This window comes from Agelaius phoeniceus, chromosome 6 (genome assembly GCF_051311805.1).
Source record: "Agelaius phoeniceus isolate bAgePho1 chromosome 6, bAgePho1.hap1, whole genome shotgun sequence".
NCBI lineage: Eukaryota > Metazoa > Chordata > Aves > Passeriformes > Icteridae > Agelaius > Agelaius phoeniceus.
The window spans coordinates 60,525,082-60,668,470 of record NC_135270.1 but is presented as its reverse complement, the minus strand read 5'-3'; the positions used below and the strand labels follow the sequence as shown (position 1 = coordinate 60,668,470).

General features: G+C 44.9%; 1 protein-coding gene across 2 annotated transcripts; it reads left to right on the top strand.

The window, feature by feature from the left end:
- The first annotated feature begins 47,295 nt into the window (after positions 1 to 47,295).
- On the top strand, positions 47,296 to 119,797 carry PELI2 (pellino E3 ubiquitin protein ligase family member 2). 2 transcript variants are annotated; one of them, XM_054634605.2, is made up of 7 exons: positions 47,296 to 47,552; positions 72,498 to 72,630; positions 87,695 to 87,787; positions 103,484 to 103,585; positions 108,462 to 108,659; positions 108,952 to 109,140; positions 113,783 to 119,797. In XM_054634605.2, exons 1-7 carry the CDS (start codon positions 47,476 to 47,478, stop codon positions 114,359 to 114,361), a joined length of 1,371 nt encoding a protein of 456 aa, XP_054490580.1. In that variant the 5' UTR covers positions 47,296 to 47,475; the 3' UTR covers positions 114,362 to 119,797. The 2 variants fall into 2 exon arrangements, with proteins under 2 accessions (XP_054490580.1, XP_054490581.1); XM_054634606.2 differs by lacking the exon at positions 87,695 to 87,787 and having other exon boundaries at positions 47,336 to 47,552.
- Positions 119,798 to 143,389: the final 23,592 nt, after the last annotated feature.

Genomic DNA, 143,389 nt, shown 5'->3' with positions numbered 1-143,389 from the left:
TTCCCTTGCTTTCCCTCTGATCTCATATTTCTAAATTCCTTGACAATTTGCACCCGTAGCTTTCCAGCTGAGATCCAGGCCATGGCCAGGATGCCCTGAGCACTGCCTGGACACTCCACCTCATTTCTGCCCTGCCCTGTCACTGCTGACCCCAAACTGGGACCAGTTTGGCACATCTGATTCGCCAGTTCTTTGGTGCCTGCTGCAACACCCATGGATTGGTCCCAGCCCTGCAGGGCCATTCCCCAGGTAGAGCACTCCAGGGATATTTGGGAGCCATTCCCTGTTCCTTGAGGTTCTTGCAGAGCCTTTCAATGTGATGTCAGAGGTTAATTGTGTTTAGGTATTTGGTGCTTGGCAACATTTAGGAAGGACAGAGAAAACATAAGGGACCGGCGTATGTTCCCAAATGCTCCATAATGATGTGAGCTGAGGAAGATTTCCATAGGAGCTGGAGCATATGGCAAGCTTTAGCACTGCAATCATCTGCCAGGACATGTGCTGTCACCTAATTACACACCCACATTTGTCTCCTCTGCTTTACGTTTTGCCTGATTCCCTGCAGAGGCATCAGCCATGGGATTTTCAGGCAGAGCACTGGGGCTGCTCCATCAGAGCAGTGGCACATCCCAGGCAAGGACAGCAGTGTCCCTGTGGGCATCTCCTGGGCTCTGTCTCCTCTGAGAGCTGGCTGAGGAGCTAATGCACCTCTTAGCTCCCATGTGGCTAAAATCCAGCTGGACAGACTCCTGTGGAGATCAAATGCAGGGGATGAGAGCAATGAGAGCAAAGATGTCCGTTTAACACATCAGCAGGTCCAAGGTGACACTCTGTTCCACATCATTCCTACATGCTCGTCCAACTTGTTCTTAAAGATTTCCAGTGACGTGGACTCCTGTGCTTCCCCAGCTAATCTATACCCCTGCTTAATTAACCTTGTAATCACAAAGATTTCCTTAAGCCTCCCTCCAATGTGCTGCACTTTAATTCACCCCTGCTTGTCCTGCCTCTGCAGAACTGTCTCTGAAGGACCTCTGAGGACTGGTGGAAGCCCTTCCCTCTGTCTTTTTTTCCCCATTTCCTTCAGACTTCAGGTTTTCCTGACCTCTGATCACCTTTGTCTCTCCCCTGCAGGCTCTGATCAGTTTGTTTTGCACCCTTCTGTCCTGGAATTTAGAATACACACTCAGATGTTTGTACTCTGTTCCCATCTCTCGGAGCTGGGGCAGTTCTCCTCTGTTCATGGGGCACTTTTTTCTTTATCTCTCCCCCAGCCAATCCTCCCTCCAGGAGATCTCTGCTGTCCATGGCCACTGAGTGTCCCTGCAGGGCTGATCCAATCCCATCATCCCATGGGGAGATGCTGCATTGCCCAGGGGAGGAGCCAAGCATTCCTACCTGGATCCAATCTGAGCTTTGGGACAGCCCAGCAGCCTTTGCCCAGTGCATTGCCAGAGGAGCAGCTTCTGCTGCCCTGCATGGCCAGAGGGAGCCCAGGCCCATCTGCAGCAGCCCTGGAGCTGCAGAGGAAAACTCCCCCCTTGTGCAGGATCCCTGCTCCAGCAGAGCCACAGCTGGCACTGCAGGAGGGCTGAGCCCCCATGGGATGGGGCTGTGCCACCCCCTGACACACAGGGGACAGGGCATGCTCTGACTCTGCCAGTGCTGTTTTGGATCACTGCATGATTTATTTTATTTTTATTTTCTTCCCTAATAAAGAACTGTTATTCCTGCTCCCATATCTTTGCCTGAGTGCCCCTTAATTTCAAAATTATAACAATTCAGAGGGAGGGGGTTTACATTTTACATTTTCCATCTCAGGGGAGGCTCTTGCCTTCCTTAGCAGACACCTGGCTTTTCAAACCAAGACACCTTCTCCTGTGGTTGCTTTCCAGCAATAAGCCTTGCCAAAGGAAGACCTCGTGTACCTTAAACCCAACAATTGTCTCAACTCAGCTCTTTTTTTAATGACTTTTTCAAGAAATAAAATATCATTGGCTCTCATGGCCCTATCACAGCAGTAAAGAGGGGGATGGACACTGTGATGGAGGAGATGAGGATCTGCCCATCATGGTGGGATTTCACAGAACCCAGAATGGAATCCCAGAGTGGTTTGGGTTGGAAGGAACCTTAATGCCCATCCAGTCCAACCCCCTGCCATGGGCAGGGACACTTTCCACTATCCCAGATTGCTCCAAGCCTTGTCCAACCTGGCCTGGAACACTTCCAGGGATGGGGCAGCCACAGCTTCTCCATGCCAGGGCCTCTCCACCCTCACAGGGAAAAATTTCTTCCCATTATCCACCCAACCCCGCCCTCTTTCTTCATTTCTGACTGTCTCCAACCACAGCCTTCTAGTATGAAAAACAGCATTTCCAAAGTGGGGGAAAAAAAATAAAATCTCTAATGATCCAAATGTTTTGCACTTGGAGTTTGATTTCAATGATATTTTCAGGGCAGCTTTGTTTTTAGTGTGTCTCGTTTGGAAAGGACGAGAACATTCTGTGCTGATGAAATTGTTCAGCTTAATTGCATGCTAAAAGCATGTTGATGTTTATGTTGTGTGAGTATTAATTTTAATCTCCAATATTAATCAGCAGCAATGTAAACAATGCATCAAGTCTTATCTTTGCCAGGTTGTATTTGTATATAATTTAATATTTACAACAGGTGTTCAATATTTTATATTATGTGATAATGTTTCTCTGTTATTGCTCATCAGGGACATGAAAAGAAATGAAGGCTCTAAATGGCAGCCAGGGAGTTTGGATTAAACATCTGGAGCATTTTTTTTCTTAGGGGAAGGGCAGTGAAGCACTTGGGCAGACTTTTGGGGGTGGGGAGAACTTGGTGTGACCTCAGTTGTCACGCCAGTTGGCTGCCCCCATCTGACCATCACCCCAACACCCTTTTAGCCCAATTTTCCCAGTGGGGAAGGGAAACTAGAACTGTCAGCTTGTGGAGTGGATTTATCATAAAACAGCTCTGAAAACTCATAGATTTGACTGTCCTGATGGAGCTATTTCCTTATTTTGCAGCAAACAAAGGAGAGTAAAGTCAAGATCTGGACTGGCCAAATTGTGCTTTGATTGGGACATTGGGGTCCTTGAAGTAGCTTATAAATGAATTGCTCAGAAAATCATGGTCCACTTTCTCCTGCTGCCAGAGTCAGATAAAATTTAGCCATCACTCCTTGTCAGGACTGAAGATCACAAATCCAAATTGCCTCCAGATCAAGGCTGAAAAAATCTGCATAAGAAATTATTTTTTACCTGTAAAACTGGTATTTATCCCTCAGGTCTGCTCTGTGCCTGGAACACCCAGCACAGGCACAGCGTGGGAGCCATGGCCATTTTCACCCCAAATTTGTAAGGCAGAAAGAGCTGCTGTGATCCAAAATACAAAATAATCTGTCTCTAGTAGATTTACTGGAGATTCTACTCTTCAAGACATGGCTCTTGATTCCCAGTACTAGGAAAGAGCAATCCACATTATTTTCTTCCAAAATTATTTTGGGATTTCATGGAAAGACTTATGTAAGAGCTAAACAGCATTTTTATTTTTCATGCATGAACCACTTTGACATTTTTTGACTTTTAAACTAGAAAAATTTCTTTTAAAAAAATATTATTATTTTCCAGGAAACCATTTGGTTAAATTATACTTTAATAGTGTTTCAACAGACTCTAGTACAGGAAATAAAGTAGTCACAAGTTATGCACCTAAGCACTGATTTGCATTATATTTCCCCACTAAAAAAAAATTATATATTTGTTGTTGCTATGAAACCAGAAGTTTTGCTTAGATCAGATAATTTTGTTCTCATGTCATGGATAGAGGGGCTGAATGAACAATGTACTGCTAATGGTGTTCATGTTAAATCTCCTTAAAGGAACCTTTCACCTCCCACACCTCCCAAACAAATAAAGTCTTTAAAAAATGGTTTTGGGCAAGTTCAGTGCTCCTGAAAGTTCCTCCTGGGAGAGGCAGTGAGAGGAGTGCTGGGGCTGTGTGTTGGTGTGGAAATCTGAGTTTTGCAGTGATTTATGTCTGGGTTAAGTTGAGGTGTGGTTTTTGCTGATGCATCAGTTCCCTCCTTCAATAGAAGGGGTCCCTTGAGAATCCTCCTGCTCCTGTTGGGAGCCCAGAGTAGCACCAGGATGTTGATGGTGAAATAATGGTAATGAGAATATAATTTTTGATTAAACAGCTTTTTCCAATTGCCTTTTGGAAGAAAACTGTCGTTAGAAAAGATTCACTTGATTCCTGGAGTTGGGTCTTTAAGGGAAAAAAACAAAAGGTGAAATTCTGGGATAAAACTTCATTTGGGTGATGATGTGCCAGGCCTTGGGCAAGGCAAGGAGGTTCTCTGCTTCTTTTGGCTGCTTGTGCGTATGTACAATGTGCAAGTATCTATATAATTTATACATCAATATCTATATCTAAAAAAAAAAAAAGATTTATGCATGCTATATGTGTAAATATATACGAATAGTGTATGGCTTAAATTTTAACAAAAATTCTTGAATGTATGTGTATGCATATATATATATATATATATATATATATATATATATATAAAATTTTAACAAAAATTCTTGAATATATGTGTGCATATATATATATGTGTGCCCGTGTCTATATATATATAATAGCACATAAACCCATATATATTTATATATACATATAATAGCATACATATTTATATATACATAGAACACATACACAGAAACATATATAGATTCAAATATATATATATTATAAATATTATATATATATATGTGTATATATATATATGTATATATATATATGTATGTATGTATGTATGTATATATAGTTCTGAAAAAGGCATCAAAACCAGAAACTTTCTCTTGCCCCTGCCCCTATTTTATTCCTAATTGTGGATGATGGATTGCATTTATATGGCTCTCCCTAATCTCTTTTCTTAAATACAAATATATCTCTGTAAGAATTCCTTGGGAAGAGCTGTGGGCAGAAAGCTAATTCAGCCTCCGTGCTGATTCATATTCCGTGCTTGCCTCAGACATAACAGTGCTGGGCTTGTGGAAGTTGGTGCTTGCAGAAAACCCCCACCTGTTGGAGGGAGCAGCTCTGGGGTGTCTCATTCCTCCCCCATTATCAGCCCTGGGTGGCTGCAAGAATAGAGCCAGTGTAACAGCCTGGGGATGGGAAACGAGGCACAGCAGCCAAAATGGGAATCAAAGTCTCTTTTTAGCTGCTGAACAGAAGATAGGAGTTAAAATATGCAAGTCCATGACGGAGCAGGGAAAATGTGTGCTTTGTTAAAATTAACTGGTGAGGGCTGCTCCCCATCCTTCCTCCTCAGCCACTGTGGGAACACCATGGCTCTTCTCCAAACAGGGGCTCAGTTTTGGGTTTGCCTCGTGCCAGCTTCCACCCTTGGGTAGGAGGCACTGGAGGTGCTGTGAGCTGCAAAAATCTAAAAATTTCCTCAAATATCCATCCTGAATGTACACATTTATATGTGCGTGCATGCACATATATAAATATACACACACACATGTAAAAATAAATGTATGTATATACATATTTTCAAGTCCTCAGCTGCTCTGTTTGCAACATAAACTTCCAGTCTAACTAAAAAAAACCACAAAAAAATTAGAGGAGGAAATCAACAGTTGGAGTTGCTTGGAGGGAAGTGATGCTGCCTGGAAAATCAGTTTGTTTTTAGGGCTGCCTTTGCTGGTGTATAAGTCATGTCAGGAGTTACCTCCAGCACCTGTGGCAAATTCTCTCTTGGCTCAGACTGAATTTGCAGGGAGCCAGAGGGAACAGCCCTGAATTTTAACCTGGTTCCTACCCCTGCTGCATTAAAGAGGAGAATTGTTAACTACAACTGAGCTCATTAAAAGGGGGATGAAAGGAGAGGGCAGCTCGGAGGGAGGGGAATTAACTCAGAAGGGAACAAGGGGTAGGGATGGAAAATCCAACATGTGGGACTCCAGGAGCTGACTGGGAGGGCACATTCACAGGGGGAGCCCTTAAAATTATTGGGAAAATGCTTTTTCTACTCTGGCTGCAGGATTTTCCATAGTGGAGGGATACCTGAGAGTAACTCGGGATGAGCTTCATGCCACAAAGCCACAAATCCAGATAGGTTTCTTTGAGGGTCCTCAGAAACTCTGGCATTAAGTTTCCAGCAGTTTTACTGGTTAAACTGGTGGTCTTGTACAGATGCAGAGCAGACAGCTAAGGATGGGCTGTTCCCTTTCCCTTTTGCATCCTTAAAGAAAACCCCCTGAAGAAAGTGTAAGAAATGTCCTCAGCTTTTGGGGCAGGAAAGGAGCAAGATCCTCATCCCTCACTGTGGAACCAGTGCTAATTCCTGGCTGCTTTGGATGGGAGCAGGAAAGGGATTAGGGGATGCATGAAGTGTGATTTTGTGATCAAAGTGAACTTTTGGGGTTTTTGCACTGGGCTGTGACACTCAGGGTGGCTGTTTGTACCTCCACTAGGTTAAATCAGCATTGTTATCCCTCTAGGAATAAGTAGATATTACCACATTGCCTCTAAAAAAAAGCAATGCTGCATCCATTGGGCAGTATATTAATTGACACCATTTAATTACAGCCTGATTTATCTCTGAACAAAATAAATTTAAAATTTCCAATGTATTATTCCATTCAATTACTGCAAATCTCTGTCCATTTGCAGCCACAGGGCTGGCAAAGCTGGGCACACACACCAGCAAACACTCAGCTTTGCCCTCATTCCTGGGGAATCAGCTCCAAACTTGGCTCCAGCAGCCTGATTTCTGCCTCTGGTGGCTTTTCCAAGCTTTAGTGGAGGTGGGATGTTTTCCAGGCATTCCCAGAGCCAGGGAGGTCAGGGCTGGAACCAAATGAAGCTGATACAGAGTTTGGGAAGGGGCTGAAACACCTTTATGGGATGTGGGATGATGTCCCAGCCTTACTGAGGTCAGAGAGGGGTTGGTGACCATGGCCCTGGGGCTGGGGTTTCTCCTGGAGCCTGGGGTGAGGTCTCCAAGATAAACCTGGAGTGAAGCCGAGCTGAAACCCAACAATGCCCATCCTTTTAGTCCTGCCAGCAGAGTTGCATCACCTAATCCCAGACCCAGAAGGTACCAAAATTTACTAAAATTTAGATGGCTAAATTTTATCAGACTCTGGCAGCAGGAGAAATTGGACCATGATTTTTCTGAGCAGGTCATTTATAAGGTATTTCAAGGACCCCAAAATCCCAATCAAAGCAGAACCTGAGGTACCTGTAAGGGTACCTTACAGACCCTCTTGTTCCTGCCATGGACAAGGACACCTTCCACAAGCCCAGGTGGATCCAAGCCCCATCCAACGTAGCTTTGTCCCAGAAGCCTACATTTCACAAAATTCCTTGTGTTTTCAGCCACAGAAGCTCAACAAATGAAATAATCACGGGCAGATTTGCCAATCTGCCATAAATTTGTGCAGAAAGAGCTTTCTAGCCAAGGACAGACAATTTGCTGTTCATGCTGCTAACCAGTCATAGGAAACGTGCCTGTTTGACAAGTCTGTGATTAGGGGACCACCAAAATAGGTCCCCAATTTAAAATAAATTGGGGATCCATTTAAAATTCATTTAAAATAAATGAAATAATAAATTCATTTAAAATAAATGAATAAATATTCATTTAAAATAAATGCAATAATAAATAAATTTAAATAAATTGAAAAACAAAATAAATGAATAAAGACATTAATAAATGAAAAAATGAATAAATAAATAAGAATATTTCATATAATTATAATTATATAAAATATATTTTATATACTTATATATAATATATATTCTATATTATATATAGTAATATATTTAAATTATATTAGATCTATATATTCTATATTAGATATAGTAATATATTTAAATGATATTATATCTATACTATAATAAATAATATTTATAAATAGATAAATAAATAATCAAACAAATAAATAAATGGATGAGATAAATGCACTTCTGGCCATGTGCTCTAAAAGCCCATCCCATTCCAGCCCCCTGCCATGGCAGGGACACCTTCCACTATCCCAGGCTGCTCCAAGCCCCATCCAGCCTGGCCTGGAACACTTCCAGGGATGGGGCAGCCACAGCTTCTCAGGTTTGTGGCACATCCTAGGCTGCCCACTGAAAGACTTTTAAATACATATGATGGTTATTAAACACATAATCACAGTATTGCAAAGTGCAGCAGGAGAGGGAGGTTTTATTTTATTATTGTAATTATTTTCCGTTCTATTGGCATTTTCTGAGCAGCCTGAAATTGGGCAGGAAGCTCAGGGGAATCTGGGAAACGACATGGGCAAAATTCCTGCTGCTTTTGCCCTTAGCTACAAATCTCTCTGTGTTAAACATGTTTTCTTTAAACACAGATTCCCTCACTGCTTCATCCTGGGGCTATGAAATACTCAGGCATTGTGAAGAGAAGGAAGACAAGCCCTTTTCCAGGGACTCTCCAGCTCTGTGGCAGTGCCAGCTCTGGCTGTAGAGTGTGGATTGGAGCAGTGATTTCAGCTTTACTAAACACGTTTTCCTTAAATATATGTTTAAGGTTAGGCATTTACTAACCTGGGACCTAAAAGTTAATTTTGTCCCAACCCCTTTTCATGATCAAGGACACTTCCCACTATCCCAGGCTGCTCCAAGCCCTGTCCAGCCTGGCCTTGGACACTTCCAGGGATCCAGGGGCAGCCCCAGCTCCTCTGGGCACCCTGTGCCAGGGCCTCACCACCCTCACAGCCAAGAATTCCTTCCCAATCTTTAATATCTTTGAATTGCTCACTAAATGGGCTTCCTTGCAAAGAAAAATGACTTTTCATTCCAGGTTAAGTAACACTGTTCCTTTTTTTCTCCAGCCCTGCAGTTTCTTTTTCATTATGTCTGGGAGAAGGGAACACAAATAGAGACACAGGAGAAACCTGACAGAATTCAGCCTAATAGGGAATATGGGACAGCATTTTTGCTTTTAGATCTGTACTGAGCCTCTCATCTTTATTAGAGGAGTTGACATCTGAGCTTATTTCTCTGTGTGATAAATCCACTGTAGTAAAAGGCTGTTTCCAGATGGCAATAGCTGGCACATAGGAGTAAGATATAAGCAGAACATCAGATACACAGATATAAGCAAAAACATCAGATACTCCCAACCAAAACTGTTGGCTGGTCAGAAATTCTTCAGTTTTAATGGTGTGCGAAACGCCACGTGAAACACATTCCCTCAATAAAAATCGTGGGGGATGTTATTTTCAAATGAGCTCTTTAATTAAGAATTTTTTTCTTCAGCCTCAAAGTTTTCCCTCGGTCCTGGATCAGCAGAAAAAAGCCAACACGGCTGATCTTATCAAACTGGCACGGGAGGATTGGAAAGCTGGGGGTGGGTGGTGACAGGGATAATTTAGGTTGTAAAGTGCTAATGACCTCCTGGGACCATCAGAGCGTTTGTTTGGGCTCCTTTGGCCACAAATGCCTTTGCCATGAAGGCACAGAGCTGCTTTCAGGCCGGGGAAAGGCAGGCTGGATGCAGAGGCTGTGCCTCTGGAGGAGGTCTGGTGGCAGCCATGGACAGGGAGCCTTCACAGCTGGAACAAGTTTTTCAAAGCAAGTTAAATCTCCTGCTCTTCATTCCTGTATCACCCACAGCTCGTTTGTTCCACGCTGGGATGGTGTCCCTCACTCTCCCAGCCTGGATGGGAGGTGGGCAGGTTTGGGAATTTGAGCTGTGTCCTCCCCTTCTTCCCTCTTGCCAGGATTTTCTCCTGCTTCTGGCTGCAAGTCTAATAAAACAAAACCCCTGTGCATTATGCAAAGCCTTTAATTTAAAATGCTATCCATAAATCTGGTCAGTTTTATTTTACCACGGATGGGGTTTTAGCTACATTTGCTGGTTTGCCTTTTTTTTTTTTTTTCCCCTAGGATTTCTGCTCTGAATCCTTTTAGAGCTGTGGTTGGGGTTTGCTCTAGGGAATGTCTGCCCTCACCCTCCAGCCTTCAAACTCCTTCCCTGTGTAAACTCTTGCACGCAGCCACAGAAATAATGTGTTATATATTATGTGCTATATATTTTGTGCTATATATTGGCTTTGTGCTATATATTTTGTGCTATATATTGGGTTTGTGCTCTATATTGGTTTTGTGCTCTATTTTGCCTCTGTATTATGTATGCCCTGTCTGCTGTACATGGCCTGTGTGCTGTGTAGCCATATATTAACATCCCAAATTCATTTGCATTCCATAATTGTTATAGAGACTCCTACAACGCTTTGGGTTGGAAGGGAATTTAAAAGCCCATCTCTTTCCAACACCCTTGCCATGGGCAGGGACACTTCCCACCAGACCAGGCTGCTCCAAAACTCATCCCAGCTGGCTTGAACACTCCCAGGGATGACGATTTTTGCTCAGAACCCCCAGGTTTGGTTTATTTTACAGAGGCAGCCCCCAGGCCTGTCCTCAGGCACGCCCCAGCCTCCCGCCTGCCGCAGGCCGAGCGGTTTTTCCGAGGAAAACTCTCCAAAATCAGCTCTGGCTCCTGCTCAGAGAGCATTAGTGTGTGGATTACATGTAATGCAACCCATTATGCAAGGCAGCCGGGATGGCAGCCGGGATTACAGCCCAAAAACCCCATGGAAATGCGGGTTTAGCAGCCCTGGGTGAGCGCTGGGCCCAGAGCACAGAGAGGAGGGAGCTGAGCCTCCAGCATTCCCTCCCTGGGGATACCCCTCACTGCATTTCATGGAATCACAGAATATCCTGAGCTGGAAGGGACCCACAAGGATCAGGGTGCAACTCCTGGCCCTGCACAGACACCCCAAAAATCCCACACATTCATTTCTGAGCGCGTTTTCTCAGCTCTGGCAGCTGTGACCGTTCCCTGGTGTGAAAAATGCGTATTTTATGATTGGCTTTTCACAAATATTAAAATGAATATTATATGTGTTGTGTTAGAAAGTGATGCTGTATTAATTCTCTTAAGTAGTGTGTTAAATATAGTTTTAGGTTATAACAAAATGTTAAAATAGAAACTATGCTATGTAGGATACTTTATTTTCTCAAGAAAGGACTTGCAGCGAGATAGCAGCCACAGGACACCTGAATCTTTCAGAGAAAGAGAATTTATTGCTCCATTATCAAGAGAAACAAACTTCTTCCCGCCTCACTGGGGAAGGATAATGCTGTCAGGATTATGAGAAAGAAGTTGATACTGACCAGACAGAATCCTGTGTTTGAATAGAATTTATGCATCATGGATGAGGTGTATGAATATGCAACAGGCTGTTGTTTTTAAGGGTTAATCCTCTGTTAACGTGGGTCGTTTTTCAGGTTTATGCTGCCCAGAAAAGATACTCGGACTGTCCATAACTCTTTGTTTCTATTGTCTCATATTGTCCTAAACCAAATTGTCCAAATTATTATCACTCTAATTATATTGCTATTTTTATAACCATTTTATTACTATTAAACTTTTAAAATTTTAAAAACAAGTGATTGGCGTTTTCCACACTGAGGAGCCTTTTCAGAGCCCCACCACCCTCTGGATGAAGAATATTTTCCCAACATCCAACCTAAACCTCCCCTGACTCAGCTCCAGTGAAGAGTTGGTGCTGCCCCTCTATAGGAATGTGCCCCTTGTTGAGGGAGTAACAAAACTATCCTTTGTCCTCTTAATAAAGAAATAAACCCAGAAGTTTCTCTCCTCAATGAGGTGAAAAGACCTCATAGGACCTGGGGGACTTCACCTCAAACTTAAGGATAGCTAATTGGACAGAAGCCAAAAAGTCCCACCTCAGCAATTTACTAGAAAAAGAAGAGAACAAAAAATCCTAATCGCTTTTGTGAGGTGTTTTACCAGGGGCAAGAGGACTTCTTGCACCTGGCTCGGTTTTTCTCTGTAAAGAGTTTGGTTATTTTGCCTTTTAGTAAAACCTTTTTGTTTCCAACACTACCACAGAAGCCATCCTGCTGATTTTATGCCCTCTGAGGTAGCTGAGCTATCTTGGGTGTGAAATAGATCTCCAAAAGCTGATGAGACCTGGCTCGAGGAGATCCATATTGCACCCCTCTGCTTCCCCTTGTGAGGATTTTGGAGGCTGCAATGAAGTCTCCCCTCAGTTGGTGTTTCAGCTCCTGGTGCACATCCCAGCAGGACTGATGGGGGATACATCCCTGCCACGGGGTGCAAAGTCCTTTTACAGCATCCTCAGCTCCTTGGATCCTCTCTCTGCTCAGTCCAGAATGACACAGCTGGGACAAGGTCTGCTGTAAGGTTATGATGTTTGTGGGACTTTTTTTTCTCCTTTTTTCTCCCTCCAGTCCAAATCCACTAACTATTTTTATCCCTCAGCTATCATAGCTTTGTCCTTTGCCTTTTTGGAGTATCATGCTAATTGGGTTGGAACAGAGGCTTTCATTACCAAAAGCAATAGCTCCCAAACAGAGTGGCACCAATTATTTTCCAACCAACTGCAGGATTATTTAATCCAAGGCTGGATTTTGAAGCCAGTGGCATAGAGGGATGGGGATGTCCCACTGTCCTGGCTGTGCATTCACAAAGATGGTGATAATTATCTGAGAGAGGGACATAGGCAGGGCATTGAATGCTTTTCAGGGAGGATTTTGGGGGTTGAGGAAATGTCAGAGTTGATGAAAAGTGACTTGCTGCAGAATCCAGCCAGTGTCAGGGTTTCCTGAGGCTGAGGTATGACCTGTTCAAACCTGTGTGAGTCTGTCGTGGAAAATGACAGAACCTGGAACTGCAGTGGTTATAGGTAATGGAAAAGCTGGTGAGGATATTAATATCCCTTCTTTCATAGAATCATAGAACCATGGAATGGCGAAGGAAGAACTTAAAGCTCATCCAGTTTCACCCCCTGCCATGGCAGGGACACCTTCCACTATTCCAGGCTGCTCCAAGCCCTGTCCAGCCTGGCCTGGGACACTTCCAGGGATGCAGGGGCAGCCACAGCTGCTCTGGGCACCCTGTGCCAGGGCCTCAAGCCTCTCACAATCAGTAATTCCTTCCCAATCTCCCACCCATCCCTGCCCTCTGGCAGTGGGAGCCATTCCCTGGCTCCTGTCCCTCCATCCCTTGTCCCCAGTCCCTCTCCAGCTCTCCTGGAGCCCCTTCAGGCCCTGCCAGGGGCTCTGAGCTCTCCCTGGAGCCTCCTCCTCTCCAGGTGAGCACCCCCAGCTCTCCCAGCCTGGCTCCAGCCTCTGGAGCTTTTCCATGGCCTCCTCTGGACTCACTCCAGCACATCCACGTCCCTCTTGTATTTGAGGCCATGGAATTAAGTGTAAGGTTAAGCTTAATTACATCTCTCTATTAGATATGAGGATGAAACCTCTCAGGAGGGCTGGAGCACCTGAGGGTTGCTGCTTTCCAGCCCCAGAGCAATGGGGATTTTTCCCAGCCTGCCCAGCCAGCCCAGCAGCACTCGGCCCCTCTGTGTCCCCTCCCAAACTGGGATCACTGGGTGCAAATGGTAAAGTCACTAATGCATAGAGGACAACCAAAATGTCCTACAGAGGAAGGATTTGGTTGGCCAGCACCTCTCCAGGTGGGCACAGAGGAATGGAAGCTGTGGAGCAGAGGCTGTAAAATCTCCTTGATCCAGGGGAAACGCTGCTCTGAGCTGCTTTAGGGCATTAGGAGAGTGCAGAGCTGGGCTGTGGAGTAGGCACAGAGCCCCCTGGGCTGCCTGCAGAGCCAGCCCTTGGCTAATCCCTGACCCCGTGCAGCTCCTGGGGGAATCCAGGGGGCGAGCACAGATGCTCTGCTCTGCAGGAACACCTGGCAGGTCGGGTCTGTCACCTCTGGAGAGCTGCTCCTGGAGGTGGGGGAGAGGGAAAGCAGCGAGGACTCATGTGTGATTAATGAAATCAGGGTGCACACATCCACAGGGATCAGATCAGCCCTGGTGGGGATGCTCAGCACCACCAGGCAGGATTAATCCCCTGTCTGTCTCCTCCAGCACCTTGCACTGATACTGGCCACAGCCAGATGCTTCTGGGGAAGGTGTAAGAAGTCTGGGAGCAGGCAGACACCCCCTACACCCAGTGTTTTCCCTCCTCTGCCCTATTTCTCTGCCATGCCAAGGGGACTGTGATGGGTGCTGTGCTCTGGGCTGCAGGGTGAGCTCTCTGTGCTGGAGGCTTTCAATATTTCGTTTTGGTTCTGAGTTGCAGCCACCAGAAGATGCTGCACTTGGGGCTGCTGGCTGAGGCTGCAACGTGCCCCATGACACTGGGGACATGGTGGGGACATGGTGGGGACATGGTGGGGACAGTGGGCTCTGAGCCCTTGGCTGTGCTGCTCCCTCCTGGGGACACCACACTGGCCCAACCTCTTGTCCAGGAGCATGGATATAAACTTACAAGCCCAGCCAGCTCAAGGAGGGGATCAAGGCAGGGAATAGAATAGAAACACTTTTCTGCATTTCTTTGGTATTTGAAATTCTCTCTGGCAGCTCACACTTGGCAGGTTAAATCCCTTTCCCTCTTTCCCTTGGCACTAAGCCCACTGGAGGCCGAGCTGCAGCCCCAGCTCTGTCCCCAGCCATGGTCTCAGAGGACATGGACATGGATTTTTCCGAGTCCTTCCCTCCAGCAAAGGCAAACGATGGGTGAAGCTCAGGCTGGGGACAGGCACGGGCTCTGCACTGTGTGCTCCTGCCTCCAGGGATAACCTGAACACCTTCCCAGCCCCAGGGCAGGATTGAGGCTCCATCTGCCCCTGCTCCCACCTCATTGCCCTCCTTGGCTCCTGGCCCCTGCCACTCTCTGCAGGGCAAAGGGCTGCTGCCCATCACACTGCTGCTGCTGCTGCTGCTGCTGCTCTGGAGCCTCCTTGGCTGCAGCTTTGCTGTAGAAATGCTGGATTTTTTTTTTCCCCTAGAAAAAAAGATTCATATTTTCTTAGATCTGCAAGGCTAATTGAGCAGAGGAATTGATTACCATGGCCATGAGAAATGTCTTATCTCTTTAAGTCTATAAAGGACTCACGCTGATGTAGTTATGAAATACCTGTGAAGTCCCTGAGGTGTGTTCTGCCAGAGACCAGAGCTGCTGCTGGGGTCCCTTCCCTGAGAAACACAAAACCCAGGGAGCTCTGCCCACTGCCTGCTGCCTCTGCAGCAGGGAGCTGTGATTTCTGTCTCAAGTGGCTCCATGTTGCTCCAATCAGCTGGACTTGTCCTTGTCCATAGTGGTGGAGAACACAGGGGCAGCTTTGAAATTGCTGGGACGATGCTGGTGTGTCTCAGCTCAGCAGAGCTGGTTATCCTTGCTTCACCTCCACCCCTTGGCCTGAAAATGTGGGATTTGCCAATCCTAAACATGCTGGAAGCACTGAGATACTGAGACAGTGATTCACAGAATCCCAGAATGGGTTGGGGTGGAAGGGATCTCTTAAAGCCCATCCAGTCCCACCCCTGCCATGACAGGGACACCTTCCACCATCCCAGGCTGCTCCAAGCCCTGTCCAACCTGGCCTTGGACACTGCCAGGGATCCAGGGACAGCCACAGCTGCTCTGGGCACCCTGTGCCAGTGCCTGCCCACCCTCAGAATGAAGATTTTTTCCCTGATATCCCACTTGGACCTGCCCTCCTTGAGCTCAAAGCCACTCCCCATCATCCTGTCCCTCCATCCCTTGTCCCCAGTCCCTCTCCAGCTCTCTTGGAGCCCTTTTAGGCCCTGGAAGGGGCTCTGAAGCCACTCTGGAACCTTCTCCAGGCTGAACAGCCCCAGCTCTCCCAGCCCTGTGATCACCCTCATGGGCTCCTCGTGGTTTCTGAGCTCCAGCAGGAAATTCAGTGAGAGGCACCGTGCCCTGGTGTATTCAGGCAGCTCTGATGTTTTAACTCTGCCTTCTGCTTGGAAACTCAGCATCCCTTTCTGACACACACACCTGTGCAGAGCCACGTGGAGAATTACAGGCACCAAGTATTACAAAGCCAGACTTTGGGATATTCTGTGTGTTCAGGATGAATCCTGGGCCATTAGAAATAGCTCCTAGTTCCTCTCCTTTTTTTTTTTCTTTTTTTTTTTTTTTTTTTTTTTTCCCACCAGGATAATATCAGCAACCTCAGTGGATGCTTTCTATTTAGTTTGTTTTGTTTTGTTTTGGTTTGGGGTTTTTTTTGTTTGTTTGGTTTTTTGGTTTTTTTTTGTTTGTTTGTTTTTTTGGTTTTTTTTTTTTGTTTTTTTTGGGGTTTTTTTTGTTTTTTTTTGTTTGTTTGTTTTTTGGGTTTTTTTGTTTGTTTGTTTGGTTTTTTGGGGTTTTTTTTGTTTTTTTTTTTTGTTTGGTTGGTTGTTTTTGGGGGGTTTTTTGTTGTTGTTTTTTTTTGTGTATTCTTTGTGGTAAGAACCACGTGGTGAGCACTCTGTGTGCTCCAAACATGATAATGCAGAGATACAGCAGACCCCCTGCTTGGCTGGAGATTGCTGGATAATATATGGCATTCTGGTGAGATAATAACCCCAAATGGAGTGAGGTTTTCTCCCTGCAGCATTTACATCAAATACTCAGGGTAGCCTTTTGTGGACAGAGGAGTCAGAGGTGGTATCATCTGACTGGAGAACAGAAAAGACTTGAAAGAGGGGGATAAAAAGAGCTAGTCATTGAGATGATTTCATTTTCTTGAGCTTGCAAGGCCTGGGAGGCCGTGGGATGAAAGGGGATGGAGGGAATAATTGGAGTTATGAAGTGTGGGCAGCGAGCTTGCTGCTGGGGAAGTTAATGAGCTCTATGGAAATTAAATCCCCAGCACGAGGACTCACTATGAGGATGCTCCCCCTTGGTGGTTTTTTTTTCCCCTGCTGGCTGCCAGCAGGTGCTAGAAAATGGGATTTTGCCATAGATGATGCCAGCAGCCAACCTGCTGTCACCAGATTTCCTTCTTGGAAAGGGAGCAGAGTTTCTAGGCAAGGCAGATGCAGAGTCTGGAGCCTGCCTGCCTTCCCTAAAGCACTGCCCTGTGCTGGCAGGAGGGTGCAGAGTCTGAGGGTCAGTGCTGCTGTTGAAGCCTGGCTGTGAAAGCAAGGGGGTGGGTGAGGGCTGCTGTAAAACAGGGCAAATGCCATATTGCAGAGGGTGAGCTCCAGAATCTGGGAGGTGAAGCAGATTTTCTGCTAAACTGAGGGCTGGTGAGTGGAAATTAAAAGGAGAACAAAGACCTTGGTGCATTCCCTATGTGCCATTGATGTGCATTGATGCTGCTGGGGAAAAAGGAAATAAAGCAAAATAAAGATGAGGAAATATTTAAGGACTCTGCTAAATGCTGGGGAAGCCTCTTTGGGAATGTGCCACAGAGTTCTGGTGGTTACCCCCAAAAAGGGTGGGTTGAAATCACAACAGGTGCAGCACAGGGGCGTTGGGAAGGGCAGGGGAAAAGGGCCTATTTTAGGCAAGGAGCTGAAAAATATCCTCTGTGTTTGTCCAAAGATGCTGGGAGAGGACACCATGGCTGTCTATAAATACAGAGGGAATGTAAACACCAGGGAGGGAAGCAAACTGATTTAACTGGAAGGGCTGTGTCAGCAGAAAACCAGGCAGGGATAAATCTGAGAGGGGATCAGCACATGGGATCCTGGGGTGGCTGGGGCTGATAGGATTGCTGAGGGGGAAAGACCTCAAAACCAATTTTGAGGCAGAGCTTGTTAAACTGGTGAGAGATCTGACAGGGCTGTTCTCTGCTGGCAGCAGAGTGGGGGCTGAGCTGGGAAATCCCTTTGGGGGTGAATTACTGTGAGCTCCCTGACTTGCATCCACAGCATCCCAGTGAGCCCATGGTAATAGGAGTAGGGACTATTCATAGCACTACAGGGTTCTTTAGTTGTATTTTCCATGCCTTTCCCATGCTATTTGCAAGGAAAAAAACCACCCCAGGAATATCTGAAATCAATACAGGAATATCTGAAAATGCCTTGCAGCCCCAGGCTGGATGGATGTCAGGATTAGCACAGGGGCTTCCAGCAAGGTCCCTGCTGTTGGTGCAAAGGAGCTTGTGAGGGTCCTGTGCTGATGAGCAGAGGATGCTGGTGCTGGGGGATGCTCAGCCCTGCCTGAGACAAGGATGTGTGGGCACAAACCCACTCTGAGCTGCTGCATCTTGCTCCTCTCATGGGAACCACAATATTGCATTAGCACCTTATGGCGGCAGACCAGAAGTGGGCAAAAATTTACTTTTTTCTCAGTTAATCTAAACATTTCCTGCAACCTGAGAGCCTCCAGACAGATGGATCATAAAGCTCTTGGTGCTTTTTGGGCTAGGCCCTCACAGGGAGGTTTGTGGGCTGCCAGCCACGCTTGAGATTTTGGAAAGGGTGGTGTGAGGGAGGTGGGAGAGGCTCCCCTGGGGCAGGAGGGTGTTTGTTCTGCAGCAGCAACAGACCCAGGAATGATTTCCCTATTTTTTTGCCCTAGGCATTTCAGTTTTGTTAATCAGAGGAACTGTTAATTCGTTGGGCTGGAATTAACCTCGTGAGGAGGGTGTTTGGATAAAGCCTTTGGGAGGCTGTGCTGTTTGGGCACAAAAGGGGTTTGCTGAGGCTTATGTGGGGTCACAGTGGCCTAATTAGGATTTAGGGGAAATGGTGCTTTTTTTGTAAATGGGTTTTTAGGTAAAGGAAGGAGGTGGCTGGGATGTGTTGTTAGATGTGGAGTGTAGCATTAAATGAGCATGTAAATGAGATGACTCTCATTAGAAAAGGGCAAGTTTGATGAACAGCTCCTGAGAGCTTTCCCTGGAATGATGCCTTTGACTTCTGCCTCCTGCCTTATTATGGCAGGACAAGGAGGCTGGGAGGGTAGGAGGGATAATGAACTGCTGGGAACACTGGGAGAGCACAGCTTTGATGCTGGTAATAAGGAGCAGTCATTTCACCTCTGAGCCCAGCACTGGCAAATCTGAGCCCCATCCCAAAATTAATCTGCTCGGTAACGTGGCAAAAGCACCATCAGGCCCAGGGGGCTGAGGTTTGGCTGAAAGCTATGGCCAGTGTTGGTTTTTGGTAGGGCCCTGCTGGGGCTGGCATGGGCTGGTGAGTCCCTTCCCAGTGTGCTTATGCTCAAGCCCAGGGCTGCATGGAAAGTTCTTCCCAGCATCTCCCAAAATTCCCCCCAGGAGCATCTCAGCACCCAGGCCTGCCCCAAGCCATGGATGGGGGAGAGCAAGGCCTGAGTTACCTCCTGCACTTGGGATGAAGCAGTGCTGGTTTTTCCCTGCCTTAAATAATCTTGACTATTAAGCCTCAAGCCCTGGACCTTCTCAGCCTGGCAAGAGCACTTCAAGATGATTCCCCTTGAGCTCTCTCCTTGTGTGTGCTGGCTGTGTGCTCCAGCCCAGCTGAATGCAAAGGCTCCAGGGATGAAAGCAAAATCCCATTTGTCTTTCCTGACTGCAAGCAGTTGGAGGATCAGAGCTCTCCATTCCATTTAGAAGCAGGCCGGGGCAATTTTTGGGTGCAGGGGATGTATTTTGCTGAATAAGGTGGTTTTTTTGTTACCTCTCCTTCAGCTGAAGATGAGAATCTTGCTTCTCATCAGCTGCCTTTCTGAAATTGGTGATCACCTCCTTTGGTTTATTGGAAATAAACAATATTAATTATTAATTAATTAAATATATAAGCAAAAGGCTGACAGACATGGGGAGGGCCTCAGGGATTATTGGAGTGGAGCTGTCCTTATGGAATCTCTGCTGCATCCCCCAAGTGAGGCTGAAAAGGATTTTCTGAGCTCCTCAGCACTCCTGGAGGAGGTTTTAAGCTCTGAGACACATGTCCAGTCAGGTATCCCCAGGTGATGTAGATGTTCATGGTTCTCCTGGATAACTTTCCTTTGAGACAAGGAGATTGATGCCCCAAACATCTGTGAGACCATCAGATTGCAAAGCATTTCCCTTCTGGGCCTGTATTTTTCTGGGTTAGAATGAAAGCTGTCTCATTCTCCCTCCAGGCTGCTTTTCCTCATCCCTCCTGCATCTTTACCCTCTAACTGAGGGTTTGTCAGGGCCAGGATTAACCCCACAGTCAGTGCAGATTTAGGCAATGAGGTCCTGGTGTTGCTTACACCCCTCAGCAGGAACTGACATTCCCTAGTGCTGGAAACTACAGGAACCAACCCTCAAATTGCAGCAGCTCCCACGCTGCTCCCCTGACTCCAACTGCAGCCATTGGCAGCCCTGTAATTGTCACTGTAATTGCAGGGGACTTGGAAACCCTGAGCCCTGCCAGAAACATAAGTTAATCTTTCCTGAGCTGCTGCTTTTGAGGGCTGAGCGTGGGGATTTGCTCTTCTCTGGTGGTGCCAGGGGATCAGTCCTGATCCCAGGGAGGGTCTGGGTGCTGCTGCTCCCTCCCAGGGCATGACAAGGAGCCCAGGTAAGCTCGTTACAGGGGCTTATTCAGCAGATGGATGAGCTGTTGCCAGGTAGATCTCATTGCTCATTAATATGCCATTGGCCTCATTTGTGTGCCCTGCTCACCCCTGGCTGTGTCCTTGTGTGGTGCAGGGATTGTGTTTCCAGCCCAGCCTGTCCCTGGCACCCTGTGCCCATTGTTCCTCACCTTCCCAGATGGCAATAGCTGGTGAGGGACCTGGATGTGGCCATACCCAATCCTGGGGCTTGAAAAATGTCCCCACTGTGGCACTGGGTCACAGTCCCAAGGCTATAGAGGAATGATGCCCCATCCCTGGATGAGGGATGGAGTGACAGGATGGTGGAGAGTGGCTTTAAGCTCAAGGAGGGCAGGTCTAGGTGGGATATTAGGGAAAACTTCCTCCCTGTGAGGGTGGGGAGGCCCTGGCACAGGATGGTGCCCACAGGAGCTGTGGCTGCCCCTGGATTGTCCAAGACCAGGCTGGAGAGGGCTTGGAGCAGCCTGGGATAGTAGAAAGTGTCCCTGCCATGGCAGGGGGTTGGAATGAGATGGGATTTAAGGTCCCTTCCAACCCAAACCATTCTATGAACCCATGATTGACTGCAAGAGATGCCAAAGGCTTCTGTATCTCCTCCAGCTGTGTCCCCCAGCGTTACAGAACCCCCTGGGGAGGGTGTTTGTGAGCGTGTTGACATGGGGACAGGTGGGTGACACAAAACACCTCGGCCTGCAGCACAGCAGGGAGCAATTTGGGGCTGCTGCATTCACCTGTAGCATCTATCAAAACTCCCCCAAAAAACCAAAGCCTGGCAAAATCCCTCCTCCTGTGCCATTCTTTCTTAAATGTTTGCCATCAGTACGTTTGGTTCTGCATTTTCCCTGCTACTGAAGTGAGAGATTTCATAATGATTCACACTGTGTTCTGCTGAGCAGCTTCAAGCAGCAACTGGGGAGTCTGTTAAACATGCATCCAGCCCAGAATATTTTGTACACTATCTAAATGCAGAGCTGTAATTAAAAGACATGCTTGAAATAAATGACAGAGAGCTTGGGGTTTGTGGGTTTTTTTTCCTTCCTTTTTTTTTTCCCTTCCCCAAGGGAGATAGGAAGGCGGGTGGAAGTTGCACTGAAGTACCAAAAGGCACAACAAGCACAATTGAACAAATAATATCCAACAACACAGGTCGACAGAATTGCTTTCAAATGCTGCATGTTCAGTTATCACCCAGGGAACTTTCTGTCTGATTAAAAATAATTATTGCTGGCATTAAATCTGTTCAGAATTACTCAGCGCAATTCGTCTCCTGCCGCACGCCGCTACCATATGCCTGGTCTGTTGAGTGAAAAATGTCTCTTTTATTCAGAGAAATAATGCTTTGTAAATATTTAGAGATGAATGTTCTGGATCAGTGAGCGGCTATTTTTTTTCCTGATGACAAATATGTGCAAATGAGCTTGTTTCTGGCGGCAGCTCCATTGGAGGCAGGCGCTGGATGGGGCCACATTAATCCCTCAGTGAACTGCAGGGGATGTGCCAGGATGATTTACCATGGGGACAGCAGAAGGGTCACAGAGTTATGGAAGAGTTTGGGTTAAAGGCCATCTCCTTCCAAAATTACTGCAATCAGCAGAGACACCTTCCCCTGTCCCAGGCTGCTCCAAGCCCTGTCCAGCCTGGCCTGGGACACTGCCAGGGATCCAGGGGCAGCCACAGCTGCTCTGGGCACCCTGTGCCAGGGCCTGCCCACCATCACAGCCAGCAATTCCTTCCCAATCTCCCATCCATCCCTGCCCTCTGGCACTGGGAGCCATTCCCTGGCTCCTGTCCCTCCATCCCTTGTCCCCAGTCCCTCTGAGCCCCCAGTCCCTCCCTTCAGGCTCTGCCAGGGGCTCTGAGCTCTCCCTGGAGCCTTCTCCCCTCCAGGTGAGCACTCCCAGCTCTCCCAGCCTGGCTCCAGAGCAGAGGGGCTCCAGCCCTTGGAGCAGCTGCATGGCCTCCTCTGGACTGGCTCTAGCAGGTCCATGTCCTTCTGCTGGATTCAGCACTGCAGGTGGGGTCTCATGAGAATGAAACAGAGGGGAAGGATCCCCTCCCTCACCTGCTGCCTGAGCTGCTTTGGATGCAGCCCAGGATATGTTTTGCTTTCTGGGCTGCCAGTGCACATTGCCAGGTGATGTCCAGCCTTTCATCCACCAGCACCCCAAATCTTTCTTGGCATAGCTGCTTTCAAGCCCTTCAACCTCCAGCTTGTAACACCAAAGGCTGTTCCAATCCCTGTGCAGAACCTTGTGCTTGGTCACTTCTGCTGCTGAGCAAGTGGGGAGAAAACTTTAAAAGGTTTTGAAATCTATTTAGATACCTGCAATGCCTTCCAGCCAACCATAGTTGCAGGTACCTGGATGTTGGGCAAATGCCTTGGATTTCCCTCATTCCTGCTGCTGAAGTCCCAGGAGGATCCATGGGACATGGGCAAAGCTACAAGAGCTGGATCCCACACTGTGTCTGGATCTGACCCTGCTCCCCAATATGCCTGGAAGGTGGGTTTGTTTAAGAAATGGGACACATGAACCTCTTGGCATGCCCACACTCCTGCCTGATGCTGACAGAGGCTTGTGGGACTGGATGGGATCGTGGGTTAAAGCTCCTGGAGCCATGTGATGGCAGTGGAGCCGACGCTTTACATCTTTCCCCTTTTACACTTCAAAAGTCCTACAGGGAAAATGCTCATCTCAGTGCCAAAAAATGTATTTGCTGAGCACATATAACCTCCAGGACAGCTGCTCTGGCTGGGTCCTGGTGATTCATGGAAAGGGAACAGGGCTGCTGGAGGGTGCACGGAATATTTAAGCAAAGCAGTTTTCATGTTTTGTCCAGAGGCGTTAATTGAGATGAGATCTCTCCCCCAGGTGAGATAACGGGCTCTGCAAGGAGTGAGAGTTAGCCAGACACATCCCTCCACTCCCAAAATGCCTCCCAGGGAGTGGAGGTGTTGGAGGGCACATCCAAAAGCTGAATTTCTTTCCCTCAGGATAAGCACAGGAAGAGGGATGCAAATCCCAGGCCTCCAGGTCTGCCACCTCTTCACCTCCGTCACCTCTTTCTCCCAGGCAAATTCCAAGTGGCTGGAGATCCTGGCTGGTGCTGCTGGCCTCAGTGAACACCCTCTGGATGTATTTGCTCTGTATCCCATTAAAACATGGAGGCAAACAAGGGGCATTAATGAATTCCTTCGTTTATGATGACAATACGTTTTCGAGTCCTTCTATTGATTTGCCGAGCAAGCTGATAAAAAGAGCAAACCTTGCAGTATTTACCGCCCCGAGCCTAAGTGTGATGTCTGAATCAACAGAGCCTGTTTGCTTTTCAAAATTCAAATGAGGACAAAAATAATCTCCTTTTCAGGAGGCCAGCAGGCCCCTGCAGGAGGGGTTTTTTGCCAAACTCACTCAAAGAGGTGTCACAGCCTGGTTGGTGTGGCTGGGATTTCCCCGAGCTCTGGGGTCTGTGCTGATGCACACAGGGGCAGACGCTGGGTCAGGCTGTGAAAACTGGAAACCAGAGCAAAAAAGCTTTTGACAGTCAGCTGAGTCATCAACTCCACGTGGTTAATTAGGCATAGTTCCTAATGAAAGTCATTATTTACCTTGGAAAGCAGGAGACTGGGCTGCTCCAGCCTTTGCTGAGTGCAGGGCTGGGCTTTGATGTGTTTTCTAGGGAGGACAGTGGGAAACAGAGGCACATGGTTCCTTTGTGCATGGAGAGAGGAAAAAAACCCATGAAGTGAAGAAATTGGAGTGACTGGGAAGGTCAGGGTTGCCTCTGGTGCTCTGGGTTTCCTCCACACTGTCCCATGTTCAGTGGGAGCTGCAGGATGGAGAAGGATGAGCAGTGTGAGCCCAGCTGGCCATAGGCTGGTTTAAAACCACCCTGCTCAGATTAACTACCAAAGAAAAACAAACCAAAAATCCAAACAGGATTAAAGAATTTCCTGTCTCTCTCTGGAATATTGGAGACCACAGGCCATGCTTCTGCCTCTGTGCTCACTCTGAGAGCAGATGGAGCAAACCCATCCTCTGCTTTGCACTCCAAAATGCAGCAGCATGCTCAAGCCTTGACCAAAGAGGCCATTACAAAGGCAAGTCAAAGCCTTGATTTAAACCAGCTTGTTCAAATATTTTCATGCTCCTTGTGGTTGGATTCCAGACTTTTACTCTCTGATTACTTTAGCCTGGAAAAAAAAAGGGAGAAAAGAAAGGCCCAATTCAGTGATGAGGGGATGGCACTGCTGAGCACAGGGTGCTACAGTTTCCCCAGGAATTCTTCTGGGTCTCAGAATACCCTGCAGTAAATAAAAACAACCAAAGATTGCTAAAGATTGAGGGAGATAGTTTTGCCCATCTTAACAAGTTATAGAATGCCTTCTGGGAGAGTGAAGTTTGGGAGATGCTCCATGGACACTATTAACTGTTGTGGTTATTAATGAATATCCTGGGCTTTTGGCACCATCAAATTGGTTTTGTTCAGGATCCTGAAGGGATTTGGGTTTCCTGACACCCCCATGGAGAGTGGGGCTGTGAGGACTCTTCCATGTTTTTTGTTCCTCTGAAGTGGCAGCTGTGGGAGGGCAGGGGAGGCTCTGGGGCTGTGCTGGCTCCATCACTGACTCCAGCTTCACTCACAAATTATTTATGGTCATCACTGCCTTCTCATTCTTGGTGTCATGGAGATTCTCCACAAGCAAAAACCTTCCAGTGAGCTCATCTTAATGTCCAGATTCATATATTTATTTCTTTTTCCTGCAGCCAGGAATGTGCTTGCAGGATCCCCTTCAGCAGCCACGAGCTTTGGCATCCAGGGGGGACACTGGAAGGTCTCTGCCATACCCCACACGTGACAGGCACTTGTGTCCTTGTTCCCTTTGTTGGAGAGTTTAGGCCTGGAAATCCCCTCATGTCCACAATCATCTCTCCAAGGCCACAGATCAGGCATGGGATCACTGGGGTTTTTTTTTTGCAGAAGATGATTTTTAGGAGGAAGGAAGCAGCTGATGGTGGTGTGTGCTCCTCCCAAACAAAGATAAAGAAGGGTGCTCCAAATAACTCTGTTCTTGCTGGGAAAGGGTATTTTTAACCAGCAACATGACACAAAAATAACACAGACGGCTGGAAAGAAAAAAGGAACGGCTGCTTTGCTGGGAGAGGAGTTTGCTCTGTTTCATGGGGAAGGCAAGAAATGTTTATTGTGCAGCCCTCTCCCAGCTCCCCATCAGCCATGCCATTCCCAGGAGCTGTTACCCATGGTTGTTTGCATGGACATGGGGTGATTTTAAATGGCTGCTATAAAGTAATAAAGGTTGAAAGGTCAGGCTTGGGTACAAACAACCCCCAGGAGTCTGTTTTTACACCCTGGCCATGCCCTGAACCAAAGAAAGAACTGGTGGACTTTATGGGCTCCTTTCTCCAGAGACACTTGGGACATCTGAGTGTTCTGGTTAACGCTGTCAAAAGGCAGAAAATACAGCTCTGACTCAGTGCCAAAGCAAGAAATGACCTTTTTCCACCCCTCCTGCCTGCAGCCTTCCTTCCCCACTGCTGGACCGTGCTGGGAGCAGGGCTGAGCCTGGCCCTGGCAGGGAGAGAGCTCTGGCACAGCCTTTAGGGTGTCTGGGCTTTTCTAGCCCTGATCAGAGCCTCCATGGCTCGGGGGCAATTTCTGTACAGGCTTGACAGCTGTTTCTTTCCCTTAGTAAAGAGCAGGAAATGAGCTGGGGTAAGGATGAGATGTGCAGCGTGTGGGGGAAGTTTTGGAAAGAGGCTCAGACCCCAGGGCTACACGAGGCATGTGGAGACTGTCAACATGCCTGTTGATATTCAGGTGGAAAAGTGGGAATATCCCCTTGCAGGTACATGCCTGTGGAGTTTTTGTAGGTTTTTTGTTTGGGTTTTTTTTTTTGTTAAGGTTGGGATTAAATGTGTGAGACAGTATTTTTTCTTTATGTGACTTAGATGTTTTGTTATATGACATAGATGTTTATTAGTTTTTATCTATATTATATGACTTAGATGTTTATTAGTTTTTATCTATATTATATGACTTAGATGTTTATTAGTTTTTATCTATATTATAGTTCCAAAAATTGTGAGTTCTATGGTACTTTATTTTAAAAAATTAAAAGTGGAGCTGTATTTTTTTCTCTATTATGTTTTTTTAAGGATAAACTGTCTAATTAAGAAATTATTCTTACATTATTTTTATTTTTAACTTAATAACTAACTACTTGTGGTCTGTAATGTGGACTTTTAAATTTAATTACACAATATTACTTCAACTCATGAAGAAGGTGAAGAAGGACTAGTCTCTGCTCTAAAACTTTAATCTTGTTTTATATATATTTCTACATTCGAAAATATTAAACTTTTAGTTTTTTACTATGTGATATTATACACTTCTATTTAAACTACATACTTATAATTTTAGTTCTATCATTCACTTTTGGAAGCCTTCTTTATGGCCTCAGGTTAAATGCAGTGTTTTCTTGGGGGTTAGTGTCTGTCAGCACAGAAAGTTTAAAATTCCCAGTAACCAGGGCTCTAACACACACCCACACATGCAGAAGGGAAATGAAGGTTCTCTGGTGCTTGTCAGAGCATCCTTTGGGGAGAGCAGTCAGGAAAAGGAGCGGCTGTGGAGGAAAATCCCTGTCTGTGCTCACGGAGCAGCCCCAAGGCTCGGTGCCTCCAGCCCCTCCCTCGGCGGTGCCGTGATGTGAGTCAGGTCCTTCCCTCTGCCTTCCCCTCCGGGATGAGAAATGGAGCTGGGATAACCTCTAACGTGTCCTGGGGACTCTCCCAGCTCCTTCTTTTAAGTGTTTTATTAGCAGGGATCAGGATGGAGTTGAAGTGCAGGGGTGTGAAATGTGGAGGTTCCAAGGGGATCCCCCAAGGAACGCACCCAGTTCCTACAGCAGCATCCGCATCCCGTGGGGAGGGAGCCCCATAACTCAGCTTTCCTCAACCTGCAGCACCCCCCAGCAAATCTTGTTTGTGTTTAGAGGTTTAAAAGCTCCAGCAGCTCTGCAGTGTTGCAGCACCTGGAGGTGCTGATCTGCCCAGCTGATCCTTGTGGTGCCGGGGCTGTGCCTGGAGCGGGGCGGCTGCCTGCAGCCTGGCCCTGGAGCAACCCAAAGGCAGCAGGAATTCAGTCAGAATGAGGACCAAAAGGCACCTTTCTGGCTCAAAACTGGCCCCCTGCTTTTCTCAGTGCTTCACAGGATAGGTTGATGGCATAGAACCACAGAATCATTTAGGCTGGAAATGATCCTTAAGGTCATCCAGCCAATTGTTCACCCAGCACTGCCAACCCCACCACTCAGCCATGACCCCAAGTGCCACGTTTCTGGCTCCATTTATTTGTACAATGGCTTGAAGAGGTGAGTCCTGGCCTTCTGGGGTGCAAATAATGACCTCAGGCATAATGGGCTGAGTCTGGTGGGTGCTGAAATTTCCATAAATAAGTCCTTTACTGTGGGAGAGGCACTCAGACCAAGCCCTCTCCCTTTCAGGATTACAAATAAATTGCATGGTGTGATTTTTAGGGTTGTCCTGTGCCAGGAGCTGGACTTGATGATCCTTGTGGGTCCCTTACAACTGAGGATATTCTGGGATTCTGTGATAAAGAATCTCCTCCCCATAACCAGAGTGCCAGAATTGCACTCAGGTCGGTGAATCAGAGGCAAGCAATTTATGTCAAGATTTCCCCTCTCTTGCAAATTATAATGTACTCTATTATCATTATAGGATTATGATTATGTCTAATAAGCAGGAATTTTGGGTGCTGGCAGCTCTTTAAACTCCCCTGTAGGGATTTCTTTGCCTGACCCGAGGCAAAGGCAGGCGGCAAAGTCACGCGGACGGAGAGGGCTCTGTGGTGGCCCAAAATGAGGTGGAATTTGGAGGTCAGGATGAAAGGGACCATTGTGGGGGCTTGTCTGCTGCTCAACACATGAAGGGCATGGTGTTCAGCAGGGCTCATCATGTGTCAGCTCTGAGCACAGTTGCTGACCTTTGATTTTGGGGCCAAGGGGTTTGTTTGATCCCGGGGTGATGCTCAGCCCATCAAACAGCCCAGGGAGGCTTCAGGGTTTGAAACTGTGGGGTTTGGCAGAAGTTTGTGATCATTCAAGGCAGCACGAGGCCTGGGTCAGGGGAGGGTTTAGGTTGGAAATTAGGAAAAGATTCTTCATCCAGAGCGTGGTTGAGAACTGGAACAGGCTCCCCAGGGCAGAGGTTGTGGCATGAAACCTGTCAGAGTCCTGGAAGTGTTCGGCCAGTTCTCTCAGACACATGGGGTGACTTTTGGGGTTATCCTGTGCAGGGCCAGGAGTTGGACCTGGCGATCCTTCTGGGTCCTTTCCAAGTCAGGAAATTCCATGATTCTATGATTCTGTGTGTTAGAGAAGCCTTTTGGGTTAATTCAATTCCTTCACTACATGCAAAATAGTCCTGCATGGGGTATTTAATTGTATTATTAATTTCTCATAGGTACTGAGCAGTTTCAAAAGATGAAATCTCAAAACACCAATGTCAAATAAAAAACAAAACAAAACAAAAACAAAAACCAAAGGTGAATGCTTTCTGTGATTTGCTGATCTTTCCAGTGTCAGTCTTTAAGATTTTGGGGGCCTTGGTGTAGACTTTAATAATTGCAGTTGGTAAGACTGGATTTAAAGGGCTATTATTGGTATATTAAATGTCTGGCATTTAGTTATGTGTCATTTGTATGAAAATTGAAGCCACCTTCTCCCTCAGATCTCCTGCTAATAGTGTTGTTTTAATTTAGGCTTGTTAATGGGCCATGTAATTTCAGGACAAACCCCTGTGTTTGAAGCATTCCCAATCACTTCAAGTCCCTCATCAGCACTCAGGACTTCTCTGCCTTTGCAGAAGGAGGCAGATGGGAAACACAGGGGTCTCCAGAGGCAAACTGCAAGTGGATTTCTCCACTCCAAGAAAGGGTAATGTACATGTACATGTGAGTGTCCAGGATATCAGGGATCTGTTCTTGCCCCATCCCTGGAGTGTTCCAGGCCAGGTTGGACAGGGCTTGGAGCAGCCTGGGATAGTGGATGGTGTCCCTGCCCATGGCAGGGGGCTGGAATGAAATGAGCTTTAAATTCCCTTCCAAACTAAACCATTCTGTGATTCTGTCAAGGCGTGGAATGTCTTTGGGAAGTTTTGTCTCCTTGTTGGAACAGCCCCCAAGCCCCTCAGTTCTGGGATAAATTGCTGGGACAGGGGATCCAGGTAGTCATGCCCAGCTCAGCAGCTGATGCTCCAGCTAGGAATTCTTCTCCAAGATTTCATCCCCTGGGCTTTTCCTTCCACTGCCTCCCTGGTGCTCTGCTGGGCTCCTTCAGCACCAGGAGGAGGTGGAGATGGAGGAAGGCTGTCACACAGCACTTGCTCTTCTGAGGATTTTACAGCACCCGTACCTGCTCCTGAGCTTCTCACCACATCCTTCTCCCCTGCAGAAGGGTCTCATGTTCTGTGCTGCTGCCTGGTCCCATTTCCCCACCACAGCTCCCACCTCACTCCTGGAAGGGAGGCTCTGCTTCTCCCGTGGCTTTAATTCATCCACCTCTCACCGTGTGAGACACCAGAGCACCATTAAGCACATGAACACATCTCTGGTAATTTATGGTCCAGCTTGGGAACTCCGTCGCTTCTGGATGCTGCTAAGTGGTTCTGCAAGTGAAATAAATATCATCCCTTCAGGATTCCAGCTGATAGCTTTATTTTAGGTGTTTTTCCCAAGGGGAAAACGTAGAATCTACACTTTAATTCTTCCATGGTACCTGCTCCTCCTGAAAAATGTTGCTGAACTGAGTCAGGAGGAGAAGGAATGCATCTAGGTGCAGAGTCAGTTGCCAGCACCTGGGATTTATGCCATGGAAAACACCATTCCATCAGGGCATAGCTGCCCTGGGCACCTCATCAGCATGATGGGAAGTTGCATTTTTCCTGTTGTGTGGATGCAGGATGGGCACCTCCACGATAAATCCAGTGCCAGTGCCTCACTGGAGGATGCCGTGCCTGTGGTGGTGGGAGGAATCTCATTAACACAAACTTCAGAGGGATCCAGCCCTGCCAGCCACAAGACAAATGCAGCAGCACTATCATCATCTATCAAATGGAAAATGACCTTTGCTATCCATTAGGATGAAATGAAAAGCTTTGGGCTTTAACTTGGTTAAAATGCACATGGCTGTCTTTTTAGATCCTGGAGCCGGGCACATTGGTGAGATTAATCAAATTGTGCATTTTGCAAGTGCTTAAGCAGTATTGTTATGTAACTCCATCTCTGCGTGGCTTCAAGACAGAAAGCAGAATAATTACACTGAGCCTGCCAGTGGAATCATCCTGCTGTGGTCAACAGCTGAGGAGGCAGGAGGGGTTTGGAGCCAAGTGCCAACCCCATGTTCTTAAACCTTGAATTCAGCTTTCTTCTGGTCAGAATTAAATACGTGGGTCTCTCAAGCTGTGTGTGCCCAGCAGGGCTCAGCTGAAGGACATGGGTGCATCTCACTGTGGTCTGTCCTAAATCTCCCCACAGAAAGGAGTGTAGGAGTGGGTTTTTCTGGTATTTCACTTTGAGAAATGCTGATGTGGCAAGGAAATGTAGCCATGCTGAAAAGAGGGAGAGGAGAGCATTGCTGTGGTGGCATTGGCCATCAGAGAGGGGGCCCACAGAGGGAAGCAGGGCGGGGTGGGGGTCTGGGGATGGGCTGGATGCCAGTGAAGAACATGCCTGAAGACCCTCTTTGCACCAGCTATGTAAGCAAGAGAGCTCTGACCATGGGTCCCTCCTCTTTGATCACACCTTGTCTGTGAGATGAGCACAAATTCAGCCTTTCCCTAAGAAGGAATTACCCAGTTCATCACATCCAAATTGTTGTAGTCAGTGCCTCAGTGTCCCAAAGGGGATAATCCAGTGCTGTCCCTCAAGGGATGGTGTTGGGACTGGTTGGAGCTGGGTGATCTTCAAAGGTCCCTCCCAGCCCTCTCCATGGTTGTAAATCCTCACAATCCTCCTCAGCTGCTTGGTCTCCATTGTGTGTATCCTGCACCCAACAGCTCCTTGTGTGTGTCTTCCCCTCCCTTTCTCCTCTCAAGCTCTTCCCTGATTTTCTCCTGGTCACAATGGAGCCCACCTCCATGCTGGTGCTTTCTGGGCTGATAATTTGGGACCATCTCTGGCATGGGCAACTCTTGGTTCTCCCACACCAAAGATGAATCTATTTTTTCTGCATAACCTCTCCAGTATTTCTATTTTCTTGGTAATTCTTGGCATAAGTGCAGACAATTCTGCCAAGCCAGGCAAGGCAGCCAGATGGTGCCTGATGCCTTCTTGTCTTCACCTGAGAGTTGCACCCAACCCTGCATCCCTGGATTTTCAACCATTGCTGCTCCATGGGAAGTTAGATCCTGCTGTACAGCCAAGTCCCATTCCCAGCTGACTTGAGCAAAAGCAGGAAACACTTGGAGCAAACAAAACAAACCCCAAAAGTCTGTGCAGCTGTGTGAATTAGTTTGGATGGAATCAGTCTGAGGTCTCACCTTACAGTCCCTGGTTAGAAAAATTGCTGTGTTTATAGGTTGTAACCCCACCTGCATTTATTTCAGTGTCAGTCTAAGCAGATGCTTTACTTAAGCCTATAAATATCTTTTTTTCCCCCTCCCGCTTAAAGTATCTGCTTATTTACAAACAGAAATTAAATCCAGTTTAGAGGATATGATGTAACAGGGTCTTATACTGAAATAACGACAAGCTTTGGGTTCCAGCTGGTGTAGCTCAGCTGGCAGATAAGACCATAATACTACTGCACATAGACAAGCCTAGAAGCAAACATATATTCTTGTGACTTCAGTGCAAAAGGCAAGAAAAAGTGATGATGAGGAGAGCTGGAGCCTTGTAAATCAACAGAGCACCATTGGCTGATGTGACAGGAGTTGAACAAAGAGGAGCTGATGCCTCAGTGGGAATCAATCCCTTAATGGACAGTTCCCCTTGTCAGTTCCTGGAGTTGATGCAAGTCTCTGGGAGGATCTGAAATGATTAGCTGGAAATACATCCTTGTCTGAGCAGGGTAGTGCCTCTTCAGCTCAAGTTGTGTGAACTTGCAGCCCGATGGTGACATCAGATAAATCACCTCTAAAGTGGGCGCAATCCTGGATTTCTGTTATACCAAATCTGGAGGAATTTCAGGTTGTTGAGCATTGGAATGGAATGCCTGGGGAAGTGGTGGAGTTCCCATCCCTGGAGATGCCCAAGGAATGAGTGGATGTGGCATTCAGTGCTCTGGTCCGGGTGACAGTCACAGGTTGGACTCGATGACTTCAGAGGTCTTTTCCAACCTAAATGATTCTGTGATATAGGATGTGCTATTTATGTCTGAGTGCTGGTAATAAACAAGTTTGCATCACTCAGTGGTGAATCCATATGTAAAATCCATTTCCAGTGTGGTCCTGGAGGAGCTGCATGGCACCGGATCCACGTCCTGCTCGGACCCTGCTCGCCCCTGGGAATGCCTCTGCCCTGAGAAGCTGAGCTGGGAGCCTTGAATGGGAACCAGTGACTAAATATTAACTCAGAAAAAAACAAAGACCCTATTTAGATGTAAATGGAATTGAGGGGGGAGAGGGGGAAGTGGGGGGAGAAGAAGGAAGGAAACAGAAAGACATAAAATAGGAGACTACAAGCAGGATTATTTCTTTGCAGATTCCGTTTTCCAGACTTCCCTCAGTGAGTTATCAGCAGCACTCCACATCTTTGTGCAGCCTGATAGCTGCAAGGCACAAGTACATTCTCCAGGAATGGGGGGTGCAACTGGATGATCTTTAAGGTCCTTTCCAACCCAAACCATTCCATAATCCTGTGATTGCAGATCTGAGCACGGACATCAGCACTGGGCTGCTCCTGAGTTAGAGAGATGCCTTGTGAAGGCTGACCTAGAACAGAGATTAGACAGAGCTAAAGAATAAAGGAGGGATTTATTAAAAGGCCTCAAAGACAAGACCTTGGGCAGCACAAGAGCCCAGCCAGGGCTACACCCAAAATGGTCACAAAATGCATGACTGGTCATGGGGTCTCTCACTTTTATAAATTCTGCTCCATTTGCATATTGGAGTTAATTGTCTAATTACAGATTTACCCCATGCAGTCCCATCCTTCTTGTTTTTCTCTCTTCAGTCCATCATTGTTTATGCTCTTGAGCCCTGAGATCTGGATCATTTGTCCTTGGTCCCCAGCTGGAGCAGGAATTGTTTTGTCTCCCTGCTCTGTGCACAGAGCTCACCATCCCATAATATGAAGCCCAGACCCACACACTGAAGCAGCACAGAATGTGAAAAACATAAAAGCTAAAACCTGAGGCATCAGGAGCAACAGGAAGATGTGGCAGGAAAACCCTGCAAACCTAACAGAGTAGTTTCCTCTTTGCCAGTAACACAAGATGCACCTCGCTGGGAAGTGTCAACACTTCAGCATTTGCAGAGCAGGGTCTGTCAGACCTCTCTGCAAGAATGCTAATTGCTTTTAGTGGTGAGGCTGCTCAGCTCAATGGACAGCCCCAGGTGCCTCTGGACCTGTCTCAGCTCCTCTGTGATCAGCCTGTCCTTGGAAAGCAGGTTGTCCATGGGTGCCACCCATCTGCCCTCCTTTGGGTGGGGAGCTGTCACCCCTGGGCCTGAGAGTTTGCAGCTCCAGGAAAGGCTGCAGCAAGCTGGAGATCAGATCTGAAGAGGCAGAGCTCATTTGTCTCCCTGACCAGCAGAATGAGTGCTCGGGGTGTGCAAAATGATCTGTGCAAAATGATGTGTTAAAACAATGTAATATATATTGTTCCAGCTTTTTTCCCCCTCTTCCCTTGGTGTCACTGGCAGAAACTGACCAAGGCAGAGAGGAGATCTGGAAGAGAAGGAAAACCCTGTGCTCAAGGTCAGTGTCTTTTCTAAGCTTCAGTGGGAAAATAAAAAGCAAAAAGTCAAACCTCTGCCCCAAAACCCCGAGGCCATGTGGCAAATTAACACCTCTAAAAGGGGTTTCTCCACTGCTGCTCACATCACTCCAAGTGTTGGTATCACACCTGTGCTTGCCCAGCTGACTTGGCTGCAGGTGTGAGGAGTTACCTGTGTCCTACCCTTGACAAGCAGAAACACACTCTTTTTCTATCTTTTTATTTTCCCCTTGCTGGGAAAATGGGGGCAAATCCAAGAGTCTGTCATCCAGGTGCATGGGATTCAGCAGCTGCTCCACACCGGGGGCACCAACACGAGCAGAACGTGCTCAAGAGCTCTGCCAAGGGACCCTGCTCTGTCAGGGCTCCCAGCAAACCTTGTTTATCTCCACCTTGAATTTTTCCTGTGGATGAAGAGCATGTTATCCTTGGAGACACAACCCAGAGCTGTGCTTGCAAATTGAAATCCTGGGCCCTGCATGCTTCCTGGGAAGCATCAGATCAGTGGTGAACACTCACAGCACGCTGCCCTTCACAGGGGCACGTCTGCAGGGGCTTTGCTGCTTGCAAGGGTCTCCTGCTCTACAGCAGGGGAAAACGTGGTTTTCCTCTGATGGTTTGTTGTTTTTTATTTTTTTGTGAAAGGCTTTACAGGCTGGGATTTGGAAGCATTCCCAGTTCTTGTAAATAAAACTGTGAGTCTGTCTGAGAGTGTTGGAAGAGGAATCTCAGGAACGTGGGAGCGTTCTCCCTGGAGCTGCTCTTGAGTCTCTCCTCTTGTTGCTTCAAAATATTCCTAAGGCGATGGTTGTTCTGCACATCTCCAGGTGCTGGAAACAAAGGAGACATGAGGCCTTCCAGCAAGTTTGTTTGGCAAAAAAATACAGGCCAAAATTAAAAGCAGGATTTGCCCCTGCAGTTACAGAACCAAAAGAAGGAAATATCAAACTCCGATTCTGCAAGATGAGTGAGGACAATGATGGAACAAATTCCCCTGAGAAATCGTGAATGCTCCAACCCTGGAAGTGTTCCAGGCCAGGTTGGATGGGGCTTGGAGCAACCTGGGGTAGTGGAAGGTGTCCCTGCCCATGGCATGGGGTGTAAGGAGTTGATCTTTAATGTCCTTTCCAGCCCAAACCATTCTGTGACTCTGCGACAAAATATGAGCAGTGGTCCCTGTGTTGGTGACTGCAGTTTGTGAAAGACCTTCAGCACATCCTTTTGCCCCACTTTTCATGTCCCCACACAATGTCAGGACAGCTGAACAGCTTCCAGACTGGGATGGGACTTGGGGAAGCCAGGAGACATCTGAGGAGCTGAGATAAAAGGCTGCAGTTGTCTCCCAGGCTGTCTGCATTAAAATGAGAGACGTTCCTTGCTTGTTGTTCCCCATCCATGTGAAGGATATGATGAGTTCCATAAAATTTTATTGGACAAAAGCTCACGGGCATTTTATTTGCTTTTTTGTGACTTAGGAGTCACAGACAGTTCAGGAATGTGATGAACCCTGAGAAGAAGTTTTATCTTCTTAACTAAGGACTGGAGCCGTGCAGTACCACCAGCAGGATAATCTATTTCCTCCAGGCTGCTGCCTTAAAAATGTCAAAAAGTTGAAGGGATTTGAGTAAAAATAGAAAACGACATCCTGGATGATGGGGGAAGGCTTTGTGTCCGGTGGGAAGCCAGGGAAGGCAGGAAGTCACCAGGCAGAGCCCAGCACTATCAAGGAACCCAGCTTGCATGGGGACCTGCGGGCTGGGATGGGAAGAGGGAGAACAAACCTTGTGGAATGTCAAAAATCCCACCTGGACATTATTCTGGGGGGGAATTGGGGTGGTTTCTGCTTGTTCTTGCTACTCTGCCATGTGCATGGGGCCAAAATGAGATGGGTGCCAGGGCTGGGTTGGCTCTTGGGGGGACAAAACACCTTCTGCTTCCCATGGCAGCATTGGCATGAGCAGAAACCCCTGGGATTTACTGCTCCAAGGCCATCCCAGCAAGCAGGAGCTCTTGGAATTTCCATTAGAGCAGCAGTGGGTGGGCAATGCCAGTGATCCTGGGATGGAGATGTGGAGCCATGGAGAGCTGAGGGGTGGCCTGCTTCCAGGGCTTGGTGCTGAAATGTTGTCTTGGTATAATTGACTGAAGAAGACTCAGCCTGTCCTCTAACAGCAAATTAAACACAACTTTGTGGGTTTGGTGGTTTGCTGCCAAGTGCCAATACAGCTCCATATTAATGGCTTATGACAGGATTATTCTCCCTGTTTTTGGCAGGAAGCAGCTCTTTGGCCTTAATCCTGCTTGTGGCTGAGGGAAGAAACCCAGCACATCCCATGTATTTACCAATGGTGGAACACCCAAATACTGCTTAAATCCCAAATTTTCAGAGAGAAGCAGAGCAAAATGACCCTGCATCAATCCAAAAATGCTGCCAGGAGGCAGAGAGAGGTGAGGACCCTTCATGCACATCCCAGGGTGAAGGCTCAGTCTTCCCCAAGAACAGGAATTACCCTGTGTAACTGTGGGCATCCATCCTCTCAGTATAATATATAAACATCACCATAAATATATAAAAAAATTATTTTATTTAGGTACAAAAATATGATACGTAAAAATATATGTGTGAGGTTGTTAAATCAACAACTTCTAAAAAATTTTTAATACCAGTAGAGAGCTCAATATTTAAATGCCTAAAAGGGGTAAATCCCCCAAACAATGGGGTTGGAAATGGGAAAGCAAAAGGGATTTGCAGCGGTAGGTTTAGGAGAGCAAAGTACTCAGCACACAACCAGGTCAAAACCTCTTTGGGGGGCATCTGGATGAAGGCTGCCACAGCATTAATCCTTTTTAAAATTCACAGACTCCAGCCAGGGGACCTCAGTGGTCACAGAGAATCAATTTAAGTGAAAATCTCCAAATTACACACCCATCATCCCACCCTTCCCTGAGCTTGCAGTGATGAGAGACCGGCCAGAGAGGCTTCAAGGGCTCGATTTTGGGAAAAGCTGAGCTGTCAGCACTGGCAGCAGAGCTTCACTGAACTGAACTGGCAGCATCACTGGAAATAAAAGCAGGGTTGTTTTTGTTTTGTTTTTTTTTTTTTCAAAATTTCTCCCTGATTGTTGAAGTTTTGGCCGGGCCTGTGAGGATTTGCCGGCGTGGGCAGCAGGGCTGGGCTGCACTGGAGGCTGTGGGGCTGGTCAGTGCTGGGGGCTGGGGGGAGGACAAAGATACGTGTGTGCAAACCACCAAAAACCTCCAGGAAAAACGAGCACAGGCTTGAATTTTTATAAGGAGGTCAGCACAGCCGTGGCTTTGTGCTTCCCACGACCTGCGGACAATGTCCCTTCTCACTGTTACCCATTTGCGAGGAGGAGGAGGGGAGAGAATAAAAGTCAAACTTTGTCTCCCTCGCCTTGCCCGTGCCAGCCGTGCCCTGTGGGCACGGAGGAGGTGACAGGGTGGCAGGGCTGGAGGTGACACCAAGCTGCCATCGCTGCATCCATCGGCAAGGCACAGAGACAGGGGGAATTTTGAGAGGTAGAAATGTTTATCTTGACTTCACGGAGTAACCAGGAGTCAAAGCATGAATAGCTAACTACAGGGAGAGAAGAAAAGGAAAAAAAAAAAATAAAAAAAGGACCCCAAAGCCCTCAGGACGCTTCAGTCTGCTTTAAAGTTCTCATGTGGCACGAAACAGAGACATCTGCACTTTTTCTGTGTTTCCTTATCTTCCCAAAAACAGAGAAGCAATTGCCCACATGAACACATCGTTTGTGAGAGGATCCAGGCACAGACACGCTGAAATATTTAAATGTAGCACCATGCTCAGTCAATGACCTTTGCATAATTAGCAGCTCTTTCTCTTTCTGATCATGGAAATGGCCTGTGGCTTCTGCCTTTGTGCTGCCTGCTATGGTCTCCATATGCTCCATTTGCATCCTGGAATTATCGATTGCCCTGTGTCTCAAATGTAAAGATTTATAAGCAGCCGTGGCAGGGTTGGGGATGCCAGGTGGGGGGGTTGAGGTCACCGAGGCTTTGGCTGCTGCAGATGGGACGAGCAGAGGGTTTGGCTGTGTAGGGCCTCACTAATGAGTGTCAGGTTGGGTCAGTTCTTGGATGAGGAGGCTTCCTAGGGCTCTGTTCCCATCCCTTCCCCAAAATCAGGTGAACAGAACACGAAATAAATAAGATAATACATAAAATGAATCTTGTGAAATGAGAACTTTGGGGCAAGGTTGGATGGGGCTTGGAGCAACCTGGTCTAGTGGAAAGTGTCCCTGCCCATGGCAGAGGGTTGGAACAAGATGGGCTTTAAGGTCCCTTCCAACTCAAGCCATACCACAACCCTGGGATTTTGCCACCACCAGACTGGGATTTATAAGGTTGCTTTTGCCTTCCCCAGGTTAGAAGGGGCTTGGAGCAACCTGGTGTAGTTGAAGGTGTCCCTGCCCAGGGCAGAGGGTTGGAACAAGATGGGCTCTTATGTCTCTTCCAACTCAAGCCATTCCACAATGCCATTTCCCACAATGTGATTTTCCACCACCAGATTAGGATTTATAAGGTTACTTTTGCTTTCCTGGATGCTTGGATTTGACTAAAACATCTGACCCAAGGACTCCTTCACTCCAGAAGGCAGATGGTGATTTTTATTAGCAAGTGGTTTCCTGTTCTTTTGATTCCTTCAATAATGTATTTTCTGTTGCTGGGGTTGGATGTACTTTCTGTATATGATTGCTAACCCTTAGCAATGAATTCCTGTTGATTTTCTTTCAGCTCAAAGGCTTTCCTCATTCATCTTCTCTCTCTCTCAATGGCAACAGCAGGTATGTCTGTGCTCTTTTTGTACCAAAAAAAAAATGTATCACACACTTTTCACAGATTCTTCTGGTGTTTCCATACAAAATCTTCCCCTCTTTAACAGAGCTGGTAAATCTCAGCCACGCGAGTGCCTTTTCCCTGCCCAAAAGGCAGGAGCTCTCAGCCTCTTCCATGATAACTCGGCTCCTTTGTTAAGGGGAGGCATTATCTGATGAGGTACAAGGCATCTCCATCTCCCAACGATTCCAGGAGCAATCAGAGGCTCACCAGGATCGCGTTTCTCAGCCATTACCTGATTGCTGTGAAGCACCGTTCCAGCCCGTCCATCTCCTAAAGAGCCCATCATAGAGACAACTCGACCGGAATCCCGGCCGCTGCCGACAATAGCGAGCCTTTCAGCTTGGAAAGATAATGACTTACTAATTACCCAGACGGAGGAGAAGTGACCATCGATAACCACCCCTGCGAGCTCCCACAGCCGGCAGGAAGGCAGCGCTGCGGATTTTGGGAGCTGCCGCTGCACGTTGATGTTACAGGATGCTGCAGGATGTCGCTCCCTCTGCCACATCCTCCCGACATCTGCGCGCCGATGGTGGTCGCTGCTTTTTGGTGGTGTGTTTGTTGTGGTTTTTTTTTTTTCTTCCGATTTTTTCCCCCTCTTGCTCAGATTTCAAGGGTTTTGGGGGCTGTAGTAGCCTTTTTTTTTTTTTTTTCCCCCCATTTTTTCCCCTGAGTTTATGCACTGGCTGGCTGAAGGCAGCCTGGAATCCTGCCAGGGGCACCTGGCAGTGCACTCAGTAAATTACAGCAGTGAAAAGAATGTCAGATGCTGGGAGGGAGTTATAAGGCTTTACTGGTGTATACATTTTGGAGGCCAAACGCTGCTTTTATTACATATTCAGGTATGACCTGGCATCTCTTTACTCCAACAAGATGTAGAGGAGGAAATGATGAATTGCCAGGTCTTGCTGCCCGCGAAGACAGAACTCCCAAGTTGTTGTTAATCACAGAATGGACTCACAGAGTAGTTTGGGCTGGGAGGGACCCTTTAAGGTCATCTTGTCACCTTCAACTGGAGCAGGTTGCTCAGAGCCCTGTCCAGCCTCTGCCTCGAATGTTTTCAGTGCTGATCGCCCACCACCTTTTTGGTCAACCTGTTCAGTGTTCCACCACCCCCACCATAAAACTTCCTCAAAGAACACAAGGTCCCACCAAGATCCCACAAGCCCTTTCTGTCCCACCAAGTCCCAGAATGTTTTCCTCTTCCAAAATCAGTGCTGCAAAGATTGCCAAAGGCAGCAATGAGGAATTTGGGGAAACAAGGAGATGGGCTCCCATGGGCTCAGTGCTTTTGGCTGAGGAGCTGAATCCTGCTGGGGAACAGCCCGGGCTGGATCTCACCGGGGATGTGGAGGAGGTTTCTGTAACCTGCTGATTATCTGCTGGCTGAATGGGAGCTGGGGGAATGTCTCTCGTTTCTAATATGCAATAATTTCTAAAATGCATTTCATTCTCTGTAGCAGAAATATGTGGAAGTGATGTTTGATTCTAAACTGTCTTTGTGGGTGTTCATGCTTTGCTGGTGGGTGAAATATTTTGGCATCTGCAGACTGGGGAAGTTTTGGGTCTGAGATTCATAGTGCTGGTACTGATGGCTCCCATCATCCTGAAACTCCTTGAGCATCCCCTGAAAAGGGGATTTCTTGGCTGATAAAAATTGGTTGGGTGATACCAGCAGCTAGAGAGGGTTTTCAGGGATCAGTGCAATTGGGTGACAAACCCTCACCAAGGGAGCCTTTCACTCCAGAGCCAGGCTGAGACCACAGATCTGTGCTGTGCCAGAGCTCCAGTGCTTGGAAGGCAGAACTCCTCTCCTACCCCATATCCTGCAATCATTTGGGTGTTCTCATTATGTCTGACTGGGGGAAATCTGGTTGATTTATGGGATGGCTGAATTTCTCTTTGTGCATGGGGACCCAGCCATCTGCTCTGGAAGCTGCTCCCCTGGGGGATGGGGACCATCACTGCCAGGGATGGCTCCTGCAGGAGGATGATGTGGTCCAAGCCCAGGGATCCATATTCACCAGCTTTGTCTGCTGGGATAAAGGTCAGAGTAGTAGAATTTCCCCTAAATTAGGTACAAGTAAATTATGGGGAACCTGTGTCCATCTTTTGCATCCCACCATTGTATTTGTGTTACCTTTGCAATGGAGGCAAAATTAATAAAGAAAAGGGGGTGAAGTCTTTAATTCCCAAACCAGCAGTTGGGTAGGATAGAGGGATGTGGTGATTTGAGAGGGGCCTTGGCTCTGGGCTGCAAGGTCCTCAGCAGGAGCTGGAGCTGTGGCTGGACCTGAATCCTCCTGGGAAAAGTGCAATAAAGGCAACACCGAGATTTGGGATGCCAGTGTTCTGATTTTGGCAGGCACACACAAAAGGTGTTTACTTTCATTGCCCCTTAGCTAACACAAGTCCTGCAGGAACTGAGCTGCACAGTGCTGGTGTTCCAGGAAAGGGGGAGGCTGTGGGGCACAGGAAAAGGGACTCAGAACATCCCTTTGGAATAACCCAGGTTGCTGTAAAAGACCTACAGAACCATCTGGGCATGTTTTGTGCTTTAGACTTAGATCATTTTCTTTCAGGAGAAGGACCTGTAGTGCCTGTCACACCTGGGGATGCCTTTCTGGAATGACAATGACTCAATTAGAGCCAGCCATTAGACAGATATGGCTAAGGTCAACTTCTGTCTTCCTGGACATTTTCTTGCTGGGTCCTTCTAGAACTCCTTGCAGTCAGCTTAAAATTTTTTGGGCTTGTCAGCAAACTTCCCCATTAGGAGTCAGGAGTCTCCTCAGAAAAGGAGGAAGCTGAGGGGCACAGGAAAAGGGACTCAGAACATCCCTTTGGAATAACCCAGGTTGCTGTAAAAGACCTACAGAACCATCTGGGCACGTTTTGTGTTTTAGACTTAGATCATTTTCTTTCAGGAGAAGGACCTGTAGTCCTGGGGATGCCTTTCTGGGATGACAATAGCTCAATTAGAGGCAGCCATTAGAAGATGACCTTAGCCATATCTGTCTATCTACTTTACTTGGACATTTTTTGCTGGGTCTTTCTAGAACTCCTTGCAGTCAGTTTAAAATTTTTTTGGCTTGTCAGCAAACTTTCCCATTAGAAGTCAGCAGCCTGGCCAGGGCCTCACAATTCCACAAAATCCCAGCAATAACCTCTCCCCACTGTGAAAATGAAAACTGATTTCCAGCCTTTGGTTTCTCTTGTCTCAACTGCTAATCCATGCAGCCCTTTCTTTATCTCATGCAACTTTTATCTCTTTGACAGCTCTTGTGGTGCCAAAGCTTTGCTGAACCCCAGGTATGTGATACACATGCAATCACCTCCTCCAACATATTCATTGACTGCTTTAAGGGGTGTGAATGCCTTATAAACTTTGACTTCTTTCTGCAAAAACTTCACATTGCCCTTTCCCTGGTGTATCAGATCTCCCCAGTGCATCCCAGGTATCCACATTTACCTGAACTCCACTGGATTTTCATTTGTGTAGTGCAGGTCAGAATTTGACTCCTAAAGTTTAATTTTTTAAACTTGCTTCTTCAGTAGCAAGTTTGTTATTTCTCATCCTGCAGACAAGTGCAACCCTTCACAGAATTGTACAAATGCAATTATATACAATAATATATTTATACAATGTTTTATGGAATATAATTATACAATTATTCATATCCTTGTATTTTAATCTCTTTCAAAGTCTTGGGCCAGTGATATCTCACTCTGGAAATTTGCTCCTCTGCCAATTTACCTTTTTAATCCAAAATTTTCTTGGTGAAACTTATATTTAAGAAGCTCATCAAAGCCACTGCAGAAGAGGAGGGTTTTTCTGTGGGAGTCTCAAGCCCAGACACATGGGGAGCTCATTTACTCAGCCCACCAGTGTTTTATTTCACCCCAAACTTCTCACTTTCACTGCTTGCTGGTCCCAGTGAGTCCCTGGTTGAATTTCTGCCTCTGCTTTTTTTATGAGCATTTTTATGCCTCTGGTGAACTGCTTTGAAATATCTTCTGCACTTGCCTTGCTGTGGTTTTATATTTGCCAGTGTTTGTGCTATATTTCATTTCCCTCATTTTTGACAGCTATCTTTTTTGTTCCTAATAGCCTTCCCCACTCTGCTACTTAACTTCTTTGCTTTTAAAAATTCCTTTAGGGTCTTTATTAAGGAGTGTTACATATTAAGCTGGAGCCTTTACCATATCTTTAAGCTGCTGCCAGGGTATTTGAAAGCATTTTATCCTTTTAGCTTTTCCACTTATTTTTTAATGCAATTCTCCTCTGTAAATTTTAGGTGGTACTGTGAGTCGAGACCATTACATGCCATGGTGGAAAATTAAGACAATAGAAGAGATTTTCAAATGGAGTAAGGAAAAGAAAATCTGTTTTAGCCTGACCTAAGTGGGGCACTGAACCCCTGAGACACGGACTGAGAGGCTCCCCCAAACATGCTAATCTTGGTGTTGCATCAATGTGAGCAATCACATCTTATTTTTCCAGTAATTTATTTATCAAATCTACTTTTAAAACACCTGCTGCTCTTTCTTCTGCTATTTCTACTTGGTGGCTGCTTGAGAGCCTCACTCACCTGCCAGCTGGAGCCTTTCCAGCCTGAAAGGTGTCACCCACCAGGTGATACCTGCTTGATCCCAACCTTAGAGCTGAGAGAGTTTTTCTCCTTCCCTGGGGTTTATTCCCCTCTCTGGAGCACCAAATCCAGGCTTTTGCCATCCCAGAGTTTCATTTTCCCAGCCCAACCATCCCCACTGATGGTTGAACCTGATCCCAGGCCTGGAAATCTCTCCATGAACCAGGAGTGCAAACCTTTATCCCTGTTTATGCTCTGATCCCAAGTGCCACGAGTTCCACATGCAGTGTGAGCTGCAGCTGTGATGCAGGGGCTGTTTAGAGGATCTCAGGATGGTCTGGGTTGGAAGAGACCTTAAATCCCATCCCATCCCATCCCATCCCATCCCATCCCATCCCATCCCATCCCATCCCACCCCATCCCACCCCTGCCAGGGCAGGGACACCTTCCACCATCCCAGGCTGCTCCAGCCTGGCCTTGGACACTTCCAGAGATCCAGGGGCAGCCAGAGCTTCTCTGAGCAACCTGTGCCAGGGCCTCAGCACCCTCACAGCCAAGAATTTCATCCCAATATCCCATCTAAATCTCCCCTCTTTCACTTTAAAAACCTCTTTCAGTACTTTTGAAGCCCATTCCCTAAGCCCTGATTCATAAAAGCACTGAAGTACACTCAGAGTCCAGCACATCTGGAAGTACTTTGCTAAATTAGAGACTTATTAATCTTCCTGCATTTAAAATAACTTTTTATTACATTTTAAAAATAAATGGGCATGTACTATTTCTTCATGTTTGGGATTTTTTATTTTTTTTTCTCCAAACATTGATTTTTAATGCTTGCCTGGCTTGGCTGGATATTCCTCCACCCAGCCAAGCAGCTGCTCGTGCTAAACCTGGGAGCAAAATCCCTCTTTCAGTGTTGATGCAGCCTGGAAGGAGCTCCAAGTTATCTGTGACTCCCACTTTCAGTTTTTTTTTGGTTGGAAAACAACCCAACCTCCCTTCACTGCCCTGAAAAACCACCCTGAGACACCCCAAATCCAAAAAGGAAGGATGTTTTGAGCTGAAAAGTAGCAGAGTGCAGCTGTGGGCTTATTTCCCAATTATTTCAATGGGTTTGGGGGAAAATGCCAGCCAAGTGTTGCTTGTATCAGTTGCAAAAGGAATTTTTTGGAGCTGGTGGAAATAGAGGGGCTGGGATTTGGGGTTGGGATCTGTGTGGCACAGGGAGCTGTGTAATGTGTGGCAGAGCTGCTGCCTCCTCCTGGCCCTGCTTCATTAGCCAAAATGTAGGAATTTTAAATATTAAACAATTCTAAACAGGTTCCCAGTGCTGGCAGCTATTGGTCTTTGGGAATTGAGATGAGAAAACCTAAAATTTGGCAAGAAAAGACTCAACAGCCCTCAGAACACCTTGTGGGGCTTGGGGCTGATCTTCCCTCAGCCTAAAACACCCCGTGGGCAGAATGAAGAGATTGGACATGGACTAATGAAGCACAAATCCAAGGAAAAAAATAATGGATCAGCCCAAGCTCAGGGTTTATGTCACAGTGTCTCACCACAGGTGCATGGCAGGTGAGTGCCCCTCACCCAGCACAGCTCATCCACCACAGATGTAAATATTCCTCTGTGAATCCCACTGGGATCTTTTTTCTTTCCCCTGCACGTTCATTTTTCAGCAATACCAAGAAGAGCATTTTCTGTATTTAATAATTTCCTCAGCAGTGCAAACCAGTGCATTTTCTGTAGTCATGGAGTGGGAGTCACTTCTGTGTTTAATGACAGCAAATGCACTGGTTTGTGTGCTGGGAAAAACACCTGCAGGTTTGGGAAAAAGGTGCAGAGCTGCCCAACTTGCCCCCTGTTTTCCAAAAAGAGCAGTGTTAGAAAACGTGGAAGTGGAAAAGAGGGACAAATTCAGACCTCCAAGGTCCTTCCTCATCCCTCCAAGGTCCTTCCTCATCCCTCCATCCCCGGGTGGGAGCAGTAAAAGATGCTCCAAGTCCAGACCCATCACTGACTTGAGGAAGCCCATCTGAGCTGAGCTGCTTGGGAGCATTGTTTTGAAGATTATTGGAGTTTGTTAATGTCATGTGAAAGCCAGGCTGCTGGGGAGGTCTTGCTTTCAGGGGAGAAATGCAGAAATTGAAGAGGATGCAGCCAGGAGTTTGTTTTCCACGCTGTTTTGGGGAATTTATTTGTTTCCTTTGACAGTGACTTACAGCCTGGCTTTCTTTTCTATTTTGTTAGAGCAATAAAGAAGATAAATCTATAATAATTCAGCTCCCTGTCTTCAATAAAATCTTGTCTTCTTCACACAGCCCCTGGGAAGATCTCCATTTTGCAGCCCTTCGAGATTGGTTGTGTTTTTCCATTTCACCTCTTCACTGGAATGACAGAAAAATAATATTACCAGTAAAATTAATAGCTAAATACAATTTCTGGCAGAGGGAAAGCTTTCAGCAGGAGCAGATGGGACTGTGCTGGCCCCAAGGATACTCTTCAGCAAAGGTGGATGCTCTCATTGCTTTTGTCTTTGATAATGGGTTGGAAACCTCAAATATCAGCTAATGAGAGTTTCAGTCCTCAGCACGGATTAACATCAGGACAATCTTTGCTGGTTTTGGGCTTTAGTCAGGTGCAGAGGACAAAGGAGGAGAGAAGGGGATGGCGGGGCAGACACCGAGGCAGAAAAATATCCTTGGAAGTCATGGAATGGGTTGGGTTGGGAAGGACCTGAAAGACCAGTAAAGAACAAAGGGTGTGAGGGCATTTCCGTCCCCTCAGACAGAAATTTCTGTCCCCTCAGAAGGAGGCAGAAGAGGCTGGAATTGGGCTCCAGGGATGAGGGACAGGAGATGGGACAGGGGATCACGGCAAGGGCAGGGTCTGACGGTGGGAGCCCAGGGAAGGGGCAGGGGCTGGGCAATGGCGGCGCCGCTCCCTCAGGGGCAGGAGCAGCCCCGGGAGCTCTCGGGGCGCTCCCTCAGAACCCCCAGCCCAGACAGGAGGCGACGCGGCCCCGCAGTGACCCGAACCTGCGGTCTAGAGACACGCCGTGCATCCCGGGGATAGGAGGGGATCCAGAGCCCCACAGGTGCTGTGGAACCCGGGCTGGGGTGACCCAGAGCCCCCGCTCGGGACCCCTCGGTGACCCCGAGCCGCGGCCGCCGGTGCGCGGCCCCTTTAAGAGCGGCCGGGTCCCCTTTACTCTATGTTTACATAACACGGCCGGGCCGTACCACTGCTGCCTGTGCGGGGGGGGGTCGCGGCGCGCGGGAGGGGGCGGTACGCACCCGCGCCCAGCCCCGCCCCGTTCGCCGGCCGTTAATGGGCGCGGGGAGGGCGGGGCCACTCGCAGCCTCGCGGGGAGGGGGACGGCGCCGGTTCGCTCCTCCCGCCCCCCCGCGGCGGAGGGTTGGTCCGTCCCCCCGGTGGCCCCGCCCCCCGCGCCCCCCGCGGTGTAGTGGCCGTTGCCGCTGGCCGGCGGTGCAGAGCGGAGCAGAGCCCGCTCGGGACGCGCTCCTGCACCGGCGGCCGGGACGGGGCGGCCCGGCCCGGTGCTCCCACAGCGGCGGCCCCATGTTTTCCGCCAGCCAGGAGGAGCTGTGCGCGCTGAACAAGGAGCCCGTCAAGTATGGGGAGCTGGTGGTGCTGGGGTGAGTGCTGGGCAGGGGCTCCAGGGAGCGGCGGGGGGAGAAGCGCGACGGTCCCGGGGCGGCGGGAGCTGCCCTCTGCCAGCCTCCGGCTCAGCGCCGGCCGCGTCTCCGCGCTGCGAGGGAGCGCTCGGAGCTGGAGGGGGGCGCGAGGGGGCGCGTGGCGCTTCCCGCCTTCTCCCCGGCCGAGTGCGCGGCGCGGCCGCTGGAAGCGGGGGGGTGATCCCGGTGCCCGAGGGGAGCAGGGGAGGATGGACTGGGGGGGAGGTCCTGTTGCCTGAGCGGAGTAGGGAGCGTTTGATGGGGGGGGGGGGGGGGGCGCCGTGCCTGAGAGGAGCGGCGAGGGACGGGGGAGTGAAGGGGGGGGAGGTCCCGGTGCGTGACGGGGCGCGCGGTGCGGCCGTTGCGGGCTGCCGGTGCCGGGAGGGTTGGAACGGAGACCCGGTGCCGGAGGGGAACGGGGAGGGTTGGAGCGGGGACCCACTCCTGGAATGGAACGGGGACGGTTGGAACGGGGACCCGGTGCCCGAGAGGAACGGGGAGGGAGGGATGGATGGGGGTGGTCCCGGTGCTGGAGGGGCCCGCGCGTCGCGGCCCTTGCGGGGTCCCGGTGCCGGAGGAACGGGCGGAGCGGGGCCCGGCCGCTCTCGGGCATCGAGGTCGCGGCGGGGCTTGGGGAAGAAACTTCTTGCGGGGCCTGGGGGTGCGGGGTTATGACACAGAAACCCCCCCGCTCCCCGCTGCGGGCCCCGTGCCTCGGCCGGTGCCGCCGTCCCTCGGCCGCTGGCTGCGGGAGAACGGCGTCCTCCGTGCAGATGGCAGGGAGATGACTTTGGAGCGAGGAGGGTGAAGCGCTTATATTCGGATTCGTCGTGGAAATGTTTATTTTCTCGGCTTGATATGGATCTTAAAGTAATCCGCTTGGCATTACGCTGTTGCCCTGCTGTTAAAGCTCGCAGCCGCTCTGCTGAGCGCCGCGGCGGCAGATGAGGGAGAAGCGTCTAAGCCGCGCTTGCTGAGAGCCCTCGCCAACCTCAGGAGAGACGCTTAATTTTGGGAGTTCAATACGTGGTAACGTGTGGGTAATGGAGTGATTTTTCAGCGCTAAACACGACGGAAAGGTTTGGAGCCAGCCGCCAAGCAGCACGGTCACAGCCTCGCTGCGTTGCTCAGCCTCCCCCAGAACCTGGTCCGTATTTGCTGCAAGGTCGTAGAAAACCCTGTTCTGGTTTCTTGGGGATTTTTGTTCTGTTTCGGTGCTTTCCTAAAGAGCCGTGTTCACCTTTGCAGAAGAAGTGTTTGGAAAAAGAGCAGTCCAGGCTGGGTACTCCATCCAGTAGTGCACCTTTTTTCCTTAAGGGATGCTGAATGTTTCCTGTCACGAGACTGGGTCAAGATGCAGTTACCGTGGAATAAAACACAGCTGCTATCGTGAACGTGGCGTAGCTGGCGCTTGAAATCCTTGACTTTAAGTCCCTTGATTCGTGAGGAATACCCATATCACACTGAATTCAATAAAGAGACGTTCTTACTGTTTCATTTGCGGCAATGGAGGGTGAGCTCAGCTGTGCAACACTGTCTCTGACAATAAAGTCATAGTATAATGCAGAATCTTTAATTAAATTAGAGTGCGTAAATTGATGTTGTGCTGCAGAGGCTCTTTGTGCACAGCTGGAAGCATTTTCCTTTCTGTTGCTTTACTATTTTTAGCAGCAGTTGAAAGTGCAGAAGTATGAAATGTTTTGGCTCTGATCTTAACCTGGCAAAGTCTGGTGAGGTTTGCCTTTAATATGGGGACTCATTGATCTCGGCTTATCGGTTCTGCTGGGCTCTTGATCTTCACTGTGTGCGTTGAAACACGCCAATAAAATCGAAATAAAATGTATGTGGCTGAGTTTGGGTCCTGTTTGAGTTTCAGCCATTCTCTGAAACTACTGAGGCTGCATCTTGTCGGTGTAAGATGTACTGAAAGTGCAAACAGATGCTGTTGTCCTTGCAGTGCAGCCAGGGACAAGAAGTCTGTGCAAGGGAGCTGAGTGTCCCCGTGGCTGCACTCAAACAATGGGGCATTGGCTGTCACTGCTCACACAATGAGATGTAGGGCTAGGTGGACGTGATGGAAGCAATCCAGGAAATCCCGTGACTTCAGTAACTGTATTTTTAATTTTTAGACGGAAGAGTGTTGTTTTAAGAGCCCTTTGCCACTACAGGAGTTCATTACTGCGTGTCCTATCAGAGGTGTCTTAAATGTTTGTAGTGCCATAAATAATGCAAACATCCCTCTCTTTGGTGACTCAACATTTGTGACTAGGAACTCTTGGAACAGCTTAAGCTGTTCAGTATGCTAAAAAAACCACTTAATACCTGTTTTGTATTAAAATCTTGTAATCTGGAGTTTCATTTAAATAAGACAATGTAAATCTGCTCTCCTCCCTGCAGCGAAACTGAGACCTGGGGACCAGCAGAAGCGTTCTGTTGCAGCTCCTGTTACAACTGCCTGATTAAAATTGATAGAACAGCCTCGCAGCTAGGTTAAAAAAAAAAAAAAAAGAAAAAGCTGTTTTGAGACACTGTGTGGGTTGTTGTTTTTTTTTTTTTTTTTTAAAAAAAAGCCTTGATTGTGATGTTGATGAATAACTTGTGTCTTGAACTGTGAGACTTTTAAATTAGGTGGTGAAAAGGATGATGAACAAAGGAATTGGCATACCTGGCAAACTGCTGAGCTCCTGTTTTTAAGATGACAAAACTTTCCCTTTATCTTTTGCTCTCGCTCTGCCTTAGCAGTATGAAAGTGGGGTTGCTGTACCTTGACCTTTAAATGGAGGGAAACGTGTTTTTTTGGCAGGAGGTGGCTCTCCCAGCAGGGCACGTTCTTATTGTCTCAATAGTTGGGATTGCTCAGTGTGCACCTCAGCGTGAGCCCCAGCAGAGCCCGAGGCGTTTGGTGTGTGCAGCAAACACATTGCTGATAACCTTGTCCCAGCTCTGTGCTACGTCTGTGCTGGCAGGGATGTGGCAGCGTGTGTTTGGTGAAGGTTTTGCCGAGGTTTACATAATCAATGTTGTAGTGAATAGAAACAGTTTATGTAAATCGAGCCAGACAGGTCAAGATGGCTGGTAAAGAAGAGATCATCTGCTTTATTGTGAATCTGCTTGTGTACATCTGCTCGTAGCATCATCTGCTCACAAAAGGCTCTGGATTTCTTGGTGAAGCAGAAACATTCATATTCTAATTCTTTTTGAAGAAAAAAAGAAAGCAGCTTTGTTTGAAGTCCTGTCAAAGTAATGGCTCATTATATATTTCTTGGAATGGGGCTGGAGGGAGTTAAGGAGATGCTGAATGCAGTTCCAAGTACCTGAATAGTGTCAGGGTGTTTGTTTCTGCCTTTGTCAGTAGCTTTTGTTTGACTTCTCTGGTGCCTTCATGTTTTGAGGTGCATGTCCTGGCCCCTTGCTCCTGGTGCCCCTTTGTCCCCTAACTTTGAGTCGTGCCCTGAAGCCTTTATTCCAGCAGTGTCGCTTCTGCTAAGCTGTGAGGAGCCTGTCCCTGCCTGCGGGGGGTGGCTGTCACTGAAGGCAGGTGTCAGTGGCCTGGTGCCCTTAAATCCTTTGGGACTGCACAGTGGGGATGGGCAGCTGTGACCTCTCAGGAAAGTCACTCGATTAAAATGATGTAAATTGGAGGAGGAACAGCAAACAGACGTGAGCTGTAGTCAGTGGCTGAGTTGTGTAGCAGTGAAAGATTTGGACCTGACATTGAATGCTTTTTGGGATGGGGTTTCTGGTAGCTGTGTGCATATACATGGAATATTTCTCATTAACCAAGGACTTTCTTGATTTTGCTACTCCTTAGCAAGGAGGTGCATCCTCAGCTGAGGAAGACTTTGTTGTACAGACTTACTGGATTTTGCAATGTCTAATCCATTTTTTAAATTTAACCAGACAAAACTCTTAAGGGCTGTCCCTCAGTGTTACAGTAGTCATTTCGAAATTGCTGCCAACATTTTGCATGTAAATTTTTCCATTGACTACCATTAAAATAAATGCATTGGTTAACTTGGAGGCTTCAGTGCTGAAATAAGCCACTATGAGTTATTGTGAGCATTGTTTAATGTGGATTCATGGACATCCTTGAATAAACAGGCTGTAGTTCTGCTTAAATTTAACCTTTTGAGATAATAGAATTAAAGGATAGGTCTTGGAGCAGCCTGGTCTGGTGGAAGATGTCCTGACCCAGAGCAGGGGGTTGGAACTGAATGGTCTTTAAGGTCTCTTCCAACCCAACCATTCTGGGATTCTACAAAAATTATCATTTGTGTTTACAGTCATACATTTTGTGGTAATTTTTGGGAAGCTCTTCTCATTGATGGACCACTTTACAGTTGAAGCAACTTTAGATCTGAAACAGTCTTTTTGTGTTAATCTGAAGGGACATGCATTTTTAAATTCCTATTTTTCATACTGTCTTTTTCTGACTGATCAGAGTTCTCACTACCACTACCTTCTTGCAGGGTAGATAAAGTTTCTGAAGTGTCTTCTGCTTATAAACACATTTCTGTTTTTTTTAACTTGCCTGTCTGGCTTTTTGCATCACTTGTGTTCATCTCTTGCTGTGCAGTTCAGGAAGAAGCCAGGGCAGGTTTCCAGTGGTGTTGACAAATGCAGAAGCAGAGTGGGATCTCTGCTTGCCCTTGAGTGCTGTTTGCTGCTGTGCATGGACTGAAGCAGGAGGGAGAGTCATCCTGGCTGTGGAATTAAACTGGGGCTTCGTTTGCACATAGATGGATTTGTGCTACCAGACTGAGGCTTGGTTTAATGCCTTGGTGATTTCCTGCACTATCTGCTATAGATATATTGGTGAGACTGCTTAGGTGACTTGAGTTCTGCTTTTAAGCCTTATTTGAAAATGTACTTTAGGTTTCATTTAAAGGAATGGCTGTAGCCCATAATGAGAACTACCAGTTAAATGTGTTCAAGGTCATGATTCTCTGAGAATCATTGGCTCCAGCAGTCATAGCTGGAAGGCTGCTGTTCTGGAGAAATAGATTTTGGTTTTTTTGGTTTTTTTTCTTTGATATTGACAGTGGCTTCTTGGTGACCTTTATGTCTTGTGCTGGGTTTATGGTGGATTTTATATGTGCATATTGCAAATGTGTGGTCAGGGTCAGTTCAGAACTTGCAAGGAGATTAATCAAACACCAGAAGAATTGTGTCTGAATAGAACATTAACTGCAGTGTAGGAAAACAGTAGAAAGGATTATATCTGAGGAAAGGTCTGTGGATTTTTTTGGAAAGCTTGTGTATGTCTGGATAGAGCAAACGTTTTGCTTCATTTAAGCTAAGAAAGAAAACATACTTGAGTTGGTTTTTTACAGCTATCCTATTCCTTGGAGTACTTTTGACTTTCTCACAGTGCAGATTTGTATCCAGCTGTAGGCTTTATTCACAACATCTCAGTACCCCTGTAAAATCAGAGAGCACAAACGTCAGTCTCTAAAATCTATGTTTATTGAAGCAAATCACAGCATCAAATGTCTGCATGTTTAATGTTTGTTATAAAAAGGAAACTGAGTGCATTCTGGAAGTTAAACTAATCCCCTTGGTGTGTACAGGCAGGAGGTCACACATGTGGAAGTGAAAGACTCAGTGTTTTTTCCTTAAAATATGGAAAACAGTTTATTCTGAATAAACAAGTCTGGGAAATGTAGAACTTTGCCTTTGATGCACTTCTTGTGTGGAACCAAGTAAGCTGTTCCTCTTCAGCCCTGGCAGAATCGGGGATGAATCGTTTTCCATTTTCAGCTGAGATTTGTAAATGGATAAATACTGTAACAGTCCACTTGGTTGCTTTAAAATATGCATATAAACCAAGAAATTACTTTCTAGGCTGTTATGGTTTGTTTTTTGTTGCTGAAAGCAGTGTCTTAAGCTATTTCATGTTCCTTCTTAACAGCAGGCTGTTCTTTGACTGTGATTACAAGGTTGCTTGAGAACAGATTTTTCCTAAGAAGTCAGGAACTTATTATCCAGTTCAAACAGAAATTATGGCTGGTTTATACTTGGAGAACTCATGCTGCTCTCTAACTTGCTCAGTAGTGATAGAAGGTATAAACTTGGTACTTTAAGATAACAAACTCTTTCTGTACCCTAATGAGAAGGTGTGTGAGTGTAGCGAGCCTGTGCCTTGCTCTGGGTGGGGTTTGTTAGTTCAGGCTGCCAGCAGAGATGTTTTACAACTCTTTGCAAAGTCCTACAGAAGTGTTGTGTTTCCTGTTGGTATTGTCTGCACATTCCCAGTTTGTCCTGAGCACGTGTGGCTGTGAAGCCTTCCAAAGATCACTCTGGTGTGTTAGCTGCAGTCTTGTTCAGTGCTTCTTGTGGTGTCCTCTCAGTCTGGTTATTCTGCACTGTCATACTCGTGGCTTATTTGTGCTGTGGTCAGCAAGGCAAGTGAAGTAGAGGAGGATTTGGTCTAAGCTCCCAGCTTGAAGCAGGATCTCGAGCTGGTTTCCAGTGTACTTTGTGCTGTTAAATCCTTTTTTGCTTCTGCTGTTTGATACCCTAAATCTCATTTGTGTTGGGGATGCCTTTTCTTTTATCAACAGAAATCCTTATGTTTATTCTTGCTCCGTCCCAAGGTCACCACTGGAAGCTTGCATGTGACTTGTCACGAGTTTAAACCTTGAGGGACAGCAATGAGGATGCTGGCATAGGGACTGTGCCTGCTTCCAGAGAATTCTGAGGCAAAGCTGTTCCTTCTGTTTGTTTTGTAAAGACATCACTGAATGGTGCCCTTGCATTTTTCACTTCACCTGCATAGACCAATATGTTGAGAGGCTCCTGCCTTCCCTTCAGAGGGCTTGTTTCCCTCTTGATAAGATGCAGTTCAGAATTTTATGCCTCCCTTATTTTTGCATGATATTTGTTTTTAGGCATCTCCTGGTGTAGCTTTTTTTTTAGACAGGTTAGTCTTGAGTTCATAGTGACATCCCCATACTTTGGGGGACCAATTTGTGCCTTGTCTGACAAACTGTAAGTAACATCTGGGATTAGACTGCTTTAATCCTATTACTTGCTAGCCTGGAATAGTCTTGGTGCTCATGTTAAGCAAAGAGTACAGTTGAGAGCAGTGGGGATTCCAAAGCAGAGATTAGTGAGCTCTGGGGGCTGAGCAGGAGCAGTGCTGTCCCACCAGCTGTGCCCCTCTGTGCTGACTCCTCTGTTTGACCTTGTAATGTCACCTCCTGTGCAAATACTCTCCCTGGGTCTCTGCAGTGTGCATGGCTGAATAATGATTTAAAACCAAACAAAGAGCAGGGGGGTACAGTGGGCAGCAAACTGTTTGTAGGGTTTTCTTAAAGTCTGAGTAGGCATCGTGGTGCTGGGAGTTGAGCACTAAGAGTAACCTGTCTTTGGGTTTGCCTAGGGATAACCATCTCTCCTGGCCTTCCCACAAACAGCACTTGTTGGCTCGAGTTAAAAGATCTTAGGATTCAGGACGACAGTCCTTGTAGGAAATCCCTGCATGGTGAAACTTCAGCAGTTTTAAATATTTGGTATTTGAAGACTGTCACTGAGGGGCTGTGTGGTGAGAGGATGCAGCATTTTATGTGATGGGGTTATGAGTGATGTGTGAACAAGGTGACACTGGACTTGCATTGTCTTCATCTAGACAATGCTTCTACAATTACTCCTTCTGATTAGTGTAACCTCTGTTCCTAAAAATAGCAACTATCAGCTATTTTGCAATGAAATTTCACTCAGTCCTTCCTATTCCAGCCTTGGAAGTCCTCGTGTGAGGTCACTGGGAAGCACGCCCACAGCTGGGTAGTACAGCAGCTATTGGCTCATGGAGAAGAGAGAGTAATTCAGCTAAAAGCTTTCCTCTGTTTCACAACAGAAATGTCATCTGGAGGGAGCACATTATAAACAGCAGTTGTAAAAATGGATACAGACAATGTCTGCAAAGCTGGAGAGTTTGTTGTGTTAAAAGCAAAGAGGTTTGGAGATGAGCTCTGTTTGATGAGGAATGATGTGAAGGTGCTGATAGCTGAAGGACCTGTTTAGGCATCCTGCTTTCAATAGCAGCTTGTTTATGCTGGAGAGAGGGAAAGCAAGCAGGCTCTGTTTTGTGTTTCTGGAAGTGATTTACTTCAGGTCATTTAACAGTATAATTTTCAATATTTCATGCTGACCTCACTGTGGATACAACTCGTGTTTCAAGGAGGATGGAGTAGATGTGAGCTGCACCTAATCTGGGCAACACAAGGCTTCCTGTTCTAGGGAATTGGTACAAAGGCCACACGTGCCCTCACTGGGTGTATGTCAATAAAGACCTGGTGTTCTTCTGTCATATTTATTGCTTGTATTAACTATGATACAGCTACATTGCTGTGTAGCAACTGATTGTGTTTATCAGAGGTGCCAGCAGGCTGCTGTGCAGCGAGTCAAATACTGTGTAAAATGTCTGTTGTGCTGCCTCCCCAAAGGAGTGGGGACAGGCAAGAAAAGTTAGGAGACAGCTGGCACATGGTAGGTTAAAAGGAGAAGGCCAAGAAGCATTGTGGTCTTCTTGAGTACTGTAATGTGAACTGAGCCCTGTTGTTGCAAAAATTTTTTTCTCTTTACATTCAAGGAATTGAGGACAAAAAATTCTCAGTGTTTCTTTCTGAGGAGGACTTTTTAACTTTTTCAAGCACTTACCGAACTGTAAGGATGTTGTTTAGTGGGCTTTCAAATTACTCTTCACCCAGAAATGTGTGTGCTGTCTTTAATTTAGAATCCAGTTCATCAGCTGTCATGAAAGAATTTTATTCTTCAAACTGGCTGGCTTTAGCAATGCCTCAACAAACAGGTAGGCTTCAAACTTCTGAGGTGTATCCTCTTAAGGCATGGAAATGTCATGGGTAAGGACAGAGTGGGACTGTCTGTGAAGACAATTAGTCACTGTATGAAAGTAAACAAATTGAAGTGAATAAAAGCTGAAATCTCTGCTTGCCTGTTACAAATAAACTGGAGCCCAAACGTGCAAACGCTGGAGCACGCGCCCCTAGGAAGAGTGAAAGAACTGTTTAGTCTGGACACAGAAGTTAATGGGCTGAAACTTTGATATAAGCACAGCTGTATTTCTTCATGTGCAACAGCATGAATTCATTTTGATTGTTGGTGTCTGATTTAGTGCTGTTGGAGGCACAGCCTTTGAAACTGGAGTAGAGTTTGTGTGTGTCCTTTCACAGGAGAGAGACACTGTGCTGGTGAAAGATAGCCAGGGCTGCGAGGTTCCTGCTTCCCAGCACAGCCTGTGCCAGGGTTCAGCACCTCTCAGACTGACTGTGTTTTTTATGGAATATTGACTACTAAACCAAAATGTTGCTCTACTTTCAAGTTGCCTTCCTCCTAGTGCATGTTTGACCTCTGAGAGCAAATAGCTGTGCAGCTCAATGCTTGGATTCAAAATCATTTTGGTGTTGAAGATGAATCTTTCAGACTTGATAGGATTCATTACCTTGTGCTTGCCCTAACCTTCCTGCTAACATACATGCAGTACTTACTTTGAATTGCATTCTGAATCTTAAAATTTGCTGGAGTAGTTTTCAGTGCATCAGGGAGTGAGTTTTGATTCATGAGTTTGGTGTGTGGCTTTCTGTGCTGGGCAGTGGGCAGAAGTCCCATTCCAGAGCTGCATGTGTGATGGGAGAGGTGGCAGTGCCCTGCTGTGGGTCTGAAGAATTCAGAGGAATTCTTCCCAAGTGTTCTCTCATCTCACTCTGCCAGAAGATTTAATTAAATGGGCTGTCAGTACCTTGGTGGCTTTTGCCAAAAAACTACTGGCAAATTAAGCAAATGGAATGATTTGGTGTTGGGGCAGATCTGTGAGGAGGCAGGTGTTGGTTCATGTGAGCAGCTGAATAACTTCTTCCATCAGAGCAAAAACTGGAGAAGGAAGTTGGGCAACAGCCAAATGGACAAGCCTTGCATGTTTTTTTTTACTCCACTTTTGTTTTAGGCTGGGCTTCACTGGAGGAATGAAAATGAAAGATGCCTCAGAACAGCACTGGTGGTGCAGCTGCCCTTGGGTGCTGCTGGCATTTGGGAGGTTGCAGGCTCTGCCTCCATGGGCAGTGGCCATGGGAGCTGCAGTGCTTTGGTCTCACTGACTGTGCTGGGATTTGTTCCTTAGGTGAGATGCCTTGCTCAAGGTGCCAGAGTCTGCAAGCTGCTTGTTTGCTTTTAGGGATGTGCACTGCGAATTTTTCCTGTAATTTCCATAAATATTTTCTTAATACCCAAATGTTTTTTTCTACCCTTTTTGGTAATGAGTCCCTGTGCCCAAAATCTCTGGATATGTTCTTTCTTTTGACTATGAAAGATAACTAAGCTGGGTTTTTTCCAGTATTTTCAGTCTGCTTGCTGTCAGAGCAAAAGAGCTTTAACTTTTGACTTGGGTTTGGTGCCTTTTTCCATGTTTGAGCACAAAATGCTGGAGTTCCATTGCTCACTTAGCTGTGCCTTATCTCTGGTTGTGCAATTCCACTTCCAGCTGCAGAACTGAGTGCCATATATCCAGCTTTATTGCAAGTTCAGAGTTTCCAGCATGCAGAGACTGGTGTTATCCAGCAAATAGCTCTCCATGTAAGGATGCAGGGAGACTACAGAAAGCACAGTTCCCTCTGTAAGCAAAGCCAGGGTTTAAGTGTGATTAACAGGGTCTAAGTCAAGCTCCATGTACCCTCCTAGTTTATTATGTGCAATGTGACTTCAAATTCAACTCAGGAATTGGCCTCTGATCACGTATTGCTGGTTTGCACCTTCAGCTCTTTGGAGGACGCTGGTTTATGTTATGGCTTTACCTACTGGCAATCTCTTGGTGTAGAGACAACAATGGTAAAATGATGCTTTGTGAAAGGGCAAGCAGATAGAGGAAAAAGTGATTTGCTCTTTCACCTCTGGGCATTCTGTGGCCAGTGTAGGCAGGAAGGAAGGAACTGGATTTGGGGTTGGCTGGGGTCCAGTTGCAGACTCTATTCAGACCCAAGCCAGAAGGAGTATGAGCTTATTTGTAAGTTTTGGGCAGAGATGACAGTTGAGAAAAACCAGCTGTCTCACTTTTGTGGGCTGAGGAAATTAGTTATGAATATGTCAGGTGGTAAAAGTGGGATGCTTTGTGCTGTGCAGAGACTGAGAAATGCATTAAAGATCAGTTTGTCATGCCTAAGTCAAGAGACCAAAACATTTAGCTGAGTTAAACTAAGATAAGAATGTATGATGCTCTTTAATATCCAGAAAATAAGTGTATTCATTTGTAAAAACAACTCATTTATTGTAACCATGTGTCGAAAGGAATGTTCTCCCACCTCCTGCACCATTCTTACTTGTGCCTGACCTAAGTGAAGCTTGTGTGAGTGATTGTGAGCAGCCTTTGTTTACTTAGTCATTATTAAATCTAAAGGCTGGTCTGGTTAAGGATAACACACATTTCATTTTCTTCCTGCTTTTCTTCCTAGACTTTACTCTGCATTTGGAGAAATATTGAGTTTATTTGATGTACAGACCTATGCAGTTTGACAGCTATTGTCAAAATTAAAAAAAAATTGGTGTAGCAAGCAGAATTTGACAGGACTTTTTAGTTTCCTGTTATGTTGTTTATTTTAGAAGAACAAAAGTCCAGATAATGACTGTTCAGATGGGCAGCTTGTTTTGGCATAAATGAATCCTGGTTAAAATTTGGAGAAGCTCTGAACCAGGTATTTGTTTCACTGATGGTCATAACTGCTTGTAGTGATGCCTCAGGTTTGAGCTTTTGTATTTTTCAGATTCTGTGCTGCTTTAGTGTGTGGGTCTGGGCTTCTTGTTTGGGGATGGTGAGCTCTGTGCACAGAGCAGGGAGACAAAACAATTCCTGCTCCAGCTGGGCACCAAGGACAAATGATCCAAATCTCAGGGCTCAAGAGCATAAACAATGATGGACTGAAGAGAGAAAAACAAGAAGGATGGGACTGCCTGGGGTAAATCTGTAATTAGACAATTAACTCCAATATGCAAATGGAGCAGAATTTATAAAAGTGAGAGACCCCGTGACCAGTGACATTTTGTGACCATTTTGGGTTCATCTTGAGAATAACCCTGGCTGGGCTCTTGTGCTGCCCAAGGTGGATCCATTGAGCCCTCCTGGTAAATCCCTGCTTTGTTCTTCAGCTCTGTCCAGCCTCTGTTCTAGGTCAGCCTTCACAAGGCATCAGTAGCCCTGGAACTGCTGCTGTTTGTGCTGTGGGATGAGCTGTGAAGGATCTGCTGCTGGCACAGAACAAGGGGTCACTTTTGGGCTGGTGATGCCACAGCTGGAGAGAAGCAGTCGCTGCTCCTGGCTGCCCAGGCAGTTTCCTTGCAGGAGGACACTGAGGCCTCAGCTCTGCTGGCACCATGGGCTCCCTCTCCCAGTCATTTTCCATCTGCCTCTGGTGAATATGCTGTGATTTACTGAGAGATGTAGTGACAGGTGAGGTTGTAGTCTGTAACTGGAAATGAAGGATGTCACTGAACTCATTTTATTCCACAGCCTCCCGATGCTATTTGAGCTCTGGTGAGGAGAGGCTGTAAAGATGAATGAGCTTCCTACCCCCCTCCTTGTTAGACATCAGGGAATCCATGTGACTGATTCTCACCTCTGAGAAAAAAGCTTCAATTGGAGCTGTCACCTCAGTAGACAAAGAAGGAATCCAACTGCAAGACATGTACCCAGAGGAAATCATGCTTTGCTGGTTCCCTGGCTTATGAAACTCCTTGTTTTTTCATTGTTCTCCTTGTCACTACCAGTGCTTCACCTCTGCTGCCTGCAGTAATAATAACAGTGTTGGGATGTTGAGTTTGAGTGAGTGGGAATGGACACAAATGTTCTGCTACCCCAGGTGACCGAGGGATGGATCTAGGAGAGGTTTGGGTGTAGAAGTGAATAACTCTGAGTGTTGCCTTTTCTTGGGAAACCAGCTTTTTGGAGTTATTTTGAACACAACCTGAAACTGCTTTGAGAATTGTCAGCAATGTCTCATGTAGTTTAGCAGCCTCATATTTTGCCTCATGGATGAGCTCAGTTCAGAGCTAAGAATAGTATTCTGTGTTACTCAAACATTTAAATTTTCTGGATGTGGAAAGTCTTCTTTTCCTAGTGGTTGTAAAATAGCCTAGTGGAGGATTTTTGTCCTTGGCTGGAACTCTAAAAGGAAAAATTTGGGATTTGTCCAGACATGAATGCCTCTCCAGTAGATTTCAGGCTTGTTCCTTTCTAATAGGCAGTTCCAAGAGAATTGCTTCTGAATTCTACAAAGATACTGAAACAAACTGATGGGGTGTGAGTATTTCTGGATGTCATTCTTATCTTCTGCTCCCCCTCAAGGTGGTGCAGCCTGAGAGATTTCTACAAATGCTTGTTTTTGATAGGGCTGTAGGAGGAAAGGAAAACAGTTGTGAGACACCCTTAGAGCTATTCCTATGGGTGTAATGCCAAAGAATTGACAGAGTAGGAAAGGTTTATGTTTTGAAATGCACATGCAGCACCTTTAGCTGGGCAAGGGAGGACAGGAAGAAATTTGGTATCTTGCAAAACCCACATAGAAACGAGATAGTACAGACATAATCTGAGTCTTGCACATCCTCGTGCACTGCAGCAGCTGCAGAGCTCTTCAGCATTGTACCACTCCCCTCTTCAGCTGCAAACAGTGCAGCATGGCCAAGGTGCCCTTATGGAGAGTGATGTCAGGTATAAAAACTTGAGGGCAACAGGGAATCTCTGGAGCCAGGCAGCTGTAATCAATTACTTGATTTCTGTGTCTCTGAACTAGCTCCTGCAGTCATGCTTTGCTGGGCAATGCACTTCCAATTTCAGTCTTGGGCTCATGAGCTTTATTTCCACAGCTGAATTTCCATTTGGCTTGCAAAAGCTACTTCTGAGTCCTGTAATGCTGTTTGATATTATGGCCTGTACTTGGGGAAAGTTTGCTTTGAGCAGATCCTCTGTTTTCTTGGTCTGGTTTGCCCCATAGGGCGTCCTTGCCTTTAAAATCAAAGGAGTCTAAAGAAATAGAGAGAAACATATGGGGTGGCTTGTTTTCTTGAAAGTTGGTGAACAAAAATAGTAATAGTATGCTGTCTGTCTTTGTGGGTGTTGGCAGAGAAAAAGAGCTGGATTTCCAAAGGAAATAATTTGAGGGAGAACTATCTGTGGTTTTAAACTTATTTTCTTTTCTACAAGCCATTGTGCCACTTGTGCACATTACTTAATATCTGTTGGAATGAAACTTCAGCTTGCGGAGCTTAACCAGAAGTAGGCAGGTTGGAATAGCCCTGCAGAGGAGCTGAGTGAGAGTTTTGCTCTAGGGAACTTGTCTGCTTTAGAGCCTTCAGTGTGGCTGCAAGGTTTCAGGGCTTGCATCTGTGTGTGAGCACAGTCTTGTGTGGTTGTTTTGCACAAAAGTCTCTTGGTGCTTCAGTGAGGAGGAGATGCCCTCCCATCTGCAGAGATCTCCCATGCAGGCACTGCCTCGCCAAGCTCTGTAGTGAGATTCTTCAGAGATCAGAATCTCTGAGCATTTGGACCTGGAAAAACATTAGGAATTCATCACTTGTGTTGCTTTGATTCATTCTTAGTAAGTGGTGTTTTCTGAGGCCTGTGAAAGGTCAATGTTTATTTTATGTAGCATTTTGGGAAACCCTCTTAAGGGAAGCAAATCTCAAAATTCTATCAGTGAAAGTGTGAAACTGAAAGGCTTTGCTGTCATGAAGGTGTACATAGATCAGAATTCATTCTGCTGATCAGCAGTAAACACCTAATGGCTTTGCAGAAATCTTTTCCTGGCTAGAGATGTCTGATTAACTTTGTTATAGATGATGGATAAAAGCAAACACCCAAGGTTGCTCTGAATTAGTAAGCTGTCAGTGTGTTTTAAGTCTGAAGAAGATATATTGAAGTCTAGCTCTCTGCACTGCTGCACTGTTAATTTCTGGTTTATTAAGACTTTTTTTAAAAAAGCCCCCACAGTTACAGCAGTGCTGTGATGCCTCTGTACCAGTAGGTTTCAGGTAATTCTTTCAGACAGGGTATGAAGAGTAATTTATTCTGTGCCCTGGATTTTAGGGCACATAACACATTTGCTAACCAAGAACAGGCAGAAATGTAATTCTTTGCTTTTTCTCTTTACTTACCCACTCTAAACATGCTAGGAGCAGGCAGAGCAGTAGATTATCTTCCCTTTGACAGCTTGTGCCATGGAGCAGTTGATATAGTGCAGAATCAGTGATATTAAGAAAGCTGCTGTGTTCAGAGGCAGCAGTGCTTGCAAGTGCTACAAAGAAGGAAACCCAGTTCTTTATTTTCTGTTTCTGAGGCAAATATTTGGGATTCTATTCAGCAGTTGGGGTTGAACTGGGAGCTGTGCATTTGTAAGGGTGTCTTTTTCCCTGGGAAACTAAAAGGAATGTTCAAATTGATGGAATTAGATATTGCAGCTCAGGATGCAGTAGTTGAGCACCTCGCTTTCTATTCAGTGCACTGCTGGTGAGATCACCTATATTCACAAAATGGATGCAAATTTTCTCTCTTCCTCTGTGCTAAATGGTACTGAAACCAACCTAAGACTATTCTTGTTATGCTTGAGTGTTTGAAAAAGCTGTAACAGACATCCTGGAACTTGCTCCACTGTCTGTGAAATCACAAAAATGACATTGCCACTGCTTGTATTTGGAGGTGAACTGAAGTTATGAGAAAGCTATCACCTTTTCTTATGAAAATGTGAACTATCAAATAGTCCTTGATAGGGTTTTAGGGAAAGCACTTGATTTCTTAGGAAATGACTGTTGGGACTGTGCTTTTATTTTCAAAAGGCTCAAAGGTTCCTTTGAGTGAAATGTAGTTTCCTCCATAATGTTTAATGTAGTGCAGTTTCAGCTGCACTACAGTAATGTGGTGTTATTCAGTAATGTGGTGTTATTACTGTTCATTCCTCAGGCTAAAACTTGAGCAGTTGGGTTTTGCACCTTGGAGCATGTGGGAAGTACAGATAGGAGAATGTTCAGAATGTCAGGGCAGGTGGGTTTTGAGGTCTCTCATCCCCTTGCATGCTGTGAAGTCTAATTTGTCTCAGTTTTGAAACTTGCAGCCTTTTCTTGGTGTGATGTTTAGGAGCAGATTGTAAATAGTTTCCAAACAAAGCTGTGTGGTTCCCAAGCCTCTGGTGGTGTGGATCAACAGGATTCCTCCTTCCCTTCTTTCTTCCTGTGCACTGAAACCCAGCTGGGTGTAGTACTTTGCTTTCAAAGTGATTTTGTGTTTTGCTGACTTGTTTTGAGTGCAGTGAAAGTCAGGTCTCACTTTCTGCTGTATCTGTGTGTATTTAACCAAAGACCAAATCCAACAATTCCAGTGGCATTTGGTGGATTATGGATCCTTGTCAGATGAGCAGCATTTCCTCTGTGCTATGAGAGGTTTAGGGTTGGAAAGAGGATTCTCTAAACGTGGTGCTTGGCCCACCTCTTGTGCTCTTGTAGCTGGAATAAAAAGCATGCTTTGAAATGAACCTGATTAGTTTATACCCGTATTTTGCTGTGCACTAACATTGCTGGTTTTCTGCAGTGGGGAATGGTTTTAGCTGGCAGCTTTGGAGATGGGCTTAGAGCACTCAATAAAATTGCCTCCTTGTTAAGTGAGTGCTGGGGGGAGCAGTAAAATGTTGGAAATAAGGATTGGTAAGGAAATCATTGTGTGAAAAAAGAGGTTTCCTTACCCTTTACCCTTTGCTTTCTGAAAGGGAAACCTCTTGCATTCTAATGCTCTGCTGGCATATTACTTCTGTTGGAATTCTATAATAATATCTTAAATGGAGTTTTTTCTCTGTTAAAGTTGCTCCCTTTCTTTTCCCTGGTCATATCATGGTTATCTGTGTTTTATGTTGTGAGACTCAGGTCATCCCTGCCTAGAGAGTTTTTAGCTATTAAGTTGTTTGGAACTTGAGGTTATTTGACTGCATTAATTGAAGCTTATCCTGATGCTCTAGGAGGCTGCATCAGCCTGTTCCTTGGATTCTTCCAGAGTGTCAGCTTTAATCAAGCTCTTGTGCCACCTGCACAGCTGTCTTTGATTTCACAAAAACAAAAGTAACAAATTATTTTCCAGAAAAATAATCTGGGACAAGTAACAAGCTACTTGTTAAGGAAAAATCAAGGAGTGTAGTAAAAAGTTTCTGCAGAAAGTTTCTCCTAGCCCAGGAGAAACACCAGCTCTTCTGTATTCCTGACTGCATCTCCCTGCTCTTCTGTGCCAATAGCTGCAGTAATAAAGCCCTGACTCCTGTGCCCCTCACTTGGGGATGGTTACTTCTGCATTATTTTACTCCAGAATTTCTCTCTCTGCCCCTCAGTGAGGAGAAGAGGATCAAAATAGCCAAGAGTTTTGGGAATCTTGGAGGAAGCTGGATGTGTGGTGTAAGTAAAGCTGTTTCAAAGCAGTTCCTACACGATCCATTTGGTAATTGCAAGCCAAGAGCATCCTTTAATTTTCTGTATAGAGTGAAATTAACACAGATCAGGTGGGTTTTTCTTCAAGTGCCTCTATTACGTAAGCTAAACATGCATGGGGATTAGTCAGCTGTATTTTCTATAAATATTCTCCTGAACCAACCTTGATTTTCTATTGCTCTTATGTTACAGCTGTTCTAATAGCAGGGGTAGCCCTGCTGGTGCTGGAGGGGGATGTGTGGAGTGGGATAATTACAAATATGAGTTAACCTGATCTGTAGGGTTAACCAGATCCTTTCATCTCTGGGTGGCTGGAGGTGGGGGGAACAGCAGGAGGCCACAGCAGCCAGGAATAGCCTTTCCTTCCCAAACCAGAAGAGTGACCAGTTCTGCTCCAGAACACCAGGGAATAATTAAAGTCACCCTGGAGAACCTCAGCTACTGCACATGTGACTTCTTGTGGTGTTTCCAGCAGATAAGGTTCTACTTAATTTGTATACCCTGGGAAGGAGAAAAGTAGGTTCTGGCTTATCTGATCTGCAGTAGGTACCTCTGAAAGCTTTTTTTTTGTGGTGTACATAACCTTTTACTGTGTGCTCAGCTAATCCATGGGGCTGGCTGGGTGGATGTGAACATAAAAGTTTTGTGAGTGTAACATGAGGCTTTGGGGTGGCTCACTGCTGGGTTCCTGATGGTAGGAGCAACTTTTGAAAGGCAGCTAAAAAAAAAAAAGTAATTAAAGTGGCTCCTAATCATGAGCCAGTGATGCAAATCAGCTTTTTCTCTGAAGAAATCTGGGGTCATGGCACAGATCAGACCTGGCTGCATTTCACTGAATCACTGCAGCAAGGAGTACTGAAATTTGGTGCTGGAGAGGAGAAGGCTTGTGGTGAACACACAGGGCTGATCACTGTGCCAAGGAGTGTTCCAAAAGTGCTGGGGAAGGGAATGCTCCCTGAAGTGTTTTATGATAGTAAAATGACCTCACAAATGAAGTTGTAAGAACAAACACTTGTCTCAGAAGCAAAGAAAAAAACACCCCCAAACTGATTATAGTCACAATTAATAACTCCAACATACCTTTCTTATGGATAATCAAATTCACAGATGCAAAAACATTGCTTTTAATTGGGTGAAGAGATGAGATTATTTGAGACTTTGGAACTTGCTGGTTTGGATTTTCTTGCTCTGCAGGAAGACTGGCTTTGCTAAGCTGTACAACTGGTAGTGATTAGGAAGCATTTATGCCTATGGAGATGTCTTAGCCAGCAGAGTCTGAGGTGGGACTGTGTCTTTCCCTCAGAGCTTCCTCCCAGGTTGCATAAACCAAAGGTCTTGGATCAGTGGTTTTTGTTAATCAAAGGATGGAATCCCTTTGGTTATCCATGAGTTGCTTCTTGCTGTAGCCTTTCTACTCAACACTACTTTAGTTTTGTGTTTGTAACTACTTAGAACATTTTCCTTCAGAAAGAAAGCAAAATCTGGTGGGAATTAATCTTCTAGCACGTGAGCCTGCTGTGAGAAGGAAGAGAGAACAGGTTGGTTAAGCTCTTTGGTGGATTTGGCAGGAAGTGCAGGAGACTTGCTTGACCTGGATCTCCCTTGCTTGACCTGGATCTCCCTTGCTTGACCTGGATCTCCCTTGCTTGACCTGGATCTCCCTTGCTGTGTGTATGGGGAAAGTTTTCACTCTAAAAATGTTGAAACACAGTGGGGAGGCCTGGATTTTCCAGACTAACTCAAGCAGAGGTGCCATGGATTGACTGGATGAAGCCTTTGGGTTGCGGATGGAGCAGGTGACACTGCCAGCTCTGTGGTCTGTCCCTCAGAAAGCAGCTGTGCCCTTTTCCAAAGGTGCAGTGGGGAAAGGGAACCTTCTGGTCATTCAGGGCTTGTTGAGCTCCTGGGAATGAAGGCAACAAGGATAAAACAGTATAAATAAAACAGTATCCTCCTTCCAGCCTCCAAGAAACCTCAGCATTAAAGGTGTTCCTTGCAATCTGCTGTAGAGATCTGTGAAGCTGTTGAAGGAGCAGCTGTGTGTTCACTGCCAGAACTCCCCAACAGGAGCAGGATTAGCAAAGCTCTGGTGGTGGAGCTGCTTCTGGGACACACATCAGTGCATGCAATCAGCTGGGGACAAGCTGAGACCTAAATTCATATTGAGTTAATATCTGTGACACTGATAGAACACCAGAGCACTCAGTTCAAAGGAGGAAATGAACCAGGAGTATCCTGTTGGTACAGAAGTACTCCTTAGCTTTGCTTTTCTATTTGGCAGCTCTTCCCCATGAGATTGAGTTTGAGAATAACTTCACTGTTCTGTTTCACTGAAATTCTCAGATAAATTGCCAGTTGCAGACAGCAACTGCTTGTTTTCTGAAGCTCTGATGCAGAAAAATGTGTTTGAAATAATTCTTGCCTTTTTATTAAAAAAAAGAAAATACTTAGCCATTCTTTTGCTGAAATATTGCTAGACACAAAATGAATTGTTGAGGTTGATACAAGGGAAGAGGGTGTAAAGACTATGAAGTACTCTGGCAGTGATATTATATAAAGGGAAACACAAATACACTTATTTTATTGTCACCTTTGTGGATGTTGAAGCTTTCTGTTTGTGTTTTGCTATAAACATGTCTTTTTCCTTTTCAATGTGTGTTCAAGGGAGGGAGTGCTGGATGCTTCAGCAGCAGAGGGTTTTCCAGTTAGTCAGGACTGGATTGTGGAGCTGTGAAAAGCTCTGGGACTGGGTGTTATAAAGGTGAATAATGTATCTTTAGCCTTCATATGTGGTGGATGTCATGAAAGCTGCAGACTTGTAGCACTTGCAAGGGAATCCCTCCTGCTCCCTGCTGGTTTCCATGTTGCTGATACAAGTGCTTCTGTGGCTTTGCAGTGGGCTGGAGAGTGAGGAATGTGGTTTTAAAACTGAACTTATAACATAAATCTAGTTTTGTTTCCCCTTCATGTGAACCAAGGAGAGAAGTAGTGGGAACAAATTAATAAATGAAAGGTGAGACTGCTGCTTTTGGCAGCAGTGTGGGACCACACTGGCTCAGGGAAGGTGAAAATACAGTGTAAGCACAAACTGAAGTTTGCTATGTGTGGAGTAGGTTCCCCAGGATTCTACCAAATATGGGATCAGAATGTACTTACAAGGGAGGATTTACTCAAGCCTGATTTTGCTTCTGCAGCTTTATTGTTTAGTGAGCAGAGATGTGCTGTTTGACTTACTAAAACTATGGAGACAACTGAACTGCAGCATCTCATCTGTTTTTAGCCAAGTCTGTCATTTGGGATGGTTTTCATCCAAAAATGACGAGGTGTGCTATGGATCTGTTATTAATAGACAAGGAAAGCAAAGTAAAATTATTCTTTCTTTGTCTGGGGGAAATATTACCAGTGAAAATCAGGAGTTGTTCAGTTTTAGTCTTTTGGGAGGTAGTTTGCATAGGTATGCAGAAGTATTTAACTTTATGATGGCTTGTATTTTGATAGCATTGTAAAAAAATCAGCTACATGCAGCACCTTCAATGTCAGCTAATAGATACCTTAATTCTAAGGAGGACTTCCTTGAGTTCAAGTCAAACTTTCCAAGGTGCAGCTCATGATTTGGAGCTGTTGTCCCAAGGAACAGAACTGTCATTTACTCTTTACCACTGTCTAGGCTGGATTTTTTATTTTTTGTTTAAACAAAGCCAAAATAAACATAAACCAAAAAAGCTTGTGTAACAAGCCTTCTGACAAATAGTTCAAAGCTTGCTGCTAATCTCTGAAGTAGACAAGTCCTTGTAGTAGTACAAGTAGTACAAGACTTGTAGAAAGTAGGAGCTTGCCACAGTGGACTGTGGGAGAGAGCAAGTGTGGTCTTGCTCTCCAGACAGCCCTGAATCCAGGAGGAGGAGAGGCTTTCATTACACATCCCAGCCATGGGAAAAGCTTAATTGGAATTTGCAGCTCATTGTATACCAAACTCTTCAAGTGTTTGATGTAAATCTGTAGGAAACTGGCTTTGGTAATTATGGTGCCCATAGCCCATGCCAGCACCACTCCCTTATTTGCAAGGAACAGTGCTATCAACTGAGATAATTATCCCAGGAGGTTTCATGATGCAGCTTGTCCCAGTGCTGCTGTCACTGAGAAGCATTTGGAAAAGTACAGGGCTGCTCCTTCCACCTGTGCTGGTCTGATGAACATCTGGAGAACTTCCAAAGTGCCCCACACATCTGTGTGTGAGCAGGGTGCTCCCAGAAATGATTGTTCTGTTGCTGTGAAATTGATTTTTTCCTAGTTTATTAGTTGGAAACAACATTAGTTCCAGGGTTTTTGATGGCTGAAGGAGAGTTCCAGGTGCAGTTCTTTTGGTAGCACTGGTCTTCTTGTGAAGCACAAAGTTGTGTGCTCATGTGCTGCTCCCTAAGCTGATCCTGGAGCTGTTGGAAGAGTGCAGAGGAGATGGGAAATGGCTCCTGCTTGTGGAGTGGCGTTGTGATGAGACAGAGTGAAAATTTTTTCCGAGTAGAAATCCATTTTGATTTAGGTGAAATGTACATCTTTGAGTTAAGTCTGTGGTTTGAAAACACAGCTGTTTAGTCACCAAACACTTGAGAGGAAGTGTTTGCTGATGGGGAATTTGTGTCCTCAATCCCAGTCCCTTCTCCATAGGTGATTCCATCCTGTTGCTGCTCAGGGGGAGGCACTTGGTGCTCGCCCAGGCTCTGCTCAGTGGAAGCAAGAGCAGAAAGTGATGGAGAGGAGAGGGCAGGGCAGGTTTTGTTGTAGTTCTTCATGGCTGTGTTTAGAAAATCTGACTCAGCAAGGTGTGGGCAGCCATTCCTCCTCCAGGGTGCTGAATCCAGCTGTGTCCTGTGGGGCAGCTCCTGTTGGGAGGGAAGCGGGGACAGGCTGTGCATGGAGCTGCTGCTCAGGAGCAGGGCATGGAAGGTGGGAGGGAGCTGCCATGGCTGGCAGGATCCCAGGGCACCACTGCCAGGTCACTGGGCATGGATGGAGCTCCTTCAGGGCTGGGAAGCAAAAGTGTGGCTGCAGTGCCATGGGAAGGGTTAATTTGTGGGGAACAGCTTGAGAGGCCTGGCCTAGGAAAAATGAAGGTGTCTGCTGGTTGTGGAAAGAGGCAACTTCTCACACCCTCCTTTTTCCCCCCCTTTTAAAACATGCGTGTGTCCCTAGGAATTGTCCCAGCTCTTTCTACCACTGTTGGATCAAAATCAAACTTGAAGGTCTATAATTGAAGCATAACAAATCATAAAACTACCACTCAATTCCTCCTCCCTTTGTGGAAAGGAAATGTAGAAATGGGCATAAGGAAAACCTCCCTGACAATTTATTAGTGCTAATCAGGATGACTGAGTCCATCATTCCTTTGCTTGTATTTCCTTCCTATTTGAAGACTCCAAGAGGTCTTTTAACCTTGAGCTTCTTTATTTATGTATTTTAAAAGTAAGTAAACCCCACAGAGACCTGAATTGAGATAGAGTGGACTTCTCCAGTTAAAACTGTGTTTTGAAAATGAGGGAAAACCCCCCCAAACAATAAAACCCCACTTGCCTGGTTTTAACTTCCAGTGGAACTGCTTTAACTGTTTATCAGTTATACAAGAAAAATCAGCAATTATAGGATATAAAGCTAGCAATGGTGATCTTTAGTAGTTATATATTATTTCTGAGGCAATTGTTACTTTTTTAGGTTTCCAGATAAAAATACTGGTAGAAAGAATATTGTCTTCAACAAGTTAAAACTTGCTGGCATATTCCTGATAGCAGTGACTTTGAAAGAAAGCATGTGCACATAGCCAGGGATATTCAAGTGCAGAATCAAATAATTCCTATTTGAAGTGCTGGTATTTAAGCTGCCTGTGGAACATTTTGATGTGTCTTTCTAGAGATTGGTCTCTTGTGATGAGGATCCACAGGCTGCACTTCTCTGGAGTAGAGTTAATAACAAATTTCCAAATTTGCAAATAGGCCTGGTATGAAATAGTAGTGATTTACTCTTGTTGGTTTTGTGCTGTGTTAGGGAATCTCCTTTAATATTCCAGAAAGACCCAGTGGTGTTCCCTATGAAAATGGGAGTGAGAGGACAAGTTCAGCTGGAAGTCTCTCAATTTTCTATGTGGCTTTAGCATCATGTATTAAATGTGCATTTTTAAATGTCTGGGTTTTAAGTTCTAGAGCAGTGAGATTTGAGATAATTTTTATCTTAAATCTGTTCTTGCTTGTGCTCAGTCATTCAGCAGTCCTGTCCTTGGGATTCCTAGAAGGGTGGGAGGCTCTCCAAGTGCATTCTCCTGTTACACAAATATACAGGATGTAATATTTGTATCATTATCATTATGTATACAGGATGTAATGATAAAAAAAAATTCTGGGTTATTGCATTGCTGCCTCTTTCCTTTTCATATTCTTTTTCTGCCTGCAGTGTTAACCTGTAATCATAAAGACTGCAGGAGAGGGATATATGAAATCATTGTAGAATAGACCTCACCAGTAAGACAGAAGAGATTGATCAGTGGAATAACATCTGTAGTTTCTTGGGCAAAAGTCTGAAATCTCTGAGGATCAGGCATGGAAGATTCAGTAAAGCCCTGAAAGCTCTTCCAGCTTAGAGTTGGCAGGAATGGTGGTGAAAAGCCTCTACCTGACCTAAATCTTGGTGAGGTGATGGTGAATTCCATGCTTGTGCACTGCAAAGAAATTTCCCTTCCCTGGGGAAGGAGCTCTGTCCCCTTGAGGCTTCAGACTTCTCTGAATAATTAATCCACTGGGTCTGTGTCCTCAGGGAGAGATGAAAGAACTGTCAAGGGCTCCTGTGTTACACCTGATAAGGAAAGTCATTAGTGAGGCTTCAGATAGTCACATAAATTAAAAACACTTGCATCCTCTTTCCTTAATAATTAATAGATGAAGCCTTTAGGATTAAAGTTTTGTAAAAAATGGACGAGATTCAACTAGAAGAGCATTCTTTGTGAGTGAAATTCCTTTCTCATAGTTTGACTTGCCCATAAATTACTTTGGTTTTCCATGTTGCCCCTGTTCTTCCAGTCCTGCATGAGATGTGGGCAGAATGGGTGGTAGGGTAAAAACATTTTAGAACTTCTTACATTCTGAAATTCAAGTGAAGATGTAGAGTTTGTTCTTCTACATTCCTTTGCATTATAGAGGTGAAGAAATTCTCTGTGGCTGAAAAACGGAGTATTTAATTTGTAGTTAATTATATTTCAAATGAGAATAAGATTTCAACCATTGGTAGGTAAAGAATGTTTGAATGCTCAATTCAGGAAGCAAAACTTAGCCATTGTTACTTTTTTTTTGTTTTGCCCCATGCATTTGATGATACCAAAATATTGTGGCCAAAATTACCTCTCTCTCCTTTGCTGCTTTCCAGACTGGTGGTGTTTTATGCTAAACTTTTTTCCTTTCTTTCCAGGTACAATGGATCCCTCCCTAATGGTGACAGGGGGCGCAGGAAAAGCAGATTTGCCCTTTATAAACGATCTAGAGCAAGTGGAGTTAAACCCAGCTCTGTCCATGTCATCTCTACCCCCTCTCAAACTTCAAAGGTACGTGACACTGGCAAATCCTGGGTTTTGATGATCCTGGGTGGAGAGCAGCTCAGCTATTGCTGCTGATTTACCTTGCTGCCTGTTTATTCTGTGCTTGTAGGATACTTCTGTTTCATGAAGAGGCTGCAGTGGATTTGCTTTCTGGGGTGTATAGCTTTAATCCAGTTACCTGTTTAAAATAGTCTGTGAGCTCAGGTGTGAATTAATCTGACCTTCCTGCCCCTATTCAGAAAGCTCCTGTCAGTGCTGGCTGCTTTATCTGAGCCATAGAGTACATGGCATAAAAACACAACAAGTATTTTAGTTTCTCACTGGAGTGACACTTCTTTCCTCTTCAGGGAGATAACTGACATGCTATGAAAAATGTTCTGATCCCTTTGGGCCTTTAATTTTTCTTGCTAATAATGATACTGTACAAATTTTTACCTGGAGTTGAGTGTGGGTGAAGGAGGAAAAGCAGCAAAGTTAATATATTAACATAGTAACATATTAAGGTATAGAACTGTCCAGGTCAGAATTCTGGTGGTGGAATGTATTTCAGGCTGCTAAAACTCTTCCTATCTCTCTTCTCAAAGCCTTTTTCTTAAAACAAGAAGTGAGTAGAGTTCATGCTAAACTGGAGGTGGAGTTCTGTGGTGGGACTCACACAAGAGGATGATTTATATGAAATTAACCTCACTGAAATATCTCTTGGGACAGAGAGAGAGAACCTACACTGTGCTCAGAAATGTACCAAGAGAAGAATGTTGTTTAATATATAGTATGGGATTGTTTTATTTTCTAATACACAGTATATGCCTAAACTTACCAAAATACACAATATCAGAGCTTGTTCTCTTGGAGTACAGTGTAGGGCTTGCCTGCTGCAGATAAATGTGGAGTCCTTTGGATTAAAAGTCACAGGAAATATTTTACAGTGTTTTTGTTATCTAAATGAAAGCTTTTTGTGAGTTAAATCTTCCTGATGAAATCAACCTTCAGAATAGAGCTGTAGTATATGTTGGTAATTCTGGTTTGTTGCTTAAAATGTAACAAATGGGGGGAAAATGTGTTTTACATAGTGGATGAAAAATATACACATGTTCTCACTGGATGATCTTAAGCATTTGGACTGCAGATAGTATTTCAGCATTTGAGTTGCAAAATGTTTAAACACCTGGCAGACACCACAAGGAATCTGGTTAATGTTCATCTGTGGTGTTATTGTAGTGCAGATAAAATATGTGTACTGTACAAATTAGTGCCCTTATAAAGATAGCAGAGGATCTGGGACATTAAAGCCTTTCCTCTGAGCATTTGGATTCGGGTAGATGTGTCAAGTTGAATGGATTTTGCACTTTCTCTGAACCCTTAGAAAGAGCTTTTGTGTATTTGTGCTGCTGTCTGGGGCAGGGCTGGTGGATGTGTGCCAGAACAGTGGTGCAGTGGCTCTCAGTGAGTGCTCTTCCCATGCACAGAAAGGACACTTAGATTTTAAAGATGCTGTCATCAGCTTTTCTCACATCTTAGGCACCAGAGCCTGAATTGTTTTACTGAGAATTGTTTCTGCATGTAACTTGTGTAATTGCCTGAAGAAACATGGGCTAATAAAGAGTGAACTGCTTAGTTCTTAGAAAATAATGGGCAACTTGACCTCAAAAGTTTAGTTGTGCTCTCAGTCTTTCAGTCTTGTATTTAAGAAAGATGAACGAGAAAAAACTTTTGCTGCATAGGATGTTACCAAGTTTCCTCTCTTTACATCATTGACTTTAACTTAATTAACCAATTTTCTGTTTTGTTCTGCTTGTCTGTCACTGTAACTGAACCTGTGAGTAAAAACACAAGTGTAGGGCGGTGATGCTTTTTGGGGGGTGGATTTAGCAGAGGAGGGGGAAGCCCTGACTGCCTCCACTGGTGTTGTCTCTGACAAACAGAGGCTTGAACGAGGTGCATGGCTGGTTTTGTGCTGATTGCATTAATGCAGCAGCTCAAGAACTGTGGCTGTCACCAATTCTGTGTGTCAGCCTGAACACTGCAGTAGATGGAAAGAGGATGCTTGTCATGTTCCATTGTCCCTGCTGTGCAGGTGTCAAGGACAGCTGGAGTAGCAATGGCTTCAGTAGTAAATTTAGCTGAGCTAATTGCATATGAATCACTGCCTTTTGTTTTTTTCCACTGAGCGCTTGTTTTTTGCCACTCTGCCTTCTGAGGTGCTGAAGAAAATTCAGAAATATTTGGCCTTTTGAGGGTATCTGGATATATTTAGGGGAAAAGCAGTGCATAGGGTATTAAGTTTTTTCAGAGTTATTGTCATTGTTAAAGTACAGACTGATCTCTTCAACATTATGCACTGGACTTCAAAACCTATTTTATTAACTCTTTGCTTTGGCAGCATTCAGTAAATTTTGCGTTTTCCCCTATTTGGTTTTTTCCAGCATTGTTAAAATTGGTTTTACTGTAAGAAAGAGCTTAAAACTCTTCTGCTGTTCTAAGCTTGTCTGTGTGGACATGTCTGGGGTAGGGATTTGGGGAATGGGGGACTGTGAGTCTTCATTATCTTGAGAAAGATCCATACTCAGTTTTTAATAATCTCCTTTGCTGAATTAGAGAGTTTCTCTCAAAATCATCACATCACAGGAGAGGCCATTCCTTGCCTCTTGATCTGGGTCTGATGATGAAGAGGAAGGTTTATCAGTCACAGTAACAGAATTTGTGAAAACCTTCCTCTGGCTACCAAACTCATAGGTGTAAGTTTGCTGTTGGCTCATCATAACAACATTTTTATGGTTAGGGTTGGTGATTTTTATTTTCAAGCTGCTGGAGCTGTTTAAGAAAGTCAGAAGTCAGTTGTAATGTTTATTTCATTTAGTTGAGTTGTGTTCACTGTTGTTTTCATGCACAATATTTAATGCTGTGAAACTCCAGTCACTGTCTGCTGGTGACTGACATGATTTCAGGATTTACTTGGGCAGAAATTTTCCAGTAAGTGCTGAACTTCAGGTGAGAGTGGGATAAAAGGTTGTCTTTAGAACAATCACCTGGGAATGATGAGTTGCTGAACTGGACTTCACTGGGTTTTGGGAGGAATAAGGGAGACTTTCATAAGGGTTTTTTGTGTTTTGGGAATTTGTGACTTTTTTTTTGGTTGGAGATATTTGAGTCTAACAGGAAAGAGGTGTCTGACTGAATATGAAACTGGCTTAATACCACTGTGGAGTAATATTTGAGGACACTATGTTTTTCTTGCAGATCTTAAGCAGGTCAGTAATATGATGTGGAAATAAAACTGAATGATCCCAATTCCTGCCAAGTGTGGATGTTCCTGTTCCAGTCCACATCCAGTCTCTTGATTCAGTGCATCACTAGCTTAACACTTTGCCCTGTCCAAGCACAGGTGAATCTTCACTCCTCATTGCTCCTCTTCATGACCATCCCTGGCTTCTTGCTGGATATTTTTAGTTGGGATTCTTTTTGTGGAACAGAGGGAGAGAACTGCCCCAGTCCCATATGAGAGGGGTGCTGGCAGCTGGTGTGAAGACTGAGCTCACTGGTGTTACTGGGAACTCTGATCTTGGAATCCCCCATGACTTTGGCTCTGAGAGCATTTGGATTTTTCTGTTGGCTTCTGATGCTTCAGAATTATTTCCATGGGCCTGAAGTTTAGAGAAATGAAGAAGGGGCTTCACGTACATTTGAATTACCTGAAGTATGGCATTAGGAAGCAGGAATTGTTGACAGTAGCTCTTCAGGATTACTCTGGAAATGTGACTGAATTTCCTTGTTACAGCATGGATGGTAATTGAGACTTTCCAAAGTATTGAGCCAGTGGGCAGAAGAATATAACTGCTGAGAATTGGAAGTATTCCTTTTTAACAAGGGACTGTTGAGCTTTCCTAAGTGATTGCATGTGTAATAGTGACTGCAGAAAAGATTCCAAATACCTTTTGAATTGCTGAAGACTTGAGAAACCCCACCTTTAATACCTTTTTATGGCGGTGTGTCTTGGTATTTATTATGTCTGTCTTTCTCAGGATCAAAGTTTCCTTTGGTAACCTGTGGTAGATAAAGGTAACCTATTTTCTCCCCAATGAAATTACTGTTTCAAGCTGACTGAGGAAGATCTCTCTTGACTTCCAAGTCCAATTACCTGCCGAGTTGGCTTCTGCTTTGTGCTATCACAACAGCAGCTTGGATAGTCACTGGCTGGGTTCCTGCAGCTCTAATCAAGTTTCCTGCTGCTGCTGGAGAAGAACAAAACACAGCCATACGAATAATTATTAGGTCGGGGAGAGAGCTGCAATTTGTGCTTTGAGTGACGAGAGAAAATGAAAGTATAGGATTCTTGTGATTAGTGATCTACTGTAGATGCAGTATCTGCTTTGACGTCCTTTGAATTGGGAGTAAAAAGGCCACCAATCCTCTTGGCACTGACAGCTTTTTGGTGTTCATGCTGAATGAGAGCTGTAGAGCTCAGCTGCTGTCAGGAGGATGCTGTGTCTGTCAGTGGCTTCTCCCTTTCCTGTTGGGCTTATTTATGGTCTAATCAGTTCATGGAGCACTAATTTGTTCTGAAGTAACTTAATCGCATAGGTGTCTCAAGAGCCCTGGCTTGTGCAGAAGCAGCTTTTTCTTGGCTCATCAGACTGAGTCTGCTTGAATAATAGTTTCCTTGGTGTAATGTCCTTTTCTTCTATTAAATGAGCATCATCTTAACATGCTAACTCCCTACCCCTGTGCCCTTGCAAATAGCAGGGAATGGTTAGGCAGGAAAAGATGGTTACACCAATTTCACTGGTAGGGCTGAATAAATAACAACTCTTACTTGGTTTGAAACCCTCCCTCCTGAGCTTTTGGGTCTGTGTTAAAGGTTTTGGAAAATCATTTTATAGTGTTTGCTAACAAAACCCAGATGTTTAGTGAAGGAAGGGGAATTAAAAATTGCTGAGGTCTACAACAATTATTTTTTTATGACTTAACGTTGCTTTTTGTTTTCATGCTCTCCCTTCAGAGGATAAAAAAAAGATCAAAAAAATGCTTTCCTTGTAAACTCTCTTTAAACTACATCTGCTCTAAATCAATATTTTAGAGCAGATTCTACTTGAATGTGGTGCCCTTTGAAAGCAGAGGAGGATGCAGTGATCACCAGGCTGGTGTCAAGAAACTGGGGAACATTTCATTTCCCCATAAGCTTCCCTTGGCTTCCTGCAGGGAGCCAGGCTGTGGGAGCACTGCTGTGCAGGACCTGTCACTTTGCAGCTTCCTTGACCATGTCAGAAATAACCTGGGGGGTTTGGGCTTGTGAGAATGCAGAACCAGGGAAAGGAGAGGCTGCATCTCAGCTGAGGTTTAAATGCTGTAGTGTAAGGTCAGACACTGCAAATCCTGTTGCCCATCATGGAATGTCCTGCATTTCTTTGTGCCACAGGAAAAGTGACGAGTAGGATTTGTACCAGAGTTGGTAAGCCACTTGTTTCACTGGAAGATGAAAATTTCACAGCTTGAGTTTAATGTAGCATGACTTGTTTAAAACTGTCTTGTTCCAGTTTGACTGGTTCCTGCATGCTTCCCCTCCGTTCCCCAGAATTTAGAGTGGAAATTTTGGACCACCTGCTGTAGTGGTGAAGCTCTGTCCTGTTTCATATTTATTCTGTTTGGGCTCTCAATTGGCTGGAATGGATCTGGTTTTAGAATTGCATGTCTCCTTAGAGCTGGGCTGCTCTGAGCTTCCTAAAGGTCAGGAAAACTCCCCAGTCTGGTGTGGCTCAAATGAAGCTGGATGGCCTGAGCACAGTATTCCTGCCTGTGTGCTGCTACTGCCTTTGGAACTTGTTGGGGATAACTCCCCCTGCAAGCTGGCAGTACTGAGGGAGATCCTCTTTGGAGTATTCAAGTGGTGGGGATCTGCTGTGGTGGTCAGGGGTTGGGTGGGCTGTGCTGGAGCCCAGCTGGGAGCAGCCTGGTGACTGCAGGGCCTTCTGTACAACTGTGAGAGCCTGGGATGTCAGCAGCTCTAATACAGGAATCCCTCTTCTCTGTAAAGGTTGTTTCATGCTCAAAAGAAAGTGCCGTGGCAAGGGGAATGTGGCAGCTGATAATGGATATGCTTTTCCTGTTATCTCAAGCAAAATTGTCTTAAATGGATGGAACATTGTGTTTTGGAAGAGTCAGGTAGTGTGTAGTCAGAGTATGGAATTGCTCTCCTGGAACAGGGGAGTTGGAACTGCATCAAAGAGGAGATGAGACTTCTCTGCTCCAAGGCTTTGTTGAGAGGGGCAATTATTTTGAAAACACAGAAAGCAATTGAAGCATCATGGGCCAACAGTAACTTTCCAAAGAAACAAACAGCTGCTACTCCTGTTTTACAAATTAGAAAATACTTGTTTTCCAGCGTGCTTAGAGATTTTGTTGATGGAAAGAACAAAATCTAAATATTTCTCTTTTTGGGAGTCTCTTATGACTCCATCTGTAAAATGAGTAACGTTATCTGTTTGCCAAGAGAAGAACTAAGAGGGGTGACTCTCTTGTGACATTCAAAGATTCCTCTTTCTACTCTGTAGGTCTCTTGTCTGAGACATGTTTATGCTTTTTTTTGGGTGTAGATTTACTTTGTTTTGAGATCCTGCTGGTTTGTTCTCATTCAACACCAAAGACCTCACAAATATTTTAGGAGAAAGCAGGGAGTACTTTATCCTGATAATCTCTTTAGAAGGGATGTATCCCCAGCAAAGTGCTTATTGGCTGCATGCTCTAAGCCCTTCAGCTCTGCTTGCAGAAATTCTCTGGCAGTTGTAAAGCAATCCAGAATTCTTCAGCAATGTGGCTTTGCTTCTACAGGATCATTATCTCTTTTTTTTTGATCATCCCTGAGGTGTCCTTCCATGAAAACAAATGAGTCCAGCCACTGGACCTACATCAGAGCTTGTACTTGGGTGACCTCTGTGTCAGACCCAGTGTGTTCTGTACAGACTTGCCTTGAAATTCTGCATGTCTCTTGTCCACAGTGATTCTGCCAGTTCTTCAAGAAGTTCTGGACTCTGCAGATGCCTGCTGTGAGATAATGCTTGTGGTAATCTATACTTTGGGCTTCTAATTTCAGTAGCAGCAGATCCCTATCACTTTGACTTGAGGAAGCTCATTAAAGGCCCAGCACTCTCAGCTTGCTCTGTTCAGTCTTCCCCAGCTCTGAGGGATCTCCCTTCCCCTGAGTTCACCATCATATCCAGGGAATGGTGGATGCTTTCTTCTCTGCTTTTTGGTACCAGGGAAGGGTATCCCTCCCTGGCCACCTGAAAACCTCTGGACTCTGAGGATTGCACATTTCCTGGGAACTGTGGCCTGAGGACAAGGCCAGTGTCTGAGCAGGGATCTGTCTCAAGCTGGGGTCATCCTGAATTGTTGCACTTTCAGCCTTGGATGTTGACAACAACAGAGATTTTCCTGGGAACCTCTCCTTGTAAATTTAAGATACCGAGGGACACGTTCCTTTCTCTTCTGCCCTAACCCCAGGATAAGAAAAGGGGAAGCAAGTACAAGGTTGATTTTTATGTATTTAGTTTTCTTTCATGAAGCTCATGTGGCCAAAGAAGCTCTGTTCCCAGGGCCTGTAGCTGCACAAATCTGTTTCTCCTCCCAGACTTCACAACTGATTGAAGGTTTAGATGACAAAGCACTCCCAGTTTGCAGCTTGGAAAACTCTTCTGTCTAAAGCAATTCTGTTCAGCATTGGTCAGGGGTGTTCTTGAGCAGGGGAATCTGAAAAGAAAATGGAACTTACCTGGGGAGATAAACCACATTTTATACTTGCACTACAGCAGTGCAAATTTCTGGGGTTTATTGCTAACCTCAAATCCTAGAGAAGTTTAACAGAGAAGATGCTTTCTTTTGATGTATCAGCTGACCTCTGAAAATCAGGGCTTCATGGGACCAGAGCATGCACATTTACACCCTGGTGACCAGGGAATTTCTGAACCTGTAGCAGCTTGCTTGTTCTCCAGTTCTTTGGAAATTCAGTGGGAGCTGTTCTTTGGGTGGTGAGTTAGAGCCTCAGAGGATCAGAGCTTCTGTTCCCTTCCACAGACAGTGCTCTTCCTGACAGTGCTGCTGCTGTTTCTTTCAGCTTTATTTCAGCTGCATGAGTCCAGAATTCCAGAAGAGGCAATTAAAGAAATCATATTTAGAGAAGGTGAGGGAGAGGTGCTTTTTTGTGCTTGAGGTTTTTAGAGTTTGTATTACTAAAGCGGAATTTCTGGACTTCATAAATGCAAATAAAATTGTGTGAACGATCAAGAAACCCTGCAGTGGTTGTGGGCTGATTTCTGTAATTTGTAACATTGAGGCAATGGACTTTAAATATACAGGCCTAACTAGTTTTGAATTTCCTACAAAGGTTTGCAAGGAATGTTGAATAGGACAGTGAGAGCAAATGCACAAAAGCTGGAAGGGGGCCTGAAAGAAATTTTGGTGAGGTTTTGTGGATTACTTTTGACTTGTAGCCTTCCTATAATGGGCATTTACCATTATAAACTTTGGACAAGAGGCTAGAGTGTAAAACATGCAGAAGTTTTTCATCTTTCCTGTTATCTCTACATTAGCATTTGCTTTTCCACATCTCTGTCTCTTCTTCAGCCCACCAAAGAATCTTCAGTGCTGAAGGTCAGGAATGAGGCAGTGCCTTGGGTGGTCCAGGTGGGAGGCAGGAAGGACAAAGCTGACCTTGCTTCAGCTGCTCCCAGATTGTTCCCAAGGAAAAGCTGGCCTTGGAAAGCTGGATTGTGAAACTTGCAATAAAGCACATAAAGTGTTCTCCCTAACTCATCCTTCCTCCTCCTCCTCCAAGCTTTCTCAAATCTTTGTTTGGTGTTTTGTCACAAAAATTGACTCTGTTGCTACTTGAGTATAATAAATAAACTGCAGAAGTCAAAACAAAATGTTTGCAATTTTGTTCAAGAGACAGCCCATGCTGAATGTCTTAAAATATCCTTGTGTTATGATCTTGCCTGTTACTGGAAACACTCTCTCTAACTCTCCTTTTCTTTGGTTAAAAATACCTTGGTTATTTAATGTTGTCTCTTGGTATCTTGCACTGTAGTAGCAAATACTGCTGGGGTTGAAAGTATCACTGTGCCATTATGTGATGCATATAAAAACAAGGCTCTTTCTGAGGAACCTTTTTTTCATCTCCAGATGAAGATGCACTTGCTAAATTTAGAGGTAGGGCTCTGATTTTTCTCTGACTGCTGAGAAATTCTGTGTAGGAATCCTCTGATTAAAATTGAGCCATAATGCTAAATAAAAATCTATCTGTGCATTCCAAACACAGCATGACAAGGGAGAACACCATCACACAGTATGGCTCTATGAATGCACTGAGGATTTTCCAGGCTGAAATAGAATTGGTTTTTACTTGGTGGCAGTGAGTTACCTCATTTAGCCTTAAAAACACTAAACCACTTTGAAACAGGAGTGTGGAGGCACCTTCCTCAGTCAAAGGCTTTGATGGCTTCAAACACATCTGGGAAAAGGAGATTTTGAAATGTAACAACTGATGTTTCTGCTTCAGGTTGGATTTGGGCTCTGCAAAGGCTGTGAGAGGTGATAGTTGCCTGCACAAGTGGATGTTGGAATTTCCATGGAGCTGTAATCCATTCTGTTCAGTGTTTACCAGGCAATGTTTGGCTGCAGCCCTGGTGGTGGGGCAATAATGTGAATTGGATGATTTCTGATACCCAGAGTCTTGCTCCCAGCTCAAGGGTAACAGTCCTGCCTAGATTGAGTCTGAGTAAGGCATTTTGCATTAGGTGAAAGCCCACAACAATGCTCAAGGTCCACAAGTGGAGACCATCCTTCCCTGTGGAGAAAGCAGTGTCAGGGTCACGGAGGCTGAGGCTGGAGCCTGTGTTGGAACATTTGGAAGATGCTGAAGGTTTGGCTGTGCAGGTTTGGGCTCTGCAGGCTCAGGGGGGGCTCAGCTGAGCAGCATGTGCTGCTTTAGAGCACATGGGTTTGGTCAAGGCTGCCCTGACTCAGCTGTGTCCAGAAGGCCATAGCAATTTTGGTATCTTAGTTGCTGATACAAGCCTGGCTGAAGGTCACTCCAGAGGGAACTGCAGCCAGTTTGTGTACATGGGATGTTTGACAGCTTGTAATCCTTTGTCCTTCAGTCATTTTTCTGCCAAAACCTTGAGTGTCTGCAGAGTCATTTTCTGAACTCCTGCCAGGATTCTGGTACTCTTTGTTTTGAAGTCAAGGAAGTTGTCTTCAAGGAAATGTCATATCCAGAATCATTTGTTAATTGTGCATAAATGGTGCATAGGCTGTCTTTCAGCAGTACTTTCCCAGCTTTCACTTGCCAATTTGTGAAATGTGTTGCTAGCACCAGTAGAAGTTCATAAATCACAGATAGAATCTGTGTACCTCATCAGCCTGTCCAGTGTTCCAGGATTATCTCAGCCTTGTGTTTCTCAGGCTTGATGAACAGGAAGGAGGGAGCACTTAGGACACTTGTTACAGGTACATGATGTCTCTTCTTTATCACTTACATAACTTTTTTCCCTGTTGTGTATCAATGTGTATTTAAAGAACAGTGAAGATAAAAAGTCGATTTTCTTTGAAACAGAAATCCTCCTCATTGAAATATTATGTACTCACTGTCTCTAGACAAAAGCTTGCACATTTATTTGCCATGATTTTTCTGTTTATATGCTTTCTTTATTTTGTTTTTCTTCTTTTTTGTTTGTTTATGCTTGGATCTAGATACAGTGTTCCTCTTATTACTGAAGTAGATGAGCAGTGTTAAAGAAGAGATACAAACTATTGGGAGGGAGAATGTAATTTACAATTATAATTCTTTCGCATGAAGCATTCACTACTTTTAAATCTATTTAATGCCTGCTAACTATAGGCAGTATGATGATGATTGAATGCTTTTTCATGCAGGCTCATGGAGACTTGAAGTGGAATAAGATTCACCTTTGGAATTCACTGAGATAACTTTGTCAACAGCAAGAAATTGCATGCAAAGTGGAAAGGCCAAGAATGTGCTGAATGTTTTGGCATCATCAGTACTGTATTAATCTAATTTCTGATGGTGCCTTGCTGTACTAGTTCTCTATTAATAGTTTCTTATACCAAAAGCTTGTTTTGCTCTACACTGGGGGAAAACACCTTGCCTTGAGAATAGGGGTTGTGGTTCTATTCAAGTGCTTTTGGCAGAAACTGAGATTATACCTGTCTGGGGCAGGTTGTGTCTCCTTGTCAAGTGGCACATGGGTTGGTTGTCTGTGTAAACAGTGAGACTTGCTCTCTGATGTGGTGTTCTTGCTGCAAAATTGTTGGGCTGGGACTTAATTCCAACTTTACCAGGATTTTAAAGCATCAAAAACTGGGGCTGAAGGGGTTGAATTGAACTCTTTGGTAATTGATAGACAGAATCTGGCTGTGATAGAGCTGTGGAAGGATGTATAGTATGAACTGTTTATGAGAGAATGACATTTAATGTGGAAATAAACTGATGCAGCAGCTTGAGCTTTGTCTTCTTCCCCTTATACATCACCTCCTGTGCATCTTAGAAATGCAGACATAATACAGAGTGTAAAGAAGAAACAGATTCCATTAATTGGTTTGTAAGCCTGGGTTAAAGTCCTGCAGTTATTTTCCTTGCCATCAAACCTCCCCTCTCCTGTCTCCTGCCACTGACCTGCCCTGTGCTGCTCCTCTGCTCCTTTGTCCCTGGGAAGTGAGGGACACCAGGAGTCCAGACATTGGTTTTTGCTTTTTCTGGTTGGCCTATCAGTGAGATGCCTTTGAGCTTTTTAGGAAAACATTGCTGAACATTTTCTTTTTGGAAAGAAAAATGTTAAAACTGTACTCCTGGGGCTTTAAAAGAGAATTTTCCTTCTCATTTTGCATTTCATATATAAAACATGTATACACTGCTTAGCACTCACTACTGGTTTAGAGCCTTGCTCCTACTGGAATACACATCAAGTAAAAATAGGCTGGTGTACTCAGGAATTGTGAGATTTGATGTGTCCCAGTTTTCATTTCTTACAACACTTTCACTGTGTTGGTCTGTCACTCCATGTTGGTAATATTTTGATTTTTATTTCTTTTCTCTTGAGCTGGTAAAAGGAGAACCTTGTTTTTGCCATAGTGAGTTTCTGTGCTGGTCTCTGAACACAAATTGCAGCAGTGCACCAACAGAATGGTGAGGATGTATTGACAGGATATTCCATATAATATTATGATAAATTCCATATAATATTAGATCCAGAAGGGATTTTTAATAATCTAAAAGTGTAGAACTACAAATTCATCTCTTCATTATTTGTTTTGAATGCCTGTGTTCATGAAAGTAGTTCAGAGCCCTTATGGTTCTGGCTTAAATCCTAAAATCTTCACTGAGTCCTAGGATTGAATTTTCATGAATAAACAAGATCTTAAATTTGGAAAGCAGGAAATGATAGGATTTGGTTGCATTGCTGTTTGTTCACGTTTCTGTGAAGGGGAATCCTGGCCTGAGAGACATGATTCTGTAATTAGAATATTAGTTACACTAGATCACCTCTTTCAGCTTTACTGAAAATCAGTGCTTTTCACGCTTTGCTAAGTGAGATGCACAGAGACAAGCACTAAAAATTACATGTTACACTTCAAACTCTTCCTCTGTCTTGATATTTTCCTTGGTACTGAGGCCTTTTGCTGCTGAAGGGAAAAATGTAGGATACATGCTGTTCTTTCATAGCTCTCATTTCCTCAAAACTATTATTATTTTCCTTGGAAGCCTGTCTGAGCAGAAAGTGTCAGTCATGATTCTGTATGTCTGGTGGCACAGCACTGATGTGTCATCTCCTGGTGTCACAAATAAAATCTGAATCTTTCCAGGTCAGGACAGAATTTCAGCTCATTCCTCCCAGAGTGTTTGCATTGGAGAAGCCTCATGGTAACAACTCAGCTTTTTTTTTTCCTCCAGGAGGAATGTCTGCCTTTTGTTCTTACAACTCATTGTTCTTTTCTGAATGCCTTCCCCATAAGTGCTGTGTGGGTTTTTTTGTTTGTTTTTCTCTAAAACTGAAAATCTTGAATTAATTTGTGAAATGGTGTTTGAACTTCCTAACAGAAGTTAGTCAGGTTGATGTGCAGTGAGACAAAGCTGCAATTATCTCTATTTTTGTACTCCCAAGGGGCTTCATTACAGCAGCTCTTCTCTCCCTGCTGCCGTGTCCTGGCAAGGTGAGGTTCAGGATTCAACAGACACAACAAATTATTATTTTCTGTGTGTGTGTAGTGTTTCATCCCTGCTGATGGAACATTTAACTGGGGGTTTGTTTTTTGGTTTTTTTCTTGCTGTTGTTGTAGTAACAGGAGAATCTGTGTGAGTTCAGACAGACTTTGTATTATTGAATACTTGTTTGGTAGTTGCCTTGGTTTGAAAAGCCAGGTGTGTGCTGAGGAAGGCAGGAGCCTCCCCTGAAATGGAAAATGCAAACCCCCTCTGAATTGTTATAATTTTGAAATTAAGGGGCTCTCAGGAAAATATATGGGAGCAGGAATAACAGTTCTTTATTAGGGAAGAAAATAAAAAAAATTAATAAAATAAACAATGCAGTGATACAAAACCCCACTGCCAGAGTGAGAGCAGTCCCTGCCCCCTGTGTGTCAGGGGGTGGCACAGCCCCATCCCATGGGGGCTCAGCCCTCCTGCAGTGCCAGCTGTGGCTCTGCTGGAGCAGGGATCCTGCACAAGGGGGGAGTTTTCCTCTGCAGCTCCAGGGCTGCTGCAGATGGGCCTGGGCTCCCTCTGGCCATGCAGGGCAGCAGAAGCTGCTCCTCTGGCAATGCACTGGGCAAAGGCTGCTGGGCTGTCCCAAAGCTCAGATTGGATCCAGGTAGGAATGCTTGGCTCCTCCCCTGGGCAATGCAGCATCTCCCCATGGGATGCTGGAATTGGATCAGCCCTGCAGGGACACTCAGTGGCCATGGACAGCAGAGATCCCCTGGAGGGAGGATTGGCTGTGGGAGAGAGAAAGAAAAAACTGCCCAATTAGCAGAGGATAATTGCTCACAGATAGGAACAGAATACACACCCCCATTCCAGCCCCAGACTCTCTCCCCCACAGCTGTGATATGGCAAAAGTACCGAGGGTTCTGCTGCATCAGCTCCTCCACTGCTGTCAGCCAAAGACAGGGACACTTCAGCCCCAAAATGGCTTTAAACTGCTCTATTTCTAATATTGCTTAATGCAATTTGACAGGCACATAATGCTCTAACTCTTAAAGCCTCTAACAACAATTTCATGATGGACTAGTGTGGGTTTAAGCAGGCTTTCCTGAAATTTTAGATTTGCTGATCCAACCCTGAGGGCAAGTACTTAATACTTGAGACCCTCCAGACTGTTAGTTACACTTCATAGTAACATTTCCTTCTTCAGGTAGTGCTTTGTCTTTTCATAACACTTAAACCTCCTTTAATTTGACTATTTTAGCTATCAAAGCTGAGGCTTGAGTGGCAGCACAAAACGGTAATAAGGATATATTTGGTTATGGACACAAAAGCTGTCTTACATTTATACTTTCCACTGCAGAAAATTGTCTCTGTTGTTCATTTGTTGTTTCAAGACCCTTTAAATATTTTTTTTAACAAATAAATGCTTTTTTGGCTCATATATTTTAGTAGGACATAGTTCTCTTTTCATAGTGATATCTTTACCAGCATTTAAGTATTGAGTGCAAGTAAGGGGAACTGAATAGTTTAGTCATGCATTTATAACTCCTTGTTAAGGGAATGTCTATAATATTTTGAAAAGAATGTGCTTAAGTAGCTACCTGCAATTCAGAGCTCTCTGCCTGGAAAGTGAGCTTTAGCTATTGTTCAATATTTATTTTTAGAAATTGTAGTAATGTGGACAGATCTATTCAAAATATTTTACTTAAAAGAGAGCATGTCAATATATAGATTTGGCAAGATGCAAATCCTGAATTTCTCAGATGCTCTCAGCAAGGGGAGGGGGGAGAAAATGTACCAAAACCAGTGAGAATTAACTGCTCTGGTGTTGTGCATCATTTTGTTGCATTTCAATGGCAGGTGAATTATGAGAGGCATGACTCCAACCCTCTGCAGGTGGAATTTTTGGCTGCGTTTGAAGACAAGGAAAAGTACCGAGGTGAACAGCCTGGGGTAAGCAGTAAATGGGAGAAACTCATTTAGCAGGCTCTAGTCCCAAAAATTCCTTGCTTGCCTACATAATAATGTGAGGAATCTGACATCTCTGTGACTTGCTGAGTGTAAATGAGATGTTGGTATAATAAAGGACACTTTGAGAAAGTGTATGAGGATGCAGTAAAGAGGAAATGAGGAATTCTAAACTATTTATCCTCGTGTTCATGAGGGAGGGATCAGTTCCTCATCCATTTGGGTTGATTGGATCCCTTTTCTGTAATGAGGCACTCTCTGAGTTTGCTGGGAGCAGGAGAGAGCCTGGCTGTGCCTTTCCCAAAGCTTGCACAGCACCTCCCTGCTGCCTTTTCATCCCTCTGCACACATTTTCTCCCTGTATTTGGGGAAAACAGCAGAACAGCAGGTGCCTGTTCACTGCAGGGTTATAAGGTGACTCCTGGTTTATTGAGGACTTCCTAGAAATACCATTTTCTAAATGAGTGTGTTCCCAAGGATCCTAAGTGGCTAAAGAGAGAGGGAGAGAGCACCTGCTGGCTTGGTAATTGATTGCTGGAGTGAGAACAGTGGGGAATTCCTGAAGAGCTTTAATGGTCCTCTGAGAGCTGGAAAGGGAACACGAGAGACCAGGTAGGTCCCTGTGCAGGATGGGAATGTGGCACCACTGAACACTGGGATGAAAAGCCAAAAAGAGAGAAATGGAAAAGAGCTTTAGGTGATGTTATCTTCACTGTTATCAGCTGGGTATTAATTAATTTAAATCCTGGTAAATTATTTGTGAAATTGCAATTCCTGAGCTGGTTACTAATGGGATTCCATAGTAGTAAGCAATTTTCTAGCATTGAATGCATCACATGAAAGAAAACCTTTGAAAAAGAACAAAGAAAACACCAAATAACAACCCCCATAAATTTCATTTGATAAAACTGGTAGCAGTTAAAGTGTTAGAAGGGTAAGTAAAATGAAACAGCTGCATTGAGTGGTTTCCCCATTTAAAAATGGGCTTTCTAAAAAAACACATTAGTTAGAATTAACTATAACCAAAATAGTAGCAAAGTGAAATATATGGAGGATTTCAGTATGGCTTGTTGGTATTGCAACAGGGACTGTGCCTTGGAAATGAGTTGTCTCCAATTGGTAAAAATGGAATTCTGTAAAAATGGATTTCTGGACTGGGATGAGCAGGGAATTGTGGAATTGAAGAGTCTGTGTTATCCAGTACAGATCTGCTGTCAAGTGTTCAGAAGGATTCTGAAATGCTGGAGAGGATTCAAACAGGAGTAGAAAAACTGATTTGAAGGAGGGAATGGGGAGACTGTGCCTGGAATAGCAGCAAATGAAAACTGGCAGCTGAAATGAGCTGTTGCACAAGTTACTCACCACAACTGCCCAAGAAACCTGGCACAAAGTGCCTCAGTTTGATTCTGAACTCCAGCAGCTGCCTAGGAATTTCCACATGCTGCTCTATGAAAACTGATTTCTTTGAAGAAATCTGGTTTCCTTTTAATTTAGTGTATTTTACACTTCATTGATGAAATCAAATTAGCATGAAGCAGATTGATATGTTTTAGCCAAATGTGATGCATTTAAACCAATGTGGGGGACAACAGGATGACTTTGGAAAATAGCTGGTATAGGGAAAATTTAACCTGATTAGGTAATTCTGTTTAAAAATATAAATTATATTTTCTTTGTGGTCTTTTGGAGAAAATATTAAGTGTGCAGAAGTATTTGGCTATTCTGAAGCAGGTGTTCACTGTTGTCTTTGGGGTCTGGGTGGATGGTGGAGTGAGTTGTATCCCAGTAACTGCAGGGTTTTGAAAATGATGGAAAATGTTCCTGTGTGTTGTAGTAGGCACTGTGTGCAGTGTGTGCAATGGGAGGGTAATGGCTGTTGTAAAAATAAATTAGGGCTGTTTGTGAGTAAGTGCTAAAATGGAACCTTTTTTTTTTTAGGTGTAGAAAATGATGATGCTCATAGTGAAAGTCTCTGCGTACATAATGTGGGGAAAAAAACAAACCTGGGAAGCATTAGTGTGGGAAGATTAAAGGCAGATCCCATCTTTAGAGCCCATATGTGATTTGTAGCTCCAGCTCTGTCTGCAGAGACATCAGGGAAGGGGGTGAGAGCCCTGAGCCTTGATGGATGCAGGGAAACCCTCACAGCTCTTGGGGCCTTTTGTTCCTGGTGCTTCATTAGGCAAAGCAGATGTGAGATTTAAGGGATTATTTGCTACTCCTACAGAGGCTCAGTAACAAAATCCAATACCAAAAGACCTCAAACTCGAGTTTGTTTCATCTGGGGAATTGTAAATTTGGAATGATGCTGTATAAAGTGTAAAATGTAGTTTATAATCAACCACAAATTTTGGTTTATGGCGTCTGTGCCATCATTTAAAATCCCTGTTATCCACACTCCCTGACCTGACTTAACAATCAGAGGGCAAATCTCCTGAGTGGAAATAATTTTATGTCAGTTGCCACATACAGAAATGAAAAGGTCAAAATGAGATACTGTAATAAAAGGTGTTCTGAATTACCTATTACTTGTAATAGCTGTATTAATAATAATAGTAGAGGTTGAGAGAGCAGGATGGGTTAATGTAGCTGAATAAAACACCTTCTAGGTGTGAAATATTTTCTACACATTACCTTGCTTGTTAAAGAACACATGCCATTATCCCAGAGATTTAATAAAACATTGGAAGGTCAATGCAAAAATGAATGTTTTGATAGGACAAGATAACTGGGACAGAGGTAGTTGGAAGTCAGGCTGCAAGTGGGGAGTGCATTCAGTTACTGAGACACTCCAACCTCTCCTTCAATGTTTGTGGAAGCCAAGAGAGGCTCTGCTGCAGTTTTCTGAAAGGAATTCTTTAAGTTAGGCCAACTATTGGTGCACTATTTGCAGGTTAAAAGAATTTTTGTGTTGGCACTGCACTCTGTGGTCTGCATTTCTGCAGCATTGCTGTGCTATTAAGTTCTTGCTTTTAAGGATCAGTGAATCTGTACCAGCTTGCTGGGTGGTTGTTAGAAAAATGGATAAATTTTTTTCAGTTATAATTATATTAAATGTGAATTTAAATATACTCTTCATTTATATTGACTTTGAAGAGATTATCTTTTTGGATTTCCATTTATTATATTTGCTCTAAAAATATGTAAGCTCTTAATTATTTTTTTTTAATCTGGCATTTGATCTGGGTTGCCATTTTCATCTGTTGTCTTTAATTAGGCTTCCTGCTGGGTTTTGTAGCTTTACAGTTCATACCTTGTGAAAGAATCAATTGATTTCAGTGCAGATTCCCACGGTTGCTATTCTTAAATTGCTTTCTTAGCTCAGCAGAGTGGTGGCAGAGTTCTTGCAATTTGATCTTCACAACCACTGCTGTTTATTTAAAAAAAAAACGGATTACTCATGATTTTTCTACAGCCTGCATGAGATGATTTGATAATTTATTTGTAGGCAGTGTTTGCTCCAAGGAGTCACCAGAGCTGCTTCTTAATTCACTCATCCACAGTGTCTTGGGGCTTCCTCTGGATATCATCCAAGTATTCCAGAAGTGCACAGGAATGTGACTAAAACTGCACCCAAAGCATGTGATTTCAGTGTTTTTAATTTTATATATATATGAATATAATACATGCTTTGCCAATCATGTAACAGCTGTCAGTAGGTGTTCAGTGAAGAGACTGTAAAGGGCAGGTAGGTCTGGAGATGGAGGTTGGTGCAGAGGAAAGGGACAGGGGAAATGATTTAAATGATTCTGGGATTTATGGGGCAGCTCTCTGGAAAGTCAAAATGGGGGTTTTGGCAGAGGGTTGCAAAAGAGAAATTTTTTTTCTTCTTATCTCCAGCATAAAAATGATGGGTGGGTAAGCAGTGATCTCTTGAGCTGTGTGTGAAATGTGTAGTAGCTGTTCCAAGTCCTGCTCTCAGTAAAGCTATAAAATTGTGGATAGTGAAATGCTTTGAAACATGTCAAATACTGCTCAGGATCATGTGTGTAAATTCATGATTTTTTTCTTAAATTAAGCAATAATATTGAATACATATATCATCTTTATTATGGGCAGCCTGATAGTGCTGGGTGCTAAATACCCTTACCTGGCATGAGACTGGGATTCAGAGCTCTGCCAGGAGAAGAATCAACACAGCAAAGATTTTCCTTCCTCCTTGCTAAAACCTAGCTTAAACAACTGATTTAAGAAATCAAGTAATTTAAGACACCAAATTAAAACCATACTTTAAATCAGTTAATACTGGAAAACACAATTAATTTTTATGTCAAGAACTTCTACCCAGGCATGCTGAGGGACGAAAAAAGGTCCTTGAAGTGCTTTTTGTTGTATGTAATTTCATAAACCTGTTCTCCACATAAATGTGGGCTGCTTTATCCTAGAAAGCACTGAATATTCTATAAACCTAATTAAAACTGTGCCTTATTAACACTGTGGGCCTGCTAAGTGCATTGTGTCATTATTTAAGACTGTTACTCAGTGTTTGTTTCATTCAATATAAAGCCCCAAATCCCACCTGCCACTGGGAAAATTGTATTTTTCATAGAAATAGTGACATATCCCATAATTTTGCTCCTGCAACATTAGATTTGTGCTCTACCTCTTTATTTTTAAAATAAAAAAAAATTAAAAGTATATTTTTAAATATTATAATCTTTGTCTGTGTGTGTGTTCAGATAATTTGGGTCTGGGAAAAAAGTGTTAATATGGGATGGAGTTGTGCTTCCCTTCTGCCTGAGCCAGGCTGTTTTGGAGAGGGGCAAAGCAGGTCATATCAGTGGTGAAATCATGTTGTGTGAAGTGCAGAGCTTCTGATGAGCTGTTCTCTTATCTGACATTACATATGAATAGAAAGCAAGTTGCCTGTAAAGCTTGCTTTAAATTTTAATAAACTGTAGAAAAGATAAGTGGTAATTTCCTGATGTGGATGCATCTAGTAGAGCCTGCTAAACCCAAATTCCAGGATCATAAATTTTAAAATGAATCTTTGTGGCTTGAATTTTTAAGCTGGCATGATAGATTTAAATTTTAGGGAAATAAATTTCCCTTCCTCTCCTCTGTCTGTATCAATCTTCCTGAAAAACGACAGAAGATTCAAATTTGAGAACACAATGAAAATAACAGGAAGGGAGAGCAATAGAGGCCACTAATCCTCTAATTACTTTCTCTGAACACTGGGAATTGGGCTGCAGAATATCCTTCAGTACAATCTAGAGTAAGCTAAATTTATTCCATTCCAAAGCTGTAAAGGGAAGGGTTTTGCTACCAACTCAGAATAGTAATGGGCTGTGGTGGTCTTTATCTGATGGGAGAGAAGCAGATGTGGCTGCTCTGGGAAGGCCTCTCTGCAGATTGGAATTTTCCTGCCTCTTAATTGCCCTGTGCTCACCCTTTCACACTCTGGGGTTTGAAATGGAGCTAAACAATCCCATGATTTTATAAACCATGGGGCAGAGCCCTCTGCTCTGGGCATGGGGGCTGAGGATGGGGCACATTTACAGCAGAATTCACAGAATGACCAGGTAGGAAGTGACCTTAAAGATCATGGACCCTGGCCCCCAGTGCCACATCCAGTCTGTTTTAAACACACCCAGGGATGGGGACTCCACCACCTCCCTGGGCAGAGCATTCCAGAACTTTATCACCATTTCTGTAAAAAACTTCTTAATATCCAACCTGTATTAGGAAGTGACAGTGGTGGATTCTCCTATAAATTCCTTTTGGCTGCACACTGCTGTCAAAGCTGTTTAGTGGCAGACATGACCTGTATTTTGGCTCAAGTGCTGTCAGCCAGTTCTTTTGTGCTTGCTTTGCTCAATAGTGTGCTGTTGGTATTGATATTTTCCCCAATCCCTCACTCCACACTGAAGCTCAGTAAACACACAAAGATGCTGAAGTTAAATGTGTGGCTTTCAGCTGAACCTCCCTCTGCTGGTGTCGCTTGTGTTTTGTGAACCTGGCTGGTATCTTGGATAAATTCTGGAGTAACACTCAGGGACAAAACCTTCTGGGATAAATGAATCCTAAATTTGGTTGTAAGCACTTTGTTGTAGCTCTGGTGACTGAGAATGGGGTTTGCTTTCTCACAGTGTTTCTCAGTTTGCAGAGTGGGGAGGCAGTGCTCGTCCCACATCCCCCAGAGCCCTGACACGTCCTGGCTGCAGAGATGGTCTTTTTTTTTAATCCCTTGTATAATTTAGAAAGGTTTGGGAATCAGGACCAGCCTTTTTTTGCACAGATTCAGAGACAGCACCAGAGGGGTTTACAGTCACTTATGTTTTGGAATGAGCCTGGCAGCTGCACATGTGGAGAGGAAAGCTCCTTGCTTCCCACTTGTTAGCAACTTGATTTTTCAACTCCCATGCAGCACATAAATCAGGATTTAATTCTGACTGCTGTTTTATGTATTATCTTGTTGACTTAAATCACTTAAATAGCTCAGTTAAACACAGTTCAGAGTGTGTGTGTTTTTAAATACACTAAGTTGTGTGTAAGGAATGTGAGTAAGCTCTGAACTTTGCCCAGGAAGATGCTTGGTAATGTGTATAAATGAGAACTGGAAAGGTTACAAATACTGTGTTTGCTGTGCTCTTGTAGGGCTAAAGAAGCCCAAAATAATTTTTTTTCCACATGCAAGATGTGGGCTGTTAACTTGTTAGTGAACTGAGAGGTCAGATCATCCCTTTTATCCCTGTAGGAGCCAGATCCTACAGATTTACCTGGTTTGTGCCTTCTGCCCCCAGAAATCCCTTGCAATAAGGAAGCTCTGCTTGAAAAGTGGGCTTAACACACTTCTGCCCAGAGCTACTGTCAAGTTTGCCTAACTTGGTTCAAGCACCAGTTGAACTATTTTACATGATATTTTTTTATTATTGAAAGTCTCCATGGAGGAAATTGCCACAGAGTCCAATTTGCAATGACTTGTTGCAGTTCCTGCAGCAATCCCAGACCAGTAAAAAATAATCTGATTGCTTTTGGGTTTGTTCTGTCTTGCCAGTATTCCATAGTGTGATTTCTAGAAAGCAGCTTCTGTCCCTGATAGGCTCTATAAAATCTTAGCTGCTTTCTAGAAGCACTGAATGGCTTTTTGGCAAGAAGAATTTGCCTTTTTTTCCCTCCCATCCTCTTGAGAGAGTTTTGTGCAGCTGCTTAACAGGTCTGTTAAGGTAACTGTCTGGAGAGTCTTTGGCTGTCTTAATGTAGAACTGAGTCATGTCAGATGCAGTTTATGGATTCTGGGAGCTGTGGAATGATCTGCAGCTTCTCCTGGTGTTATTGTGTGCTCTCCTTGGCAGGCAGGCACAGCTTGGTGCTCAGGGGTGCTTTGATTCACAGAAGCATTCACTGCTGATGAGCTGAGTGTACAAATCTTTCAGGCTGTGGATTGATAGAAGCCCTTGAGGGGACTTTATCACTATATTTTTTCTTTTTTTTTTTCTTTTTTTTTTTTTTTTTTTTGTCTGGCTTTTAGTTAAGGATTCTAATTTGTGGCTATTCTGTGTGCTTGGCATACCCAAATACATGAGTGCAGCCAGGCATCTGCTGCTTTTGTTCTGATGTGTATAAATGAATTGTAGACTGTTGGCACCAGAATGTTCAGTTACAAACACTGTTGCATCCTTCTCTAATTACTGATATTTTTGTGGGTGTGTCAAGAGATTTGGGGATGTGATCCAGCTGCAGTGACAAAATCATGTTTATGTGCCTTCATGTTTAAATCTGTAGTCTTCCTGGAGAAATCCTACTCTTAGGAAATTAATACCAGGAGTTTTGGGGTCAGAAGTTTTGCTTTACAAATTCACACATGAGGGAAAGTCTCACTGGTGTCCAAAAATTATTAAATAATTTGAGTGTAATCTGTACTGAGAAGAATATGGAAATCTAATCTGTGATACAGTGAAGGATCCCCATATAGTCTGTAGTGATCAGTTAAGACAATGAAAAGAGAATCCCTGCTGGAATAAATAAGAATTAGTGTGGCTTCTTTTTTTTAAGTATGGAAAAGTTATTATTGACTGGAAATATAAAAAAAAATGCAAAACTGCCAAAAATCTGCATGTGACAGTCTGATACAACACCACTGAAGGTCTCCTATGAAACAGATGAAACTCTGCATAGGACAGTGATAGACAGAAATGTCTCCTGAGGCTCCAAAGCAGCTGAAATTGCCCTCAACACAGGGTTCCCAGCAGGCAGCTCTAGAGCAGCTGTGCTAGGAAGTGGCACAGCAATGTGCAGGCATGAATGTGTCCAGAGGAGCATTCTGGATTTTGGGAAGGATGATTTATGCTTTGGGTAGTTGATGTATCTGACACTGCTGCAGTTTTGTGTGATGCCTCTGAGCTGGCTCTGGCTCTGGTCTGTTTGGGGGAGAAATTCAGCAAACTGACTAAAGGAGGAAAAACACAGATAATTCCAAAGATGGATGAAAGATCACTTGTAATATATCGTTACTGAACATGGCAGAAGAAAATGGAAGGAGAGAAGAAAGATCTTAAGGGCTGGAAAAGTGAAAAAGTGAGATTAGGCAGAAGAAAATGATTCATAGGTTGGTTCTGTAAAGTGTTGGTTCACAACCACCAAAAGTTGGTGATTTACAAAGCAACTCCTGAGCTACTGTGTCATGAAGTTGATGTGTGTTGGTATAAACTGGTGTCTACTTTGAGCTGCTTTTACTGATTTGGGGGAACAACTGAGCTGTAGAGCTGGTCAGGAGTCCTAGGAATGAGGAGGGACTCTGGTCTGGTCAGTGGCTGAAAAAATGATGGTTTGGACCCCTAACTTCAATCTGTGCACTTTCACCAACACCCCCTGTGCATTTTGAAGATGTTTTGAATACTCCTTTTTGTTTGAGGAGTACCCTACTCTACATTCTTCTGAAAAGCAGAGTTTAGCCAAGTGTCTTATCAGCCCCAACTTAGCTTTGCAGTAGCTTATCCAGGAAAAACTAGAAAGTTTCCTATCTAGGAAAAACTAGAAAGTTTCCTATCTAGGAAACTTTTCCCTTTCTGCCTCCTTCCTTGCTGCAGGACCCAACCAGAGAATTAGGGAATGGCATGTTTTTGATGCTGCCTCTCTAGAGAGGGTGCTGTGTGTGGTATTGGCTGCTTGTCTAAAACAACACAGATTCAGCAAATGGACAAAAGGGTTTAACATCTGCCTGTTGAGTTGATAAATGGTGAAGTGCTCCAGTGGCAACACACAACCCCACATGTGCACTTGGAGCAGATGGCTTTGATGTGTGCTCCAGACAAATGTGCTGTCCCTTCTGTCCCCTCCAGCCTCAGCAGGAAAGGGTGCACAGAACAAACTTGGGAATGCTTCAGAAGCCATAAAAATGTGAAGTGTAAATAAAATCACTCTGTGCTGACTTTGTTTCTGTGTAGTCACTGAGCTTTGAGTTTTGGGGGGTGATCTGCATTCAGGAAAGTGAAGTGGGGTAGGTGACCTGCTATTTTCATGCTTCAACTTGTTCATTTTGACAGGGATTGCAGACAGTGCCACACATAGGTTGTTTCAAAGTGACAAAATTTAATTTCTTTGGGGTGGCACATTTCCTTCCCTACATGCAGTTACTGGCTCTTGGTCGTTTTTTTGGCCATTTCCTAATACTCATTTAGTTGTCAAGAGAATATTGACAGCTGAAGTATTAGAGACAGACAAGGTGTTAACATTGATATTTCAAAAATGACTGCATAGATGTTGTTGCAGTTGCAGTGTTTATAAAGAAAGGGAAAATCCTGGAAGAATGGGCTTGTATGGAGCTGTGCAGGAAGCAGATGCAGAGTTAAAAGAGCTGGGCCAGTGGTTCTGGTTGATTCAGATATTTCAGTCTCTCCTACAGGCACATTAAACCCTGAAGTTTTCCATAATAATAATGTGTCCTTTGCAGAAGGCTGTAGGAAAATTACAGTATATATATAATGGCTGTATCAGTAGGCAGAGGTCAGTGTAAATGTATTGAAATGCTGTCTTAGAGAAGCAGCAATTCTGGGCAATTACTGTTAGGTTTGAGACAGAGTAAAATTGCAAACAGTCTTTAGCTCATGATCTATGAATTGGCATTTATCTTAATTTGCTGGGAAACTTCCCAAGTGGTGGACATGCTTTTCTGATGTGGGTAAAATATCAGTGGCTCATGCTCAGGAGCTTTTGTTAGGTTATCTTACGATAACTCAGAGTCTGCTGGCTCTGGCAGCCAGTCTGTCCAAAAATCCAGTGGAAATGGGATGTGTTCTTCACTTTTGAAGGCTTCCTTCCTTGCTGGCTAAAGCTTCCTTTTAAGTTGCAAGATCTTTTGTCTGACATCCCTGAGTGTTTCTTGTGTTCTCTTTTTATAAAAGCAATGGAAGGCTGGCAGCCAAGTCTGAAAGCATTTAACTCATGAAGGCTCTGCTGTCATTAATTTTAAACACGTCACTGTGGTGTCGGTCAGCTCAGCTACCAACAAAGAAAACTAAAGTGTTCTCATAAATCATTTTATTGTCCTAATCCAACCTAATTAACTAAACTAAAAATCCTATTCTGATGAAGCAGCCCTTCCTGTGAGACATCTGCCTCTTTCTTAATGGATTTTAGCTTTTATTTCTGCTGTAGTGCACAAGAGTTGGTGACTGTAATAACATTAAGTCCCTCTTGCCCTCTTTGGGGAGCTCACCTGCCACAAGGGAATTCATTTCAAATTTCCAAATGCAGAGGATTTTTTTTTTTTTTTTCATTCCTTGGGAGCATGGTGTGCAAGCCAGGAGGAAGCAATGAAATCTCTATTTCTAGAAGTGGATTAGACTTGTTTCCCTACAAGCTTTGCAAGTAAAGGCTCTGAGAATTTTGGGATCTGCTTCTGTAGTTCATTGACAGGCTCCTGACACGGAAGGTTTGACTTAACAGTGTTAAGTTGATGTAATCGTGCAGTGAGCTCCTGACCTGTTCTTGAACTCTGGGGCTGGAGGTGGCTCAGGGGAATGAGCAGCACTGTCACAAAGTGTGCAGGGCTTTGCTGTGGCACACCAGGACATGATCCCAGGCAGGGAACATCTGGCTGAGCACAGATAGAAATGCAGTGTAGGAGAAAAAGGTGGAAATTCTGACGAAAGAGCTATTTCTGCTCTTGGGGATAATCTGTTGAAGATTTGTTAAATTCTAGTTTTGTTCCCTCCTTTTTCTGTATCTTGGCTGAAAAAGCAGAGCACTAAGAAACACTGGTTTTAAATATAACCTTTATATATTCTTATTCCCTTTATCTGTGAGGTGCCTTTACATGGGGTGAGGCAATTTGATTTTCTCCCTTCTTGAAATGCTGATAAAACTGATAGCATCCCCTTTCCAGGGGAGTGAGTGCAGAGCACAGAATTCAGATGGACTGAGATATTCCAGGGGCTGCCAGAGTTGCAGTGTTGCTGCTGGGAAAGCAGACTCTGTTTGATCTCTATTTGATCTTGGCTCCTCTGAGACCTGACAGATTTGCAAGTCATAGCCTTTAGCTGCTGCTTTGATTGTGAGGGCAAAGTGCTGGAACGAGGTTTTGTTCTCAAAACGGAGAGAAAGGAGCAAGAATGAAAAAGTGTGTGTAAGGAGGCAGGGGAAAAACCAAGGCCAAGTGGAATTCCAGCCAGCAGGAAGGATATAACTGGAAACTTGAGCTACTAGCAAAGTTGAAAAATGAAAAATAAAAAAAAAGAGGAACATTTGCTTGGGCCATGTTGTTGTGCGGTCATGGGTCCTTTCAGTCTCTGTTAAAATTGGGCAGTTTTGGTCCAAAATCACCAGAACACAAATCTTGAGGTAGTGGGGGGAGCTGTGGGGTTTGCCTGGAGCAATAGGGAGGAATCTTCCTGCTCAGCAGTGAGGCTTGGAGCCTCCATGTGGGAAGCCCCATGGAGTTGGATGGATTGCTGTGCAAACATGAGCCCTGTCTTGGAAAAGTGCTGGGCAAATCTGTCCCTTGATGCCACGTAGAATGTGGCACTCAGGGTTCCCCTCCTGCTTTTGTTTGGCATTTGGACTTCCTAAAATCCCTCAGCCCCACTATGGACATAGTCACTAGCAGTGGAATCATTCTGGAAAAATCTCTTGCTGCTGTTTGTTCCCCCTGTTCCTCCACAGGGTTTTTGTCAGTTCACCTTCACTTTGCTCTCTGTTTTCTCCAAAGGGAGCTACTTGAACTCAGAACCTCGAGCCAGTTAAATGTAGAAAACCAAATGTTGTATGGACAGCTGGATTCACCCAGCCTGTGTTTCCCCAGCATTCCTGCTGGACAAGGGCTGGAATTTTCTGTGTCCAGCCTGGGTTGGCTTGGTAGGCTCAGGCTATGGATGTTAGTGAGGTTTTCCAGCATTTGTATCTGTTGGAAACTAATTCAGGGTGTTTTTTTTTTTTCCTGTTCAATTTATAATTTTCATTAAACTTTTAAGAACCTGAAAAATAGGAACAAACTGCTCGAGTAAAGGAGTCCAAAATGCTGGGAGTGCCTGAAGGAAGATTTCCCTTCCCTCACTACTCAGGTGAAACCACAATCCTGGGATTTATGGTTGGATTTGATGATCTTAAAGGTGTGTTAAAATTAAAATGATTCTACAATTCCACTCATTCAAAAGCTTAGTGGATTCTAAAAAAAAGCTTTGAAAATACCCAGTGTTGCTCTGGTGGATCTTGGCAGCCTTGGAGTGGAGGTGAAGAGGCAGAGGTGTGGAGTTTAGTGCCAAGCTCTTGTTTTTCCTTATCCCGTTTCCTGCCTGGAAGGTGGACATGGTGTTATCCAGCCTGAAACTCTGAATTTATCAGTTCAAACTTGTGAAGCTGCTGTAATTCTTGTAGGAGTCAGGGCTTTTCTCCCACTGCAGTTGCTACACCAGGGCAATTATGTGACAGCATCGAGGGGGTTTGAGGAGGGAAATCCTGCTGACAGGAAAATTCCAATGCTAAAAGCAGTAAAAAGGCAAACTCACTATTTTGGTTGCAAAAAAACCCCCAGATTTGTGCAATCAATCTCCAGACTCTTTTGGGACTTGTAGTAATGTGGTTCAATATTTCCTCAAGCAGTCAAAATCCTTCATGATTTTGCCTCTGTCTGCATTCCACTTGCAGTAGTGTTTTATTAGGAGTCTTAACTTCCACTGTTTTGTGTAGTTCCTAAAATACTGTTACTTGTCTCTTTTTTAAATTTTATTTTTTGACTTGGAAGTGGCCAATTGCTTTGAGACCAGCACTTAAAATATCTGTAAAGTGTCTGAATTGGAGAGTAACTGTTGGTGCTGAGCAAGCTGTGAAAGCACACAAGTTGAAACATTTCTCATAACGTTCTTGCCTTTTTCCAAAAATGATTACACAATTCCAGGAAATTAAATGTAGCATTTCTTCACTGAAAATAACTGGGTATAAATAATGGAAAACAAAGAGGAGGGGGAGTAGATGGGAAAGAAAAGTTGGGAGGGGAAAGGAGCATGCAGAGAAAAGAAGATTATGTCCTAGCCTGGAATTTCAGAGGACACACTGACCCTGGTCAGTATTATTAATATATCTGAGCCTTGAGCTCTGGAGGCGTAGGCCACGACCTGACTCACTAATTCAGGAAGTCCTTTTTGTGTGTTTCCCTCTGTGTTTTTTCCATCAGACCTTAAAACTTTCAGCTTGGGTTCTCAGCAAAGCTTCCAAGTGATGCAGGAGCTTGTCTGGCACAGGGTGAGCTTGGGCCACACGTCCCTGCCTGGGAGTTTTGCCTGGGTGCTGGTGGCCACTGCTCAGTCAGGACTGTCACATTTACACCCTGTCCTCTGCTGGATTCCAGCTGCAGCAGAGATCTGTGGAAATGAGTGAAATCTTGTGTAGGAAAGCTGTTGCTTTCTGATCTTTGAAATGGTGATAGCTGATAATATGAGTATGAACTGATTATTGATATATTAAGCTTAAAACTTAAGGTGTAAGGGTCTCCTGTTGATTTCTTCATTTCATTTCATTCTTTTTTTCTTTATTTCTTTATATCCTGAGAACACCTTTATTTCTTTTATGTCCTAGGAGCACCTGAGACCTGCCCAGGGTTTGAGATCCCTTTCTTAGTTGTCACACAGGCATAGAGGAAAAACTTTAGAGAGCAGAGCTCAGTGTCCTGGCAGGTCCCAGAGTGTAGTGACTTAATCCAAACTGCATTTCGGTGCCATTTGTTCTTGCCACTGTAGTGGTTTTCACAAAACAATATAAATGATCTGGGAAATTCAGAATGTGGTTATTACTGATTACCAAGTGTGTTTACATCACTTTTCAGCTGTTACAATGCCTGGACTTTGTCTTCAAATTTTGTTTAAAAGCTTTCTTGCAGAAAAGAAGTTCTGGGAAAGGTTGTCTTACCTAATCCTAGAATGGTTTGGTGGGAAGGGACCTTAAAGATGACCCAGTTCCACCCCTCTGCCATTGGAAAGGGCATTTTCCACTAGAGCAGGTGCTAGAACTTCCAGCAAGGGGCACATTGTAAAAACATTGTCTAGTTCTGGTTGTAAATGCATGAGGTTTGCAAGAAACAATTCTTCCATTACGTATTTTCAATAATTCTGTGTCAAATACTCTTGCTAACCCTTAGTAGGCTTTTAGTATGCACATAGATGTTTTTAATACCTCCAGCATTCAGAAGGATTTTTAATGATTTGTTCAATAATTGATGGAGCTTTGGCATAATTTAGGCTTTTGTGAGGGATGGCAGGCAGATGAGTAGAATATATTTAGTTGTTTAGTTTAACCATCCCTGTCTGTGAATTCTTAAGGTGAAAAGCAGAACAAAGGAAAGCAGCAAGTGAGAGAACTTCTGGGAGGAAATTATCCCCTTAACTGAAAATTGGAGAAAGCCTTAATTAACTTATTAATTCATTGCTTAAGTGTCTGCAAAGTGTTTTCTGAGCAGTAACAGTCATTACCTTCCAGAATTGTGTGTGGTTATATGGACCTTTATATTTCCATCTATTGCTCTGTTAGCCAGGAGATTCAGTTTCTCAGCTCGTTTCCCTCAGTCTGGGTGAGATAAAGCAGAAAACAGGAGCTGTCCTCCTCTTGTCTTCTTTTAAATACTGAAATCCTTTTTAATCTTTGATGCTAAATCCCATATCTATAGACACCAGTCTACTTTGACAGGTAGTAAGAAGTACCCTTTAATGAGGAAAACCACACTGAAAGTCTGGATTTTGTCACCTGTTATATAAAATTGCTGGGCTCTTCCTGATACAACCAGAAATTTACTTCACCTGAAGTCCTGGCTTTTAACTGGAAATCAGTTCTATTGTTCACTTACTTCAAAAATAAACAAGCCAAAGCTCCCTCAGCTCCAAGTCTTTGCTAGGGTACAAGTTGCTGCAAGGGTTAGGAATTAAATATAATTTCAGAGTAAAAAAGGTGTTTGGAAAAAATACAATATTTTTTACACACAAAATACCATATAAAAATGATATTCTGTATGTAAAAATATATATAAAAATGTAAAAAAAGCATTGGGTGCTTCTGAACTAGAAACAAACAAGTGCAGTTAGGGGTTTTCCATTAAAAACAAACAAAAGAAATCCTATTGTATGTGCTTAGCCAACCTTGTAATAACATGTTACCCTACACTGCTTTTCCTGATCACAGCAAAGGTGTTTATGTAGAAAAATGATTTGATTACAGTATTTTTGTGTGTAATAGACTTTTTTTTTTTATCCACAGGCAATCAGCTCAAAAGGCCACCACAGCATCTCTTACACATTATCCAGAACCCAGACAGTTATAGTGGAATATATTCATGACAGAGATACTGACATGTTTCAGGTAAGGCTCTAAAATACTTGGATTGTTCTTTACAAGCAACATAAGAAACCCCAGTTCTGCCTTATCCTCTGGGTATTCTCTGAGACCTGGGGGATTTCCACAGTCTGACCCAGCTGCATTTATATATATGGGAGCACTTGGAAATTTTGCATTATTGTGCTCTTTGCAAACCCACAGCAGCATCTCTTAATATTCTTACTGAGTTACTCCTTTAATTGTGCTCTGCCTTTTCTCCAAAGACACACAGTACTGTGCTCTGTTTGGGTTCATGAGTGAGCACAGAATTACACCCACCCCCTGCAGATAATCATGTAGCTGGAGTAAAAAGGAAGTGGAAGGAGTAGGACATGGGATGGGGAAGGAGGGAGGCAAAAGGAGCTGGGCAGTAGGGGAGACAAAGCAGTGATAAATTATATTTATCATTTCACTCATTATGCTGAGTTCTGAGGGGTGTGCAGATCCCTCAGGTGGTGTGGGCTGAGTTTCCCTAAGCTCCCATCTATTGTCCAGCACGTGCTCAGTGTCCCCTGCCTGCATTTGTGTTTGCCTGCATCATTTACCAATCCAGTAACCTAAGTGCTATTCTTGTGCCATGGTTATTTTTATGTATTAAAAGAGAGCAGAAATCCTGTGTGTACTTAGACTTCAAATTTGGAGCACCCAAACATGCCAAACAACCCTTTTTATTCTGGACTGTCAGGTCTGTGTTACCTAGAGCATCTCACCAGGAATTGTTATCCCTCCTCATTCAGCCTTTCATATTTAAAAGGGTCAGCAGCTCAGTGCTGTTGACAGAGAGGAAATAACTCTTTGGAGGTGTTGTTGCTTCTCTTGACTTCTGTGTTTTGCTCTATATTAAATTTTCCAGTGTGTCTGAAACTATTAGGTGCAAATAGGAATTGATTAAAACCCAGTCTTATTCATTTGCTGCAGAATGAAGGATTGAACAGCCAGGATGAACTGAAATAGGTTTTTCTGTGTTGACTAGTGAAAGAAAAATGTAACCCATCCATTGGGGTTACTGTGTGATGCTTGTTTAGCTCTTGAGTAGCTACAGCACAATTTTTTCCTGTATATAAATTTTGAAAAGCCATTTTTGTAAGCTGGAATTTTCCTCTTCTTGAGTACAGTAAAAAATGAATAAAGAGTTGCAGAAGAGCTGCTTTTTCTGGGCATACTCTACAGACATCTATTGCACAGTGTCCTAGTGGTGGGTACAGCTGTTTTGGGGAATAAGACACCATTTCAGTCTTGGGGTGTGGGGAGGGTCCTGCTGTGACTTGATCTCAGTGTGACCTCGAGTGCTGTGTCCTGGTTCAGGTTTCTGCTCTCTGGCTCTTTCCTGAGGATGGCATTCCCTGCATTGGCCTGCAGGAGTGGTCTGCTGGACTGTGGCAATAATTCCCCCCTGAAGCAGGACCACAGCAGCTGAAGAGCTTTCCATTATTTGTATGAGCCATTAGATTGTAACTGTTCTCATGAATCTGTTGGAGAAAAGTTCCTTGAGGATATTTAGTGGAACCCTGTGGTAGCTGATGACAAAATTCATGTCTGTTGATCCACAGAGTAGAGTTGCATTGTTGGTCAGGCATCACTTGGACAGACAATGCTTGGAGTTTGATGCTTTCTTTTTAAATGTGTGTTCTTGGCTTGTGTAGGATGTGCAAGTTGAAAAGGGAAGGATAATTCCTGGACCACAGGATTATCCTGAGCCTTAGGACCCCACTTTGACTGCAGTTAACATGTATTATCCTGGGCAAATCACTTGGCTTTTTGTTCTTTATTCCCACTGTGCTTCTTGAGCTGTTGCTCTGCGTGTTGTTTGTAGTTTTGTTTTTGGGGTTTTTCAAATGTAACTATATTATGAAATCTGTGTGCAAATGCTGCTGTGCACCTTTGTCTGAGTGACATCCAGGTCAGATTTCTTCATTTAATTACAAAAAAGAATGCACAAATGTGTTCTTCTAGCATTCCCCAGGCTCTATATGCTCCAGCATCCATGTGCTGCTATAAATGAAGATTTTCCTCAGAGTTTAACCATTCTGTTGATATGCATTAGGTGAAGTTAAACCTGTTCCTTTATGGTTTGATGGGGTGAAAATGGGTTGATTATATCTGCTCATGCCACTACAAAACCCAAAATGTGCAGCTCCTACCCTAAATAACCACAAGTTTATACAAGAAGCAGGTACATTCAATACAAAGCATTGATTTTTTTTCTGAAAAATGACCCTTCAGAAGACACAGAATCCAATTCTCACTCTCACCAGAGTGAAATTCTGTTGAAGCCCAAGAACCTGCAGCTGTTCAATTGTGTGCTGGCAGAGTTTGCCTTGTCAGGAGCAGTGTTTTACTGACAGCAGCAAAGCCTGCCTCTCACACAGTTTAACAATCACCTGCAGAGGACACAACCCTGCTGCCTCTGCAGCACCTGGCACATTTATGGGCTCTTGTTGGAAGTAACTTGGGCAAATCAGATGACACAGTTTTAACAAGAAGGGTCCCAAAGTACAGCCTGAAGTTGCTAAAAGAAGAAAGTCTTCTGTGCTGTGGTGGAAAATGGGAGAAAAATGAGTAATGAAGTGTGTAAAGAGCAGCTCTGAATAATGGACTGGGTCTGTAGTGACTGTGCTCTGGCTGCAGCTGCAGATGAGGTGAAAGTTCTGCAGGGTGGATCTTGATAGCATCAAGTTTTGCATTTGTTCCTTAGGTACTTGCTTTTCAGATGATCTCAAACCCAAATTCATGCCTTAATACAGAGCTTGAGAAAATGGCCAGATTTTGAGGGCCACTTTTTCAAATAAATTCAAATTCTGAAAAGTAGCACAATACATGAGACTGATCCTCCAGAAGGCTTTCTCAGCTGGAAAAGGGAAGAACACCAAATATTGAAAAGATTTGATTTTGGATATACATATTTGTGACACAAATGTGAAGTGTTTATATAAAATACTACATATCATTCTAGAGATTTAAAAAAGCACATAGATGCACTGTTTATAGCTCTTAATGCTTCTATCTTAAGAAATTGGAATTTTGTGGTGAATGATTAGTGTGATGCAAGGCTGGGAGCACACACTTGTGTGCTTTGTCATCCTTTAAGGAAAAATGAGGCAGATTTTTCTCTAATTGCATCTAAAGGCTTTGAGAGAATGATGTATTTCAGAGACTGCAAGAAGCAGAAACTTGTTATGAACAAATTAATTTCATATTTGTTATTGATTATCCTTTAAGAGACTCCCTGTACAGATGGAGAACAGTCAAAAGTTATTCATGAGGTTCCTGCTGCTGCTCAGTGCTGACTCTTAGCAGGAATTGCTTTGGATGGGAAATAGAAGCCTGGTAGAAATAATACTGTAAAAAGAAGAAGAATATTGCTTTGTAAGATTTAGCTTCAAGTTGTCAAGTTCTATAAATCAGGAATATCCCATATTAAATAGTTTCTAAACTCTCTCTCCTGGGTACTCTAGTAGGCACTTTCTGTGAGAAATTGAAATGTAGACTTTTGATTAGGCCTTGTTGAGTATTTCCTGTGCTGGGAGCTGATCCCATTTTCTGCCTGTGCTGAGCCCTGGGGTGTGGAGCCAGTAACTGCATGTGTCACTGGAGACAGGAATTGTGACATGTGTTAGACTGCAACCTGCAAACAGAGCTTGAAGGAGAAGCACAGCTGAGATCCCTGCACTCTTCCTATCAATCCAATTGTGACAAGGCTTAGGTGTGGATAATATTCATTTCCTTGACTCTTGAACAATGTTTCTTTAAAGCAGGTTTAGTTTGCAGAGATGTTTGTTAATGATAGAACCCATACATGGCTCCCCATCAAGATCTGAGCAGAATGGAACTTTTGGGGAGACAATGAGATCATGTTTAGTGAGGAGGTTATTTAATATCAGTATAGATACCTGAAAACTGAAGGTAATTTCAGTGAAGAGTATTCCTAATTCTGTTTGATCACAAGGTGTCTGTAAAATTAATATTGTGTTCCACTTCTTGTTCCTCAGCTCCACTCTCCCAGTTAAGCTCAAAGTTGGTGTAACACTAATTTGCCTGTGGAAATATTGATAAAGCCTCGCTGTCTGTCTGGCAGTCAGATCCTTCCATCCATGTAGTCAGGAAGTTTTCTGCCCCAGATGTTTCCAGATTTGGAATTAAAATTTTTACCTGACAAGACAGAAAAATCTTTTTGTCTACTCCTGAGTCTACTCAGTGTTCCTTCCTACACACTATTGGGTGTATTTCATTTCTGCTCAACTCAAGAAAGTTTTAAAATTCTGTTAGTCATGCATGTGCATGATTAGGAACCAATTTCAACATAGGGTGGGTTTTGTCTGACAACACTTCTTTCTGGGACTATAAATCCTGAAAACATAAAGGTGGGTAACTCTTTGTTATGACATATCAAAATAACCAAGTTCTGGGTCTAAAAAAAGTCCTTTATTTTCATGGCAAATGTATTTGGAACTGGAAAATGTGAATAAAAGTTGTCAATCTAAGCTAGTGCTTTCTCAGCTGACAGAATGTAGAGGTAAGTAATTTGCTGTGGTTGGATGAGGAAATAGCAAGGTGATAATACATTTTTTTGGTGACAATACTCTTATCAAACAGATCAGCTGTGTTGATCTGTTTCAAGCAAGCATGAACATCACTTGTGGTAAGTGAAAATTTGTCATTCCACGTCTGTGTTGTATTTCTGCCTAGGACAAATGTGGAAATACAGGTTAGACTCTGGTTGGATCTTAACATCCAAAAGTTCAGTAGACAGAAGTTTGCTGATGTCATCAGTAAAGTATTAACCTGGCAAAACTATGTCCTCAATGCTTCATACTTCTGTGGGTATTTCTATTTATACCATTATCTTAATTGTTTTTTGCAGGTTGGGAGGTCTACAGAAAGCCCCATAGACTTTGTAGTAACAGACACTATTTCAGGAAATCAAAATAGTGATGAAACCCAGATTACCCAGAGCACCATCTCCCGATTTGCCTGCAGGATTGTTTGTGACAGGAACCCACCCTACACAGCAAGGATCTTTGCAGCTGGCTTTGACTCATCTAAAAATATATTTCTTGGTGTAAGTACTGCTAATAATGATGTTACAAGCAAGCTCTGGTTTATATTCTGTTACTTTCAAGCCCCCAAATCTCCTTGTACTTGTTGATAACTTGTACTGTCATTAGACTTTTATTACTCCAATGCACCAGCTGCAGTGTTAAATAGAAACTGCATTTTTATGTGCCTGAGTTATCACCAGCAGAGACTCGTGGTCATAATTGTCTTTAACAATGAGGCTGCACTTTAGGAGCTGTTAGAGGATTTTCTTTAGGTTGCTTTGATGCATTTCTGATAGTCACTGTCACACACAGGAGAAAGCAGCCAAGTGGAAGAACCCTGATGGCCACATGGACGGACTGACAACCAACGGGGTGCTGGTGATGCACCCCAAGGGAGGCTTCACGGAGGAGTCCAAGCCCGGGGTGTGGAGGGAGATCTCTGTCTGTGGGGACGTCTACACGCTCCGGGAGACCAGGTCTGCTCAGCACAGGGGCAAACTGGTGAGTGGAAGTTGTTGGTTTTGGTTTTGTTTTTTATTTTTAATTTTTGTTGAGGTTGGGATTGAAGGTACTTGAGATGATAGTTTGCGTTCGGACTCAGGTGTTTATTATTTTTTATCAGTGTCACAGTCTTACAGCAGTGAGTTCTGTAGTTTTTCATTAACAAGGCACAAAAATGGTTAACTAGCTCTTGTTACAAGGTCTTTTAAGGCTAAACTATCTAATTAAGAAATGACACCTAAATTATTTTCACTTTTAACTCAATAACTAATCTCTCAAAGTCCCCACTGTGGACTTTCCTCTTCAACTATAAAATATCACCCAAACCCATGGAGAAGAAAGAAGGTAAAGAAGAACAACCTGCTTCTACAACCTGCCCTAATACTTCTATCTTTCTTCCTATTTATTAGTATATTCTAAAATCCCAAACTCTTAAATTTTCCTCCCAGTGATATTACACACTTCTAACCAACGACACACCCATAATCTCAGTGCTACCAGTCAATTTTGGAAGCCTGTTCCATGACTTCAGGTCAAATGAAGTGTTCTCCAGGAAGTCAGAGTCTGTTTGTACAGAAAGTCTAAAATTTTCAACATCCAGAACTCCAACAGGAAGTGACTGAAATTAATGAAGGGGTCCTGTGGGTGTGACAGTCTTGTCAGAGAGACAGAAAGCTAGATCAGCTTTCCCATGAAACAGTCTGGGAAATTTCAGGGAGCTGGAGAGAAAGAATGATAATCAAATGGAAACAATCCACAGGTGGTGTTTTGTAACAAGCTGTTTTCCCATTGGGTTGTTTACAAATGGGTGTCTTCATAATTAGCCAGTGGTGATGGTGTTTTAATTAAAGGACCAATCAGGTCCACCTGTAGAGACCTAGAGTATAAAAAGGAATGGGTTCCTAATAAAATTGTTATAGGCCTTGTGAAAATGCATGGAGTGTGTCACTCTTTATCAGTGTCACTTCTGACTCAGCAGTGACACAGGGTATTTGTTTTCCTGGCTTTGAATGGAGGCAGGTACAGCGTGGCTGGCCCTGAGCAGTGGCACTGTGAGTGTGTAAATCTGTGTTACAGCAGATTTTGCACTGCTGTTCTGTTCCTGAGTGTGTGGGAGAACACTCAGAGCTTTCTGCTAATGCCACTTTTCCACCTGAAATAGCACAGTGTTAAAGCAAAATAAACTCTGCTCTGGAATCTCCATCTCTGGAATGTTCTCCAGGGACATGGGGATGTCTGAAGTTGCTGCATGGGGAGCTGTCTTTTGCAGTACTGCCAGAAGAGTCCACTTTTGTGCAAAGGCAGTTTGGGTAAGGCAGCTTCTGTTAGATTTACCTGCCACTGGGAAGATAAGAGGAGCCCTGGAAGTATATTCCTGTTTTCTCCTGTGAGGCAGGATGAGCTTTGCCTTTGCCAGAAGTGAGAGATCTCAGCTGCCAGGGACTTGTGACACATAAAACCAGGAGAGAAGTTCAATTAACTGACTTTGCAACTCTGCCATTGGCTTTGCAGAGAACTGACTGCAGAAGGAGTTAGGGGAATGGAGCTGGGCTGCTCTGCTTCTAGCAGACACCCTTCAGGACATAAATTGCTCTGTCACACTGATGGTGGCAGGCAGATGTTGCCTGGGGACCTGGACAGATGATGTGGCAATTGCAGCCTTTGTGGTTAGCAAAACACCTTTTTAGTGCTGCTAAAGAGAGGCACAGCAAAACAAATGAATCCCCCTCCCTGCATCCAAAACGAGTTGAATGCTCATTTAAATAAAATTGCATGGCACACTGGTATTGATGTGATCAGTATTCCTTGATTGGGTTCATAAAACCAAATGCAGGCTGTATAATGAATTGAACACGTTGCATATGAGGGGAGCTTTTTGTTTTGCTGTTTGTGAAGGAATTCTCTGAAAAGAGCATCAGATCAAGGCTTCTCTCATCTCTACTTGAACCACTACATTTTTCTGCTGGAATTACTTGGCAGTGGTGACCTCTTATCTGTAGTCTGTATTGTACCACTGAGGTGTTTTGTGCAAGGATGATCCACAGTTAATCCGTGAATTTAAACTGGATTAAAATGTAAATGCTACAATGGTTGTCATTCATAGTATTCTTAGGCAGATGTGATGATTTCATGTGACCTACTTAATGTATTTGTTTGTATTTGGCTGTTTGTTCTGCATTAGTGGTATTTTCTGCATACTTTCTGTGCATAAAGCCAGGCAGTAGGTGTGTTTTTCTCTTTAATTTTATAAAGAGCCCTTTTAATATATATTCATCACTAATGAACTGATAGCAAAGGCATGGATTGCTTATATGTTTGTGACATTAAAATAAAGAATATTTCAGTCAAGTACAATGTGTGTTTATAATAATCCCCTGAAAATGTTGTAAGTACCTGCTTTTAATGAGAGAGAAGCCTTTAGGCAGTGCACGATGGGGCTGTGTTTGCTTGGAATTCCTCATTAAATAAGAGGGCTAATGAGTGGGGTGGTTAATTGTTCATAAGCTGAGCCTGTGTGACTTCCAATTTGTCACCTGAGAAATTCAGCTGGTGATTCTGTCTGCTGCAGTGCTAAGCCATGCAGGTACCTGTGCTGCTGCTGAGGCACACTCTGGGAGCTCATGCTTCTGCAGAATGCTTGACCCTTGCCACAACCCCTGAAAAAATGGTTTGTGAGAGGCAGGACAGCTGGCCTGACCTGGGTAGCAGTTTTTAGTCCAAAAAGGACTTTTTTATTTTACTGTGTGAACAGCTTCTGTCAGTGTAATGTGGGCAAAGAATTCCAGGAGAGAATCTGCTAATGCAGCCCTCAGGGAATGGCATGTCTTTTCTTCAGTCTATCAGGACTTACTGAAATATGACAAAGGAACAGAGAATCAATATTGGAGGAAAAAAATGCGTGCTCAGGGGCCCAAAGACTGTATAATAATTTATATTGCAGCTGCAAATGCAAATCCCCTGTATAAGCACAGAATAAGAGAGCAGTGCTCGTTATAATCCTAGATATAGGTTAGGAGGTGAGGTGGATTCAGGACAACAATAAGACAAAATTAAGCAGGTTAAATACTGAGAAAGGTGATGTGGTGTCTGTGTGGTGTTTGTGAGGCCCCCAGGAGGAGGGAAGAGATGGGAATCTGACTGCATGTTCTCAGAAGGCTGATTTATTATTTTATGATATTACATTAAAAGAATGCTATACTAGAACTATACTAAAGAAGTAGGGAAAGGATACATCAGAAGGCTGATTTATTATTTGATGATATATTTGTATTATATTAAAAGAATGCTATACTAAAACTATGCTAAAAAAATAGAGAAAGGATACATAGGAAGGCTGATTGATTATTTGATGATATTATATTGTATTAAAAGAATGCTATACTAAAACTATATGAAAGAAGTAGAGAAAAGATACATTAGAAGGCTCATTTATTATTTGATGATATTGTATTGTATTAAAAGAATGCTATACTAAAACTATACAGAAAGGATACATCAGAAGGCTGATTGATTATTTGATGATATTATATTGTATTAAAAGAATGCTATACTAAAACTATATGAAAGAAGTAGAGAAAAGATACACTAGAAGGCTCATTTATTATTTGATGATATTGTATTGTATTAAAAGAATGCTATGCTAAAACTATAGAGAAAGGATACATCAGAAGGCTGATTGATTATTATATTATATTATAGGAATGCTATACTAAAACTATACTAAACCATAGAGAAAGGATACATCAGAAGGCTGATTGATTATTTGATGATATTATATTGTATTAAAAGAATGCTATACTAAAACTATATGAAAGAAGTAGAGAAAAGATACATTAGAAGGCTCATTTATTATTTGATGTTATTGTATTGTATTAAAAGAATGCTATGCTAAAACTATAGAGAAAGGATACATCAGAAGGCTGATTGATTATTATATTATAGGAATGCTATACTAAAACTATACTAAACCATAGAGAAAGGATACATCAGAAGGCTGATTGATTATTATATTATATTATAGGAATGCTATACTAAAACTATACTAAACCATAGAGAAAGGATACATCAGAAGGCTGATTGATTATTATATTATATTATAGGAATGCTATACTAAAACTATACTAAACCATAGAGAAAGGATACATCAGAAGGCTGATTGATTATTTGATGATATTATATTGTACTAAAAGAATGCTATACTAAAACTATACTAAACCATAGAGAAAGGATACATCAGAAGGCTGATTGATTATTTGATGATATTATATTGTACTAAAAGAATGCTATACTAAAACTATACTAAAGAAATAGAGAAAGGATACAGACAGAAGGCTTAACAAGAATGAATAATAAAAACCCGTGACTCCTCATAGCCTTGACACAGCTGGACTGTGATTGGTCAATAAATTTAAACAATTCACAATCAAACAATCACCTAGCACATTCCAAAGCAGCAAAACACAAGGAGAAACAATCAGATCATTGTTTACTTTTCTTTTGGAGGCTTTCTCAGCTTTCCAGGAGAAGAAATCCCGGCAGTGAAGGGATTTTTTTTTCAAGAAATATCATGGTGACGAAGGGATTTTTTCAAAAAACATCACGCTGCCAGTGTGTGTAAAAGCTCTTTGTGTCCTGCCACCAGGTAGAAAACGAGACCAACGTGCTGCAGGATGGCTCCCTGATCGACCTGTGCGGGGCCACGCTGCTGTGGCGGACGGCAGACGGGCTCCTGCACTCGCCGACGCAGAAACACATCGAGGCTCTGCGGCAGGAGATCAACGCCGCCCGGCCCCAGTGCCCCGTGGGCTTCAACACGTTGGCCTTCCCCAGCATGACCCGCAAGGACGTGGTGAAGAAGAAGGACGTGGAGGAGAAGCAGCCTTGGGCCTACCTCAGCTGCGGCCACGTGCACGGCTACCACAACTGGGGCCACCGCAGCGACGCGGAGGTGAACGAGCGCGAGTGCCCCATGTGCAGAACCGTGGGCCGCTACGTGCCCCTGTGGCTGGGCTGCGAGGCCGGCTTCTACGTGGACGCCGGGCCCCCCACGCACGCCTTCACCCCCTGCGGACACGTGTGCTCCGAGAAAACTGCCAAATACTGGGCCCAGATCCCGCTGCCTCACGGCACTCACGCCTTCCACGCCGCCTGCCCCTTCTGCGCCACGCAGCTCACCGGAGACAACTGCGTCAAGCTCATCTTTCAGGGCCCCATCGACTGAGGAACCGCACGGAAATGACCACAATAAAAAGTGTTTTTGAACGGTTTACTGTGAAGATTTTTTTGCCACTAATTCTAGATTTTACCTTTTTTTATAATGTTGTTAATATAGGGGGCGGTAGGGCGGGGATGGGGGGACCGTGGTGGGGTTGGGATACATTGATACCTGGAACTCGACAGATATCAGTGGTGTTGCATGCTCGAAAGCAGCATATTCATGGAGTCTTCTTGGTCAAATTGTAGTATATTTGTAATCTTTTTATTAGTACCCTGGATCAGAAAAAGGTGTCTTAAATGATTTTTTTAAGCTAAGATTTTTTAATGGAAAGGTTTTTTCTTCTAAACTTTGACAAGCCTTTAAAACCTATTTTTCAAATCTAGAAGGAACATACAGAATGTAACTGTCTTTAATTTGCAATATAATTTAACTTGAATAGTTTCTCAAGGAGCAAATACAGAATGTGTGGACAACCATAGGTGAATGTTCACTAGAGATAATTGGATATGTAAGAGAAAAATTAGCTGCCTAAAGTGTAGAGGATAAAAGCTATTAAAATATCTACTATGGTATAACACAGCTGGCCAAAAGGGCATCAAAGATTACTTGAAACTGAGTAAATCATGTTTGCATTGATTTCCTTTCAGTGTAGTAGATATCCACTGGCTATTAGGTATGGGAGATGGCTGATTATTTTCTGGTTTTGTTGTTTGTTTTTTTTTTTTTTCCATTTAACCTGCATCTGGTGAAACCACTTTGCTCTTCTCCATACTCAGCTCTGGGGTTTAAGCTGATGTTCTGTGTATGTGTGGTCTGGCCTTTTTATTTCTGCTTTGCTTGCCCTCAGTGCTCCTTGCCCAGGACCTTTGGGTGAGTGGAGGCCACAGATTCCCAAAATGGTTTGGGTTGGGAGGGACCTTAAAGCCCATCAGTTCCACTCTCTGCCATGGCAGGGACACCTTGCACTGTCCCAGGCTGCTCCAAGCCCTGTCCAGCCTGGCCTTGGGCACTGCCAGGGATCCAGGGGCAGCCACAGCTGCTCTGGGCAGGCTGATGAAGCCAGAGCTGTGTCCAGGCATTGCTGCAGTGATGAAGGGTGGTGCCACAGCAGGAGGTTTAGGTGCAGCTGGGACAGAATTTATTTCCAAAAACCTGAATTCAGGAGAGCACTTAGTCTGTCCTTAAATCTGAGCCCATGGCTGGGACTGTTTAGATTCTCAAGAGCTTCAGTGCGTTGTGGTTATTTGCTGTTATGTTTTGAAATTAAAAAAAAAAAAAGCAATTTAAAATAAGTTATTTTTTAAGCTCACTTTAAAGCATTTTCACTAGAAGGGAGAGCATCATTTCCAGTTCAGCTGAGCATTTTTGTTCACTTTTCAACTTGCTGCCATCTGTCACCTTTTCTTTTGCAGATTGAGTTGTGTTTGTATCTCTTTTTTCCCCCAAATGTTTGCAAATCAAACAACATTCAAATGTAATCAAATATATGCACTGGGGTGGTACATCTGAAGTGGATCACTTGAAATTCGTGACTTTTTAAGAGAGCTGATAAATGTTTACTATGGAAATAATTAAATCAGAATTTCATATGAGGTGTTCCCTGCCCACTGTTAGGCTCATTTCATGCAGAATGGTAACTCTTTGATTTGTGGTTGGTTTTTCTTTTTCCCTTTATGCTTTCTGTACTCTTGGTATCTGAGGTATCAATCTATCCAGGTTTTAAGAAAAAAATGGGGAGAAATCTATAACATCTCTAGATGAAATTGATCATTCAAGCTCAGTTCTGTTTAATCAACTATAGCTTTTTGCTATATTTGTGCCCTTTGTATAAATATATAATTTATATGATTTTAATATATTCTGTATATATATATACTTGAATTGGCCTGTTCATATTTTGGTTGTAAAATTGTTTTATAGTTAACCTTATAAACATTTTACATGTCCCTTGCCAATGGTGATGGGATGGATTTTGTCTGCTGCTGTTTTTAGTATAATTTTGCTGTATACATGTTCAGCATTTTAATAATTTGAAAATAGCTTTACTTTTCTTTTCATGCTTTTGCTGTTAAAAAAAAAACAAAACTCTGCAGCATTTTTTTTTCCCTAAAGGCCCCAAACTGTATAGTTTTTGTCCCACTCTGTGATTGGAAACAGGATAAACCTTGTTAACCTACAACTATATGCTTCTTCCTAGTGCCTTTTCAAAGAGATCCTCTTGTGATTCCATATTCCAAGTCCTTTCTCCCAGCCTCGTGGCTCATCTCCACGGAGAGCAGCAGCCCAGCCAGCTGGGGGAGAAACCCAGACACAGAGGTGCCTCTTCCTCACCCCTGAGCCCCCTGCAGGTTCCTCAGGTGCCACAGTCATTCCTGGTTAGCAGATACCTCATCTGGGAGAGGCAGCCTCACTCCTCCCTGCTGGACTCACACCCAGGAGATGCTCCTGGTGAGGTGCTCCTGGCTGGCTTCAGGCCCTGCAGCTCCCTGCATGTGCAGCATTCCCTGGGGCTGAGCTCAGCAGGGTCTGCGCGTCTCCTCTGAGCCCCCACAGCCTGGGAGCAGCCAGGCACCACCTCCCTCCCCCAGCTGCTTCACTGCTTCCCTTCACTGTGCAGTTCAATTGCTGCTTCAGGGCTTCATCTCCCTTCTGCTCCCTGTGCAAGGTGAATGGAAGGTGTTGGAAGAATCCTCACAGCACACCATCAGGCTTGCTTTTGGCTGGATGATGGTTTGTATCCAAGGAAAGTGGCTGTTGGAAACTGTGTAAACAAGATTTATTTTTCCTTTTGCTGTTGGCAGTTCTGTATAACGCAAGGAAAACTCTGAGAATCCCAGAACAGGCAAGGCTGGAAGTGACCACAGGGGCTCATCTGGTCCCACCTCCCTGCTCAAGAGGGGCCATCCTGGAGCACAGGGCATGGAATTGTGTCCAGATGGCTCTGGAGTATCTCCAGTGAGGGAGACTCCACACCTTCTCTGCTCTCTGTTCAGGGAAGTTCTTCCTCATGTTCAGGTGGACCTTGTGGGCATCAGTTCCTGCTCACTCCTCTTGTCCACAGAGCAGGGCCTGTTCCATCCTCTTGGCACCCCTTTGGATATTTATACACATTGATGAGGTCTCCTCTGTTGTCTCTTCTTGGGGCTGAACATTCCCAGCTCCTTCAGCCTTTCCTCCTGCGAGAGGCTCCACTCCCTTCATCCTCATGGGAGGATTTGCCTCTGCTGTTCCTGCTCCAGCATCTCTGTGTCCCTGAGGAGCCCAGGACTGGGCACAGCACTCTGGCTGAGCAGGGGGGCAGGATTCTTTTCCTGGAAGCAATTCCCCAGGGTTTGTGTAGAATTCAGGGACTTTGCTGTTCAAATCCAGGGTCAGTCCCCTCTGCTGGGGAGGCAGAAGGGTTTGTAACATGATTTTCCTCAAACCCTGCTCTGGTGAAATGATGGAGCATTCAGCTCTTAGCCCTCACCTTACCCCAGCTTCATAAACACCTCCTCTGCTCTGGTACCTCTATAGTAAAAGGAGTTTGTGGATAAATCAAATTAGAGTCAGTATACTTGAGAAGCACCCTCAGGTTTATTCAGTATTTGTGTCCTGATGTTCCCTGCATCCCATTTCCAATGCTGGCAGTGTATTCCATAAGGATTTTTTTATCACCTGTTACTGTTGATTCTATCTGAATGCCTCAAAAGCAGCTTTGACTGCATAACTTAGAACTAAAAGTATTTTTCTAGTCTGATTTTTTTTTTTAAAAAGATGATATCTGTCAAATCCATGCACACTGGAGCTGGAACCCTTCCCTTTTTCCTGGCAGCTTTCTGTGTGAGTGCTGAAGTCTAAATAAAAGGAGTGCTGAATGCTGTTCTTACTGGGAATTGTTGTCTCTTGTACAGGACAGTTCACATGAAACTGTTTTACTCATTAATTTTTTTCAAATTTGGTCATTTTGTGCATCAAGCTACAGTTATAGTACTGTACAGGTCAAATAATTAAAGAGGAATTTTTTTTTTTTCCATTGTGAGGGTGGGAATGGGGATCAGAAGGGAAGAAAGCCATGGCTGAGCTGGTTCCAGTAGGAGCAGAAGCAAAGGAACTGCTTGGAACTGTGACTGGAGCTGTTCTGCTTTCAGACCTCATCCAGGCTCTGAAAAGGATTCTCCTGAGTTTGTGAGGAAGTGCTGGGGTGCTCTGGATGCCCTTCCAGTGAGACATTCCTTGGTGTTTTAGTGGCAATTCCTGGAATTCGGGGCTTTGGCTTCAGAGCCTGAGTGAGGAGCCAGAGATGCTGAGTGTCTCATAGTGAGAAACTGCAGTGGAACTGTGAACAGAACTTAATTATGTTTTAGTGCTTAATTATGTTTTAGGGCTGTGGTCATTCTCTGTTTGGTGCTCTTGCAGTAGCTGGTGGGTTCCTCACCATTTTTTCATTCTTCTGGAAGTGGAAGGAAGTTTCTCCAAGGCCATTGTGTTTCTGTTCCTCCATCCCACAGTCTTGATGCTTTCCTGTGCTTGGAGAACCACTGGTAGGGATGTGGCTGTGGTGAGGACTGACAGGCATTTAAATCCATTTTTAGCCTGCTAGGAAAGCTGACCTTGACTCTTCCTCCTCATTTCCTCAGTTTTTCACCCTCCTGTGAGTCCTTGGCTCCTCATTTTTGATTTATCCACACAGTTGCAGGTACACAAATAAATACAGCTTGGAAGGAAAACACAACCCAGGTGTTTTTGCAGTGTCTTTTGACAGAATTTTCTCATTATTCTGGGTTTTCCAAGCACTGGTCACAAGTCTGCACACTCAGTGTAGTGAGGTGAAAGGACAAATGTGGAAGGTAAGGCTGGTTTGGGGGTGGAGAGGGGGGAGTGTCTGGGATGGAGTCACAGTGGCTCTTCAATCTGTGTCCCACTGGGTGGATCTTGGGAGAGCAGTGGAGTCACCCTGGACTGGCAGTAAAGACAGAACTTTCCTGTCTGTGCTGCTCAGTGTTCATTTATTGGCAGCAGAACAAAAACTGGAGCTGCTTGGGACACCCAACCACCAGAAGCAAACCCCAGTATCTGCCCAGATTCCCTCACTGGGGGCATATTTATGTTCTCCTGGTGGGCAAGGCAGTCCCCAAGTCACCTGGAGTCCCTCCTGCTGCTGTCCTGGGCATTAGGGATGGGAATGGCTCTTGGATCCACCATGGAGAGCCCTTGGAAGGCAGCAGAGCTGTAGGAAAAGCCTCTCCCACAGCAAGCCCTGTGTGATGGAGGGTGATGTTTACCTTCAAAACAGTGTGAGCAGCTGTTCAACTTCTGGGTATATTTGTAAAATTGGTCTTTTTATACACCGTGTGAAATGGACTGGAATAATTTCTTTTGCTGTTGTACCTGTGGAAGTACAAGCCATTTTACAGGAAAAAAGAATTATAAAACAAATTAAAATATTATCTCAGTATTGTCACTGACTCCTTCAGTTTATTTTCCCTGCTGGTTGGTTCTCAGAGCTTGACTTTGATTTGCAAAAAAACATATAAACAACTTCAAAAATAAATGGTTTCTTTTACTCTTTTATCCCCTTTCTACTCAGCAAACAAAACCTGAAGCCTTTGATTGAGGATTTTTAAATATTGGAGGTAGTGGAGCGTATTCAGGTGTGAGTGTCCTGGAATTTCAGTTAATTCCCTTCCCTGATTTTTAAATTGAACTGTTTGTTTTCAGTGCCAGCTGCCTCCTTGCAGTGTTAACATAATTGCTAAATAAAAGCAATTTCCAGGAATAATATGCTTTGTGACTCTTAAAATTAATTTCCATAATGGGAATTCAGTGGTTTGTTTTCCATCTGTGTATTCTGTATCCCTTTTTTTGCAGGTGGTCCCTGTGAGTACAGGAGCTTCATTTTTTTAAAGGAGCTAAAATGAATTGTCATCTTTTTTTGGAACTTGGAAAAATAAGTGTTGGTGTGAGCACAGGGAAGGGAAATAAGGATATCTGCAGTGTTTTCTAGATGTGGTCACCTGCCAGCTGGCTCCTGTGCTTCCAGGGAAGTCAAGAGTGCTGAATCCTTTCCAGGGAAGTGCTCCTGGGTGAGTTTGGGATGTTTGGGTGTAACTGTGCTCCCCTCCCAGCAGAGCAGGGAACCCTTTCCTGTGGGATTGCCCTGTGCAGCTTCACTGCAGGGCACTGTCAATGCCCTCCTGAGGGCAGGGCTGTGTGTGCTCCTGGTGGGCTCCTGGCAGGAATTCTGTGCTGGGAGAGAGGCAGTGCCCAGGGCAGCAGAGACAGGCAGGGCTCTCCCTGCTGGTTTAAAGCAGCTGTGGGTTGGGGGCTGGAGGGAGATGATCCTTGGGGTCCTTTCCAACCCAGACCATGCCAGGGTTCCAGGGCAGCCCTGGGCCAGTTCTGCTGGGAGTCCTGGGTGGAGGAGAAGTTTGTGCTGCTCCTCAGGGGAGGGGAAGAGCCTCAAGGCAGGAGCAAAGGCTGAGAGGGAGGAACAGGGAGAGTTCAGAGCTGAGCTGCTGCTGCCCCAGCCTGGGGAGGGGGCTGAGGGAATCACCCATCCCATCCCATCCCTGCCATGGCAGGGACACCTTCCACCATCCCAGGGTGATCCAAACCCCATCCAGCCTGGCCTTGGGCACTGCCAGGGGCAGCCACAGCTGCTCTGGGCACCTGTGCCAGGGCCTGCCCACCCTCACATCAGGAATTCCCAATTCCCAATGTCCCACCCATCCCTGCCCTCTGGCACTGGGAGCCATTCCCTGGCTCCTGTCCCTCCATCCCTTGTCCCCAGTCCCTCTCCAGCTCTCCTGGAGCCCCTTCAGGCCCTGCCAGGGGCTCTGAGCTCTCCCTGGAGCCTTCTCCTCTCCAGGGGAGCACCCCCAGCTCTCCCAGCCTGGCTCCAGAGCAGCAGAATTGTCCCAGCTCATCCTAAAGCAATCCTCAGTACCCCTCAGGACTGACCCTGTGTGAGCTTGTTTTATGCAGATTGTGTGCATTTTGTATCCATTCTGTCACAGGTTTGTTTTTTAATTGAAACCTTCAGTTTTCAGCCCATTCTCCATTCAATTTATGCAAGACAACAGGACCACACATCATCCTAATGATCCCATTCCCTTGCTGCTTTTCCCTCCTCATCCCTCCAGCTCCCTGATTAAAGATGTTGTGGTCTCTTTTTTCACTGCCCTCTGAAGGGAGCATCGATTCCTATCTGTGTTACCTGGCTATAAAATTTCACTACTCACTCACTGCAGCTTTGCTGCTGGGAAATCATCTTTGTGAGAGCTTTCCAGGGCATCTCTGGCTCCTGCTTTTCTTTGCCTTTCAAGGCATGGCTGTATGGATGCATATTTTTAGGAGGAACTTAAGAAATCTCTTTCATGTAAAACTAAGGCAGACAGAAGTTTGACAGAGGAGTCTGAGCCTGATAGTTCCTTTCTTTTCCACTCACTGAAAACTCCTGTCTGAAGACAGGAGATGAGAAAAGACTTCACAGCAGAAAGGAATTCAGTAGAACCCCAGTTACATCAAGGCTTAAAATCCTGGATGTGCCTGTAAATAATTAAATTTATATATATTTATATATAATATAATATAATTAATATAATATTATAATAATTAATATAATATAAAATAATATAATAAATATCATATTTATATATATATTTATATATATATTTATATATTCATATGCATTTCTTTATATATGCAAAGAAATACTCTTGAGGGAGTATTGCCCTTAAATGCTGTATTTTTAAAGGAGCCTGACCTTTGAACTCAGCCCAAATCTGCTGATTCTGGTGGGAATTTTCCTCAGCAAGGACAGAAGGGGAACAGAAAGGGAGCCAGGGAGCAGGAATGGGATGTGCTGTGGGGGTCCCTGGGTTTCCCCAGGGTTTCCCCAGGGACAGTGTCTGTGTCCCTGGCAGGCTGCTGGGACCCAGCTGTGGCTCTGCAGTGCCAGCTGTGTGCCAGCTGTGTGAGCAGGGATGGGGGCACGGCCTCAGCCCCAAGGGGGACAGGATTTGGGCTGAGGTGCCCGGGACAAATCCAGCTCAGCTGGGCAGGGAGAGCAGGGAGCAACATCTGGCACATCTGTGGAGCATCCCCTCCCCTCCCCTCTTTATTCCTCCCTGATTAAATGGAGTGAGGAGCCAGGGAAGGGCTGGAGGAAGGGAGAGCAGGCCAGAGTAATTCCCCTGATGAGAGGGTCCAGAGGAGGATTAAGCTGAGCTTTGTCCAAGCTGTGTCTGTACACAGGGAGTGGTTTGGCTTTAGCTGTGCTTCAGCAAACCTTACCCATGAGTGGGCCTGGAGGAATCATGGAATGGTTTGGGTTGGAAGAGACCCCAAGGATCATCTCATCCCCCCCTGCCATGGCAGGGACACTTCCACCATCCCAGGGTGATCCAAGCCCTGTCCAACCTGGCCTTGGGCACTGCCAGGGATCCAGGGGCAGCCACAGCTGCTCTGGGCACCCTGTGCCAGGGCCTGCCCACCCTCCCAGCAAGGAATTCCTTCCCAATCTCCCATCCATCCCTGCCCTCTGTCTGTTTGCATCCATTCCCCCTTGTCCTGTCCCTCCAGCCTCATCCAAAGTCCTTTTCCAGCTCCCAGTGGCAGAAAGGCACCAGGAGGTGCTGCCACAGCCATCCCATGTCAGGGGAGCTGCACTGGCACCTAAAGCCAAAACAATTCCCCTTTCCCAGGGGAAGGCTCGAGCTAACAGGAGGGCAGGTTTGACTTCTGGCTTTTTCCTGCTCAGCCCTTGGGTTGGTTTTCATTTTCCTTTCCTATCCAGAGAACAGGAACTACAGAGCTACCTGGCACTGCCTGAGATTATTTGAAATTTTTCTTTTAAAAATCTGGCTTTTCACTCAGTGGTTTTATCCCCTCCCTGCAAGCAGATCATAAACATATCCTTTTTTTTCAGTGGGAATGTTCTCTGCAGAATCCAGTGTCTTCCTTCAGGTGTTTGCTCTTCCTTCACCCTCTGGCTGCTCCCAGGAGTGTTGTCCCTCTGGCAGGATCTGTTTCCTCCCTTCACCCTGTTGGATTAGGCCCTTTTCTGACCCAGAGATGGGGCAACTCTGCCCTTAAGACCATTTCTGTGCTTTTTCTGTGCCTTTTCAGGTTTCCTTGCTGGATCTGGGCACGTGGCTCTGCTGCTGAGCTGCTCAGTGGGACACTGGGGTGTGGGGCCACATCCCAGCCTTGCAATCCCCCTGCTCCCACCCACGAGGCCCCTGGGAACTCTTGGGAGTTGCTGCTTTTGCTGAGCTGAGCTGAACCTGGTGGGATTGAGGCTCCCATGGGGCTGGAATCCTTCCCCACCTGCCAAATTCCCCCTCCTGGGAATTTGGGGCTGATGGCCCCATTCCCTTATGGAATCACTAAGGTTAGGAAACACCTTTAGGATCATGGAGTGTAAGGATTTTGCAGCTCTGCTTTCCAATGTCAGGGCTTTTCTATCCAAAATCCTCCTGGAATTCCTCTCTGGAATTCCCTGCTGTTGGTAGAGCTCATGAGGAAGGAGAACACCCGTGTTTGGTGCTCATTCCTGCACATTCTCCTAGTGGAGCCACTTGGTTTTTGCATTTCTTTATCCCTTCAGATGAGTCCTGGAACAATACCTGGGCTTTTCCACCTGGGAAAAAAACCTGGCTGATTCCTTTTGCTTTATTCAATCCTGGATCCACACTAAACCACCTTTCTACTTTTCCAGAACTTGCCTGCTATTCACAATTAATTAATTAATTAGATGTCATTAACAGCACTGTGATGGCTCTGAGAGGTTTCTCTCTGCACCTAACATTTTACTCTTTTCTTTTCTTTTCTTTTTTCCTCTTTTCTTTTCTTTTCTTTTCTTTTCTTTTCTTTTCTTTTCTTTTCTTTTCTTTTCTTTTCTTTTCTTTTCTTTTCTTTTCTTTTCTTTTCTTTTCTTTTCTTTTCTTTTCTTTTCTTTTCTTTTCTTTTCTTTTCTTTTCTTTTCTTTTCTTTTCTTTTCTTTTCTTTTCTTTTCTTTCCCCCCAGTGATAACACCAAACTCAATTCCAGGATTTACAAGGTAAAGCCTCTCCATGGAGAATCTACCAGCACTCATCAAAGTCCCAGAGGTTTTTATTCCCTGGTGATTAGCTGGGTGCTCCCCTGCCGGTGCCAGGCAGCTCACCCATCCTATTTAATCAGATTATGCAAAGTGTTTTGCAGGGAGGATGAGGCAGACACCTGGGATGAGCTCAGATTTGGGGATGGAGATGAGGATGTGGCAGGAGGGGGGCACTGCTGTGTTCCCTGGGACGCCTGGGGATTTCCTTTAATTCCCTCAGCAAAGGGAGAAGGAATCAGAGCAGGAATCAGAGCAGGAATCAGAGCAGTTTTTTTTTTCTCATCCTGGCTGGAGGATGCTGCTGGGGAAAATGGGGTGTCTTGGTTTGAAAGCCAGGTGTGTGCTAAGGAAGGCAGGAGCCTCCCCTGAGATGGAAAATGCAAACCCCCTCTGAATTGTTATAATTTTGAAATTAAGGGGCTCTCAGGGAAAGATATGGGAGCAGGAATAACAGTTCTTTATTGGGAAGAAAATTAAAATAAAAATGCAGTAAAACAAAACAGCACTGGTAGAGTCAGACCATGCCCTGTCCCCTGTGTGTCAGGGGGTGGCACAGCCCCATCCCATGGGGGCTCAGCCCTCCTGCAGTGCCAGCTGTGGCTCTGCTGGAGCAGGGATCCTGCACAAGGGGGGAGTTTTCCTCTGCAGCTCCAGGGCTGCTGCAGATGGGCCTGGGCTCCCTCTGGCCATGCAGGGCAGCAGAAGCTGCTCCTCTGGCAATGCACTGGGCAAAGGCTGCTGTGCTGTCCCAAAGCTCAGATTGGATCCAGGTAGGAATGCTTGGCTCCTCCCCTGGGCAATGCAGCATCTCCCCATGGGATGCTGGGATTGGCTCAGCCCTGCAGGGACACTCAGTGGCCATGGACAGCAGAGATCTCCTGCAGGGAGGACTGGATGTGGGAGAGATAAAGAAAAAACTGCCCCATGAACAGAGGATAACTGCCCCAGCTCTGACAGATGGGAATTGAACTCACATTGCTTTGCCATCCAGGACAGAGAGGTTCTCCCTATCCCTGTTTTCCACATCCTGGGATGCTCCTTCATTCCTGGCTCATTCCACACACATCCCTGTCACCCCACGGAATTTTTTCCTAGGATTTTACCTGCAGGTTTGTGGCCAGCTCCTGATTTTCTAGCAAATCTGTCAGAACAAAAAGGAGCCTGGCAGAGGCCCCACCTTGGTCCCTGTCCCTGCCCTTAGCACAGGACATGGACCCCAAAGCACCCTGGGTTCCAGGCAGGATGTTGGATGTGGGGCTGATTCCTGGAGCTCCCCCCCAGTTATTATGGCATCATCCTGATTTTTTCCCCCCTTGTCCTGCCTGCTTTGTTTTAAGGATTAACATCTAGAGCTGTGTGGATGTATCAGAATTGCAGCTATCTTTTATTTTCCATTTTTTAAAGCCCACTTGGTTGCAGGGGGAAACACAACCCCAAAGAGAACACACATCAAAAGAAAGCCAAATATAGAACATTAAAAAAAAAATAAGACAATTTTAAATAATAGCAATGTTTGAGTGAGATTTTGTAAAAAATCTGCCGACTTTGAAGGCAGCCTCATGACTTATGAATATTTAGAGCTGACAGTCCTGGATAGAGGCTTTTCCTGGAGCTTATTTGGGAAAGTGGTGCTAAACTCCAGTGAGTGATGGGCTCAGAGCAACTCAGGGTGTCAGAGTTGTGTGAACTCAGCTCCTTTGGCTTGGGGGCTTACAGGGAGGGTGGTGTTTGGCCATTCCATGGAATCATGGAATGCTTTGGGTTGGAAGGGACCTTAAAGATCATCCAGTTCCACTATCCCAGGTTGCTCCAAGCCCCATCCAACCTGGCCTTGGGATCTCCAAGGATGAGACATCCACAACCTCTCTGGGCATCCTGTGCCTCCCCACCCGGAGGCACTGGGGTTTTGGGAAGCAGCCCACCCTAGGAAATCTGCTCCTCTGGGCATTTTGGGTCATGGTCCTGAGCTTGGGAAGGGGACTGGGAGCTGGTTTAGCCTCCTGCATCCTTAGCAGACCCCCCTGGTCTTCCTAAAATGCTGTGAGAAATGAGGAGAGGGCAATTTGGGGTTCATTTCCCCTTCAGAGCATGGGGGAACCGGAATCCCAGAATGGTTTGGGTTGGAAGGGACCTTAAATCTCATTCCAAACCCTCTGCCATGGGCAGGGACACCTCCCACCGTCCCAGGCTGCTCAAACCCCCTCCCAAAAATAATCTGGAGGGTTTTTCCTGGTGACTTTGGCAGAAGGAAAAGTGGAGCTGAGCAAATAATGAGCCAAAGGTGCAGCTCGAGGCCTTGCTGTTGGTTTTGTGATAAAGGTCCTGGGGTGCTCAATTCCCAAGGAAATACTGCTGCAATAAAGTGATTATAGGTTTTTCCAGATGTATTTAGGGTTAGGAGGCTAAGAGGAAATTCCTAGCTGAATTCCTGTCTGTGGGATAATGCTCTTTCCATGATCCTCCCTGCCAAGAATCACTTAATTATGAGTAATTAAAAAAAAAAATAACCCAACCTATAGCAGGGCTTTGGCTTGGCTCAAAAATGCTGAGGGATTTGGGGACAGGAAAATGGAATAAAGGGAATAAACAACAAAAAAAATATGAACTGAGTGACCTTCTGTGCAGATGGGACTTGGCAAAGAGGGGAGTGCTGGGGGGAAAAGGGATGTGGGAGAGAGAGGGGATCTCCTTATCAGGGCAGGGATTTTGTCCCATGCCCATGCTGGAGCCAGGGATGCTCTTGGGTTCCCTAAAAAAAAAAAAACAACACAGCTCCTTCTCACCAAAAGAGTCGCTAATTCTGTCATTTCCCTCTTTATCCTCCCTGCCAAAAAAAAAAAAGAAAAAAAAAGAAATCTGTGTTTTCTGCAGGGATTTGGGATTGCTGTGGTGATGATGATGATGGACCCAGGCTGTTGGCTTGGTGGTGGGTGTAAAAGTGCAACTTTCCCAGGAAAACCTGATGTGTTTGGGCAGGGGCTGGCTCTCAGATGAGGTGAAAAATCTGAGCCCTGGAGAAAAATCTGAGGGGATTCATTTGATTTTCCCCATTCCCTGCCAGGGATTTGATTGTGGACCCTCCAAAATGCAACACTTAAAGGAGCAAAATGATTCCAACATGAAATTTTATCCCTGAGAAATCAAAAGTTTTGCTCAAGCCTCATCTTATAGTAAACAACAGAAGGAAGTTCTGAGATTTTTCTTTTGAGATTTACACCCCTCAGCTGTGCCCCACCAAGGAAAACGAGTAGTTTGAAAAGTGGGGTTGAAAATGCCCTTTGTTAATTGTTTGCCCTGGAGATGAGCATCAAATGTTTTGGGTTTTTGGGTTTTTTTTGGGGGGGTTTCTGTGGGGTTTTTTTTGGGGGCTTTTTTTGGTTTTTTTTTGAAAGTGCTTCAAAACCACACAAAGACCTGGAGCTGGTGCACACCTGTGCTGGGTTTTGGGGATGGATTCCCTCATCCATAAGTGAAGCATAAACCAAAGTGGGACCTTCCTGTGCTCCATCCGTGCTATCCTGTGACTCTGAGCAGCAAGGGGACAGGGAGGGTTGGCACAGGGACATTTAACCCTGCCAGGGCTGTGGGTTGAAGTTCCTGGCAAGAATTTCTCCTGTTTTCTGTTGGGGTGGGTGCCCAGAGCCCTGGGATTGGTACCTGGAGGGGTTGGATGTGGTTCAGTGAGACACACGTGGGTGTTGTGCTCATCAGACCCATTGAGGGCAAACTCCTGGGCTGAGGGATTTGGAAACATTCCTGGCTTTGTGGAAGAAGGGGAGGGAGCTGGAAGTGATGGAGGGAAAATATGATGTTGAGGGAAAAGGGTGGGGGAGGATGGGAAAGGAGGGATGTTGAGGTTATGAGAACCACAGGGGCAATAAAACAAGTGTGAGGCTGGGAGGGAGCCTGGGGCTGTGATCTCCTTCCCCAGGTGCTGCTGCCTCCATCTGGCTCTGTGGCCTGGATTCTGCCCAGGGGACAGAAGGGGAAAGGTGGGGAGGGGGCAATGAAAAAATGCTGGTACCAATTGCATCTCTCCAAACTCACAGCTGGGTTTGGCTTGGAAGGGACCTTGAAGTTCATCAAATTCCATCCCCAGCCATGGCAGGGACATCTTCCACTACCTCAGAGTGCTCCAAGCCCTGTCCAATCTGCCCTTGGGCACATCCAGGGGCAGCCACAGCTGCTCTGGGCACCCTGTGCCAGGGCCTCAGCACCCTCACAGGGAGGAATTTCTGTGGTCCATGCAAGATTCTTCCTCTTCCCATTCACCTTAGGTCTGGGCAGAGCTGGAATTGCAGCAGCCAGGCTGGGATGGACTGGGATTCCTGGGTTGGGCAGATGTGCCCTGGTGCCCTTGGGCATTGAGGGGACAGGACCTCCCTGCACCCCCAAATGTGTTTGGTCAAAGGTTGAGCTTCGATCTTGGAGGTCTTTTCCAAGCTCAGTGAGCCTGGGATTCTGTGAAATGTGGGTGGGAGCAGGAGGTCATTGTTCCCCTGGACTCAGCCCTGCTGAGGCTGCACTGTGGGATTCACATTCTCTGCACCTGAGAGAAGCAGTGAGAGGAGCCGAGAAAAGAACAATCAAAACAATTCTTATCTCATTTGCTGCTCCTGTGTTGTGCCAAAGCAGAATGCAATGTGGAGATTGTTTACCCAAAGTGGTGTTTTGTTTACCCACAATGATGGTGTTTTGTTTCCTTGGCCTGTCAGGGCCAAGTCTGTGTCCAGACTGTTGGTCAGCAGACACTCACAGGATTTTGTTGAGTACTTCTGCAATTTCAGTTTAGATGTAAGTGTAATATAGTCTAGAATAATGCAGTATAATAATATAGTATAATAAAGTAGTTAATTGGCCTTCTGATATAATGGAGTCCTTCTCATCATTTCTCCCTGCCACAGGGGTCACCTTGAATCCAATCCTGCACCTGGAGTGCTGTGCCCAGCTCTGGGCCCTCAGTTTGGGAAGGACATTGGGACAATGGAACATGTCCAGAGGAGGCAGCAAGGCTGGAGAGGGGCTGGGAACACAAACCCTGTGAGGAAGCCCTGAGGGAGCTGGGGGTGCTCAGCCTGGAGCAAAGGAGACTCAGGGCTGCCCCCATCACTCTCACAGCTCCTGAAAGGTGCCTGTGCTCAGCTGGCCCTGGGCTCTTTCTCCAGCAGCACTGACACAGCCAGAGCACACAGCCTCGAGCTGCACCAAGGGAAATACAGGTTGGATAGCAGGGAAAAGTCTTTTACAGAAAGGGAGATAAAGTTCTGGAATGGCTGCCCAGGGAGGTGGAGGAGTCCCCATCCCTGGGTGTGTTTAACAAAGCCTGGATGTGGCACTGGGTGCCAGGGGTGAGTTGAGCTGTTGGGGCTGGGTTGGACTCGATCCTGAAGGTCTCTCCCAACCCAGGGATTCTGTGGATGCCCAGATCAAGGATTAGGACACAGCCAAATGCCTCCTCTTTGATCAAACCAGGTGCCAAGGCTGAGGAGTCTGGGCAAAGCCAAGTGTTTGGTGGCCTGAAGGGACCCACTGGTTGCAGTTTGTCCCAACAGCCAGGAGCATCCTCCTGGAGGATTCATCCATCCTGACCATTGTATTTGTGGGGTTCCCAGACGAAGGAAGGAATGATGAATCTGACTCCATGTTCTCAGAAGGCCATATCATATCATATCATATATCATATCATATCATATCATATCATATCATATCATACAGAAAGGATACAGACAGAATGCTAAAAAGTTAATAATGAAAACTCATGACTCTTTCCAGAGCCCCGACACAGCTTGGCCCTGATTGGCCATTGAGCCAAAACAACTCCCAGCAGAACCCAATGAAACAATCACCTGTGGGTAAACAATCTCCAAACACATTCCACATGTGAGCAAAACACAGGAGAAGCAAATGAGATAAGAATTGTTTTCCTTTTTCTCTGAGGCTTCTCAGCTTCCCAGGAGAAAACTCCTGGGAGAAGGGATTTTTCCAGGGAATGTGAATGTGACACCTCACTCACTGCCCACCCATCATCTCTCTGGGACAACTGGGAACATCAAATTGTACCCTCACTCCCTTTAAAAACCCTTTTAAACCTTTCTGCAAAAGGCCTGTAGGTTTTGACAAGGTTCTCCTGGTGCAAAAAGCCACAGGAACTTTGTGGAGCAGCCCTGGCTGTGATCCTGAGCTGCCTGGGAGAGCCGGGGGCTCACGGATGTGGATGGAATAATAAGGATGCAGAGGGCAGGAAAATTTATTTTTGCAGGGCAGTAAAACCTGCTCAGTTCCAGGCTCTGGCAGGAGCTGAGGCTCTGATTTTCTCCTTCCTCACCTCCAGGTACAGTTTTCCATGGATTCAGCCCTGCACATTCCTGCCATCCCCTCCTCGAGGTGGTGCTGGGCAGGTTTTGGGGAGCTCTGGGAAGAGGATCCCCCACAGGGAGCTCAATTCGTGTTTAACCCCTAAATCTGTGTTCAATTTAAATTTGTTTAACCTCCACCTAAATCATGGAGGAAGGGTTTATGTGTGGCTGTTGCAGAGAGGGATGAGGGAATTTATTGTGCTCTGACTGCTGCCAGTGAATATTGAGGCAGGTGAAGGATTCCTGGATTTATGGGAGAGGGAATGCAAAAGCAAGGGGATATTCCTGGATGAAGCAGTTTAACCTGCAGAACTGGAGGTTTTTAGGGATGGATCAGGGGAACAGGGAGGGCACATCCAGGGAAAAAGCAAAATTTTCTGATGCCAGGTAGCTGCACTGGGGAGGAGGGGAGGGATGATCAGGGGTTTTGGGATGGGATTTGATGCTCAGCACCCCAACCCTGAGCAAGGCTGGCTGGAGGTGCAGGGCAGGAGCAGAGGGTGCCTGCATTTCCCTCTGGCCATCCCAGGCTGTGTCCCAGCTCTGGTGCTGGGCTCCATCCCCTCAAGCCACAGCTGCCGCCCATTTCTGAGCCCATTTCTGAGCCCAGCTGGGTTTTTGCAGGTGGAAGAGGTTGAGCTTGCCTTGAGCTCAATAAAAGCTGTTCTCTCCCAGGATTCACCTTTTCCCTGAGCACACTGAAATCCTGGTGAGCTGCCCTGCAGCAACCCCAGCTCTGCACCTTGTCCCCAACTCTTGCAAGCAGGTCCTGCCATCCTGGCTGATTTTCCATTTTAATCTCCTGTACTCTCACTATCTTTGAGTCTTCACTGGCTTGGAAATGTCTTTTTTTTTTTTTTTTTTATTTATATTCTCTCTCTCCCTCACCCTTCAAGCTACCATCAGCTTTCTGACACGAGGGTTTTATTGGAATAAAAGCAGATTTTTATCTCCCAAGCCTGTTTATTAAACTCTCTCCCCTCTTCCACAGTGAGCTGCCACCCACCCTCCCGGATGTTTGTCGATTCAAATCAGGTTTAATCAACTCACAATATTGGACACAGTAAAATTGGATTTTTGAAAGCCCAATAAAGTTGTGCCACTGCTCTGGAGGAGCTCAGATTTCATCACATCGTGTCAGCAGCCACAAGGAACAGCCCATGAGGAGCTCATCTGCAGGGAGCAGCAAGCTGCTAAAAATGGATGGAGCCTCTCCTGAAGAAATATTGACTATTAGTATTCCTATTAACATTCTGCTGTCAGAAATGACCAGTGGTAATAAATACAGATGTAGCTTTTCATCCCCCTGCCCATTCATCACTGTCTGCCTGAGCTTCCCTGGGTGCCCAACTGCTCCCCACTGTGCACAGGACCCCTCACTGGGCCCCATCTCCCTGCCCTAAAGGAGCTGTTTGCCCTCATGTCGTGTCCTTTATTGTTATTAATTTATATAATTATATTTAAAATAATGTATGAATTTATATATAATAGAAAATATTATTATCAATTATATTAATATTGATTAATATCAATCTAACCATAATCTATATAATAATAAATGATAATAAAATATAATTTCTATTATTATATATTAATACAATTTCTGTTAATATTATATAATACTACTACTACTACTACTACTACTACTTATTATTATTATTATTACTACTTATTATTATTATTATTATTATTATTATTATTATTATTATTATTATTATTATTATTATTATTATTATTATTATTATTATTATATTGTTTGGGTTGGAAGGGACCCTAAAGCCCATCCCATTCCACCCTCTGCTATGGCAGGGACACCTTCCACTATCCCAGGGTGCTCCAAACCCTGTCCAGCCTGGCCTTGTGTGGTATTTTCAGGGTCCCCTGTCGTGGGGAGGAAAGATGAATCTGACTCCACATTTTTAGAAGGCTAATTTATTATTTTATGATCTATATTATATTAAAGAATGCTATATTAAACTATGCTAAAGAATACAGGAAGGATACAGGCAGAAGGCTCAAAGATAACAATGAATCTCGTGACTCTCTCCAGAGTCCAACACAGACTGACTGTGATTGGTCATTAAGTTAAAACAATTCACATGAAACCAATCAAACATGCTCCTGTTGATAAACAATGTCCAGACCACATTCCAAAGCAGCAAAACACAGGAGAAGCAAATGAGGTAACATTGTTTTCATTTTTCTCTGAGGCTTCTCAGCTTCCCAGGAGAAGCAATCCTGGTGAAGGGATTTTTCCAGAAAATATGACAGTGGCAGCCTGGAACACTTCCAGGGGTCCAGGGGCAGCCACAGCTGCTCTGGGCACCCTGTGCCAGGGCTTCTCCACCCTCCCAGCCAGGAATTCCTTCCCAATCTCCCATCCATCCCTGCCCTCTGGCAGTGGGAGCCATTCCCTGTGTCCTGTCCCTCCATCCCTTGTCCAAAATCCCTCTCCAGCTCTCTGGAGCCCCTGGGAACTGAGGCTGCAGATCCTGATATTCACCTGTGGATCCCAAAATCTCCACAAGAGCTTTTGTGAGTCTGTGCTTTTGTGGAACCAAACCTTTGGGGGTTTTGGGCTGTGGGGTGATGGCATCTCTATCCCAACATCCCAATGTGGCCGACAGGGCCATCCTGGAAGGGATTTTGCTGCTCTGAAGGGGTTAAATATTCACTGAACAGCAAGGGAGTGTCTCTGCTGCTGAAAAGCAGCATTTAAGTGGCTGGGAACCACTGGTGCCTGCCCACTTTGGGGTAAAAAATGCCATAAAAGCAAACCAGGTTGTTTTGGTCGACCTTTTGGGATGGGATGGGCTTTGCTGGGCAGAGCACAGCAGCACTTGGCCCTCCTGTGGTCCCAACCCAGCCGGAACAATTTAGTTTTTAATTCTGAAGAAGCACTAAAGCCCATTTTTAAAATATGTTTTGAATGGCTGCATCATAAATTAAGGTCAAAATACAATTTCTAAATTCTCCAGCTATGATGCAGAATTCACTTCATTGATTTTCTGTGGGATTTGTAGGAGCTCCCATCATTGTTTTGACAGTTTTATCCTGGAGTAATAGACTTTCTTTTGGATAATTACAGTTCCTACATTAAATCTCAATCTTCTGTCGGACTCAGACAATCACACTTTGATTGTGTTCCTTTCTTTAGCTATACATACCCCATAAACTTCATATTACAGCACTAATTGTTTTAACACTGGAATTTCAGGGCTTACAGAGGAAAGTTCAAGGGTTAATCATGCAAAAAAACCCTTTAATCTCCAAAATTGGTGGTGGCACTCATTTTTTAAGCAGTGAACACCTATTTTAGGGACAGAAACAGCCCAACAGGTGCTGTTGATCCATGACAGAAGATACTTAAAGCTGATTATTGCACATGCCCACTTGGAGTGTGTCTCATCCTGGTTCACAGAGGGTCCCCAGGAGGTGACAGTGAAAGTGCCACCACTTCCCCCTCCCAGCCCAGCACCGTGGGTGTTTGAGACTGGTCCTTAGCCTTCACCAGAGTGAGAAAGCAGATCCTCCCTCCAGAGCAAGCCCAGGAAGGTGTTTCACAGCTGATGCTGCAGCCACCCCCGTGCCAGGGCTATCTCTGCATCTCCAGCCTGCAGTGATCTCTCCCTCCGGTGCCCGGTCATTAAAAGGAAATTAATTTCAGCAGGCCCTGACGTGAGTAAACTCTCAGATTCCTGCTCTGTTATGACTGTTAACCAGCTAGATCTCTCTTTAATAGCTTATTTAAAGCACTGGGCTCCTGACAGGCCGGGTGATGGATGGAGCTGTCAGCCCCGCTCCGTTTGGAGAGGAGAGGAACATCCCTTCAACCACGAGCTCCATAAATCAAAAGGATGAAAAGCAGCCAGTGCATTTTCCTGGACAGGAGAGTCCTTCTCCCTGCAGAGTGCAACAGGCACGAAATTCAGGCTGGACTGATCAGGTCTGGAACCCCTTTGGACAGGTGCTGGAATGGGAAGGAATGGGCACAGAGCAGCAAAGCCACACCTTGGGGACCCCGACACTCACCAGCAGCCCCTTCATGGCAATTCCAGTGTCACTGCTCATGGAAACAGGGAATTGATGCTCCTCCCTGTGCTCAGTGCCCCCAAAGCTCCCTGTGCTCTGGGGATGTGATCCCTGGAGGTTTGGCAGCACTGGAAGCACCACTCTTGTGCCAGCTGTGCCTGGGGAGGTGGTTCTGCCCCTCGTGCAGAAAATGAACTCTTGGGTTTTTCCTGCCACAAAACCACCATCATATGGCACCAGGCTGAGCAAAATTGAATCCCCATCCCCAGAGGGATTTAAAAGCCATGTGGATGTGGCACTGGGGGCCATGGGTTAGGGGTGGGCTTGGCAGTGCTGGGGGAATGGTTGGAGTCGATCTCAGAGGTAGCTTCCCACCTTAATGAATCTAATACACCAAATATTCACAGGGCAGAGCTGTGGATTCTGCCAGGTGTGAGACCCTGCTGGCACTACAACCTTTTCTCCATATTTTTTCCAGGCTGCCTTTCCCAGAGAGCTGATGGATGGGAGCAGGAGCCACCCCCACCCCCCTGCAGACGAGTTACTCGCAGCGCCTGAGTTTTGTTTAATATTGAAAGATGTGCAAAGCGTGGCTCTGACCTAGATTGGAGCTCTTGGGGGGAAGGCTGGGGAGCAGCCAGAGGAGGCAGGGCCTGTGCCTTGCCATGGAATGCTGCTGCTGCTGCTGCTGTGATAAAATAATCATTTAGGGATGGGAATTAACCCACTTAATCAGTGCTGCTCTGGGCTTGCTCCTCCTCGGTGAATGCTCAGAGGTGACTTGAGGTGCACAGACCCTGCTGGGCCCCAGTGGTCCCTGTGGCTGCTCCCAGCCTTGCCTTGCTTCCAGGATTGCAAAATGTTTGAGCCTTCCTTTTTTCCTCTTTTCTTTTTCCTTTTTTTCTCTTTTCTTTTTCTCCTTCCCATTCTTCCTTCCCTTCCCCTTCTCCTTTTCATCTTTTCTCCTTCTCCTTTCTCTTTCTCCTCCCTCTCCTTACCTTTACCCTCCTCCTTCTTATTTTCCCCTTTTCCCATTTTTCTCTCCCATTTTTCCCTTTCTGTTGCTTTTCTGGGGCTCCCCTCTAGCAGCCCCCAGCTCCTTTGGGATCACCTGTGCTGCCACGCCAGGAAAGCAGAGGGGTCCTTCAGATCCCAAGGATGGACATTTTTTAGAAAGCACACCCAAAGAGCTCTTTTTAGGTCAGAATATGCATTTTTAAACGCTTCCCATCACATCCCAGTCATCACAGAGAGGTTTGTGTTTGACATAGAAACCTTGGAATGCTCCCACAACTCCTCCAGGCTCGTCCTAAATCCCTTGGTCTGTTTTTTTTTTTTGTTTTTTTTTGGGAGGAGGAGGCATTTTGTGTCACAGCAGTGGCAGATTTTGGCTCCCTGTTTGTCAAGTCCAAGGGTTTCACAGTGGAGCTGTCGAAGGAGAAGGGAAAACTGGTGAACCACATAATTAGTTTTTGATTCAGTGATTAATATCACTTGCAAACAGGTAATCACAGCCTGAGCAGGCTCTTCCATGGTGTTGCTCCTAATGAACCAGCGTGCTTGGCTGGTGCTTTGCCTTGCAATGGGAACACAAATGTCACATTCACATTTTCTGAAAAATCCCTTTTCCCAGGAGTTTTCTCCTAGGAAGCTGAGAAACCTCAGAGAAAAAGGAAAACCATAATTATCTCATTTGCTTCTCCTGTGTTTTGCTGACATGTGTTTGGAGATTGTTTACCCACAGGTGATTGTTTCATTGGGTTCTCCTGTGAGTTGTTTTGACTCAATGGCCAATCAGGGCCAAGCTGTGTCAGGGTTCTGGAAAGAGTCAGGAGTTTTCATTATTATCTTTTTAGCATTCTGTCTGTATCCTTTCTGTATATAATATAATATAATATAATATAATATAATATAATATAATATAATATAATATAATATAATATAATATAATATAATATAATATAATATAATGTAATGTGATGTGATGTGATGTGATGTGATGTGATGTGATGTGATGTGATGTGATGTGATGTGATGTGATGTGATATGATATGATATAATATAATATAATATAATATAATAATAAGTTAGCCTTCTGAGAACATGGAGTCAGATTCATCATTCCTTCCTTCATCGGGGCACCCAGTGAATCCAATACACAAACACTGGGAATTAACAGAGGATGTAACAGGGAAAGCAAAGCTCTTCCTTCAGGATCAGACTCCTGATATCCCCGAGCAGCTCCTGGCCTCTGCCTCATCTGACACCGTCCCCTTGTTGGTCGCCAGCCCAGCACCCTCCTGTCACCATCTGGCAGTGGCAGTGGCCCTGCCAGCCTTCCCTGCCCACGGAGAATTCCCAGTGCTTTTCCCTGGCAGTGACCAGCCCGTGGAATCTGGGACCAGGGCTGCAGCTCAGAGCCTTTGTTTTAAACCCCGGGCTGGTGGTGGGGTGTGGGATGGTGATGGCTCCATCATCTGGTCCTGCAGTAATCCCAGAGCTGCAGAGCCCCAAGCCCTCGTTTCAATGTGATTTAGCCAGGCTGGAGGAGCTCTGACTGCTCTGGGTTTTGCGGGCAGGCAGTGTGGCCATAACAATAATTTGGGGGGATGTTGTTTTGGGGCTGAGCAGAGGAGCTGAGTGTCAGGATGAGCCCGGGGTCAGCTCCAGAATGTTCCCAGCTGGGATGGATGCCTGAATCCCCACCCCAGCAGCTGGAGCTTCCATTTTTTTCCTTCCTCTCTTTTTCCTTCCAGGCGAGTTCTCCAGCGTCATGAAGAGCCCCTTCTCAGGGATATTTTGGGTGCTGGGTTTCCATGGGCAGGCTGTGCCTCTCCTTCCCTCCCAGCACAGCTCAGAGATGCGGGGATTGCAGATTGATCCCATTGCTGCGATATCCCGGCACTTCCCGGGCATTTAAAAATAGCAGCAGCAGATAACGATCCGTGTCTCCATCCAGCCCGGAGGGGAAGGAGCTGGGTGAGCTCATGGATCTCCTCCTTTGCCCGGGAGTGACCAGGGAAGGGGCTGGAGGAGGTGGGGATGTGCAGGGGGAAACCGGGGAGCAGCCAAGAGGGGAGACCCCTGGGCACATCCATGGGGTGTGGGGTGTCCGTGACCCCGTGTTTTTGTCCCCAAAATCTCGGGATTTTGCTGATGAGAGTGACCCCGAGATGTGTTAGAAAGTCTCTTTTTCCAGCCTGGCAGTTGAAGAAGGAGTCAGAATTCTTCTATTCTTGCTCAAAAGGTTGTTTATTGTTTCTAATCTATAAAATTCTTTCTCCAACCCACCGCGGCCTGTCCAGCAGGTCGGGCTGAGGCACACTGCCCACCTTCAGAGACAGTGTTATCTTTTTATACTAAAAACCACATGTACATTATTTACAGTAACTCCCCAATACCTATCACCTATGTTAGACAGTGAGCTTCTACTCTAAACCAATCTAAAAGTGCCAACATCACCCAGAAGATGGAGGCTAGGAAGAAGGAAAAAGGACAAGGCACGGCCAAATTCCTCCATCTTGAGACCCCAAGCCCCCATTCTAAAAACCTCAAAAATCTATTTTTCACCCTGTGGCAAACTATTATTCTACTTAAACTCTTTTGACTTGTAATTCTTCATATAAAGGTTGGTAATTGTTTTTTCCAAGGGCTAAATCAAAGGCACAGGGGCCTTGGGCTCTGTGCCAAGGTCTCTGAGCCCCCCAGGCAGGGGCTGGAGCCCTCCAGGGCAGCCAGAGGAATTCCCTGGGTTCTGACACCAAAAGGGAGGGTGGTTTTTGTGGGGTATCCGGTGACCCCGTGGTTTTGTCCCCAAAATGCCCTGGGAGGGTGGTTTTTGGCTGGTTTTGGAGCTGATGGATGAGCAGGAGCCGCACTGGCTGCGTGCACACCGTGATGGGTGGCAGCGAGACACGGGGGGGAGAAGGATGGGAAATGCAGGAATTTGGGAGCTGTGGCTGCTCAGTGCCAACCTGCCAGATGTGCTGAGTGCTGTGGATGCCCTGTGTGCCACCCCTGTGTCCCTGCTCCCAGCCCCAAGGTCCCCAGGGACACCCTGTGAGGTAAGGCTGGGGCTGCTCCCTTCCAGGAAAAGCTGCTTTGTCTTCCTCCCCAAAATCCACGGAGCATGTGGAATCTGAATATTTCCCCCTCAGGGAAATCCCCAGGGCACTGGAAAGACTTACCATAGAGTTTTCCCCACCTAGGCAGGCAGAAAGGACTTCCCATGGAGTCTTGCACAATTCCTTCCCCTGAATATCCCAAATTCTACAGGAGCAGGTTATTTTGCTCTCTGGTCCAAATAAACCCCGCAAGGGATGTGTGAAAAATGTGTATTTTATGATTGGCTTTTCACAAATATTAAAATGAATATTATCTGTGTTATATTAGAAAGTGATGCTGTATTAATTCTCTTAAGTAGTGTGTTAAATATAGTTTTAGGTTATAACAAAATGTTAAAATAGAAACTATGCTATGTAAGATACTTTTTTTAAAGAGAGGACTTGCACTGAGATAGCAGCCGCAGGGCACCTGAATCTTTCAGAGAAAAAGAATTTATTGCTCTTTTCAAGTCCTTTCCACCTTGCTCAGCCCTGAAGATGCTGTCAGAATTCAGAGGAAGAAGCTGACACTGCCCAGACAGAATCCTGTGTTTGAATGGAATTTATGCATCATGGATGAGGTGTATGAATATGCAACAGGCTGTTGTTTTTAAGGGTTAATCCTCTGTTAACGTGGGTCCTTTTTCAGGCTTATTTTGCCCAGAAAAGGTACCCAGACTGTCCATAACTCTTTGTTTCTATTGCCTCATATTGTCCTAAATCCTAATTGTCCAAATTATTATTACTCTAATTATATTGCTATTTTTATAACCATTTTATTACTATTAAACTTTTAAAATTCTAAAAACAAGTGATTGGCGTTTTTCACATGATGTGAGTGGGGAAGGAAGAAGGGATCCCACCCAGGTGGTGAGGAGGGCTCAGGGATTCCCTGGCTGGGGATGGGATGGATGGATGGATGGGATGGATGGATGGATGGATGGATGGATGGATGAAGGTGGATGGGATGGATGGATGGATGGGTGGATGGATGAATGAAGGTGGATGGAATGGATGGATGAAGGTGGATGGGAGGGATGGATGGATGGATGGATGGATGGATGGATGGATGGATGGATGGATGGAGGTGGGTGGAATGGATGGATGAAGGTGGATGGGATGGATGGATGGATGGATGGATGGATGGATGGATGGATGGATGGATGGATGGATAGGTGGGTGGATGGATGGATGAAGGTGGATGGGATGGATGGATGGATGGATGGATGAAGGTGGATGGGATGGATGGATGGATGGATGGATGGATGGATGGATGGATGGATGGATGGATGAAGGTGGATGGGAGGGATGGATGGATGGGTGGATGGATGGATGGATGGATGGATGGATGGATGGAGGTGGATGGGATGGATGGATGGATGGATGGATGGATGGATGGATGGATGGATGGATGGATGGAGGTGGATGGGATGGATGGATGGATGGAGGGATGGATGGATGGATGATGGATGGGTGGATGGATGGATGGATGATGGATGGATGGATGGATGGATGGATGGATGGATGGATGGATGGATGAAGGTGGATGGGAGGGATGGATGGATGGGTGGATGGATGGATGGATGGATGGATGGATGGATGGATGAAGGTGGATGGGAGGGATGGATGGATGGGTGGATGGATGGATGGATGGATGGATGGATGGAGGTGGATGGGATGGATGGATGGATGGATGGATGGATGGATGGATGGATGGATGGATGGATGGATGGTTGAAGGTGGCTCTGTGCCCCCGGCAGGTTGGAACCAGCCCCACCGGCACCAGGAGCGGCACTGCTGGGAAGCTCCTGGGATTCAGAGAACGTTGTCTCCCCATGGTAAGGGAGGGCCTGGCCACGCTTTTAAAAAAGTGATTTATGCTCTAATCGCTCTTGAAGGTTTATTATTCCCAGCATTAGCCTGTCTGAGCCACTGGCCTTGTTTGTTAATGCACCGGGAGCGCGGCAGATGCGCCGGTTTGCATCTGTGACCCCATCAGCTCCCTGATTCATCCACTTCCATTTTCATTTCCCTGTCATTGATTTATTAATGATGTCTCACTTATCTGGGGCTCCTCTGCAGGGCTGCTACAGCCCAGCCCCCAGAGAGATGCTGGAGGAGCTCTCTCCCCCTGCCCAAATGTCCCGTTTTTCAAACCATTTTCACCATCACTGTTCCAGAGATCAGATGTTTTAATCATTTACTAACTGTGGCTTGTACAGTTTGTGGGTGATTTGCCTGCTGAGACTACAGCATCCCTTTTTTCCATGGCAGACAGGGTACCCCATCCTCCAGGGATGCATTTGGGAATGAGAATCCATCCTGGACTCCATCCAGGAGCTCCACAGGATGCACAGGGCAGATGTCCAGGCTGAGAAAATGAACTGGTTTTCTTGCTTTTCTCTGCTCTCTGGGCTGGTCCAGCCTGGAATAATCCCAGGGGCAGATTTTGTGCAAGAAGCTCAATTCCCTCCTTACTTGGAAAATCTGGTGAGGAGCTGGATCAAACTGTGCTGAGATTCTATGGCTTTCCTTGGCAGACATGTCCTTTCTACACTGCCTATTTGACCTGGGCCATGATGAAAAATATTTATTTTCTGAATTAATTCAGAATTTTCTTAATTAATTTCAGAAATTATTTATTTTCTGCACCCTATTCGGACAAAATACCTTTATTCCCACACCTGTCTTAAGAGTGAGCCTTGAGCAGGTTATTGGTTTGCCTTTGCCTTGCAAGGGGATTTTCCTCCTCCTCTGATCCAGTGATGGAACTCCTGGATAAGCCACAAAGCAGAGGGAGCTGCAGGGACCTGGGATAAAGCTCTGGCAGGCTCTGTCCCATGGGATGTCTGTCCCAGGCTTTTGGCAGCTCCCAAACTTTTGACTCCTGACCCTTTTTTCTTTTTTTTCTCTTGGCATCCCACTTTGAGCTGCCCAGAGCAAATCCTGCTTCTCCTCACTGAAAAGCATCTTCTCACTGAGCAGCTCTGACCTCACACCCTCAGGGCTCTCCAGAAACCAAATTCTGCCACAAAACCCACACACAAACCCTCTGGATCTAGGGAAGAGCATTCCAAGTTTATTCACAGACCCTCTGTGCTTTTCCTTTCCAGCCCTAAAGCATCACTCCCTGTCCCTACAATATTTGCTCCTTGCTCCCACCTTTCCTGCTGGGAAATTCTGCCTGTTTCCAGCTGCTCACCTGGATCCCTGGGGAAAATTTCTTTGCTTCTGGGGATGTTTGAGAGATTTATGGTGTTGGTGTTGATCCCTGAGCCTCAGATGTGCCCGAGACCTTGCTGCTCCCTCTGATCCCCACTCTGATTCCAGCCTGGCTCTCTCCTTGGCTCTTTGCAGGGTGGTTGGCTCATGATATCTCAGTTTTGCTGGAGGGTTTAACCTGCTTATTTTTTGCAGAAAAAATAAAGTTTTCTGGGTGTTTTTTCCCCTTTGTATCCTTCCCTCCTGATGAATTCAGGTGCTGATAAGGGACTTGCCAGCCTGGAGCCATCAGGAGTGTGTTAGATTATTGGCACTGCAGACAAGCCCTTGCTGTTTTATAAATGTAAGTACCTCTCCTAATCAATAAATCAACATTCATGCTACTTTAAGCTGCCACAACGAGGAGAAGGAATTTTCTGATCATTTCCTTTTCTTTCTGGTTAATTTATTTGTCCGTGTAAAGTTCAGATTTGCTGGGGGACAGATCCTCAGCTCAGTGCCCTGGATTTTCACCAGGGCCATTTCCAAACATTTGCTAGGATTCAGAGTCATAGAATCTTGGAGTGGTTTGGCTTGGAAGGGACCAAGAAAATCCAGTTCCAACCCCCCTTCAATATCCTCTGTGTCCAGACTGGGTTGGGAAATGCAAGGGACAAAAAATGAACTTGACAAGAAGGGAAACGGAATCTTGCGACCCCAGAAAGAAAGGCTTGCAAACACTCTGGAAAGGAGATAGGATCAAATGAAATGCAATTGAAAAAAAAACCCAAAAAACCCAGAAAATGGGGAGATTTAGTGTCTTCAAAAAATGGTCTGTGAGGAAATGAGTTGCAGTGCAAATGACCAAACCATGCCAAAACTAAACTCACTGATGCTGCAAAAGCAGGGGAAAAAGTCAAGGAGGAAGACACAACTTGGAGGGGAAGATATGAGGGACATGGCATGGATACTTTAAAAAAAAAAGAAAAAAAAGGAAAAAAAATCTTTCCCAAAGTCAAAGCCATCCAAAGGCATGGCATGCTATCAAGTGCAGGGACATGGAGCAAAGCTTGTCCAAATGGATCCCCGCTGAAGGCCAAAACGAAAAGAAGGACTTACAAACACTCTGGAATGGAGATACCATCAAAGGAATTGCAATTGGTGGAGAAAAAATAAAAATTTGGGAAATTCAGTGACTTCAAGAGAATGGACCAGGATTATATCCAGTGCATTGCAAAGGACCAAAAGAGGA

Bases quoted from the DNA above. Each gene is read 5' to 3' on its own strand.
- PELI2 (XM_054634605.2), top strand. From the start codon at position 47,476: ATGTTTTCCGCCAGCCAGGAGGAGCTGTGCGCGCTGAACAAGGAGCCC. The intron at 47,553-72,497 runs GTGAGTGCTGGG...CTTTCTTTCCAG, and splicing joins GGGGAGCTGGTGGTGCTGGG to GTACAATGGATCCCTCCCTA. The intron at 87,788-103,483 runs GTAAGCAGTAAA...TTTTATCCACAG, and splicing joins ACCGAGGTGAACAGCCTGGG to GCAATCAGCTCAAAAGGCCA.